The 103,884-nt window shown below is 46.0% G+C and overlaps 3 protein-coding genes across 15 annotated transcripts in view; 2 read left to right on the top strand and 1 right to left on the bottom strand.

Moving 5' to 3' along the window:
* The window catches only part of LOC110501304 (Rho guanine nucleotide exchange factor 7a), a 67,400-nt gene extending 33,272 nt beyond the window's left edge, over positions 1-34,128 (bottom strand). For 3 of the 4 annotated variants that reach the window (XM_090215353.1, XM_090215352.1, XM_090215355.1), the window contains exons 1-14: positions 33,626-34,128; positions 31,827-31,910; positions 27,098-27,182; positions 25,416-25,549; positions 22,110-22,311; positions 21,928-22,016; positions 14,619-14,713; positions 14,219-14,314; positions 13,864-13,986; positions 13,517-13,655; positions 13,228-13,287; positions 2,301-2,447; positions 2,006-2,092; positions 1,697-1,775 (exon numbers count right to left, since the gene is read on the bottom strand). In XM_090215353.1, the coding sequence (XP_090071479.1) occupies positions 1,697-1,775; positions 2,006-2,092; positions 2,301-2,447; positions 13,228-13,287; positions 13,517-13,655; positions 13,864-13,986; positions 14,219-14,314; positions 14,619-14,713; positions 21,928-22,016; positions 22,110-22,311; positions 25,416-25,549; positions 27,098-27,182; positions 31,827-31,910; positions 33,626-33,790 (1,585 nt within the window). In that variant the 5' untranslated portion in view covers positions 33,791-34,128. Of the gene's footprint in view, positions 1-1,415; positions 1,478-1,696; positions 1,776-2,005; positions 2,093-2,300; positions 2,448-13,227; positions 13,288-13,516; positions 13,656-13,863; positions 13,987-14,218; positions 14,315-14,618; positions 14,714-21,927; positions 22,017-22,109; positions 22,312-25,415; positions 25,550-27,097; positions 27,183-31,826; positions 31,911-33,625 lie in introns of those variants that run through there. The other variant, XM_090215354.1, reaches the window with a different exon arrangement.
* A 7,280-nt stretch (positions 34,129-41,408) lies between these two features.
* aff3 (ALF transcription elongation factor 3) lies at positions 41,409-73,218 on the top strand. Of its 5 annotated transcripts, none has more exons than XM_036958600.2 (18): positions 41,409-42,035; positions 55,123-55,197; positions 55,303-55,336; positions 55,555-55,595; positions 56,042-56,093; positions 59,546-59,583; positions 59,964-60,153; positions 64,085-66,232; positions 66,414-66,541; positions 66,809-67,015; positions 67,172-67,235; positions 67,802-67,938; positions 68,028-68,099; positions 71,201-71,294; positions 71,409-71,458; positions 71,601-71,806; positions 71,944-72,056; positions 72,635-73,218. In XM_036958600.2, exons 4-18 carry the CDS (start codon positions 55,564-55,566, stop codon positions 72,701-72,703), a joined length of 3,600 nt encoding a protein of 1,199 aa, XP_036814495.1. In that variant the 5' UTR covers positions 41,409-42,035; positions 55,123-55,197; positions 55,303-55,336; positions 55,555-55,563; the 3' UTR covers positions 72,704-73,218. The 5 variants fall into 5 exon arrangements, with proteins under 5 accessions (XP_036814495.1, XP_036814494.1, XP_090071500.1 ...); XM_036958599.2 differs by having other exon boundaries at positions 41,722-42,035; positions 55,303-55,356; XM_090215374.1 differs by lacking the exon at positions 72,635-73,218 and having other exon boundaries at positions 41,722-42,035; positions 55,303-55,356; positions 71,944-72,197.
* Positions 73,219-75,462: 2,244 nt separating this feature from the next.
* Positions 75,463-103,337, top strand: rev1 (REV1 DNA directed polymerase). Of its 6 annotated transcripts, XR_016490509.1 has the most exons (24): positions 75,463-75,729; positions 80,143-80,211; positions 80,739-80,871; positions 84,571-84,739; positions 84,812-85,537; positions 85,670-86,493; positions 87,425-87,523; positions 91,803-92,040; positions 92,687-92,815; positions 92,971-93,125; positions 93,468-93,587; positions 93,691-93,911; positions 94,127-94,299; positions 94,408-94,637; positions 94,714-94,928; positions 95,052-95,315; positions 95,396-95,498; positions 95,671-95,870; positions 95,968-96,118; positions 96,382-96,484; positions 96,619-96,685; positions 98,205-98,269; positions 98,419-98,508; positions 102,639-103,337. XR_016490509.1 is itself a non-coding variant. In XM_036958601.2 (21 exons), the coding sequence occupies exons 2-21, from the start codon at positions 80,155-80,157 to the stop codon at positions 96,728-96,730; spliced, it is 4,422 nt and encodes a 1,473-aa protein (XP_036814496.2). In that variant the 5' UTR covers positions 75,463-75,729; positions 80,143-80,154; the 3' UTR covers positions 96,731-97,610. The 6 variants fall into 6 exon arrangements, 3 of the variants coding, with proteins under 3 accessions (XP_036814496.2, XP_036814497.2, XP_036814499.2); XR_005038785.2 differs by lacking the exon at positions 102,639-103,337 and having other exon boundaries at positions 98,419-98,552; XR_016490510.1 differs by lacking the exon at positions 102,639-103,337 and having other exon boundaries at positions 95,674-95,870; positions 98,419-98,552.
* The last annotated feature ends 547 nt before the right edge of the window (positions 103,338-103,884 follow it).

Here is a 103,884-nt window from a genome sequence, read left to right on the forward strand (position 1 = left end):
AAGTTTTCATAACAATCGGTAATCGGCATTTTTGGACACCGATTATGGCCAATTACATTGCACTTCACGAGGAGACTGCGTGGCAGGCTGACTACCTGTTATGCGAGTGCAGCAAGGAGCCAAGGTAAGGTGCTAGCTAGCATTAAACATATCTTATAAAAAACAATCAATCTTAACATAATCACTAGTTAACTAGTGATCACTAGTTAACATGGTGATGATATTACTAGGTTAACTAGCTTGTTCTGTAGTGCAAATAATCGATGCGGTGCCTGTTAATTTATCATCGAATCACAGCCTACTTCGCCAAATGGGTGATGATTTAACAAGCGCATTGGCATTCGTACCTAACCATAAACATCAACACCTTTCTTAAAATCAAAACAGAAGTATATATTTTTAAACCTGCATATTTAGTTAATAAATTCATGTTAGCAGGCAATATTAAACTAGGGAAATTGTGTCACTTCTCTTGCGTTCTGTGCAAGCAGAGTCAGGGTATATGCAGCCGTTTGGGCCGCCTGGCTCGTTGCGAACTGTGTGAAGACCATTTCTTCCTAACAAAGACCGTAATTCATTTTCCAGAACTTTACATAGTTATGACATAACATTGAAGGTTGTACAATGTAACAGCAATATTTAGACTTAGGGATGCCACCCGTTAGATAAAATACAGAACGGTTCCGCATTTCACTGAAAGAATAAACGTCTTGTTTTCGAAATGATAGTTTCCGGATTTGACCATATTAATGACCTAAGGCTTGTACTATAATTAAGTCTATGATTTGATATTTGATAGAGCAGTCTGACTGGGCGATGGTAGGCAGCAGCAGGCTCGTAAGCATTCATTCAAACAGCACTTTCCTGCATTTGCCAGCAGCTCAGCACAGTGCTGTTTATGACTTCAAGCCTATCAAATCCCGAGATTAGGCTGGCAATACTATAGTGCCTACAAGAACATCCAATAGTCAAAGGTATCTGAAATACAAATGGTATAGAGAGAAATAGTCCTATAATAACTACAACCTAAAACTTCTTACCTGGGAATATTGAAGACTCATGTTAAAAGGAACCACCAACTTTCATATGTTCTCATGTTCTGAGCAAGGAACTCAAACGTTAGCTTTCTTACATGGCACATATTGCACTTTTACTTTCTTCTCCAACATTTTGTTTTTGCATTATTTAAACCAAATTGAACATGTTTCATTATTTATTTGAGACTAAATAGATTTTTATTTATGTATTATATTATTTTTTTTTTTTAAGTGTTCATTCAGTATTGTTGTAATTGTCATTATTACAAATATATATATAAAAATCGTCCGATAAATCGGTATCGGCTTTTTTTGGTCCTCCAATAATCGGTATCGGCGTTGAAAAATCATATTCGGGCGACCTCTAGACACAATACACACATTATATACACATCACATTATACACACACACACAACCTGGAGACACTCAAATAGACTGCCTGGAGGACACAATACACACATTATAGACACACACACACACACACACACAACCTGGAGACACCCAAATAGACTGCCTGGAGGACACAATACACACATTACACACACACACACACACACACACACACACACACACAACCTGGAGACACCCAAATAGAGTGCCTACAGGAGATAATACAAACACACTAATGTACGTTGTGAATACACCACAGTAGTCTTACCAGAAAGCTCAAAGGAGTTTTTGTGGGCCTCACTGTCCTCTAGCATGGTCACAGTCATACCAGTCAATGGTAGCTTCCCCTGTAGACAAGAAACCATCACCAACATCTGAACCCACACTAAACACGGTAGTTAATCACAACTGGGTCCTATTGATTAGGGAACACCGTAGCAAAACATTTTGAAACTGAAAACTAAAATGAACATTTCTTATTGGACAAGTTCATGTAGTCCCTCCCTCTTTCAGTCCATTTTCTTCCATTTGGCACCAAATCAATAAGACCCTGGTATAGTAGACTAAGGGGTTATACCTGGAATATGAAGCCACTCATCCTTGGACTGGCAGACAGCATGAGGAGGACATGAGGGAAAAGCATGAGGTAGCGCTCACACTTCTCCTAGAGAGAGAGAGAGAGAGAGAGAGAGAGAGAGAGAGAGAGAGAGAGAGAGAGAGGGAGAGTGAGAGTGAGAGTGAGAGTGAGAGTGAGAGTGAGAGTGAGAGTGAGAGTGAGAGTGAGAGAGAGAGCAAGAGCAGAGAGGGTTAATAGTATTTGACTCATGTACATTAGTTATTATAATGTTATTGTTCTACGGTTTTCCTCTGACCTCTGCTCCAGGGCTGTTAACCAGAGCCTGACTCATGTAGAGAACAGAGCCCAGTGTCCTGATGTCGTCTCCCTCCCACAGCCTGATGGACTCAGTCACTATCTGCAGCTCCAGCTCCTTCCTCTTCCTCACCTCCTGGCACTGGGCCTGTCACCGCGGAAACAACCATCAGCACCACATTACAGGTTGTCATGGGAACAGCATCAGTACCACAGACATTTATGACCACAGAAACAATGTGAAAGTGTGTGTCCATAGATACACATCTATATACAAAAGTATGGGGACACCTCTTAAAATTAGTGCATCGGCTATTTCAGACACAGTGTATACAATTGAGTACACAGCCATGGAATCTCCATAGACAAACATTGGCAGTAGAATGGCCTTACTGAAGAGCTCAGTGACTTTCAATGTGGCAAAGTCAACAGGATGCCACCTTTACAAGTAAGTTCCACAAATGTCTGATCTGCAAGAGCTGCCCCGGTCAACTGTAAGTGCTGTTATTGTGAAATAGAACCATCTAGGACACATATGTCAGAGTCAAGGCCCGCGGGCCACATCCGGCCCGCAAGAAGGTTTTTTACGGCCCCTGGGATGATCTTGATTTATTATTAGAACCGGCCCGCAGCAAGCCGGCAGCCCGCAGATCTTTTACACGCACCAATACTACATTTCCCACAATGCAAAGGTGACGCACCGAGCAGTAGGCTGCTTCATTTCAATATTTATTGGCACAGCAGTCGTCAGCATCACAGTAAAATTAACTTTCAGATACCCATCAAAAATGGCAAAACGGAAGGTGGATACTGAGAACCGGGGGTTTCAAACAAGGTGGGAGTCGGAGTATATGTTCACGAAGGTAGCTGGAAAACCTGTGTGTCTTCTGTGTGGAGAAAGTGTGGCGGTACTGAAAGAGTATAATCTGAGACGACATTATGAAACGAAACACGCGGACAAAAACAAGAATATGGACATGGAACAAAGGCTACAAAAGGCAGAGGAATTAAAACGAGGCCTCAAATCTCGACAGGCTCTGTTCAAAAAAGCCAAATCACAAGGCCAGGCTGCTGTCAAGGCCAGTTTTATTTTGGCAGAAGAGATCGCTAAATCAGCCCGGCCATTTACGGAGGGGGATTTCATCAAAAACTGCATGATTAAAGTTTGTGACGAAGTTTGCCCAGAAAAAAGGCAACTCTTTTTAAATGTGAGTCTGAGCAGAAACACCATTGCCGAGAGAGTAGACCAGTTGTCCATCAATCTAAAAGAGCAGCTTGTGAAAAAGGGAAAAGATTTTATTGCATATTCCTTGGCTGTGGATGAGAGCACCGACATTTCTGACATTGCCCAGTTGTCAATTTTCATCCGCGGAGTGGACTCCAACCTAAGCGTGACAGAGGAGTTTTTGGCTTTACGTCCTATGCATGGCACAACTACGGGGCATGATTTGTATGAAGAGGTGTCAAGATGTGTAAATGAGATGGAGCTGCCTTGGGAAAAACTCGTGGGTTTGACAACCGACGGAGCACCTGCGATGTGTGGACACAGGAGCGGACTGGTGGCGAAGATACGGGAAAAGATGCAAGAGGAAAACGCGACAGGTGAGCTGACAGCTTATCATTGTATCATACACCAGGAAGCGTTGTGCGGTAAAGCCTTGAAAATGGAGCATGTAATGAGCATCATCACGCGCACAGTTAACTTTATCAGAGCCAAAGGTTTGAATCACCGCCAGTTCAAGGCATTTCTGACGGAGTTAGAAACGGAGCATGGTGATTTGCCTTATCACACAGAGGTGCGATGGCTAAGCCAGGGAAAGGTGCTTCAAAGATGTTTCGAGCTTCGTGAGGAGATTTGTCTGTTCTTGGACAGCAAAGGGAAAGACACAACACAACTCCGAGACGAAATGTTTCTGTGTGAAATGGCTTTTCTGTGTGACATTACGAGTCATCTGAATGCAATAAACTTGCAGCTGCAGGGTCGGGATCGTGTCATCTCTGATATGTACAGTACAGTGAAGGCATTTAAAACCAAACTGACTCTGTGGGAGACGCAGATGCGGAAAGAAAATTTGAGCCACTTTCCCAGCTGCCAGACCATGAAAGAGAAGCTCTCTACCAGTGCGTTCCCGAGCACACAGTTGGCTGATAAAATAGGTATGCTTGCCGCTGACTTTCGACGCCGATTTGCTGACTTTGAAGCACAAAAAAGCAGGTTGGAACTGCTCGGTAACCCATTTGCTGTTGACGTGGAAAGCTCACCACCAAACCTCCAAATGGAGTTGATTGACCTCCAATGCAATGATGCACTGAGGGCAAAATATGCGGCAGTGGGTGCTGCGGAGTTCGCCCGTTTCCTCCCCGGCACAATGCCCCAGCTGCGCATCCAGGCTGCTCAAACGTTGTCTATGTTTGGCAGCACATACCTGTGTGAACAACTGTTTTCTTTGATGAACCTGAACAAAACATCACACAGAAGTCGACTTACTGCTGAACACCTCCACTCAATTCTGAGGATTTCTTCAGCTCAGAGCCTTACCCCGAACATTGATGAACTTGTGGAAAAGATGGGACACCACCAAGTATCACCCTCAACCTCAAACAAGTGAACATTACTGTGCAATCACATATTTAGAGTTTTTACTCAGTTCAAGTTTAAAAGTTAAAATTTAATATTTGTTTTCACTGCATGTTACTTCTCCTTAAACAAAGTGTTGTTTTTGATTAATAGATTTTTGCACTTTATTTTTTTGTATTTCAATCCAATTATATTTTAAAAATATTTCAGTTGAGTGGATGATAGAAAATTGCTATTATTGTTTTTTCTTTGAAGTAAATTTAGCCCACTTTTGCTAAAATAGAAAATATAGTCTACTGATGGTGCCTTGAATACCGGTTTCTTTCATTTAATGTTCATGTTATGGGGATATTTATATAAAAGGAAATTTGTCTTTTGTGTCTGTTGAAAATTAAAGATTACTGACAGAGCCATAAGAAAATATTGCTTTATTTATCTGATCATATTGTAATATATTTGTTAGGTTTTCAGTAGGTTCAATTAGGTTCACTAGACTATATGCGTCATTTAAAAATTTTTCAATGAACATTCGAACAGTCCGGCCCTCGTCTTGTAGCTGATTTTTTTATTTGGCCCTCCGTCCATTTGACTTTGACACCCCTGATCTAGGAGCAACAACGGCTCAGCCGCAAAGTTGTTGGCCACACAAGCTCACAGAACGGGACCACCAAGTGCTGAAGCGGGGAGGGAGTACAAATCGTCTGTCCTCTTATGACACGTCATTTCCGGTCACGACTTGCAGACTTTCGATTTGCTGTGCGTTTTGTTGCCAACCTGTTTTGCTACCTGACAAATTTACGGTTTTTACTTTTTAATTACCGTTTATATTTTAGTTTTTTCCTACTCAACTTTTCCACTCCGGACGCTTTATCTGGACACGGTTCGTCAGGACCTCCAACAGCCGAAGCTAAGTAGTAACATTAACATGATGCCTTCTAATTGCAGTCGCTGTACTCGCCTTACGTCGAGGATAGCTGTGCTACAAGCCCAGCTTCAGACGCAATCGCTAGGCAAGAGTAATTTCAGTGTAGGAAAGGATGAAACAGCGTCTGTGCCACCAGTAAGTACAGATAGTAGTATAAATCCCCTGGCACAGTCCCCGCAGCCGGACAACTTTCTCACGGTTTCTGGAAGGAAATGCTGTAGGAACGCTCAACCGGTGCCCCTCATTCAGCCGACAGAAACTTTCAACCGGTTTTCCCCATTAAGCAGCGGGTCGGAGTCAGAGGCCGAGTCTTCTCTGGTCTCTACTCCTCCCGTTACGGGGTCTGAGATGCCGAAGCTTCCCACCATTAGCTCTGACAAATTGAAAACTCTAGTCATTGGCGACTCCATTACCCGCAGTATTAGACTTAAAACGAATCATCCAGCGATCATACACTGTTTACCGGGGGGCAGGGCTACCGACGTTAAGGCTAATCTGAAGATGGTGCTGGCTAAAGCTAAAACTGGCGAGTGTAGAGAGTATAGAGATATTGTTATCCACGTCGGCACCAACGATGTTAGGATGAAACAGTCAGAGATCACCAAGCGCAACATAGCTTCTGCGTGTAAATCAGCTAGAAAGATGTGTCGGCATCGAGTAATTGTCTCTGGCCCCCTCCCAGTTAGGGGGAGTGATGAGCTCTACAGCAGTCTCACAACTCAATCGCTGGTTGAAAACTGTTTTCTGCCCCTCCCAAAAGATAGAATTTGTAGATAATTGGCCCTCTTTCTGGGACTCACCCACAAACAGGACCAAGCCTGACCTGCTGAGGAGTGACGGACTCCATCCTAGCTGGAGGGGTGCTCTCATTTTATCTACCAACATAGACAGGGCTCTAACTCCTCTAGCTCCACAATGAAATAGGGTGCAGGCCAGGCAGCAGGCTGTTAGCCAGCCTGCCAGCATAGTGGAGTCTGCCACTAGCACAGTCAGTGTAGTCAGCTCAGCTATAACCATTGAGACCGTGTCTGTGCCTCGACCTAGGTTGGGCAAAACTAAACATGGCGGTGTTCGCCTTAGCAATCTCACTAGGATAAAGACCACCTCCAAAAATCAGAAACTTTCTGTCCAAAAATGATGCAGAAAAATTAATCCATGCTTTTGTCACTTCTAGGTTAGACTACTGCAATGCTCTACTTTCCGGCTACCCGGATAAAGCACTAAATAAACTTCAGTTAGTGCTAAATACGGCTGCTAGAATCCTGACTAGAACCAAAAAATGTGATCATATTACTCCAGTGCTAGCCTCTCTACACTGGCTTCCTGTCAAAGCAAGGGCTAATTTCAAGGTTTTACTGCTAACCTACAAAGCATTACATGGGCTTGCTCCTACCTATCTCTCTGATTTGGTCCTGCCGTACATACCTACACGTACGCTACGGTCACAAGACGCAGGCCTCCTAATTGTCCCTAGAATTTCTAAGCAAACAGCTGGAGGCAGGGCTTTCTCCTATAGAGCTCCATTTTTATGGAACTGTCTGCCTACCCATGTCAGAGACGCAAACTCGGTCTCAACCTTTAAGTCTCTACTGAAGACTCATCTCTTCAGTGGGTCATATGATTGAGTGTAGTCTGGCCCAGGAGTGGGAGGGTGAACGGAAAGGCTCTGGAGCAACGAACCGCCCTTGCTGTCTCTGCCTGGCCGGTTCCCCTCTTTCCACTGGGATTCTCTGCCTCTAACCCTATTACAGGGGCTGAGTCACTGGCTTACTGGGGCTCTCTCATGCCGTCCCTGGAGGGGTTGAGTCACTGATGTGGTCATCCTGTCTGGGTTGGCTCCCCCCCCCCCCCCCCCTGGGTTGTGCCGTGGCGGAGGTCTTTGTGGGCTATACTCAGCCTTGTCTCAGGATGGTAAGTTGGTGGTTGAAGATATCCCTCTAGTGGTGTGGGGGCTGTGCTTTGGCAAAGTGGGTGGGGTTATATCCTTTCTGTTTGGCCCTGTCCGGGTGTGTCCTCGGATGGGGCCACAGTGTCTCCTGACCCCTCCTGTCTCAGCCTCCAGTATTTATGCTGCAGTAGTTTATGTGTCGGGGGGCTAGGGTCAGTTTGTTATATCTGGAGTACTTCTCCTGTCCTATTCGGTGTCCTGTGTGAATCTAAGTGTGCGTTCTCTAATTCTCTCTTTCTCTCTCTCGGAGGACCTGAGCCCTAGGACCATGCCCCAGGACTACCTGACATGATGACTCCTTGCTGTCACCAGTCCACCTGGCCGTGCTGCTGCTCCAGTTTCTTTCAACTGACCTGAGCCCTAGGACCATGCCCCAGGAATACCTGACATGATGACTCCTTGCTGTCCCCAGTCCACCTGACTGTGCTGCTGCTCCAGTTTCAACTGTTCTGCCTTATTATTATTCGACCATGCTGGTCATTTATGAACATTTGAACATCTTGACCATGTTCTGTTATAATCTCCACCCGGCACAGCCAGAAGAGGACTGGCCACCCGACATAGCCTGGTTCCTCTCTAGGTTTCTTCCTAGGTTTTGGCCTTTCTAGGGAGTTTTTCCTAGCCACCGTGCTTCTACACCTGCATTGCTTGCTGTTTGGGGTTTTAGGCTGGGTTTCTGTGCAGCACTTTGAGATATCAGCTGATGTACGAAGGGCTATATAAATAAATTTGATTTGATTTGATTTATGCAACACTCACTACAAACTTCCAAACTGCTCCTGGAAGCAACATCGGCACAATAACTGTTCATCAGGAGCTTCATTAAATGGGTTTCCATGGCCAAGCAGCTGCACACAAGCCTAAGATCACCATGCGCAATGCCACGCATTGGCTGGAGTGGTGTAAAGCTCGCCACGATTGGACTCTGAAGCAATGGAAACACATTCTCTGGAGGGATGAATTACGCTTCACCATCTGGCAGTCTGACAGACAAATATGTGTTTAGCGGATGCCAGGAGAACGCTACCTGCCCGAATGCATAGTGCCAACTGTAAAGTTTGGTGGAGGAGGAATAATGTTCTGGGGTTGTTTTTCATGGTTCAGGCTAGGCTCCTTAGTTCCAATGAAGGGAAATGTTAACGCTACAGCATACAACATTCTAAACGATTCTGTGCTTCCAACTTTGTGTTAACAGTTTGGAGAAGGCCCGTTCCTGTTTCAGCATGACAATGCCCCCCCGTGCACAAAGCGAGGTCCATACGGTTTGTCAAGATCGGTGTGGAAGAACTTGGAACATTATTGAACATTTATGATAAAAACATCCTAAAGTTTGATTCTATACTTAGTTTGACAAGTTTCTACGACCTGTAATATTACTTTTTGAACTTTTCGTCCGACGTCCGACTGGACCTGAACTCGCGTTTGGATTTGTTTACCAAACACCCTAACAAAAGAAGCTATTTGGACATAAATGATGGACATTATCAAATAAATCTATTTTTTTTGTGGAACTGGGATTCCTGGGAGTGCATTCTGATGAAGATCATCAAAGGTAAGTGAATATTTATAATGCTATTTCTGACTAATGTTGACTGCGCAACATGGCGGATATTTCTTTTGGTTGGTTTGGGCTCTGAGTGTCGTACTCAGATTATGCTTTTTCCGTAAAGTTTTAAAAAAATCTGACACAGTGGTTGCATTAAGGTTCCATACATAACACTTGAATTTTCATCTACATTTATAATGAGTATTTCTGTGAATTGATGTGGCTCTCTGCAAAATCACTGCATGTTTTTGAACTACTGAACATAACACACCAATGTAAAATGAGATTTTTGGATATAAATATGCACTTTATCGAACAAAACATACATGTATTGTGTAACATGAAGTCCTATGAGTGTCATCTGATGACGATCATCAAAGGTTAGTGATTAATTTTATCTCTATTTGTGCTTTTTGTGACTCCTCTCTTTGGCTGGAAAAATGGCTGGGTTTTTCTGTGACTTGGTGGTGACCTAACATAATCGTTTGTGGAGCTTTCACTGTAAAGCCTTTTTGAAATCAGACACTGTGGCTGGATTAATGAGAATTTTATCTTTAAAATGGTGCCTAATACTTGTATGTTTGAGAAATGTGATTTATGAGATTTCTGTTGATTTGTATTTGGCGCCCTGCAATTTCATTGGCTGTTGGCGAGGGGTTCCGCTGGTTAAAAGTGTCCCATACAATAAGGGGATCTGCTATACCTATGTTATGTCTGAAAAAGTCAGCTATACATTTTTCTGTCCTAGTTCTAAACAATTGATCATCTAGTAGGCTTTGATTAAATTTCCAATATCCTCGCCCACGTGGAAATTCTGTAAGAGTAATATATATGCCAATTATGTGATTATCCGACCGCATTCTGTCCCCTATCAATACTTTTTAAACTTTTGGTGCCAGAGAGAATGACATAAGAAAGTAGTCAAGACGACTAGCTTGATTAAGCCTCCGCCATGTATATCTCACTAGGTCAGGGTATTTAAGTCTCCATATATCCACTAATTCCAATATATCCATGACATTCATGATTTCCTTAAGTGCCCGAGGGTGATAGTTTGTAGTGTGATTTCCTTTCCGGTCCATAGAGGTATTTAAGACCATATTAAAATCTCCCACCATAATAATAGAGTCTAGTGATAAATTCTTATATATATTTTCAAAGAAGCTTGGATCATCATTATTCAGACCGTATAGGTTAATAAGCCATATCTGTTTATTGTCCAATAACATATTTAAAATAATCCATCTACCTTGATAATCTGTTTGGACAATTTGCACATTTGGATCAAAATTACTGTTAATTTAAAAAATCACCCCTTTTGAATTTCTTTGCCCATGGGAGAAATATATTTGTTCTTTTTCCACAAAACTTCCTCTAAAATTGTTGAATGGGTTTCCTGTAAACAATAGATATTATATTCCTTCTCTTTTAGCCAAGTAAAAACTGATTGTCTTTTCTTATTATCTGCTAGGCCATTACAATTGTAACTGGCTATACTTATTTCACCACTTACCATAATGAGACACAACTTTCAATTCTATTTATCAAAATATATGTTTGTAAACGTACCATTAAAAAGTAACATGATGATTGAGTGTCTATATAGCTGTACCATGATATTCACAATGCTACTAAGTAAACCTCCAATTGGTCCTCACTATTCCACCCACTAAAAGCCCTCCCAATCCCAATGCCCGGCAGACCACCCCCGACACCCCGTATCCCATAGCCCTGAACAGACTGGGATCCATCCTTCGAAAAGAGCACACAGTGCCATTTACCGAATTGAAGTAGATCAACTGCCAAATGCCTTTCCATCGCCCTCACCTCGATTTGTATTATATATAGCTGGGGATCATCCTCTATTGTCCCTAACATCTTTTACTCCTTTGCAACAGTTGTGGGATACACACATACACCCACACACACTCAACCCTTTCCCATCACACAACCATAAACTCACATTCTCAACAGTTGCACCATCCCAGAGCCCAACTCAAGAAAGGTATTGATTTACAAATGCACTTACAGTTGCAGCTGCATGAGAAGGCCTGCAAGACACGCCAAAAAATGGGCAGAAATTGAGAGATTTTATTATTGTCACATCCTAGATGATGGAGGTCAAATGTACACCTTTTCCCTGAAACACCCACAATACGGTCACCCATATTGACCATATTCCCAAGCATCTCCATGCAGTCAGACTTTTGATTTTGTGACACCAGGGTCACAATAATATACCCCCTCTCTGAATGTCCGAGTGTGACCCTCTCCCCATGGGTTACTGCAGCTAGTGTTGCCAGCACTGCCACTGCCTGGGTGGGGACACCCCACCGGAACATGTGTATGAACATAGCAAGATTCAACAACTGAGACATAAACTGAACAAGTTCCAGACATGTGACTAACAGAAATTGAATAATGTGTCCCTGAACAAAGAGGGGGTCAAAATCCAAAGTAACAGTGTGGTGTGGCCACCAGCTGCATTAAGTACTGCATCTCCTCCTCATGGACTGCACCAGATTTGCCAGTTCCTGCTGAGAGATGTTACCCCACTCTTCCACCAAGGCACCTGCAAGTTCCTGGACATTTCTGGGGGTAATGGCCCTAGCCCTCACCCTCTGATCCATCAGGTCCCAGACGTGCTCAATGGGATTGAGATCCCAAGACATTCCTGCCTTGCAAGAAATAACGCACAGAATGAGCAGTATGGCTGGTGGCATTGTCATGCTGCAGGGTCAAGTCAGGATGAGCCTGCAGGAAGAGGAGGATGTCTTCCCTGTAACGCACAACATTGAGATTGCCTGCAATGACAACAAGCTCAGTCCGATGATGCTGTGACACACCGCCCCAGACCATGACAGACCCTCCACCTCCAAATCGATCCCGCTCCAGTGTACAGGCCTCGGTGTAATCCTGTACCTGTCCCACAGGTGTGATGTACGGATGTACCGATCCTGTGCAGGTGTTGTTACATGTGGTCTGCCACTGCGAGGACAATCAACTGCCCGTCCTGTCTCCCTTTAGCGCCGTCTTAGGTGTCTCACACTACGGACATTGCAATTTATTGCCCTGTCCACATATGCAGTCCTCATGCCTCTTTGCAGCATGCCTAAGGCATGTTCACGCAGATGAGCAGGGGCCCTGGGCATATTTATTTTGGTGTTTTTCAGAGTCAGTAGAAAGGCCTCTTTAGTGTCTTAAGTTTTTATGGCTGTGACCTTAATTGCCTACCGTCTGTAAGCTGTTAGTGTCTTAACGACCTTTCCACAGGTGCATGTTCATTAATTGTTTATGGTTCATTGAACAAGCATGGGAAACAGTGTTTAAACACTTTACAATGAAGATCTGTGAAGTTATTTGGATTTTTACGAATTATCTTTGAAAGACAGGGTCCTGAAAAGGGGACGTTTATTTTTTTTCTGAGTTATTTTATCTTTGTTGAACCTTTATTTAACTAGGCAAGTCAGTTAAAAGAACAAATTCTTATTTACAAATACGGCCTACCCCGGCCAAACCCTAACCCGGACGACGCTGGGCTAATTGTGCGCCGCCCTATGGGACTCCCAATCACGGCCGGATTGTGATACAGCCTGGAATCAAACCAGGGTCTGTAGTGAGGCCTCCAGCACTGAGATGCAGTGCCTTAGACCGCTGCGCCACTCAGGAGCAGCAAAGTGGGGACCAACTCCATATGAATGCCCATGACTTTAGAATGAGATGTCCAACGAGCAGTGTCCACATACTTTTGGCCATGCAGTGCTTATAATTACTAAATGATCCTGTGTGTGCAAGTGATGCATGCTCATATATTCAAGTGTACCATAACACGTCGACTCATGACTCATACACACACACACACGTCATAGCATGCACTGCTAATGAGGTAACCATGGAAACAAGGGGTGATATGTGTGTGGGTGTGACTCACCGAGAGGCTCTTGAACGTTGTCATACACTTCTGGATGTCTGGCCAGTCGGGGTGACTCTCCTACAGGGAGCACAGCAGAGAGCATTTATACAGCTGTACACACACACACACACACCACTATCAGTGATTGACAACATCCTCTTACACATAAGACATGCACACATACATCATCAGTGAATGAGGACACTCTTACACACATGCCTGCACGTGACACACACAAACACACTCATACACACCCAGCATCTTACAAACACACACCTGTACGTGGCACACACACACACAGCCCTACCTCCATGTGTCTCTCCAGTTCCTTCGTTAGTGTAGGGTATTTGTCCAGCCTCATGAAGGGTTTACTGAGACCTGTGGTCAGGGTCAGGATACCTGGACTACTGGCTCCCTTCCCCTCCATAAACTCCCCCAGCTCCTCACTGGAGAGAGAGAGCAAGAGAGAGAGCGAGAGAGAGAGAGAGAGCAAGAGAGAGAGAGAGAGAAAGAGAGCAAGAGAGAGAGGAGTATTAAATTGTCAAGTCTAAATATATAGTCTTTACACTACTTGCCTGTGTAAAATTATAAATCATTGTTGTACAGTAAGAATGCTAGAACATCAGGTTCATGCTGTATTGGGTCTATGTTTACCTGTGCTGGGTGAGCACGTTGACTGCCGAGGGGTGATTGGAGCAGTAACCCACGTAGAGAGCCTTCATCTGGGGCATCAGGTTCATGAAGAAGCCCCCTACCCTCTGCTGGCTCTCTGGAAGTCTGCACATGTTGGGGGAAAAAACACACAGGCTGAGTGAAATCAAGGATCGCTGTATTACCAAAGCCAACGCATAGATGTTCCTATACCCTTTATTTACCTCGACGTAAAACTGTTGTGAAATAACCCAAGTAGTAGCAGGACATATCTAATTGGATTAGAACAGCAGTGACAAGCACTTTCTCTGATCCCTGTGTGCTGATTGGTGGAAAGTATGTGAGGGGCGGGACTTACTTGGTGCACTCCTCCAGTGATTGGACGAGCATCTGCTGGAAGGTGTTGATATCCTCCAGGTTCCCCAGGATCAGGTACACATCTGTACTGCTCAGTCTAGAGAGGGGGAGGAGGGAGGAGAAGAGGAGAGGAGGGAGGAGAGAGGGAGAGGGGAAGAAAAGAGAAGGAGAGGTGGAGGAGGAGGGAGAGGAGAAGAGAAGAAAGGGGGGTGGGAGAGAGAAAGAGAGAGGAGAGAGAGAGCATGAGTTTTGGAATGCGTCTAGTAGATTCAATCAGTGGCCATACAGTGTGTCATCATACAAACAGTACGACCGACAGACAGACAAACAGACAGACACAGACAGACAGTATGACCGACAGACAGACCCTGGTTTACAACAGTACAATGAGTGGAGCTTACTTCTCTGTGCTCTGGAGTGATCGCAGGTAGTTGGTCAGAAGGCTCTGGAGGTCCTTGGAATATTCTGTCTCTGTTTCTAGAATGTTCTGCAGCACCTGAGGAAAGAGAGAGATGGTGAGAGAGTGTGTGAGGGAGAGTTTTTCAACATTCTTGTTGGTTATTGAGGAGTATCACTCTATGGTTCAAGTTGTAATTTCATATATTTGTAACTCTGAGGCTGGGTCTAGTCATGTTATGGATGGTGGTGTAGATGAGACTGGGTCTAGTCATGTTATAGGTGGTGGTATAGATGAGACTGGGTCTAGTCATGTTATAGGTGGTGGTATAGATGAGGCTGGGTCTAGTCATGTTATAGGTGGTGGTATAGATGAGGCTGGGTCTAGTCAGGTTATGGATGGTGGTGTAGATGAGGCTGGGTCTAGTCATGTTATGGATGGTGGTGTAGATGAGACTGGGTCTAGTCATGTTATAGGTGGTGGTATAGATGAGGCTGGGTCTAGTCAGGTTATGGATGGTGGTGTAGATGAGGCTGGGTCTAATCATGTTATGGATGGTGGTATAGATGAGGCTGGGTCTAGTCAGGTTATGGATGGTGGTGTAGATGAGACTGGGTCTAGTCATGTTATGGATGGTGGTGTAGATGAGACTGGGTCTAGTCATGTTATAGGTGGTGGTATAGATGAGGCTGGGTCTAGTCAGGTTATGGATGGTGGTGTAGATGAGGCTGGGTCTAGTCATGTTATGGATGGTGGTGTAGATGAGACTGGGTCTAGTCAGGTTATGGATGGTGGTGTAGATGAGACTGGGTCTAGTCAGGTTATGGATGGTGGTGTAGATGAGACTGGGTCTAGTCATGTTATAGATGGTGGTGTAGATGAGGCTGGGTCTAGTCAGGTTATGGATGGTGGTGTAGATGAGACTGGGTCTAGTCAGGTTATGGATGGTGGTGTAGATGAGACTGGGTCTAGTCAGGTTATGGATGGTGGTGTAGATGAGACTGGGTCTAGTCAGGTTATGGATGGTGGTGTAGATGAGACTGGGTCTAGTCAGGTTATGGATGGTGGTGTAGATGAGGCTGGGTCTAGTCAGGTTATGGATGGTGGTGTAGATGAGACTGGGTCTAGTCAGGTTATGGATGGTGGTGTAGATGAGGCTGGGTCTAGTCATGTTATGGATGGTGGTGTAGATGAGACTGGGTCTAGTCATGTTATAGGTGGTGGTATAGATGAGGCTGGGTCTAGTCAGGTTATGGATGGTGGTGTAGATGAGACTGGGTCTAGTCATGTTATAGGTGGTGGTATAGATGAGGCTGGGTCTAGTCAGGTTATGGATGGTGGTGTAGATGAGGCTGGGTCTAGTCAGGTTATGGATGGTGGTGTAGATGAGGCTGGGTCTAGTCAGGTTATGGATGGTGGTGTAGATGAGGCTGGGTCTAGTCAGGTTATGGATGGTGGTGTAGATGAGGCTGGGTCTAGTCAGGTTATGGATGGTGGTGTAGATGAGGCTGGGTCTAGTCAGGTTATGGATGGTGGTGTAGATGAGGCTGGGTCTAGTCAGGTTATGGATGGTGGTGTAGATGAGGCTGGGTCTAGTCATGTTATGGATGGTGGTGTAGATGAGGCTGGGTCTAGTCAGGTTATGGATGGTGGTGTAGATGAGGCTGGGTCTAGTCAGGTTATGGATGGTGGTGTAGATGAGGCTGGGTCTAGTCAGGTTATGGATGGTGGTGTAGATGAGACTGGGTCTAGTCAGGTTATGGATGGTGGTGTAGATGAGGCTGGGTCTAGTCAGGTTATGAAGAAGGGGGAGAAGAAAGGAGGTGGGAGGGGAAAAGGCACTAAGGAACCTTTGCCTCGTGCTGGGGGAGGCCCTGACTAGAGAGAAAGGGCAGGTGGTCAGGATGGGAGATGAGGAGGAGGAGGAATGTGAGTCTGTGGAAGAGGACGATGAGGAGGCTTTATTTTCAGTCTCCTCCTCAATGGGTCCAGAGCTGACAACCAGTCAGACAGAGTGGTCAAAGTACACAGTGAGGGAACTGTCAAGGTTCCTGAATGAGTCTAAATGGAAAAACGTTCATCTTGAAGCTTTTTATTGCGATCCGGGAAAGTGTGTTAAACCAGTACAACAAGCTATGAAAAACGAGAGGCATGATGTCCTCTCACCCAGGAAATGTTTTAGGTTGAGGAGGTGGGTCAACAGTTTTCAGCTGTGCTAACATAATTGCAAAAGGGTTTTCTAATGATCAATTAGCCTTTTAAAATGATAAACTTGGATTAGCTAACACAACGTGCCATTGGAACACAGGAGTGATGGTTGCTGATTATGGGCCTCTGTATGCCTATGTAGATATTCCATAAAAAAATCAGCCGTTTCCTGCTACAGTAGTCATTTACAACATTAACAATGTCTACACTGTATTTCTGATCAATTTTATGTTATTTTAATGGACATAAAAAATGTGGTTTTCTTTCAAAAACAAGGACATTTCTAAGTGACCCCACACTTTTGAAAGGTAGTGTATGTAAAACCAAAAAAGGTACATGTGTTGTTTCTGCAGGAGACGCATTGTGTTGTGGTAAATGAAGTCATTTGGGGGCTCCGGTGGAAAGGGGAAAGTGTGCTAAGCCATGGAACAAATGTTAGTGCAGGGGTGGCAGTCCTTTTTGCACCGGGTCTGGCCGTAAAAATGTGCTCCTCAAAGGAGGTGTGTAGGAGTAGACTGCTTTTAGTAAAAGCAGAAATTAACAACAGGTGTTTTGTCCTTAGAAACATGTAGGCGCCTAACACAGGGAGCATCAGTTTAGGTGTCTCAGACAGGAACTCTCACAGGTTCGCTACCTGAGGAGACGCCGGTGGTCAGCGGGGACTGGAACTGTACGATGTATTTTACGAAAGATAGAAATGGGGAGGAGCCTGATTCAAGCTCAGTGGGGGGTGTTAAAGGACATAATTAAGCAGTTTGACCGAGTGGATGTTTGGAGAACTAGACATCCCAACACAAGACAGTATGCATAGGTGAAAGTCTTTGGGGCCAGGGTGAGTGCAGCCAGACTAGATCTCTTTTACATCCAAGAATCAGAGCAATAGACTGTTTGGCGCTACCGTTCTCCCGGTGGGTTTTTCGGATCACCACATAACCATGGCTCGGTTGTCTATTTCACCAGGGCCTCGGCAGGCATTCTATTGGAAGTTTAATGTAAAAGCTCTTACAAAATGCCACTTTTTTGCTCAGGTTTCCAGATTTTGGGGGAAATGTGGGGGCAGCAAAGAGAGGAGTATGGGTCTCTGAGTCAATGGTGGAATGTGGGGAAAGTCCAAATTTTGCTTTTCTGTCAACAGTATACAGCTCTATCATCCTTAGAAGCTAGGAGAGTATTGGGGGAACTAGAGTGCAGTATCAGTGAAGTGGAGGTAGAGCTGGTGGGGCAAGGCAATGTAGGCCTCCAGGCTAATTCAGCTGAATTACGTAGGGACCTGGGCAGTTTTTTCCAGATTAAAGCAAAGGGAGCACTTGTAAGAGCTAGGTTCTCCATGCTCAAGGAGATGGATGCCCCAGCTCCTCCTTCTTTGTTTTGGAAAGTCAGAGCGGTGAAGCCAAGGGTATGCATTGTGGCTGTCTGATGGGCGGGTGACCTCTGTGGTGGGGGAGATGTGTAATCAGACTGTAGAGTTGTATAGGGCAGAACTGTGTGATCCTATGTGTGCTCAGGTTTTGTTTGCAGAACTCCCTAAGATCTCTCTGACACAGAGGGATGAAATGGACATTCCCCTGTTGCACCATGAACTAGCAGAGGCCGTAAAACAGATGTCCCCTGGCCGTGCACCTGGGGAATAATTGGACTGGACTTATTTTGCGTGTTGCGTGAGTGGTAGGAGAGTTGCCGATGAGCTGCCGTCGGGCAGCTCTGACTTGTGTGAACTTAAGAACTGGAGGCCTGTGGCATTGCTCTGTGCAGACTACAAGATATTTGCCAAGGTCCTCGCTGACGGACTGAAGTCCCATCTGGACTTTATAGTACACAAGGACCAGACAAATTGTGTACCGGGACGCTCAATCACGGACAACTTGTTCGTAATCAGGGACATGTTGGACTTGTCGAGAGGTTCTAATGTGAACTTTGAACTGGTCTCCTAAGATCAAGAGAAGGCTTCTGTTGATTTGGGGAAAGGTTTTTGGCTTGTGTGGAGATGTTGTATGCTGGGGCGTCATGTATGGTCAAGGTGGGAGGGGGGCTCAGTAGGCCAGTCTGGGTGAGACGGGGCATTAGACAAGGATGCCCTCTATCGGGGCAGTTATATACACTAGCCATTTAGACTTTTGGGGCCTGCTACGCAGGAGACTGCAGGGAGTGTGCTGGACAGGCATGGGTGTGGTGACAGGCATTGCAGTGTCGGCGTATGCAGATTACGTTTCTGTGATGATCAGGGATGGGCAGGATATGCAGGAACTAGAGACTTTCTGAAGGTGTACAAGGGAGCTTCGTCAGCTAAGGTGAACTGGGGCAAGAGCAAAGCTCTTATGTGGGGCATGGAGGGATAGCCCCCCCCCCCCTCTGCTTCCAGGGGGTTTGCAGTGGGGTTGTGAAGGGCTTAACATTTTGGGGGTGTACCTGGGCTCGGAGAGGTGGGTCAGGAAGAACTGGGAGGCACTGTTACAGGCAGTGGTGTCAAGACTGGCCAGGTGGAGGTGGCTCCTGTCCCAAGTGTCATAAAGAGGGAGGGTGCTGATAATCAACAACCTGGCGGCATCCTCCCTGTGGCATAAACTGTCTGTCCTCAATCCCCCTGCCGGTCTGGTCGCAGACTTGCAATGCAAGGTGGATTTTTTTCTCACAGGGCTATCACTAGCTGAGGACGGCCATGTTGAAAAAAATTCAGATGACGTACATTTCCGTCCACGAAGGAGGCCAGGACCTGGTGGAACTGGAGAGCAGGGTGGCTGCATTCCTACTAAAGGCGGTGCAGAGACTGCTGTACCATACTGATGCTGGCTGGAGAGAACCAGCACCCGCACTGCTGAGGAGAGCTGAGTACAGCAGGTCTCTGATTTTTACTCTGCGTTGCTGAATGCCTGGCAGCTGCTGAGGCCCACACAAGAAGGGGGTGCGGAACCTGGGCTGTGGGAGAAGCCTATCTTCCACAATCCAGCCCTCCTTTTGAGATCGGTTCAATCAGCCTCCCTGCAGAAGTGACTGATGGCAGCGGGTTTACTAAGGCTGTGTGACCTGCGGATCCTGGCACAACAAACACAACTAACATCTCTTAGGCTACTTGAGAGATTCCTGGGGAGGTCCAGGAGGCCCTGTCTGAGCCGGTAATGTGTCTCTCTCTCTGTCTTTTTCTTTCTCTCTCCCTCTAGTATAGCACGTATTTACTTGTTCTCTCTTCTCAGTAAACCAGAGCACTGAGATACATTCAAATGTCAGGAACACAACACACACACAGAACTAGGTCAAGCTATCTGGAGTGGCCAGGGCACCTCAGGCCTACAGCGTTAAGAGTAATGTCAAGCTTTAAAAAGCCAGTTTTATTTTATTGAGGATAGTTACAGCAGTATTGAGAGACGCACGCAGAAAGAGAGAGAGAGAGAGAAAGAGACAGACAGAGAAAGGGAGAGAGAGAAAGAGCCAGAGAAAGGGAGAGAAAGAGACAGACAGAGAAAGGGAGAGAGAGAAAGAGCCAGAGAAAGGGAGAGAAAGAGACAGACAGAGAAAGGGAGAGAGAGAAAGAGCCAGAGAAAGGGAGAGAAAGAGACAGACAGAGAAAGGGAGAGAGAGAAAGAGCCAGAGAAAGGGAGAGAAAGAGACAGACAGAGAAAGGGAGAGAGAGAAAGAGCCAGAGAAAGGGAGAGAAAGAGACAGACAGAGAAAGGGAGAGAGAGAAAGAGCCAGAGAAAGGGAGAGAAAGAGACAGACAGAGAAAGGGAGAGAGAGAAAGAGCCAGAGAAAGGGAGAGAAAGAGACAGACAGAGAAAGGGAGAGAGAGAAAGAGCCAGAGAAAGGGAGAGAAAGAGACAGACAGAGAAAGGGAGAGAGAGAAAGAGCCAGAGAAAGGGAGAGAAAGAGACAGACAGAGAAAGGGAGAGAGAGAAAGAGCCAGAGAAAGGGAGAGAAAGAGACAGACAGAGAAAGGGAGAGAGAGAAAGAGCCAGAGAAAGGGAGAGAAAGAGACAGACAGAGAAAGGGAGAGAGAGAAAGAGCCAGAGAAAGGGAGAGAAAGAGACAGACAGAGAAAGGGAGAGAGAGAAAGAGCCAGAGAAAGGGAGAGAGAGAAAGAGACAGACAGAGAAAGGGAGAGAAAGAGACAGACAGAGAAAGGGAGAGAGAGAAAGAGCCAGAGAAAGGGAGAGAAAGAGACAGACAGAGAAAGGGAGAGAGAGAAAGAGCCAGAGAAAGGGAGAGAAAGAGACAGACAGAGAAAGGGAGAGAGAGAAAGAGCCAGAGAAAGGGAGAGAAAGAGACAGACAGAGAAAGGGAGAGAGAGAAAGAGCCAGAGAAAGGGAGAGAGAGAAAGAGCCAGAGAAAGGGAGAGAAAGAGACAGACAGTGAAAGAGAGAGAGAAAGAGCCAGAGAAAGGGAGAGAAAGAGACAGACAGAGAAAGGGAGAGAGAGAAAGAGCCAGAGAAAGGGAGAGAAAGAGACAGACAGAGAAAGGGAGAGAAATAGACAGACAGAGAAAGGGAGAGAGAGAAAGATCCAGAGAAAGGGAGATAAAGAGACAGACAGTGAGAGGGAGAGAAAGAGCCAGAGAAAGGGAGAGAAAGAGACAGACAGTGAGAGGGAGCGAAAGAGCCAGAGAAAGGGAGAGAAAGAGACAGACAGTGAGAGGGAGAGAAAGAGCCAGAGAAAGGGAGAGAAAGAGACAGACAGTGAGAGGGAGAGAAAGAGCCAGAGAAAGGGAGAGAAAGAGACAGACAGTGAGAGGGAGAGAGAGAAAGAGCCAGAGAAAGGGAGAGAAAGAGACAGACAGAGAAAGGGAGAGAGAGAAAGAGCCAGAGAAAGGGAGAGAAAGAGCCAGAGAAAGAAAGGGAGAGAAAGAGACAGAAAGGGAGAGAAAGAGCCAGACAGTGAAAGGGAGAGAGAGAGACAGACAGAGAAAGGGAGAGAGAGAGACAGACAGAGAAAGGGAGAGAAAGAGACAGCCAGAGAAAGAGACAGCCAGAGACAGACAGAGAAAGAGACAGACAGAGAAAGAGACAGCCAGAGAAAGAGACAGCCAGAGACAGACAGAGAAAGAGACAGACAGTGAGAGAGACAGACAGTGAGAGAGACAGACAGTGAGAGAAGTAAGTTGGATAACCAGGTCTTACCAGGTTGTAGTAGGTCTTGCTAATGGCCGTAGTGTCAACGCCTTTTGGGGGGCTCTTGAGGGTCCCAGATTTGGGGGACACTTGTTTGTCTCAGAGGGAGAGGGAGAAATGAGTTATTTCTCTCCATCTGATATTCCTGGGTTATAAGATGTCCAGTAGCAAGAATAATAAGGGATACCTACCACAGCCTTTGATCTCACGGACATAGTTGCTAGGGAACCAGCCGGTCTTGCCGTTGAAGTTCCCCTCCCACCAGCCGCCCTCCTCCTGGCGTGTCACATTGATGACATCCCCCTTGTTGAAGGACAGCTCGTCCTCATTGGTTTGTTCAAAGTTGAAGCGAGCCTTGACCAATAGCTGCGTCCCGCTGCCCTCAGACATGTCCTATAGGAGAGGTAGAGAGGTGAGGAGTGAGGTAGAAGGGGAGGTAGTGTAGTAGAGAGGGGAAGGTAGGTAGGTAGAGAGGTAGGGAGGTGAGGAGAGCGGTAGAGAAGGGGAGGTAGGGAGGTGAGGAGAGCGGTAGAGAAGGGGATGTAGGGAGGTAGAGAGGGAGAGGTAGAGGGGGAGGTAGGGAGGTAGAGGGGGGGGTAGGGAGGTAGGTAGGTAGAGAAGGGGAGGTAGGGAGGTAGAGAGGGGGAGGTAGAGAGGGGGAGGTAGAGAGGGGGAGGTAGGGAGGTAGAGAGGGAGGTAGGTAGGTAGAGAAGGGGAGTTGGTAGGTAGGTAGGTAGGTAGGTAGGTAGAGAAGGGGAGGTAGGGAGGTAGAGAGGTAGAGAGGTAGAGAGGTAGAGAAGGGGAGGTAGGGAGGTAGAGAGGGGGGAGGTAGGTAGGGAGAGAAGGGGAGGTAGGTAGGTAGGTAGGTAGGTAGGTAGGTAGGTAGGTAGGTAGGTAGGTAGGTAGGTAGGTAGGTAGGTAGAGAAGTGGAGGTAGGGAGGTAGAGAGGTAGAGAGGGGGAGGTAGGTAGGTAGGTAGAGAAGGGGAGGTAGGGAGGTAGAGAATGGGAGGAAGGGAGGTAGAGAGGGGGAGGGGGGGAGGGGGAGGTAGAGAGGGGGAGGTAGAGGGAGGTAGGTAGGTAGAGAAGGGGAGGGAGGGAGGTAGAGAGGTAGAGAGGGGGAGGTAGAGAGGGGGAGGTAGAGAGGGAGGTAGGTAGGTAGAGAAGGGGAGTTGGTAGGTAGGTAGGTAGGTAGAGAAGCGGAGGTAGGGAGGTAGAGAGGGGGAGGTAGGTAGGGAGGTAGAGAAGGGGAGGAGGGAGGTAGAGAATGGGAGGAAGGGAGGTAGAGAAGGGGAGATAGAGAGGTAGAGAGGGGGAGGTAGGTAGGTAGGTAGAGAAGGGGAGGTAGAGAATGTGAGGAAGGGAGGTAGAGAGGTGAGGAGAGCGGTAGAAAAGGGGGAGAAGGGCGGTAGAGAGGGGGGAGGGGGGTAGGTAGGTAGAGAAGGGGAGGTAGAGGTAGAGAGGGGGAGGTAGGTAGGTAGGTAGAGAAGGGGAGGTAGAGAATGGGAGGAAGGGAGGTAGAGAAGGGGAGGTAGGGAGGTGAGGAGAACGGTAGAGAAGGGGAGGTAGGGAGGTGAGGAGAACGGTAGAGAAGGGGAGGTAGGGAGGTAGAGAGGGGGAGGTAGAGAGGTAGAGAGGGGGAGGTAGGGAGGTAGAGAGGGGGAGGAGGTAGGTAGGTAGAGAAGGGGAGGTAGAGAGGGGGAGGTAGGTAGGTAGGTAGGGAAGGGGAGGTAGAGAATGGGAGGAAGGGAGGTAGAGAAGGGGAGGTAGGGAGGTGAGGAGAACGGTAGAGAAGGGGAGGTAGGGAGGTAGAGAGGGGGAGGTAGAGAGGTAGAGAGGGGGAGGTAGGGAGGTAGAGGGGGGAGGAGGTAGGTAGGTAGAGAAGGGGAGGTAGAGAGGTAGAGAGGGGGAGGTAGGTAGAGAAGGGGAGGTAGAGAATGGGAGGAAGGGAGGTAGAGAAGGGGAGGTAGGGAGGTGAGGAGAACGGTAGAGAAGGGGAGGTAGGGAGGTAGAGAGGGGGAGGTAGAGAGGTAGAGAGGGGGAGGTAGGGAGGTAGAGAGGGGGAGGAGGTAGGTAGGTAGAGAAGGGGGAGGTAGGGAGGTAGAGAGGGGGAGGTAGGGAGGTAGGTAGGTGGAGAAGGGGAGGTAGGGAGGTAGAGAGGGAGGTAGAGAGGGGAGGTAGAGAGGGGGAGGGTAGGTAGGTAGGTAGGTAGGTAGGTAGGTAGGTAGGTAGGTAGGTAGGTAGGTAGGTAGGTAGGTAGGTAGAGAAGGGGAGGTAGGGAGGTAGAGAGGTGAGGAGGGCGGTGTTGTGTGTAGAGAGGGGGGAGGTTAGAGAGGTAGAGAAGGGGAGGTAGGGAGGTAGAGAGGTAGAGAGGGGGGAGGTAGGTAGGTAGGGAGATGAGGGGGAAGTAGGGAGATAGAGAGGGGGAGGTAGAGAAGAGGAGGTAGAGAGGTAGAGAAGGGGAGGTAGGGAGGTAGAGAGGTAGAGAATGGGAGGTAGGGAGGTAGAGAGGTAGAGAAGGGGAGGTAGGGAGGTAGAGAGGGGGGAGGTAGGTAGGTAGGGAGATGAGGGGGAAGAAGGGAGATAGAGAGGGGGAGGTAGAGAAGAGGAGGTAGAGAAGGGGAGGTAGGGAGGTAGAGAAGGGGAGGTAGAGAGGTAGAGAGGGGGAGGTAGAGAGGGGAAGGTAGGTAGGGGGGTAGAGAGGGGAGGTAGAGAGGTAGAGAGGGTGAGGTAGGTGGGGGGGTAGAGAGGGGGAGGTAGAGAGGGGGAGGAAGAGAGGGGGAGGTAGAGAGGGGGAGGAAGAGAGGGGGAGGTAGAGAGGGGGAGGAAGAGAGGGAGGGTAGAGAGGGGAGGTAGAGAGGGGGGGTAGAGAGGGGGGTAGAGAGGGGGAGTAGAGAGGGGGAGGAAGAGAGGGAGGGTGGAGAGGGGTAGGGTAGAGAGGGGGGGTAGAGATGGGGGTAGAGAGGGGGAGGTAGAGAGGGGGGGTAGAGAGGGGGGGAAGAGAGGGAGGGTAGAGAGGGGGGTAGAGAGAGGGAGGGTAGAGAGGGGGAGGTAGAGAGGGGGGGTAGAGGGGGGGGGTAGAGGGGGGGGGGGGTAGAGAGAGAGAGAAGGAGGGTAGAGAGGGGGGGTAGAGAGAGGGGGTTGGGGGGGTAGAGAGGGGGGGTAGAGAGAGGGGGGGTAGAGGGGGGGGGGGTAGAGAAGGGGGGTAGAGAGAGGGGGGTAGAGAGAAGGGGGGTAGAGGGGGAGGTAGAGAGGGGGGGTAGAGAGAGGGGGGGTAGAGGGGGGGGGTAGAGAAGGGGGGTAGAGAAGGGGGGTAGAGGGGGGGGGGGTAGAGAAGGGGGGTAGAGGGGGGGGGGGGTAGAGAAGGGGGGTAGAGGGGGGGGGGGTAGAGAAGGGGGGTAGAGGGGGGGGTAGACATAGATGCACTTGGAGATACAGACATTTCAGAAGTTGCGCTTCAGCACTGAGGCTGCTTTGTGTGTATCTACGTGTTTCTCACCAGGCTGCGGAACTGGTTCTGAAGCAGCTTGGAGGATCGACCCAGTGATGACTGGGAGGCCAGAGACTCAAACGACTTGATCCGATAGGCTGACGAGTGACGGGCACAGACACTGTCACTGCCCACTCCAATATCTACAGATAAAGAATAGAGCAGTTACATAGCATTCGGAAAGTATTCAGACCCTTTGACTTTTTCCAAAATGTTGTTATGTTCTAGCCTTATTCTAAAATTGACTGGACATGATTTGGAAAGGCACACACACTGTCTATATGAGGTCCCACAATTGACAGTGCATGTCAGAGCAAAAACCAAGTCATACGGTCGAAGGAATTGTTCATAGAGCTCAGAGACAGGATTGTGTCAAGGCACAGAAAAAAATATGCAGCATTGACGGTCACCAAGAACACACTGGCCTCCATCATTCTTAATTGGAAGAAATTTGGAACCACCAAGACTCTTCTTAGAGCTGGCCGCCCGGCCAAACTGAGCAATCGGGGAAGAATGGCCTTGGTCAGGGAGGTGACCAAGAATCCGATGATCACTCTGACAGAACTCCAGAGTTCCTCTGTGGAGATGGGAGAACCTTCCAGAAGGACAACCATCTCTGCAGCACTCCACCAATCAAGCCTTTATGGTAGAGTGGCCAGACGGAAACACCTCCTCAGTAAAAGGCGAATAACAGCCTGCTTTGAGTTTGCCAAAAGGCACCTAAAGGACTAAGACAATGAGAAACAAGATTTTCTGGTCTGATGAAACCAAGAATGGCCTGAATGCCAAGCATCATTTCTGGAGGAAACCTGGCACCATCACTACGGTGAAGCATGGTGTTGGCAGCATCATGCTGTGGGGATGTTTTTCAGTGGCAGGAACTTGGGAGACTAGTCCGGATCGAGGGAAAGATGAACGGAAGCAAAGTACAGAGAGATACTTGATGAAAACCTGCTCCAGAGCACTGCGGACCTCCGACTTGGGTGAGGCTTTACCTTCCAACAGGACAACGACCCTGAGCACACAACCAAGAGTGGCTTCGAGACAAGTCTCTGAATGTCCTTGAGCGGCCCAGCCAGAGCCCGGACTTGAACCCGATCGAACATCTCTGGAGAGACCTAAAAATAGCTGTGCAGCTACGCTCCCCATCCAACCTGACAGAGCTTGAGAGGATCTGCAGAGAAGAATGGGAGAAACACCCCAAATACAGGTGTGCCAAGCTTGTAGCGTCATACCCAAGAAGACTTGAGGATGTAATCGCTGCCAAAGGTGCTTCAACAAAGTACTGAGTAAAGGGTCTGAATACTTATGTAAATACGATTTCATTATTATTATTATTTTTAATTTGCAAAAAAATCAAAAAAACTGTTTTTGCTTTGTCATTATGGGGTACTGTGTGTAGATTGATGGGGGGGGGATAATGTAATCCATTTTAGAATAAGGCTGTAATGTAACAAAATGTGGAAAAGTCAAGGGGTCTGAATACTTTCTGAAAGCACTGTATATACACACACACACAATACACTGTATATACACACACACACAATACACTGTATTTATACACACACAATATACTGTATATACACACACACACAATACACTGTATTTATACACACAAAATAATAGTTATACTGAACACACATACTCACATGGGCTGCGCACATGCACACAAACACACACTTTCTACTAACCTGCAGTCACTTTGTTGAGAGCCACCAGACTGCTGAGTATCTTGGAGAAGTTCAGTCCTAGGAGCAGATCACTGGGCTCAAACAGCTGTGGGAGACGAGAAAAAGACGGGTCAGTGTGTGTGTGTATCAGTGGAGGCTGGTGAGAGGATCTGTAGGAGGATGGGCTCATTATAATGCTGGAATGGAATTCATGGAACGGAGTCAAATATGTGGTTAGCATGTGTTTGATACCGTTCCATTTATTCCATTCCAGCCATTACATTGAGCCTGTCCTCCTATAGCTCCTCCCACCAGCCGCCACTGGTGTGTGTTTGTGTGCAAGTGTGTGTGCTTGCATGTATGCACATCATTCCTGTGTGTGACACTGTGTTAGTGCCAAAACTAGAATACGTGGAGACATGCCAAAAAGTCATGGGGGGAAAAAAATCACTAGTCAATTGGACAGCTGGAGCTGGGTCATCACAATGCCAGCCACTGCCAATCAATACAACTCATTTTCACTAGCACAGTAGCATACAGACAGCTTCACAAACTACTGTAAACCAAGTGGGTTGTGGAAAACATCAGATGAGCAAAAATGTCCTGTGCAGCACAAGAAGAGGTAGTTGACTGGAGTAGAGTAGATAGTTTGGAGTTAATGTGCTTGTGGGGTGAATTAATGTAGTTTCATTCTCTCCCTGTAAAATGTCTGTTAATGTACGTCACTCTCTCCATCTCTCCCTCCCCTTCTATCTCTCCCTCCCCCTCCCTCCCCCTCTCCCTCCCTCCTCCTCCTCCATCTCTCCCTCCCCCTCCCTCTCTCCCTCCCCCTCCATCTCTCCCTCCCATTCTATCTCTCCCTTCCTCCCCCTCCATCTCTCCCTCCATCTCTCCCTCCCATTCTATTTCTCCCTTCCTCCTCCTCCATCTCTCAATCTCCATCTCTCCCTCCCTCCCCATCCATCTCCCCCTCCCTCCATCTCTCCCTCCCCCCCATCCATCTCTCCCTCTCTGTGCAGTGGTTATTGTCGGACCACTGAGGGGGAGTGACTGAGATGTGGCTCCCTTTTATCTTCCGCTCTGATTCCAGACAGTCTATGCCCTGAGAGAATGTGTGTGTGTGTGTGTGTGTGTGTGTGTGTGTGTGTGTGTGTGTGCGTGTGTGCGTGTGTGTGCGTGTGTGCGTGCGTGCATGGCGTGCACTGTGCTATTTCCAGAGTTCCAGTCTCATAGAGGTACATATTACATATGATTGTGTGAAGGTTTTGGATGTCAAATAATATGTGCAGAAAAACGTGAAAGTGACACACCTCACAATTTGCTCCAATGTAGTTTATTGACACAATGTTTCAATCATTAAGGCTTAACCAGAGCTGAGCGTACAAGGACTGGTTTCACTGTGGCCCTTCCACCCCAGCCGTGACATGATAGATGCGGTAGGTGAAATCAGGAGTGCCTCTATATGGCTTTATCTTATCCAGAATATCAGATCAGTGGCCACTCCAATGGAGGGAGGAAGGGTGCATTTCAAAAGTAATCTAAACTGGATCGATGGCTACAAGGAGTGTGGAAACTCTTAGGGTCACTTCCTGTTGTCAACAGGTCAGGGGTGAAGGGTCAGCTAACTGCTGCACAGAGTGTGTGACATGGCTCCAAACAGTCTGAAGACAACAACAAAAAACACATTTACTTGAAGAAGAGTGAAGATGCAAAGTTTGGTAACAGAATGACAGTTTGTGCTGCTGGTCATTCTGTTAACAGATATTGCCTCAGCACTGTTCGTCATGTAAATGTGTTTTTGAAAGGTAGTCATTGTGCATAGTTGTGTGGTTTGTTTAGCAATCAGTGTTTGTTTGGCATACATTCTAAAGTGACAAATCTGAGTCTCAGCATCACTGTTACTGTGGAATTGCCCATAGAATAATCCCAAGAAAACAACATAAACACGCACACATACCAAACAGTATACAATCATCTGCCAAACACACACCCATCAGAAGCAGGTCGGGGCTTAAAAAGTGCTGGCAGACCAACGTGTGGGTACGTACACACGCACACACACACACCCCTAATCTCCTGCCCAATGCAGCTAGCTGTTCTGTGAGCCAGCAGTAATTTGGGGTCTGGAGAGGGTCTATGATGTCTGGCCATGTCCTACACTGTTATAATCCAGCTCCCTGTATGTTACACAAACACACGGCTCTCCTCTCCTGTCCTGTCCTCCCTAAAGCAGCTTATAGGGAAACAGGTTTACGGTATGAGGGGCATGGAGGGCTGCTGTGAGGATTTCAAGGTCTGTCTATCTGCACACCTGGGAAGCTTAGTTATCCCAAAAACACCCCATGACTCGGAGAGAGGGAGACGAGCAGTCCACTTCGCAGAGATTGGAATCAGTCAAACATTAATTTACTACACCAGTGTTTTCCAAGCCTGGTCCTGGGGATCCAAACGGGTACACAGAGTTTTTGCTCCAGCTCTCAGACACCTGATTCAACTAAGCAACTTTTTTAAAAATGTATTTTACCTTTATTTAACTAGGCAAGTCAGTTAAGAACAAATTCTTATTTTCAATGACGGCCTAGGAACAGCGGGTTAACTGCCTTGTTCAGGGGGCAGAACGACAGATTTGTACCTTGCCAGCTCGGGGATTTGAACTTGCGGTTACTAGACCAACGCTCTAACCACTAGGCTACCCTGCCGCCCCAACTCATCAAGCCTTTGATGAATAGCGTCATGGTGCTAGGGCAAAAACAAAACTGTGCACCACTTTGGGTCCCCCGGACCAGGCTGGTCGAGATGTTTAGCATCTCTATTACAATGTTATTCTGTCTCAACATAAGTGTTGTCATAATGCGTCGGTGATATGCCTATTCAAAGAAAGGCTTTTTCAAATCAATAATACCTACTCAGCACTAGTAGGTACTGGTACCCTGTCTATATAGCCAAGTGATGGTTAATCATTGTGTATTTATTCCTTGTGTTATTCGTTTTCTATTTTTTTCTCTCTGCATTGTTGGGAAGGGCCAAAAATAAAGAATTTTACTTTTAGTCTACACTTGTTGATTACTAAGCATGTGACAAACAACATTTGATTTGATTTATGAAATTCTTATCCAAGAAGAGAAGGCTGTGTGTTGACATTCAACACCAAGCACAAGTGAGCCATTAACAAAATCATATTCAGACCCCTTTATTCTACAGTGCCCTCCCTCTCTCTCTCTCTCTCTCTCTCTCTATTTCTCTGCCATCTCCTTCTCTCCTGCAGACTCTGTGAGGAAAGTCAATAGTGAAGATCGAACAGTGAGCTGTATTGTCCAGACTGGGTGGGTTCAATGACTCCTCTATGCACTGACACAGTACCAAACTCTCTCTCTCTCTCTCTCGCTCTGTGTGTCTGTGTGTGATAGCCATTGCCCTCTAACCACAGATCTAGAATCTGACTGTTCACCCTAATCATTATTCGTATTCATTATTATTATTATTATTCGTAGCACGCGCTCCAGCAGGTATATCTCACTGGTCACCCCCAAAGCCAATTCCTCCTTTGGTCGTCTTTCCTTCCAGTTCTCTGCTGCCCATGACTGGAACGAATTGCAAAAATCTCTGAAGCTGGAGACTCACATCTCCCTCACTAGCTTTAAGCACCAGCTGTCAGAGCAGTTTACAGATCACTGCACCTGTACATAGCCCATATGTAAACAGCCCATCTATCTACCTACCTCATCCCCATACTGTATTTATTTATTTATTTTGCTCCTTTGCACCCCAGTATCTCTACTTGCACATCCAGCTTCTGCTGATCTACCATTCCAGTGTTTAATTGCTATATTGTAATTACTTCGCCACCATGGCCTATTTATTTCCTTGCCTCATTTGCACTCACTGTATATAGACTTGTTGTTTTCTTTTGTTCTACTGTATTATTGACTGTATGTTTGGTTTATTCCCTGTGTAACTCTGTGTTGTTGTATGTGTCGAATTGCTACGCTTTATCTTGGCGAGGTCGCAGTTGCAAATGAGAACATGTTCTCAACTAGCCTACCTGGTTAAATAAAGGTGAAATATATATATAGATATTTTTAATTATTGTCAAAGTCTTTGATATAACAGTTGACACAAACAGCATTGGCTGCTGCTGTATGAGAAAATACCAAAACATCCCAATAAAAAGAAGACTACACCTTCTGACAACTCTGGGTGGATTCATTGACCAAGTGTAGCCTAATTCTCGCTTGCGGGTATCTGGATAACTAGCTGGTGTTTCCAAATCTGGAATGGGGGACACAAGCGCAACGTCATGCACGTAGGCTAGCGAAGAAAGACGACGACTTACATAATGGAAAAGCATCCGTCTGATAACCTGGGCCAGGCCGTTTAACAAAGTGTATACATTAACTAGCTATCTGCACTTGGAGCCTACAAGATAATGTTACATTGTTACAGTTTTAAACGACTGCACCAAATAATTGCAGCGTGACTGTTACAATGTTGCGATTGTGGATGTGCCATTTTCAGTGCAGGCGACAAACAAGGCAGCCTCACACCCGGCGATGGGTGATTGTTCTCGGCTCGGAGTCCAGCCTCCTCCCACTGCCAGTAGGCCTATCCCTCCGTCCACTTCGTGGCCCCATTGTTTATTGTGTCACATTGGAAATGTGTAAGATTTTACGTAGTTTCTTTATCTTTCTTATTAAATGTTGGATGCATGTTTGGAGTGTTTGTTTGTGGGGTTATTTTATGGAGAACTTACCTCTACGCGAAACGAAGTGCAGCCTTTGAGAAACTCCTTTATGTTGCTCAAGCACTCGCCGTCGTTCTTCGGTTCTTGGTAGATCTGGGATAACAAAAATGCCTATGAGAAACACGAATTTCGATCAAAATGATTTTTTCCCCCATAGCCTAGCTACTTGGAAGCAGTCTCAAGTATTATGCGCGTTTTGATTCAGAGTAGAAGCCAGCATTCCCTCTCCTTGGCTTGCTTCTACAATACAGCCACAGACTCTCTAGCAGGGAAGTAGGCATTGGATTGAGGGAAATGACGTTGGCGAATGGGAGCTGTGAGAAACAACACAGCAGCATTGAGGGGAGGACGCTAGCAACTCCTCTGAACAGAGAGGCGGGATGGATAAAATTGATCAAAACAGAAACAATATCAAAGAACGGGTGGGAAATAAATAAATAAATAAGTGACACTAAGTACAATGCCAATGTGAATGGGTGTAACACGGCCTCTGAATCTAGAAGGAGAGATCTGACGACACATCCTTTTATTACCAGTCTATAACCATAGGCTACATGAACTGCCCGTGAGATATACAACAATAGATACACATTGGACGCTGGGTGAGGCTGGACATATAGATACTATACCAGAGTAATTACCAGTTAAATGACCTGTAGCCTATCAGTCTAGCCCATGCAGTTAGAATATAATAGGTTATAGAACATAATAAAATACTAACTTCATTTTTCCTAGAGGGAAGACGTGCTACTGTTTTTTTCTTAGACTACAGAACACTGAGATATCTACTTGTGGCCATCAACAGGTGGTCACCATGGGCAGATTTCAATAGCCTACTCTATCAGACCATAAGAACAGAATCAACGGTTGGTCAGAACCCTGGTTAGATTAGGCTATAGGTGATGTTCTCCTGTAAGGTGATGGAAGTGTATCTCTCTTCCAGCACTAGGCCAGTTTGTTGTCAGAGAGGCATTTAAGATTAAGAACACCAGGGAACGCCCAAGCTGTCTGAAACCACACAGGATTTGGGGTACCCAATATATAACAATGTTAAACTGACTGGGGATTTTGGTGTTGACAGACATACATTACAAATACCGCACTGTTGCTTTAAATGTGGAGAGGGTCTCTCTTTCTCTCTCTCTCTCTCTTATCTGTGAGCTTTTGCGGTCAATGGCGGCCCACTCTTGTGGTGTACCCTCATACATCCCCACTAGCTGGTGATCCGGATTATGTGTCAAACATAGGCTACATATAAACCATAGGCTATAGGTCTATAGATCCTGTGCATTCACGTACTACCGCGTAATGCGCTTTGGATTCCAATCTCACAACGCATCTGCATCTGCTATATGTGGCCTTTTCTGTTGCCTGTCTCCAGAAAAAAACGAACATCCATCGGCTACACAATTCCCAAACCATAGAGCTCATACATTTAAGAGTTTGTTTGACAACAACACAAAATGCGTCTCGTCGTTTGTCTTGGTTTAAGAATATACAAAGGCTGCTAATAATTGCGCACAGAATAGATCGTCGTGACTCGCATCTGCCACAGCGAACGGTCTGGTCTGTCTGTCTGTTTAAACCTATCACACGCTTGAGTGTAGGCCTACTGACATATGTGCAACCATTTGTAGCTGTTTTTAGGAACAATAACCTACGCTCTCGCGACCTACAATTGAATATCTTAATGGGCCAGCGAGCCACGAGAAGCGAGATAAACCACGTTATGTCACGGTTCTTGCCGCATAGACGGGCCGATGAAGCTGGCGGCAAGAGGGGAAGACAAGCGGCAGTTCTGTCCTTACTTTGTCCATGGAGCCCGGGCTCAGCCGCTCCAGCAGTCTGCACAAGACCACCCCATCTTTGAGGGAGGTCTGTAAAAATGCCTCTGGATCCGATATAGTCTTTTTCGGAGACTCCAGCACCCCGAGTGTGATCAGCCAAGTGACCGTCTGCTCCGCGGAATTCATGGCCTCAGTCTCGGAGGAAAATCCAACGAAGCGGCAGGTTTTTGCGTATTTCAATAGCTACCCCTGGTACGCAATCATCTGGGGCGTTAAAACAAAAACATTATCATTCCATACATGCGAGCTTTGTGGGAGGACTGTAACCGCGAAATATCCCTCCTTTCTTTTCTTTATTGTCTCTACCGGGTGGATTTGGATGATGCTCGGTTTGTGAAAATTACAGCGGGTCTGTTCCACCGGTCGTTTACTCTCTTGTGTGTGGTGTTTTTTCTCCTGCTCCAACCTGGCAAGCTGTCAGATGCAGTTCACTGTGATGCGCTCGAGCAGCAGACTGCATATGCGCATCGCTGCCGCCAGCCCAGCCACTCATCCAACAGCAGATGACATCACAGCAACAAGGACAGAAGCTAGTCCAACCAGTTGTTGGCGGGGACATTTTTGTCTGAATAGCTCGGCATGGCTTTGCATAGCAGCAGCATAATCCCTTTATCACACTGTATATGTGTTTTGGAGAGGGAAGGAGAAAGCAAAGTCGATAGTTTACAATGTATGTCGCCTGCAACTTGACTGATGCTTTTAGACGGGTCTTATCGTCGGTGTCTGATGTAGGAGGACTAGTTAGGCTGGATTCATATCCCAATGGAACTAACCAGCATTATCGAAGTTGTGACCCTTTACATGGGACCATTTTGACGATTTACAAAACAATTCCCCATGAAGACTATTAATATCGGTGAATTAAGAATGGATAAATGTATTCTGAATGTCCCATTGTACCTGTCTACTAAGCTAAAGCCATTGTCAGAATCTCCTATCCCATTAGCCTAGTTGGAGAGCAGTGGTTGGACTCTCCTTTAGTTCACATATTGTCCACACGGTGGTGCTCCTTAGCCTCTCTGCGCAATTTTTAAAATGTATTTTTTTATTTAACTGTCTGTCCCTCTTTCTCTCTCTGTCTATCTCTCTCTAACGCTCATGACCGATCACCTACCTGGAGGAATCTGGAATCCCTGAGGGTCTCCATGGATACCGCTGGAAGCTGTCCTAGTCTGTCGATCTCTCTGGAGCACTGTGTGTGGTTAGGAGGTTGGACTCCTGAGGCCCAGGTGTTTATCATGGTGTCTAAACAGGCATTGTTGAGGGACACACCAGAGCCTCTAAGGTCCTGTCACCACCCGCCTGTTACTGTGGAGACTGCCCCAGGTCTCGCTCTCTCTATTGACATCTCTCTAACATCCTCTCTTTCTTTCCCTCCATGTCTTCTCACTCCCTATCCTCCAATCCTGTCATTTCCTCTTTGCCTATTACATTTTCCACACTGTTTTTCCATGAGCTCTCTCTAAAAAAAAACGTTTTATAATATTTTATTGACTTTATTTACACATTTTTTTAGTTGAATTTGAACATTGTAAGTATTCCAGTGGTAAAACATGTTATTAAAGCTCCTGTATGTGGACGGGAGGGAAGGGAAACAGTCAGGTCTCATGACAGTGTGTGTGCGTGCGTGCGTGCGTGCGTGCGTGCGTGTGTGTGTGTGTGTGTGTGTGAGAGAGAGAGAGAGAGAGACAGTAATAAGAGTGTGTGTTCATGGCCAGTTCATAAAGGACCAGCAGAATTCACATCAGGGGAGGTCTCATTAGTACTAGGGGAAACAGAAGAGAACAGAGAGAGAGAGAGAGACGAAATGAGAGCTGAGAGAAGAGCTTCAGTAACATCTGGAACACCTGCTGTGGGCAGACCAGGAGGAAAGAACAGACACTCAGCAACATAAATATGAGCTACTAACATGTCACACACTGAAACACCATACGGCCTGTTACTAATGATCCTGTCACGGCTCAAGTATGTGTGTGTGTGTGTGTGTGTGTGAGAGAGAGAGTGAAAGAGAGAGTAAATGAGAGAGAGAGAGCAATAATAGTGTGTGTTCTTTATCTCCCCCTCTCTTTATCTCCCCCTCCCTTTATCTCCCCTCTATTTATCTCCCCCTCTCTTTATCTCCCCCTCTCTTTATCTCCCCCTCTCTTTATCTCCCCTCTCTTTATCTCGCCCTCTCTTCATCTCCCCTCTCTTTATGTCCCCCTCTCTTTATCTCCCCCTCTCTTTATCTCCTCCTCCCTTTATCTCCCCCTCTCTTTATCTCGCCCTCTCTTTATCTCCCCTCTCTTTATGTCCCCCTCTCTTTATCTCCCCTCTCTTTATCCCCCCTCTCTTTATCTCCCCTCTCTTTATCTCCCCCTCTCTTTATCTCCCCCTCTCTTTATCTCCTCCTCCCTTTATCTCCCCCTCTCTTTATCTCCCCCTCTCTTTATCTCCCCTCTCTTTATCCCCCCTCTCTTTATCTCCCCTCTCTTTATCTCCCCCTCTCTTTATCTCCCCTCTCTTTATCTCGCCCTCTCTTTATCTCGCCCTCTCTTTATCTCCCCCTCCCTTTATCTCCCCTCTCTTTATCTCCCCTCTCTTTATCTCACCCTCTCTTTATCTCCCCTCTCTTTATCTCGCCCTCTCTTTATCTCGCCCTCTCTTTATCTCCCCCTCCCTTTATCTCCCCCTCCCTTTATCTCCCCCTCTCTTTATCTCCCCTCTCTTTATCTCGCCCTCTCTTTATCTCCCCTCTATTTATCTGCCCTCTCTTTATCTCCCCCTCTCTTTATCTCCCCCTCTCTTTATCTCCCCCTCTCTTTATCTCCCCCTCTCTTTATCTCCCCCTCTCTTTATCTCCTCCTCCCTTTATCTCCCCCTCTCTTTATCTCCCCCTCTCTTTATCTCCCCTCTCTTTATCCCCCCTCTCTTTATCTCCCCTCTCTTTATCTCCCCCTCCCTTTATCTCCCCTCTCTTTATCTCCCCTCTCTTTATCTCCCCCTCTCTCTATCTCCCCCTCTCTTTATCTCCCCCTCCCTTTATCTCCCCTCCCTTTATCTCCCCTCTCTTTATCTCGCCCTCTCTTTATCTCCCCCTCTATTTATCTCCCCCTCTCTTTATCTCCCCCTCTCTTTATCTCGCCCTCTCTTTATCCCCCCTCTCTTTATCTCCCCTCTCTTTATCTCCCCTCTCTTTATCTCCTCCTCCCTTTATCTCCCCTCTCTTTATCTCCCCTCTCTTTATCCCCTCCTCCCTTTATCTCCCCTCTCTTTATCTCCCCTCTCTTTATCTCCCCTCTCTTTATCTCCTCCTCCCTTTATCTCCCCTCTCTTTATCTCCCCTCTCTTTATCTCCCCTCTCTTTATCTCCCCCTCTCTTTATCTCCTCCTCCCTTTATCCCCCCTCTCTTTATCTCCTCCTCCCTTTATCTCGCCTCTCTGGAAGAAGAAGAATATGTAAACAGCTCTTTATTGATTACTTTTACTATTTTATAACCAACTTCCACATGATTTAACATAATGCAGACAGTTGCCTGTGCTTCATTGCTATTGTGTTGGAGAGATACTAACTCAATAACTTACAGTACGAGCCTCTGATATACACACATAATAACACACACACATGTGCATACACGCACACACACACTGCCACCTCCTCCTCTTTCCCATAGTGCTATATCTCACCCAGTGAAAGGGTCTACTTGACCTCTCTGTCATCCTCCATGTCCACAGGGAACAGAGAAGCCACACCTGGACCACAATCAGACATACGCACGCATGCACACACAGACACACACACACACATACCACACCACACACACACAAACACCAGGGCCTGCCCATGGTCTGATAACCGTAAACAGGTCACCATGGGTATATTAGCAGTGCAGTCTCTGAGGGGTTCAACCAAAACTCAACCACGTTGAACCAGGAGAGGCGAGACACATCCCGGTGAAGCTAGTGGCTTCCTCCTCATTGTAGAGCAGGAGTTTCCCTTTAACCACTGGTTATAAGCAAATGGTATATGTATTTCTATACTATGTTATACTATATTACTATACTATACTACTATACTACTATACTACTATACTATTATACTACTATACTATTATACTACACTGTACTGTACTACTATACTGCTATAATGTATTACTATACGACTATACTTTACTAGAAACACAAATTATATGCTCATATACTATATTATACACATATGTATGTTTGTTACACATATAAACACACATGTATTATTTCTGTCAATGTTTTACGTTTTTTACCAGACTGTTCAGTTCAATTCTGTCTTTTTCCTAGTGTCACAATTTCCCCAACAATGTTGAATCCCTTTGCAATTGCAGTTCGTGACACCCTTTGTAATCCAGTGGAGGCTGGTGAGGGGAGGACGGCTCATAATAATGTCTGGAATGGAGCAAATGGAATGGTGTCAAACACATGGAAACCTTCTATTTGAGTTATTTGATTCCATTCCACTTATTCCACTCCATCCACTACCATGAGCCCGTCCTCCCCAATTAAGGTGTCACCAACCTCCTGTGATTCTCTCGGAGTGAACATCTGAGTGAAAATACTCAAATGAATGAGAGCCGAATAAGCAAATACAGTATCTGTGTTTCTGACATAGGTTAGTTGTTATTAGTTTATAGATGTGATCAGTGGCACCTGTCTGTCTGTCTCAATTGCTGAGCAGGACAGTTTGCCATCAACAGCAACACTTATACTGTAGAAGGAAAATAACTCAAGGAATAATGAACCACCAATAACACAAATTGCCTTACTAATGTTGTTCATTAAATTCAATTAAATAGAAACTCTGTATAATCCCTCCTGACTCCTTTCTTATTTAGACATTTGGTCTTATCAGGGCAGGGAGGCCATATTTGTCTTCCTTCGCCCTCTCCTTTTTCTCTCTCCACTTTTTGGTTATATTCTTCAAGTAGCCTCTTATTCTAATGTGGCATGCACTGTTGCTGTGCACCTGGAAAAGGGATAGAGTGTTATAACTCTTCAACCTCTACATTCATGATTTGGCTTAGGCTATTCTTTACCAAACCAACGATTCTGCATTATCAATTTAATTATTCAAATGTAAAAAAATATGCACAGCCTGACCTACCTGTGCCTCTTTTTCCTTCAGAATCTTCTTCTGGGCTATCTCCGCTTCCATGTGTCGCATCTGTTTGGCCCATCCATCTTCTCTTAAGCTCCAAACAATCTCCATCGCCTGCATCTGGTCTGATAACCTGGCCTTGTCCTTGGCCCAGTCGCTCTGCTCATTTCCCCGGGCTTTCTCGGTCTGGACAATTTTCACTGCCAGTCTCTGAATGGTCTCCTGGAGTGCAGTTTTCTCTGTCTCTGCCATCTTGATCTCTGCCTCTGTTGTTTTCGAGGCACACTGGAGATCCTTGATTATCTTTTGAAAGCTCTCTGCTTCATCTATTAGAGCAGATTTCTCCCTCTTCCAAAGCTTCTCCAGTTTTGACCACTGGTCTGAAAACATGGCTTTGGCCTTGTTCCAGTCTTCCTGCTCTTTTCCCCAGGCTTCCTCTGTCCTCACCTGTTTCTTCACCAGTCTTTGAATGATCTCCTGGAGGGCAGTTTTTTCTGCCTCTGCCCTCTCATTCCCTCTGGTCATCTCTTTTAGAGCTTTCTCTTGGACTGCATATGTATTCTGCTCCCACTCTACGCTCATCTCCAACTCCTGAATGTTTTTTATCAAGTGCTCATGCTCAGCTCTCCTCTCTTCTTCCATCCTTTCCTTCAGACGCTCAAACCTCGACTTTTTTTCAGCCGTTGGAGTAGCATCAGAAACAGCCTGCTCTGTCCTCACCTCTGCCTTGGCCAGGGGGGCGTATTTAACCCACACAACGTTAGAGACCTGTCGAGACAGACACGGTTCAGTAGTTAATAGCTTTTTGTCCTTGGTTGCAGATACTACATGTTTTGCTCAGCCTGACTGTGCACTGTGCTGCTCTCTGGGAAAATAATAGATGGCAAGTTCAGACACTGTTCTGTCTATTGTCCTAACATGGTGGCATAGTCCAAATATAAAATACTTTGTTGAGCTATATGTAATTGCACTTATTCGCCATTCTCTCATTGAAGTGACAATCAAATGACATTTTAGTAGGCCTACACTGTCCTGGTGTTTATCAATATAGTCTACCAACAAACTATTCAACAATGCATGCTGTAGTAGTTATTACTTTTACTTTGAATGTAATGAGTCATACTTAAACTTGTTCAGACATACAGGTGGCTGTTTAGTGTCCATCACTTTGCCCTGCAAATACCATAGGTGTAGGCTATATTACAGGAATTCCTCTCACTAATGTATATAGTCATGGCATAGATTTGCCCATAATATACTGTATTTTACAAATTCCAATCATATTTCTAAAAGTCATTTTAACCTAGCAGGAAATGAGTGTCCAGTTGTATCATCTGATGATCTTATTGGCCTATATTATAGCCTGGCGCCTTACAGAATTGTTTAGGCTAGCCTACCTGTTCTTTCTTCCTCCGAGATTTTCGCTGCATGGCTGAAAAACAAATCAAAATATTGTTTTCAATATGGCTATGCTGAACAAGTTTGATAGGTGGTGCGTTACATTATCCTGCTGTTTGTTTTTGTCCTGAGCGTTCGCAGGCCAGGCAGTGCGCTCTGACTGCGCAATAATGGCTTTGGAGCGTATGCAATGTGTGTCATCACTGGGTATCAGTTCGATTGATGTATGATAAGTTGTCAACTACCGTAAATTAAATGTAATTATTTGTGTGTGTGAAAATCCAATACAGAATGGAAACAGCATTGATTCACCCAGCTTATGTCCATGATAATGCATGTTGCCAGAATTCGAATCTCTAATATTGTACCCTATATACCGGTACACAGAGCCATATATAGTTAGGTCTAAATACATGGCACTGGTGGTACCATGCACAAAACTAGAATGGGATTTATATTTATATGATGGTACCAACATCAGAAGCTGTCACAACCTGATCAGTTTCACCTGTCCTCGTTATTGTCTCCACCTCCTCCAGGTGTGGTTTATTTTCCCTGCCTGACTCTGGACTTCTTTTCCCGCCTGCCTGATCATCCTGCCTGGCCTGACCTTGATTCTGCCTGCCCCTTCGGTACCTTTTGAACTCTGAACTGGGTTTGACCCTTTCGCCTGTCCACGACCATTCTCTTTCCTTCCCCTATTGGATTCATAAATACTGTAAGACTCCAACCATCTGCCTCCTGTGTCTGCATCTGGGTCTCGCCTTGAGTCGTGATAGAAACACCCAAATAAAACAACGAGGTGCTCAACTGCGTTTTTCTCCAGGGTCTCCTCTCGCACTAGACGGTTGGGCTCAATTACAAAAACATAGCACACGTAGACTAACTACTGTATTTCACCTTTTAAAAGTTAGTAAAGCTGCTGAGATACTCAATCGCTTGATCTGCCAGATGTTGACTGGTCTATGCCCTCCACTTCTCCTGGGAGATAAAAAAACTATTTTTCTCTCTCTCCTTCCTCAGTCTCATCTCCTTGCGGACCCCCCCCCCCCCCCCCCCCCCCCATACTCTTGTGAAAAATGTTCACATTTTAAAACGTAACTATCACAAGCGAAAATCGAATTTGTACTTTCAAATCTCACATCCATTTCCATTTAAACCCGCTCCTCCTCTCTCTCTCTCTCTCTCTCTCTCTCTCGCCCGCAGCATCTGGGGCAGGAACATGAGTCATATTTCATTAGAACAACACCAACTCTACACAACACAGACCCGCTGCGTCCCAGTCCAGACCCCAGCAGAGTGCATTAGCGGTAATGATAGATCGCACAGGCATTCACTGGCAGGATGCGGAGAGGGTGAAACAATAATAATTGAACAGCAAGTGACCCCTTTCACTTTTCAGAGATTGTACACTGGGTGCATGGTGAGATTGTGCGCTGCACTGTGCTTCCATTCAGATACGCGCTGGGAGGAGTATGTGCCACATTGTTTCCGTGTGTGAGTGTGGGTCATTGATGTGAGTGTGTCTAGGTAGCGGCGCACCCCGCGGATGTTTGAACTTCGTGCCTGAACCTATAACGGATGCGTCACGTCGGCTCTGTCATGCGAATCCTCCCGTACGCCAACGCACAGCGCACGCTCGCTCCCAAGACGACACCGACTCCGTGACTCTCCATTTGAGCTGGTGACGCTGCTCGCTCTCTGGCGGTAGAACGGGATGTTTGGCATTTGTACCGATTTGTGCTCGCACGGTGCGTCTTCTGTGAGATGGACCGAGGAGAGGACCAGTGACCAAACATGCCTACAGTCCTCCGCGACAAGGGCAAACTTTCCAACGTCTCTTTGTTGCTTCGATGTGCTTTCCAGGTGAGAAAAGATACATGGCTATCTATTCAGTCAAGTTCATGTGATAGTCAAGAAATACAATTTCTTATAGTTTGTTTTGCTTTCTGTGTTTTACTTGAAATGTAGAATACTCTTCTGTAATAAGATTTTTTTGTAGGCTATTGTATTTCCGTTCTCATTTCAATTTACTGTAAAGTGAAACCAAAATTAATTATATAGAATAATGCAACAAAGCTAATTAAGGATGTATTGCAAATACAAAACAACAATTCACATGGTTTGAAATGTTATATTGATTTGTACAGTCTATGGTTTGAATAGTCACGATGAGATGTAAAATAAGTTGAGAAGTCTTGAGGTCAGAGACAGTTAAACCCATTTCCGTCGTTTGACAGGCCAACCCACAACCTTTCGTTTTCACTTTAGATTGAAGCATACACTGTTCTAAATATAGAAACGGTAAGAGAACTATGAAGACATTTAAATACAACTGTACTACATAGACCGATCACATCGGTCTATGGGCGCTGAATAGGCAACAGATGGTTGTAGAATAGTTGGTCTGTATGCTGTTTGTTTGAAGGTGTTATGATGGGTTGAGGTTGGTTTGGGCCGCAGGAGACCGTGGTGTGTGTCTGGGGGATTGCGTCACCATTACTGTACCCTGCTGATGTTTTAAGAGATGTGTGAAATGCATTATGCATATTATGCACACATTCTACAGCCACACTTTCAGCACTGTGTTCAATGACAGAGGTGCACCTCTCTCTCTCTCACTCACTCACTCACACACACACACACACACACACACACACACACACACACACACTTCTCCATGCCAGTGCTTGATCACGCAGTCAGACAGTGGAGTGACTCATGCACACACACACACACACACACACACACACACACACACACACACACACAGCAGAGAAAATAAGAACAGTCTCAACAGCCAATTATTGCAGGATATCCAAGGATATGCAGTAACAACAACCACCAGTATTTCAGCAAGAAAGATAATGAGTGGAAAGAGGTACAGTAAAATGGGGACTAGAGATAGAGAGAAGGACAGAGGAAGGTAGGATGGGGGAGAGAGAGAAAGGGGAGAATATGAGCATGCCTCCCATCAACAGCTGTGATTGTTTAGATATGATTCACCAACCAACATCAACCTCCCCTCAACTGTGTGTGTGTCCATTTCATACGTGCACTCCTGACTAGTGTTTTAGATCCACTGAATCATCTCACTCTCTCTGTCTCTCGCTCTGTCTCTGTCTCTCTCTCTCTCTCTCTCTCTCTCACTCACTCACTCACTCACTCACTCACTCACTCACTCACTCACTCACTCACTCACTCACTCACTCACTCACTCACTCACTCACTCACTCACTCTCTCTCTCTCTTTCTCTCTCCCTCTCTCTTGTTTACTCTTTTTCTCTCTCTCACTTTCTCTTTGAGACTATATGCAACATCTGGAACAGGAAATGGTAGTGGCAGGCATGTGTAGCTCACAGGTGTGTGTGTGTGTGTGTGTGTGGACATGCAACCTGTCATTGAACACAATGCTGAAAGTGTAGCCATATTATAAGCACAGATAGAAAAAGGAGCCAGATGTTTAATCAAATGGATAAATCTGATCCATCCGGTTGGAGGTTTAATTTAGTTATTTCATTTAGTTATTTTATATTTTTATATCTGTATTTGTCCAATATAAACTCTTGTTTGCAACTGTTGGACTAATGGTTACACCGTAGATCAGCTATCTAGATGCAGGCAAGAGTGTGCAAGGCGGTATTGAACGTGTCAAGTCTGTCACCTTGATTACTCAAATTTCACTTGACCTGTGTGCACCTATGTTGTAAACGTTCATTCATTGGCTAGGTTGTAGCAACCTGATGGGAATAGGGAACATTTTAGTATCATGTAGTAGCCTAAATCTATCGATGTTACCAGTGGCGGTTCTAGCTTGTATGGCTCCTGGGCGAACCCCGCTGCACCATTCTGCACTAACTGTACTTTGTACTCAGACGTTTGGAACAAAACAAATAAATAATCAGAGCATTTAAAACGATAGAAACATATATACAAAAATAAGACTCATACATATCAAGAAGAAGTAACAAAGACAAATAGAAACAAATTGTAGTATATAAATACAAATATAAAAGAGAATCAAATTATTACACTATTACCCTATTGCTAACAAAAAAACACACAAATAAATCTAAATTGCACAAATCCTATATCACACAAATACACAAATAGAATAACGCACTTGTAAAGAAGAGAACCTGATTTTTATACTATTGCACTTCAAACAAGAAACACACAAACTAAATTGCACAACTAATTGCATTACTAATTGCATCAGTACTGTACAAAGTTAGAGGTGCGCTATTTGATAGATTCCCCCCGCTCCCCCTACCTCGGGCTTCCAGTGGGGAGACCTGAGGTCAACCTACCCCCGCCCCCTTCCCATCTCGTACTTCTGAGTGGGAGACCTTCCCAGGCCTGCCTAGCTCACAAACTAGAATCAGGGCACCCACTCCTTCAAGGTTAACTGACCCACAGTCCCACACGGTGACATGATATTATTGACGTGACGTGCAAATGAGCGATAGAAAACCGATCGCGCAAATGTCACCATTCGGAATATATTTATTTTTATTTTTTGTGCGGGCGTGGCATGCCGCACCCGGCAAGATGCTGCCCTGGGCGGCTGCTCATGTCGCCTCCGGCAAGATGCTGCCCTGGGCGGCTGCTCATGTCGCCTCCGGCAAGATGCTGCCCTGGGCGGCTGCTCATGTCGCCTCCGGCAAGATGCTGCCCTGGGCGGCTGCTCATGTCGCCCCCGGCAAGATGCTGCCCTGGGCGGCTGCTCATGTCGCCTCCGGCAAGATGCTGCCCTGGGCGGCTGCTCATGTCGCCCCCGGCAAGATGCTTCCCTGGGCGGCTGCTCATGTCGCCCCTGGCAAGATGCTGCCCTGGGCGGCTGCTCATGTCGCCTCCGGCAAGATGCTGCCCTGGGCGGCTGCTCATGTCGCCTCCGGCAAGATGCTGCCCTGGGCGGCTGCTCATGTCGCCTCCGGCAAGATGCTGCCCTGGGCGGCTGCTCATGTCGCCTCCGGCAAGATGCTGCCCTGGGCGGCTGCTCATGTCGCCTCCGGCAAGATGCTGCCCTGGGCAGCTGCTCATGTCGCCTCCGGCAAGATGCTGCCCTGGGCGGCTGCTCATGTCGCCTAAATCCACCACTGGATGTTACATTTAACTGGGTGAATGGAAAATGAATGACAGTCATCCAATATGCTGTAATAGAAATAAGGACATGCTCGTAAAAAAAATGTATCGTCCTCCCTCATCTGAACCCCCCCCCCCCCCCCCACCCCCACCGCCACTGGTAATAACATAATAAATATTTAACTTCAATAGTTTTGTTCAGTTTCTCTTGCACAAGGGTAAAACTGGTTCGTGTGAGTTTTGTGAGCATTTGTGTGAGCATTTGCTCACTGAAGTCGGTTACGATGCCGAATTGCAGTCAGTTCAAGTTCCTGGTGAGTATAACGAGCACGCCGATAAGCTTCCCTGAGACGGTTTCTGACACTTTGAGCAGAAATTCTTTGGTTGTGTAAACCCACAGTTTCATCAGCTGTCCGGGTGGCTGGTCTCAGACGATCTCGCAGGTGAAGAAGCCGGATGTGAAAGTCCTTGGCTGGCGTGTTTACACATGGTCTGCAGTTGTAAGGCCGGTTAGACATACTGTCAAATTCTCTAAAACGACATTGGAGGCGGATTATGGTAGATAAATTAACATTCAATTCTCTGGCAACAGCTCTGGTGGACATTCCTGCAGTCAGCATGCCAATTGCATGCACCCTCGAAACTTGATACATCTGTGGCTTTGTGTTATGTGAAAAAACTGCACACTCTACAGTAGCCTTTTATTGTCCCCAGCACAAGGTGCGCCTGTGTAATTATCATGCTGTTTAATCAGCTTCTTGGTATGCCACACCTGTCAGGTGGATGGATTATTTTGGCAAAGGAGAAATGTTCACTAACAGGGAGGAATGTAAACAAATTTGTGCACAAAATTTGAGAGAAATAAACTTTTTGTGAGGATGGAACATTAATGGGATCTTTTATTTCAGCTCATGAAACATGGGACAAAGACTTTACATGTTGTGTTTATATTTCTGTTCAGTATAGGTACAACGGTAGACCTGTTTTATCAGAGTACTGGATATAGCCTCTGGTGGTAAACCTGGTTCGTATGGGTATATTAGGGATGAAGTGCATGTATAGACCTAGTATATATGAATGTTGAGGCTTGAGCTTAATGCCCATGAATTGACCTGGTTTATGTAATGGGGTGTAGAGATGTACCAGGCTCCTATAGGTCATGGGTTTGAACAGACATCTATTGCCCTTTCAAATCCTTTCTGATGACACGTTTGTGGTAGAAAAACAGTGAATGAGGCTGGGAAAAATTTAATATACCACTGTACTATGAGTTTATCTATGAAATGGTTAAGAGGTCAGAGGTCACAGGACTAAGATATGCAATAAACAGGGTTGGAGCGTGCAGTGGATGGCTGGATACAGGTACATGTTGATGACTTGGTGGAATACAGGTCTTGGCAAAGTGGGTAACAGGGCTGAGATAGGCAAGTAACAGGGCTGAGATAGGCAAGTAACAGGGCTGAGATAGGCAAGTAACAGGGCTGAGATAGGCAAGTAACAGGGCTGAGATAGGCAAGTAACAGGGCTGAGATTGGCAAGTAACAGGGCTGAGATAGGCAAGTAACAGGGCTGAGATAGACAAGTAACAGGGCTGAGATAGGCAAGTAACAGGGCTGAGATAGGCAAGTAACAGGGCTGAGATAGGCAAGTAACAGGGCTGAGATAGGCAAGTAACAGGGCTGAGATAGGCAAGTAACAGGGCTGAGATAGGCAAGTAACAGGGCTGAGATAGGCAAGTAACAGGGCTGAGATAGGCAAGTAACAGGGCTGAGATTGGCAAGTAACAGGGCTGAGATAGGCAAGTAACAGGGCTGAGATAGGCAAGTAACAGGGCTGAGATAGGCAAGTAACAGGGCTGAGATAGGCAAGTAACAGGGCTGAGATAGGCAAGTAACAGGGCTGAGATAGGCAAGTAACAGGGCTGAGATTGGCAAGTAACAGGGCTGAGATTGGCAAGTAACAGGGCTGAGATAGGCAAGTAACAGGGCTGAGATAGGCAAGTAACAGGGCTGAGATAGGCAAGTAACAGGGCTGAGATAGGCAAGTAACAGGGCTGAGATAGGCAAGTAACAGGGCTGAGATAGGCAAGTAACAGGGCTGAGATAGGCAAGTAACAGGGCTGAGATTGGCAAGTAACAGGGCTGAGATTGGCAAGTAACAGGGCTGAGATAGGCAAGTAACAGGGCTGAGATAGGCAAGTAACAGGGCTGAGATAGGCAAGTAACAGGGCTGAGATAGGCAAGTAACAGGGCTGAGACAGGCAAGTAACAGGGCTGAGATAGGCAAGTAACAGGGCTGAGGTGTTTAGGCAAAGGAACTGGAGTCAATGGGTAATACATAAGGCTAGGTAGGATATGGGTGTATGAGGACTTGGTTGCATTAATATTAGGATATTGGCATGTGGGTGTTAGGGTTAGGGCATGGGGGTAATTGGGTTTAGGTTTGTGGGTAAGTGGGCTGAGGCATATAGATATTGGGGCTGTGGTGTGGGGGTCATTGGGTTTAGGTGTGTGGGTAAGTGGGCTGATGTGTATAGATATTGGGGCTGGGGTGTGTGGGTCATTGTGTTTAGATGTGTGGGTAAGTGGGCTGATGTGTATAGATATTGGGGCTGGGGTGTGTGGGTCATTGTGTTTAGATGTGTGGGTAAGTGGGCTGATGTGTATAGATATTGGGGCTGGGGTGTGTGGGTCATTGTGTTTAGATGTGTGGGTAAGTGGGCTGATGTGTATAGATATTGGGGCTGGGGTGTGTGGGTCATTGGGTTTAGATGTGTGGGTAAGTGGGATAAGGTATATAGATATTGGGGCTGGGGTGTGTGGGTCATTGGGTTTAGATGTGTGAGTAAGTGGGCTGATGTGTATAGATATTGGGGCTGGGGTGTGTGGGTCATTGGGTTTAGATGTGTGGGTAAGTGGGCTGATGTGTATAGATATTGGGGCTGGGGTGTGTGGGTCATTGTGTTTAGATGTGTGGGTAAGTGGGATAAGGTATATAGATATTGGGACTGGGGTGTGTGGGTCATTGGGTTTAGATGTGTGGGTAAGTGGGCTGATGTGTATAGATATTGGGGCTGGGGTGTGGGGGTCATTGGGTTTAGATGTGTGGGTAAGTGGGCTGATGTGTATAGATATTGGGGCTGGGGTGTGGGGGTCATTGGGTTTAGATGTGTGGGTAAGTGGGCTGATGTGTATAGATATTGGGGCTGGGGTGTGTGGGTCATTGGGTTTAGATGTGTGGGTAAGTGGGCTGATGTGTATAGATATTGGGGCTGGGGTGTGTGGGTCATTGGGTTTAGATGTGTGAGTAAGTTGGATAAGGTGTATAGATATTGGGGCTGGGGTGTGTGGGTCATTGGGTTTAGATGTGTGGGTAAGTGGGCTGATGTGTATAGATATTGGGGCTGGGGTGTGTGGGTCATTGGGTTTAGATGTGTGGGTAAGTGGGCTGATGTGTATAGATATTGGGGCTGGGGTGTGTGGGTCATTGGGTTTAGATGTGTGAGTAAGTTGGATAAGGTATATAGATATTGGAGCTTGGGAATAGTGGTAAATACTGTATCTCTTAATTTTATTATAGGCACAGCACAGCATGTTCCCATCGGTCGTGACAGAAAATAAAACATACCGTTTCACATACTTTTCAATATTATTTTTCAAAAAGCAAAATGGGGTTAGGGGTTACTAATTGTATAAGGTGTACATAGTGGGCATATCTGAAAGAAATGTGGGAACAAATGTGTTCACACTAGGATCCGCAGAAGGCTACAGTAATGATGGTTCAATGCCCACAGAGGATCAGCAGAAGGCTACAGTAATGATGGTTCAATGCCCACAGAGGATCAGCAGAAGGCTACAGTAATGATGGTTCAATGCCCACAGAGGATCAGCAGAAGGCTACAGTAATGATGGTTCAATGCCCACAGAGGATCCGCAGAAGGCTACAGTAATGATGGTTCAATGCCCACAGAGGATCAGCAGAAGGCTACAGTAATGATGGTTCAATGACCACAGAGGATCAGCAGAAGGCTACAGTAATGATGGTTCAATGCCCACAGAGGATCCGCAGAAGGCTACAGTTAATGATGGTTCAATGCCCACAGAGGATCAGCAGAAGGCTACAGTAATGATGGTTCAATGCCCACAGAGGATCAGCAGAAGGCTACAGTAATGATGGTTCAATGCCCACAGAGGATCAGCAGAAGGCTACAGTAATGATGGTTCAATGCCCACAGAGGATCAGCAGAAGGCTACAGTAATGATGGTTCAATGCCCACAGAGGATCCGCAGAAGGCTACAGTTAATGATGGTTCAATACCCACAGAGGATCAGCAGAAGGCTACAGTAATGATGGTTCAATGCCCACAGAGGATCAGCAGAAGGCTACAGTAATGATGGTTCAATGCCCACAGAGGATCAGCAGAAGGCTACAGTAATGATGGTTCAATGCCCACAGAGGATCAGCAGAAGGCTACAGTAATGATGGTTCAATGCCCACAGAGGATCAGCAGAAGGCTACAGTAATGATGGTTCAATGCCCACAGAGGATCCACAGAAGGCTACAGTAATGATGGTTCAATGCTCACAAACACACACCATGGAACACTGCAGATTAGCAGATTACCGAACACAACAAACAGACAAGCAAGTCTCAGTGAAGAATATTTTTGATGTAGGCTCACAAGCCCTGGTTGGGTTTCGCAACCTATATCTGTCAAGGCATTCTCATTGGTTACTGAAAGACCACCACTGTATAGACCTCCACAACACCTGTTTTATTTTACTGTGTGGATGTTGTCTCTATGAATTTTCTCAAACTGTTTTTCTGTCCTCACTCAGGTCATAGGAAGTGAGTGTAGCAGCTGTGTCTAGGATATTCTAGGGTAAGAGATGGTTGACTTTATACTCCCACCTGGCCTACGGGACCATAACTGCTGTACTGATCTACACTGCTCTGCACTAGCTAAATCAGGTGTGTAGTGCTGGAACAAATGTGTGTGTTGGTACACGTTACACTTTCTCCTGTCCTCTTAGTGGTGGTTGCCCCGAGGCTACTAGTAACAGACCTTTGGGGGAATCTCTGTTGCTGTTGGTAGCTGAAGCTGAACAGAGTATGTCTGACGGTATCCTGCCTACTGAAATACTGTTCCAGTGTGCTGTTCATGGTCTACCTTTCCTAGCCAAAAGACTAGCACAGGAGAGAGAAATGAAGAGAAAGGATGGGGAGAAATAGAGGGAGAGCAGACAGAGAGGAAGGCGAGAGGAGAAAGAGCAGAAGAAGAGGGAGGAGGAGAGGGAGGAGGAGAGGGAGCAGAGAGAGGGGGAAAGGGAGTGGAGAGATAGCGGCACACTGCTCACCTGGGAAGGCTTGTTGTTGTGAGAGGAGGGGAGTAAGGGATGAATCAGTGTCCTTGGTTACTGAGAGGGAGGAGAGGAGAGATAATGAAGTGAAAGGAGGAGTAGAGAGAGGGAATACTTGCCTTCTGGGGTTATGGGGAAAGGGCTGTGTTTATGAAGAAGAGAGGGGAGAGGAAAAGAGTGAGAGAAGTGACAACAGGTACTAGATGTGTCTACTGCATTACGTGTGTGTGTGTGTGGATGTGTATGTGTGTGTGGGTGTGTATGTGTATGTGTGTGCGTGCGTGTGTGTGTGTGTGTGTGTGGGTGTGTATGTGTGTGTGTGCGTGCGTGCGTGCATGCGTACGTGTGTGTGTGGGTGTGTATGTGTATGTGTGTGCGTGCGTGCGTGCGTGTGTGTGTGTGGGTGTGTATGTGTGTGCGTGCGTGCGTGCCTGCGTGCGTGTGTGTGTATGTGTGTGCGTGCGTGCGTGTGTGCGTGCGTGTGTGTGTGTGTGTTAGACTGAATTGAATGAAAGGAGACATGCTTCTCAGAGCAGACTCTCCTTACTCTGCTCATTACTGAGCACTAACAGACTCTACTGTTCTATCACACATGTCCATCGGTTTCAACTCTCTCTCAATTCAATTTCAATTTAAGGGGCTTTATTGGCATGGGAAACATATGTTTACATTGCCAACGCAAGTGAAATAGATAATAAACAAAAGTGAAATAAACAATAAACAATTAACAGTAACATTACAGAATAAAGACATTTCAAGTGTCATATTATGTCTATGTACAGTGTTGTATACATTCTGATGTGCAAATAGTTAAAGTGCAAAGGGAAAATAAATAAACATAAATACGGGTTGTATTTACAATGGTGTTTGTTCTTCACTGGTTGCCCTTTTCTTGTGGCAACAGGTCACACATCTTTCTGCTGTGATGGCATTGTGGTATTTCACCCTGTAGATATGGGAGTTTATCAAAATTGGATTTGTTTTCAAATTCTTTGTGGGTCTATGTAATCTGAGGGAAATATGTGTCTCTAATATGGTCATATATTTGGCAGGAGGTTAGGAAGTGCAGCTCAGTTTCCACCTCATTTTGTGGGCAGTGTGCTTTTGTCTAATTGTGTTGCTGTCCTGGGGCTCTGTGGAGTCTGTTTGTGAACAGAGCTCCAGGACCAGCTTGCTCTGTAGGTGAGGGCTTTGTTATGGAAGGTTTGGGAATCACTTCCTTTTAGAATTGAACATCTCTTTTCTGGATTTTGATAATTAGTGGGTATCAGCCTAATTCTGCTGTGCATGCATTATTTGGTGTTTTATGTTGTACACAGAGGATATTTTTGCATAATTCTGCATGCAGTCTCAATTTGATGTTTGTCCCATTTTGTGAATTCTTGGTTGGTGAGCGGACCCCAGACCTCACAACCATAAAGGGCAATGGGTTCTATAACTGATTCAAGTATTTTTAGCCAGATCCTAATTGGTATGTCGAATTTTATGTTCCTTTTGATGGCATAGAAGGCCCTTTTTTCCTTCTCTCTCAGATTGTTCACAGCTTTGTGGAAGTTACATGTGGTGCTGATGTTTAGGCTGAGGTATGAATAGTTTTTTGTGTGCTCTATGGCAACATTGTCAAAAGGGAATTTGTGTACATGGATTTTATAATGTTGTATGTTTTTCCCCCAACACCACTTTCTATCAATAACTATAGCAGACCCTCATGCCAAATTGAGTCGAAAGCTTTTTTGAAATCAACAACGCGTGAGAAGACTTTGCCTTTGTTTTGGTTTGTTTGTTTGTCAATTAGGGTGTGCAGGGTGTATCCGTGGTGAAGTCTCTCTCTCTCTGTCACACACACACATTCACACACACACCAGTGGCGGTTGGTGCCGTTTAAGATTAGGGAGGAATTTTGTAATTTTTTAATGAGCATGGCCTTATTTCTATTACAGCAAATTGGATGACTGTAATTCACATTCCATTCACCCAGCTCAATGTAACAGCGATAGATTTAGGCTACTACATGATACACACATTTTCCCTCTACCCATCATGAGGTTTCTACAATCTAGCCTACGAATGAACGTTTTTAACGTAGGTGCACAGGTCGCAAGACAAATTGGAGTAATCAAGGTGACAGACATTGAAACATTCAGTACCACCTTGCACACTCTTGCCTACATCTAGGTGATCTAGTGTGCAATCATTAGTCCAAACGTTCCATTTTGCAAACAAAACAAGAGTTTCTATTGGGCAAATTCAGGTAGGTTGATCCATTTTTTGTTCCGTTTGCTTCCATTTAATTTTTGAAGAAATTTGTTCAAAACTGTTCAACTATTCTCTTTCTCTTCTTTGAGTACTCTACTCACAACATTTTATGCACTAGATTAATTATCTAATCCTTTGATTGAGAATTATGTCAGTTCATGTTGCAAGAGATCTGATTGGTTGGAGGACGTCCTCCCGAAGTTGTCATAATTACTGTGTAAGTCTATGGAAGGGGGGTGAGAACAAAGAGCCTCCTAGGTTTTGTATTGAAATCAATGTACCCAGAGGAGGCCCGGAATCTAGCTGACCTCCCGTTACACCATGGTGCTCTCCTACAGAGTGCTGCTGAGGCTACTGTAGACCTTCATTGCAAAACAGTTTGTTTTAATCACATTTTTTGGTGATGTGAATATATTTAGTTATAGTTGTATCTAAAAAATAATAACTTTTTGAATGTTTCACTATTTGTATTTTTTTTATTCACTAAGTAGGATGGTCCTCCCCTTCCTCCTCTGAGGAGCCTCCACTGACACACATACACACACACACACACACACACACACACACACACACACACACACACACGCACACAGCCATCAGAACAGATAAGGCCTGACCTTTTCCAGAGCCTGCTTCCTGTTCAATGGCGATGCAAAAGTCGGCATGGACTAGACACACACACACGCTCACACCACGCACGCACACCACACACACCACACACACACACACACACACACGCTCACACCACGCACGCACACCACACACACCACACACACACACACACGCTCACACCACACACACACACACTATTCTTCTTCTAACATGGCTGTGACTTGTCTTTGTCAGTCAATCTAATCATTTGGATGCGATGAGGATTGGAGGAAAGATCTCTCTCTGGCTGGCTTCCTATTCAGAGCTTGGCTCATGTACTCAGATAGAGCAGATAACAGATAGCAGATAGTTCACTGGGCACTGTCTCATAATCGCCCTGATGATTATCACCTGGATCATCAAAACCCCTGTCCTCCCTCTGGTAGACCAGTGCTTCAGGGACATCACTTGCAAACACACACACACGCAAGCAAGTACGCACGCACTTGCACACACACACACACACACACACACACACACACACACACACACACACACACACACACACACACACACACACACACACACACACACAAAGACACTAACAAAAGAGAGATCACAAAGACAGCTACAAATACGCACAAAATACACAGAAGTTGATGTACAATATACACAAAGTGGTAGGAACAAAAGACAGGTTGTCACTCAAAACACATCACAGACACAATAGAGCAGAAACCTGTTTCACACTGTGTATACGCTGTATCGTGACACCTCTGAATTCACACAGACACACACAAACATGCAGACACACACACATAGACATACACACAGATCATGGACAATTTATCACAACCTACATCATTCACAGACACCCTACAATCTCCATCCCCATCCCTCACCCTCATGTCTTTCACAGACACCCTACAACCCCGATCCCCATCCCTCACCCTCATGTCTTTCACAGACACCCTACAACCCCGATCCCCATCCCTCACCCTCATGTCTTTCACAGACACACTACAACCCCGATCCCCATCCCTCACCCTCATGTCTTTCACAGACACCCTACAACCCCGATCCCCATCCCTCACCCTCATGTCTTTCATAGACACCCTACAACCCCGATCCCCATCCCTCACCCTCATGTCTTTCAATGGCTAGAGTTAGATCTGCATGTTCTTTTATTCAGGAAGGTAGTGAAGTAAAAGTTGTCGATAAAATAAATAGTAAAGTACAGGTACCCAAAAAACGACTTAAGTACTACTTTAAAGTATTTTTACTTAAGTACTTTACACCACTGTTAGCAGGGAAGTAGAGAGTAATCTGAGCCACTGTTTCAGAGGAAGTCATGATAAATAGCACAGCACTCCCTCTAGTGCCATTCACCTTCTATTGGCAAAAATATCCTCATTGGGCACTTAAGCCTGTAGCATGAGTCAACCCCAGAAAACTCAAATTCTTATACTGTGTGTGTGTGTGTGTGTGTGTGTGTGTGTGTGTGTGTGTGTGTGTGTGTGTGTGTGTGTGTGTGTGTGTGTGTGTGTGTGTGTGTGTGTGTGTGTGTGTGTAAGTGTGTGCTTGTGCAGATGCTTGTCAGTAATGTTAGTAAAGTCTATCCAATCTCTGTGACCTCTGACCTCTAACCTTCATACTCCCAGGACATGAACCACTCCTGGCAGTCCCAGCAACCCTCAGGAGGTGGCCAGGCCCAGTGCTTCCTCTACAACCCTAAAGTAGGCCTATGTGTGTGTGTGTGTGTGTGTTTGTGTGTGTGTGTGTGTGTGCGGGGGGGGGGGTCTTTAAACTTTATCAATCTATCTCTCTCTCTCACTCTCTAGGACACAAAGCAGCACACTACTCAGCACAAACAACGTATGTATTCACAGTCTAAGGTGTGTGTATTGTGCGTGGGTGTATCTGTGTGAGTGTGTGTGTGTGTCTGTAACCTTTCTCTATCAGGCTGCTCAGGAATATGTTATAAGAAGGAATATGTTTGTCAAACCTGTGTGTGTGTGTGTGTGTGTGTGTGTGTGTGTGTGTGTGTGTGTGTGTGTGTGTGTGTGTGTCCTCACTCCCTCTCTCTCTGGCAGCTCGGGGGGATGACCCACCCTCACCTGGCGCCTCACAAATCGTAAGTGGGACAGGAGAAATATATTCTACCTAAGGTCACCAAACAGTGCCGGGGCTGTAATACACACACACACACACACACACACACACACACACACACACACACACACACACACACACACACACACACACACACACACACACAGAGGGGGAGTAGTACTAATCTGTCAGTTTTAGTTGTGCAACAAACATGACGTAAAAACACCAGGACACCAGGCCAAAGGTGACCTGACATTTGTGTGAACTTTTCCAGTAGCAGAACAAAGAGTCTCCTAGCTTATTAACCCTTTATATCCTCTTTCTCAGTCAGAGGTGGCTTGAATCTCATTACCCCCTCAAAACTAGACATTGTATACTGTACTTCATACTTCACTTTTACTTTACTTTAGAGTACCATTACTTTACTTTGGTCTTTCTCTTGACGTATGTTTTTCTCATTTTTCCCAGCATGCTCGCTGATGACTTGAAGCTCAGCAGTGACGATGATGATGCTGACAAGGTAGGGAAGCCCAGGAACATTCTACAAACCTTTTAGAAAATGTTTACAACATTTCAGAATGCCTCTCTCTCTCTCATGACCTGAGCTAAATGTTTCCTTACTTTCATCCGCCCTTTCTCTTTCCTCCTTCCTCCCCTCCAACCTTCCTCCCCTCCAACCTTCCTCCCTCCACCCTTCCTCCCTCCAACCTTCCTCCCTCCAACCTTCCTCCCTCCACCATTCCTCCCTCCACCCTTCCTCCTTCCCCCCCTCCAACCTTCCTCCCTCCACCCTTCCTCCCTCCACCCTTCCTTCCTCCAACCTTCCTCCCTCCACCATTCCTCCCTCCACCCTTCCTCCCTCCACCATTCCTCCCTCCACCATTCCTCCCTCCACTCTTCCTCCTTCCTCCCCTCCACCCTTCCTCCCTCCACCCTTCCTCCCTCCACCCTTCCTCCCTCCACCATTCCTCCCTCCACCCTTCCTCCCTCCTCCCCTCCAACCTTCCTCCCTCCACCCTTCCTCCCTCCACCCTTCTTCCCTCCACCATTCCTCCCTACACCCTTCCTCCCTCCTCCCCTCCAACCTTCCTCCCCTCCAACCTTCCTCCCTCCAACCTTCCTCCCTCCACCCTTCCTCCCTCCACCATTCCTCCCTGCACCATTCCTCCCTCCTCCCCTCCAACCTTCCTCCCCTCCAACCTTCCTCCCCTCCAACCTTCCTCCCTCCAACCTTCCTCCCTCCACCCTTCCTCCCTCCACCCTTCCTCCCTCCACCATTCCTCCCTACACCCTTCCTCCCTCCTCCCCTCCAACCTTCCTCCCCTCCAACCTTCCTCCCTCCAACCTTCCTCCCTCCACCCTTCCTCCCTCCACCCTTCCTCCTTCCACCCTTCCTCCTTCCTCCCCTCCAACCTTCCTCCCCTCCACCCTTCCTCCCTCCACCCTTCCTCCCTCCACCATTCCTCTCTCCACCCTTCCTCCCTCCACCATTCCTTCCTCCACCCTTCCTCCCTCCACCATTCCTCCCTCCACCCTTCCTCCCTCCACCATTCCTCCCTCCACCCTTCCTCCCTCCAACCTTCCTCCCTCCAACCTTCCTCCCTCCACCCTTCCTCCCTCCACCATTCCTCCCTGCACCATTCCTCCCTCTACCCTTCCTCCCTCCTCCCCTCCACCCTTCCTCCCTCCACCCTTCCTCCCTCCCTCCACCCTTCCTCCCTCTACCATTCCTCCCTCCACCCTTCCTCCCTCCTCCCCTCCAACCTTCCTCCCTCCACCCTTCCTCCCTCCCTCCACCATTCCTCCCTCCACCCTTCCTCCCTCCTCCCCTCCACCCTTCCTCCCTCCACCCTTCCTCCCTCCCTCCACCCTTCCTCCCTCCACCCTTCCTCCCTCCACCCTTCCTCCCTCCACCATTCCTTTCTGCTCACTCCAACCCTTCTCTATGTTCATCCTACTGTACATTAAAACATGTTTTAAAAAGGAAGCCAAAATATTTTGGGGGGGGGTAACTAGTAACAGGACTTTGTAACTGAGTACGTTGGCTACATCCCTTATTTGAAGTTGTATGAACAACATAGAAAGGAGAGAAGAGAAACAGTTAGTTGGAAGGGTTGGTACGAAGACAGGGGGGAGGAGAGTGAGAGGTGCTCCCTGCAGTGAGTGCGGTTCTGGGCCAGGGCTGGAGTGAAAATTGGAAGGAGAGGAGAAGGTGAAAGAGAGAGAGAGAGACTGGAGAGTTGGCAATAGTTGCTCTCTGAGGGAGCTGTCTGTGCTCTCTCTGTTAGAATGGAGATGCATTTCGCACACACACACACACACACACGTCTAAAGTGACATCCCCTTCTTGTTTCCATTTCTCCATCTGTATTCATTTGATAGAACTGGAAGCTGAAATCGTCTGGCATGCTTTTGCCATATTGTTTTCACCTGTCCAATAGCACTTCAACATGAGCAGCACAGGAGTTCCACTGCTTGCTTATTGTTGACAGATCACTCTTGTGTTGTGGATAACTGCTCCTGCACCGTAGGAAATGCAGATGAGCTTCGTGATTTACATAAATTAGCTGAAAACCCGCACTAACACATGTTTATAGTAACAGTATAACAGTATAACAGTATAACAATATAACAGTATAACAGTATAACAGTATTGCAGTTTAACAGTTTAACAGTATAACAGTATAACAGTATAACAGTATTGCAGTTTAACAGTATAACAGTATAACAGTATTGCAGTTTAACAGTATAACAGTATAACAGTATAACAGTATTGCAGTTTAACAGTTTAACAGTATAACAGTATAACAGTATAACAGTATAACAGTATTGCAGTTTAACAGTTTAACAGTATAACAGTTTAACAGTATAACAGTATAACAGTATAACAGTATAACAGTATAACAGTATAACAGTATAACAGTATTGCAGTATAACAGTATAACAATATAACAATATAACAGTATTACAGTATAACAGTATAGCAGTATTGCAGTATAACAGTATAACAGTATAACAATATAACAGTATAACAGTATAACAGTATAACAATATAACAGTATAACAGTATAACAGTATAGCAGTATAACAGTATAACAGTATAACAGTATTGCAGTATAACAGTATAACAGTATAACAGTATTGCAGTATAACAGTATAACAGTATATGTAATCTAATTTTGGCAGGCTAATAGCATAACAGTATAACAGTATAACAGTATAACAGTATTGCAGTATAACAGTATAACAGTACAACAGTATTGCAGTATAACAGTATAACAGTATATGTAATCTAATTTTGGCAGGCTAATAGCATAACAGTATAACAGTATAACAGTATAACAGTATTGCAGTATAACAGTATAACAGTATAACAGTATAACAGTATTGCAGTATAACAGTATAACAGTACAACAGTATTGCAGTATAACAGTATAACAGTACAACAGTATTGCAGTATAACAGTATAACAGTATATGTAATCTAATTTTGGCAGGCTAATAGCATAACAGTATAACAGTATAACAGTATAACAGTATAACAATATAACAGTATAACAGTATAACAATATAACAGTATAACAGTATAACAGTTTAACAGTATAACAGTATTACAGTATAACAGTATAACAGTATTGCAGTATAACAGTATAACAGTATAACAGTATAACAATATATGTAATCTAATTTTGGCAGGCTAATAGCATAACAGTATAACAGTATAACAGTATAACAGTATAACAGTATAACAGTATAACAGTATAACAGTATTGCAGTATAACAGTATATGTAATCTAGTTTTGGCAGGCTAATAGCATAACCATCGATCAAGCAACATTATGGACTAAATGTTCAACTCCTGTTGCTGCAGATTTATTTTTTGCTCGACAATACTGGTGAAATGAAGATCATGCTGTACATAATGAATGACACCAGTCTCTTTGACCTCCCTTCTCTGTCATCTCTCTACTAGGGCCCTGAACAGTCAGCCCCCTGGGTTGTTAACAACAGGTACTAGATGTGTCTACTGCATTATGTGTGTGTGTGTGTGTGTGTGTGTGTGTGTGTGTGTGTGTGTGTGTGTGTGTGTGTGTGTGCGCGCGTGCGTGCGTGCGTGCGTGCGTGCGCGCGTGCGTGCGCGTGTGGAAGCAATATGAAAGGTCAGGATGTGTGAAATGTGACAGCTGGAGGATTTCTCTCTCCTGGTCACTCTTGAAAACACACACACACACACACACACACACACACACACACTGATAGTGATATATGAAGAGGGCCTACAAGCGTGAATGCCCACATATTGTGTGTGTGTGTGTGTGTGTGTGTATCTGTGTGTTTGTGTATCTGTGTGTAATCTGACCCCTCTCTGGTGTGTGTGTGTTGATTGACAGTCTGTCGGAGCAGCACACACACACACATGGTGGGAGGGTGAGACATTCCAGCTCAGACTCTTCAGGCTCAGACTCCTACAGTGAATTGGAGGAGGAGAGCAGTGGCCAGCGCTCCCTTAACCCAAGCCCAGAAACACACTCCGATCCTGGGACACCCACCGACACTCAGGCCCTTGGCTGCACCAAGGAGGTAGTACCCCCACGCTCACTTTGTGTCACACTGCTGTCTGTCTGTCTCTATACCATTTCTCTCTTTAGCTGCTTCTCTTTCATGGTATTTCTCAATCTCTCTCTTTTAGAGATTTTTCTCTCACCCTTTAGCCTCTTATACCCTTTAGCCTCTTATACCCTTTAGCCTCTTATACCCTTTAGCCTCTTATACCATTTAGCCTCTTATACCCTTTTAGCCTCTTATACCCTTTAGCCTCTTATACCCTTTAGCCTCTTATACCCTTTAGCCTCTTATACCCTTTAGCCTCTTATACCCTTTAGCCTCTTATACCATTTAGCCTCTTATACCCTTTAGCCTCTTATACCCTTTAGCCTCTTATACCCTTTAGCCTCTTATACCCTTTAGCCTCTTATACCATTTAGCCTCTTATACCCTTTAGCCTCTTATACCCTTTAGCCTCTTATACCATTTAGCCTCTTATAACCTTTAGCCTCTTATACCCTTTAGCCTCTTATACCATTTAGCCTCTTATACCCTTTAGCCTCTTATACCCTTTAGCCTCTTATACCCTTTAGCCTCTTATACCATTTAGCCTCTTATACAATTTTACTCTATTTTCTCACTCTGCCTCCTCTCATTTCAGATTCTCTCTCAATTCAATTCAATTCCATTCAAAGGGCTTTATTGGCATGGGAAACATATGTTTACATTGCCAAAGCAAGTGAAATCTATCTGGGGAGGGGGAGGGGGAGGCAGGAATTAGGAATGCACGTGAGCTACTCTGGGGAGGGGGTGAGACCAGGGGGAGGAAGCAGGGGGAGGGGAGTTGCTGTAGGAATTAGAGTCTGGGTGTCATGTCAACAAGCCCAGTCCCAAATAGGAAAGCCCACTGGAGGTGGGAGTCCCGGAGATTCAGTTTCACGCTAACATTTCATTAGCGTTAGCATGACAGTCTCCCACACTAATAACCAACTGCAGACTCTCTATGCTCCGCCAGCTTAAGCCCAACTAAGCTAAACTAAAGGTAAGGGAAGCTTTCAAATGGAATGGGTTAGCAGTTTCATTGGCACTGAGTTACAAGCATGTAAATGCATAGGGGGGGGGGGGGGGGCTGTTTAGAAACAGTGGTGAGAAATAGGTCTTTATTTGAGGAGCTGGTGGGGGTGGGGGGGATATTGTCGAAAGAGGGGGACAGCAGTTGGGGGTTTAGGTTAGCTATGCAGAGAGAGTTGAGTAGGGGAAACCTGCTTCTACTGCCTGTATGAATAGAAGGCCCTATGTGTCTGTCTCTGACCATAGCTGGGTCTATTACTGTACATGCGGTATATCAGGCCCCAATAGAGGTGGTGAGGCTGAGGGGGGGGGGGGGTATATTTATTTACTGATTTCTATTGCCTTCTTGTCAAATAGCGCCAAGCCAGAACAAACTGAGAATTGACAAACTAGGTCCTGAAAATTATGCAAAGCACACTGGGAGTTTCCTTCCTCAATTGAAATAAAATCCATCTCCGAGCTGAAGAGAGATCTTATCTATGGATGATCGAATTCGAACTGGTGTTTCAACCGAGCATGTTTTGGGTGGGTGGGGAGGGGGGTAGGAAAGAGTGCTTCAGAGTTCCAGGTAGAGGAAGGAGGGAGGGAGCCAGGAGGCAGAGAGGGTACAAGAGACGCAGTGTCTTCTCTGGAAAAGGGAATGAGGGAAGGGGGGGCAGTGTTTGAGTAGAGGAGTAGAGGTTTAAATAACTCTGGTCAGCTACTGGAGAGAGGGATATAGAGGGGGAGGAGAGAAACAGAAAGAAAAGAGAAAGAGCAGGAAAGCAGTGAGTATATCCTCTTCTTTTTAAAACTCTCTTCTTCCCTTTCTGGGTTACTGAGTGACTTGTTAGGCAGAATAAACAGCCAGTGTGTGAGTCATTAGATAAATGGGAGGCGGCTTTAGCCTCTGTCAGAGCAGATGTGTGTGGATTCTAGTGATAGTAGGAAATGTCAGGTCAGATGTGTGTGGATTCCAGTGATAGTAGGAAATGTCAGGTCAGATGTGTGTGGATTCTAGTGGTAGTAGGAAATGTCAGGTCAGATGTGTGTGGATTCCAGTGATAGTAGGAAATGTCAGGTCAGATGTGTGTGGATTCCAGTGATAGTAGGAAATGTCAGGTTAGATGTGTGTGGATTCCAGTGATAGTAGGAAATGTCATTTCAGATGTGTGTGGATTCCAGTGATAGTAGGAAATGTCAGGTCAGATGTGTGTGGATTCCAGTGATAGTAGGAAATGTCAGGTCAGATGTGTGTGGATTCCAGTGATAGTAGGAAATGTCAGGTCAGATGTGTGTGGATTCCAGTGATAGTAGGAAATGTCAGGTCAGATGTGTGTGGATTCCAGTGATAGTAGGAAATGTCAGGTCAGATGTGTGTGGATTCCAGTGATAGTAGGAAATGAAGGTGGGTTGAAGAAGTAGTCCATTTAAAGGGCACTGTTCAAAGTTTGAGCTTCTTAGACTATGGTTGAACGAGTGGCTGTTTTTACAGTGTTTTCTCAGTGTACTCTACATTTACAGTGTAGTTTTAACTGTGGTGGTAAGAGTGAAGCCGGGACTGGGAGTGAGTGATGTGTGTTGGTAGTGTTTGTTCTATGGGTTGTGTGTTTTGGAATAGTCCAATGTGTGTCCTGGTTTTCAAGGAATCTATCGTTTACTCATCAAATCGAATCCAATTTTATTAGTCACTTGCGCCGAAAACAACCTTACATTGAAATGCTTCCTTACAACCCCCTAACCAACAGTGCAGTTTCAAAAAATACAGATAAGAATAAGAGTAACAAGTAATTATAGAGCAGCAGTAAAAAAACAACATTATATACAGGGTGGTGCCAGTACAGAGTCAAAATAACAGCATATATATAGCATCACTACTCTGGACGGTTCTGACTTAGAACATGTGGACAACTCCAAATACCTAGATGTCTGGTTAGACTGTAAACTCTCCTTCCAGACTCACATTAAACATCTCCAATCCAAAATTAAATCTAGAATCGGCTTCCTATTTCACAAAGCATCCTTCACTCATGCTGCCAAACATACCCTCGTAAAACTGACCATCCTACCGATCCTCGACTTCGGTGATGTCATTTACAAAATAGCCTCCAACACTCTACTCAACAAATTGAATGCAGTCTATCACAGTGTCATCCGTTTTGTCACCAAAGCCATATACTACCCACCATTGCGACATGTACGGTTTAGTTGGCTGGTCCTCGCTTCATACTCGCCGCCAAACCCACTGGCTCCAGGTCATCTATAATACTCTGCTAGGTAAAGCCCTGCCTTATCTCAGCTCACTGGTCACCATAGCAGCACCCTCACAGATCACTGCACCTGTACATAGCCCATCTGTAAATAGCCCATCCAACTACCTCATCCCCATACTGTATTTATTTATTTATCTTGCTCCTTTGCACCCCAGTATCTCTACCTGCACATTCATCTTCTACACATCTACCATCCCAGTGTTTAAATGCTATATTGTAAGTACTTCTCCACCATGGTCTATTTATTGCCTGTATATATATTTTTTCTACTGTATTATTGACTGTATGTTTGTTTATTCCATGTGTAACTCTGTGTTGTTGTATGTGTTGAACTGCTTTGCTTTATCTTGACCAGGTCGCAGTTGTAAATGAGAACCTACCTGGTTAAATACCTGGTATTGTTGTTTTTGGCTTAACCCCAAGACCAGGCTATCTGTTTTGATTGAATATAGTCCAAGCACTTTCTGCCAGTTAATTATAGTGCAAGTTACTGTTTAAAACCAATGTGGATGTATAAAAGTCAACCTGTATCACATGATCCCTCTCCTTTGTTGAGCCTACCTGACTGTTTCTCCCCTCATCCCTCTCTCCTTAAATCTGTCATCCGTCTCCATCCTCTCATCTCCCTCTCTCTGTTTTCTCAGATATATCACCCCTCCACCACTCAGTGGCAGCTGGATAAGTGGCTGAAAAAAGTCCCCAAAAAATCCTCTTCCTGCGACCAGGATCCCAGCAATCACGACCACGCCCAGAGAGCTACAGAGCACCGGTCGCTCTCCCCAGACCCCCACAGAGCTCCATCTCCATCCAGACCCTGGGGGATCAGAGAGGACTACAGCCCCAGCCAGAGCCCTGTTCCCAGCCCGCGCTTTAACTACAGCCCCAGGCATAGCCCTCGGCCTAGCCCTGGCTACAGCCCCTGCCCCAGCCCCAGCCCCAGCCCCTGTTCCAGTCCTTGTCCTAGCCCCACCCCAAGACACAGCCCCATCCCTAGCCCGGTCCTCAGTGTCTGTCCAAGCCCCTTCCCAAGCCCCAGAGCCACCTGCAGCCTTAGTTCCATTCCCCAGCACCCCCCTAGGAGTCCTAGTCCTAGCCTTACTCATTCTAGCCCCCGCCGCTATCCTCAGGTTCGGAGTCCCCATCAGGAAAGCCACAGGCCTCCCACGTGGCCTAGCCTAACAACCAGCCCGAGCCATAGACCCAAAATCAGGCCCTGGACTGCCCCTGTACCCAGCACTGAGCCCAAGAGCAAGCCAAGACACAGTCCATATCCTCAGCCTCCGCCTCAGCACAGCTCCAGGCCTAAATCCACACAGACCCAGCCTGTTCCCACTCCCAAGACCACAGCCAAGGCAGCCCCTGCACTGACCACTGAGCTGAGCCACAGGCACAAACACAGACCCAGGCCTAGTCCCAACTCGAGTCCCAAGCTTCATTCTCAGCCTAGCTTGAAACACGCACGCACTCTAGACCCCAAAAGCCAACACCTATCAACCTCTGGACAAAGGCCTAAGGAGAGTAGCAGACACAGCCATAATTCCAACTCCAACCCCAGACCCAGTAATGGGCCTAGTTTGACAACCAGACTCAGGACCAGTCTCAGCCCCACACCCAGGGCCAAGACCTTACCCACCACAGACCCTAGCAGAGAGACCAGCAGCAGAGTTGGTCACTGTTCCAAATCCAGCCCAAAGCCACATTCTCTGCCTAACTCCAAAGCTAGTTCTGAGCCTCGCGCTAAATTCAGCCCCAGCCCTAGACCCAAAGTCAAGTCCTGGGCCCCTGCTCCCCACTCAAAGCTTCCACAGAGGAAGCCCCAATCCAGGGAGAGAGAACAGGAGGTGGACAACCGGAGAGAGACCCATGCACCAAAGAGGAAGGTAGACAGGCAGACAGAGGGAAAGGGGGAACATGAGGTAGAGAGACAGACAGAAAAACAAGGAGAGAGTCAGGGGAAGAAACAGAAGGAAAGAAAGGGGGAGAGACAGGGAGAGAGAAGACTGGCGGAGGAGCAGTTGCTTAGACGCCCCTGGGTCCAGAGCTCAGAGGAGGAAGAGGAAGTAGAGGAGAGAAAGAGGAGAAGGGAGGAAAGAGAGAAGGAGAAGTACAAGAGGAGGAGGAAGGAGCAGCAGCAGAGTGGTGAATGGCAGGCGGTCCAGCCCAAGCAGAGACCTCACACCAACAGCGAGCGCCGTCACCATCCCATCGACCCACAACGCCACGGGACCAAGAAAAAGAGGAGGAGGAAGAGTGAGGAGGAAGAGAGACAGTCTCAGCCGGACCCTTCCCCTCCACCATCACCCTCCTCCCCCACTCCTGTTGTCCCACCCACGGACTCCTCCGCCTCTTCAGAGTCCGACTCGGAGCCCGATCTGCCTCCCAACGTCACCAAAGTCCCGGCCGACTCCACATCAAGCCAGCGTCCCATCCCCAGGAGAGGGTACCAGGGCCCGGGGAGGCCCGCGGATAGCAGGCCCAGAGTGCTCTACCCCAGGCGCACCACCGCATCCAACCCAGGCCAGGGGCACCAGATCCAGGGAAAGCAGAAACTCTACACCCTGGTCCCGTTTGGACGTCGTGAGCTGGCCGCAGCCTCTCATCGAGGCCTGAGAAACTTGGTGGTGCAGATAGACCTCTCCCTGCTCAACAGAGTGCCTGATACTACGACAGGCACCCCAGCCTCTCACAAACACTCTTCCTCCTCCTCCTCTGCCTCTTCCAGGCAGAAAGAAGCCATGAGACACCTGTGCATCCCCGAGACAGAGAGAGGAGACAGCAAGAGAAAACGCAAGGTAACACACACACTCTTTTGTTTCTCTATAGACCTCCAGGGTAAACAAGATAGTTGCACTGTAGCTAGTGTACCATGGAATACTTTTGTCATCCTTTACTGAGACCTGAAGTCCCTGTTACTTCACAGCTACAACAGCCTGGTGTCCGTGGTTCTGCCATAATATGCGTGTTTCCTCCCAGTCAGAGAATGGAATCCAGCACCACAGAGAGAGTAAGAGGAGCAACTCCCAGACCAACGGCCCCTCTGCCCACACAGAGTCTACAACGCACAGACGTCTAGACCCTCACTCAGACACCAGACACAACGGGTGAGACTGGAACACACACACTCTCATACACACTCTCATTGACACTTATACACACAAACACAAACACACACACACACAAACACACACACACAAACACACATATATACACTGAGTGGATAAAAGATTAAGGACACTTGCTCTTTCCATGAGATAGACTGACCAGGTGAATCCAGGTGAAAGCGACAGTATATATACACACGCTGATACATACATAAACACTGTAAGAAGTACTGACTGTGTATTTCCGGGGGTTGTATGTGTGAGCAGGTTCTTGGAGGACTATCTGGACAGTACCCCTCTCTCTGACACCCTCGACCCCACCAAGCCCCCCATCAAAACACAGAACTCAGAGCCTAAGATGGAGGTTGAGTGTTGTGTTGGGGTGTCAGGGCAGCCTCGGCCCGAGTGTGAACCATGGGGACCTCCTTTACAACGGGCAGGGGGACAGAGAGGAACCGTAACCAACCATGAACCGTGAGTGCCTGACTGAAAAATAAGGCCAATGTCAGTCTTAATGACCACATTCTACAGCCCAACCTAGACCGTCAGAAGCAGTCAGTAGCTACCACATAATAATATATTTGTCTGCTCTTTCCTATTGACTTCCTCCCCCTTTCCATCCCTCTGTAGCCCACATCATGCTGAGTACTACATGCATGAAGCCAAGAGGATGAAGCACCGTGCAGATGCCATGGTGAGACTGGTTCAGGACTGGGTTAGGACCGGAAGGACTGTTCTAACACTGAGTTAGGGATGTTAAAAATCGCTCCGCCATTTTCTGGTTGCTAAAACTCTGATAGTTCGCCTAATTTCAGATTATGTGACAAAATAAAGTAGTATAGTGTAGAGAATCATTGTACCATCTAAACCACTGTGAATAGAAATGTTTCATAAGCAAAAATATAGTTGTTTCAGCTGTTTGAAGCTGGTGTAATAAAACCGAAAGAGAAAGAAGCAAAAACAAAACTTAAGACCAGGAAGTATAGAAATAGCGCACATAGAACAGATCTACCTCTTCTTAGACTTGCTTTCAATGAGAATGATAGATCTATAACTAACTTTTCTATGTGAATTTGGTCGGTTTGACCACAAAGTTACATATTGCCACTTTAAGACTGTTTCAAAGACATCAGTAACATTTTTAAGATAAGTTGGCTAAAATGATAAGGACCCTTTTACAGGATTAAGTGGCTAGTGAGCTCTTCCAACTTCATTCATTTCCTATCTCTCTTACCCAGTATCTCTCACTCTCTGTCTCAGGTGGATAAGCTGGGGAAGGCAGTGAACTATGTGGATGCTGCTCTCTCCTTCATGGAGTGTGGAAAAGCTATGGAGGAGGGACCACTGGAGGCCAAGTCTCCCTATACCATGTACGCAGAGACAGTAGAGCTTATCAGGTGAGACAAACACACACTCACACGCACACACAAACACAGACACAGACAGACACACACACACTGTAACAGTGATCCTCTGTGGTTGTCAGGTACGCCATGAAGCTGAAGAACCACTCTGGCCCAGGGGCTAGACAGGAAGACCAACAGTTGGCCGTACTGTGGTATGTCACTAGCAACGATTGTCCAAATTGTTGAAAGGTCAAAAATAAAGTTCTGATCAATGTAAGAGCTGCATAATGGGGTAAGATAGTCAACGCGTTTTGAATTTTAAAAACCCAAGAAACATTGACTGAACCTTTGTTTAATGAGATCCATAAAATCTATGGAATCCAGACAGTTTAGGTGGCAATTTCAATTTAATGTTAAATATCAAATGTTTTCTTCTTTGAAACAACCATGCCAACATTTTTTAAAACCATATATGGCCAATTTATGCATTTTGTGATTACATTGATGGAGTAAACTTCTGGAAATACCAACTAATTTGGGCATAATTAAAAAGAATAGCATAAAATTAGGCCTACTCTCTATACAATCAGCATATTTCTATGGTAGGCCTACCAAGCCCTCACAATCTCCCAGCTTTCACCATGGTTTTCATTCATAATCATGATTGTTTTTGTCAAATCCTCATGCATATTCAACATTAGATGGAGACTGTGTTTGAGAAAAGGATAGTCACCTAACCTAAATGCCCTGCTCTAGAATTTTCAAGCACAGAAATAGTTGATGTTGGTTGTTCATTTTTGGGAGCTGCTTCCTTTGTGGCTGAGTTAGGCTACTTTGTAAACATTAAATCTCAACTTTTTCAAACTCTACAAAAATTAACACCCACATGTGCAACAATCCCTTTCTTGTCTTTCTTGTGATATAAATATTGTTTGTGCTTTTAATCCCTGTCAAATCAAATCAAATCAAATCAAATAGGGAAACGCTTACATACCTTCCCAACAATGTAGAGAGAAAGAAAATAGAGAAATAATAAAAAAGTTAAGCACAATAATAACATTTATAATAAATACATCGTGAGTAACGGTAACTTGGCAATATACAGGGGGTACCAATACTGAGTTGATGTGCAGGTGTACGAGGTAAATAAGGAACACATGTACATATAACTAGGAATAAAGTGACAGATAATAAACAGTAGAAGCAGCGTATGTGTCCCAAACGTTAGTGCAAAAAAGGGTCAATAGTCTGAGAAGCTATTTGGTTAACTATTTAACTAACTATTTGGCAGTTTTATGGCTTGGAGTTAGATGCTGTTCAGGGTCCTGTTGGTTCCAGACTTGGTACATCGGTACTGCTTGCCGTGCGGTAGCAGAGCGAACAGTCTATGGCTGTAGTCTTTTAGGGCCTTCCTCTGACCCCACCTGATATAGATGTCCTGGATGACAGGGAACTCGGCCCCAGTGATGCCAAGCAGTTGCCATACAAGGCGGTGATGCAGCCAGTCAAGATGCTCTCAACGGTGCAGCTGTAGAACTTTTTGAGGATCTGAGGACCCATGCCAAATCTTTTCAGCCTCCTGAGGGGGAAGAGGCGTTGCCATGCCCTCTTCACCACTGTGTTGGTATGTTTGGACCCTTATCGATCCTTAGTGATGTGGACACCGAGGAATTTGAAGCTCTATACCCGCTCCACTACAGCTCCGTCGATGTGAATGGGGACTTACTTGGCCCTGCATTTCCTATAGTCCACAATCAGCTATTTTGTCTTGCTGACGTTGAAGGAGAGGATGTTGTCCTGGAATCACACTGCCATGTCTTGAACCTGCTCCCTGTAGGCTGTCTCATCGTTGTCTGTGATCAGGCATACCACTGTTGTGTCGTCTGAAAACTTAATGACGGTTTTGGAGTCGTGCGAGGCCACGCAGTCATGGGTGAACAGGGAGTATAGGAGGGGACAAAGTATGCACCCGTGAGGGGCCCCGTGTTGAGGGTCAGTGTGATGAATGTGTTGTTGCCTACCCTCACCACCTGGGGAGGCCCGTCAGGAGAGGGAGGTGTTCAGTTTCAGGAACCTTAGCTTAGTGATGAGCTTTGAGGGCACTATGGTGTTGAATGCTGAACTGTAGTATATTAATAGCATTCTCACGTAGGTGTTCCTTTTGTCCAGGTGTGAAAGGGCAGTGTGGAGTGCAATAGAGATTGCATCATCTGTGTATCTGTTGTGGCGGTATGTGAATAGGAGTGGGTCCAGGGTGTTTGGGATGATGGTGTTGATGTGAGTCATGACCAGCCTTTCAAAGCACTTCATGGCTACAGACGTGAGTGCTACGGGGAGATAGTAATTTAGACAGGTTACCTAGGTGCTCTTGGGAACAGGGACTATGGTGGTCTGCTTGAACATGTAGGTATTACAGACTGGGTCAGGGAGAGGTTAAAAATATCAGTGAAGACACTTTCCAGCAGGTCAGCGCATGTTCTGAGTATAAGTCCTTTTAATCTGTCTGGCCCTGCGGCCTTGTGAATGTTAACCTGTTTAAACATCTTACTCACATCGGCTACGGAGAGCGTGATAACACAGTTGTCCTGAACAGCTGGTGCTCTCACACATGGTTCAGTGTTGCTTGCCTCAAAGTGAGCCTACAAGGCATTTAGCTCGTCTGGTGGGCTCGTGTCACTGGGCAGCTGGTGGCTGAGTTTCCCTTTGTAATCCGTGATAGTTTGCAAGCCTTGCCACATCCGACAACCATCAGAGCCGGTGTAGTAGGATTCGATAATAGTCCTGTATTGATGCTTTGCCTGTTTGATGGTTCGTCAGAGGGAGTCCAAGCGTCAGCGTTGAATAGATTCAGACAAAAAAACGACTATGTGCCATTGTTGACATTTTGAAGGGGTCTTGCTGGATTGAGCCAGCATAATGCACGTTTGCACAATCATAACATCAACAGGGAAATGCTTTTTGTACAAAAGGGAAATGCTTTTTTTTTCTGTTGTGCTATTGACTGTACGTTTGTTTATTCCATGTGTAACTCTGTGTTGTTTGTGTTGCACTGCTTTGCTTTATCTTGGCCAGGTCGCAGTTGTAAATGAGAACTTGTTCTCAACTAGCCTATCTGGTTAAATAAAGGTGAAATAAAAATACAAATAACATTTAAAAAACAAGCAAGAGTTAGAATGTGCTTTGCTTTTCTTTTTAAATAAATCGGTCCAGCAACTAATCGGTCCAGAAAATAATCACCTATAGGATGTGGATTATGTATTTATTTACTGGGCATTTCTCTCTCTCTCTGTGTGTGTGTGTGTGTGTTCCCTAGTTTCCGGTGCCTTGCTCTCCTATACTGGCAGATGTTTCGTCTAAAGAAGGATCACGCCCTGAAGTATTCCAAGGCTCTATTGGACTACTTTAAGGTACAGACCTCACCAGCAGCTATTTTAACTGCTGGATTTAGTGTGATGCAATTAAAAGCAGACATGTTAGATTAGATTGGTTAGATTGTAAATGTGTTTTATCTGTCATCACAGAGTTCTCCAAAAGTGCCTACTACTCCCCCAATCTGGAGCGACTCGGGAAAGTAAGAAAGACTCCCTCTCTGTCTCTCTTATCCCCTCTCCCCCTCGCTCTCTTTCTCCATCACTCCAATGTATTTGTGAACGTAGTACTATGTTGATTTGACTCTCCTTAGCGAAGTATCATTGTGTTTTTCTCATTGACAGGGGCACAGGGGGACCTCCCTCGTCCCTCTCCCCCAGCCCCTCAGCCCTCACCCTGGGCTCTCACACTGGCAGCTCCCCCTCCTCCCTCATCAGCATTCCCCAACGTATCCACCAGATGGCAGCAAACCACCTCAACATCACCAACAGTGTCCTCTACAGCTATGAGTACTGGGAGGTAGCAGATAGCCTTGCCAGAGACAACAAGGGTAAGAGAGGCTACCTCTTTATTAGCAAATGAATAACTGGATTGTGTTTTATTAGATGTGATCTAACCCCCCACTTTCTCTCTCTCTCTCTCTCTCTCTCGCTCTCTCTCTCTCTCTCTCTCTCTCTCTCTTTCCAGAGTTTTTTAACTACTTGAACACCCTGTCGGGGCCGTTGACTCTCCACAGTAGTATTGCTCATGCAGTCCAGTACACCAGACAGGCTCTACAGTGGATACGCATCAGTGCCAATGTGGGTTAGTGGAGGGAGGGACGAGACCATAGAGAATGATAGAGAAAGCATCCCTATATAGTTCCCATTATGGTGTCTGTGAGCGCACCGGCAGCGCCATCTCCATTTTTAAGTAGTCAATTTTATTCTTCACAATTGGCTGATCCCTCCTGATGAGCTGGTTGTACATGACTCCAACAGGAAGTTGACTGTCACCCAGTTGAGCGCATTAAAATGGTGGATGCCCTAAATGCTGCTCCCATGCTAACATGGCCTTTTGGCCACTGGAGCCCTCTATCATTCTTTATGGGTGAGACCCAACAACCTGGCTTTTAAGGGAAGGAGGGAGAGAGGGACACAAGTGATTAGAAATTGACGATCGCCCCTGTATTCTACATTTTAAGGATTAGTACTTCAATTAATACTTCAATTCTCAGCATGTATCATAAATGATGGATTGGATGTATACACATTAGCGCCTTTCCTGGTGCTCAAAGTGCTTCACTTTGTAATGGGGGGAAGGTGTTGTTAATCCTACAAACAGGCAAAGGAACTGTTTTAGTATATCTTTACTCTTCCTCTTGGGATTCTCTGTGCAGATCTTTAAAGTTCCACATGGATTGAAGGCCTTCAAACTCGCTGCTTTACCAAACGTGCCACATATGTAATCACAAAACACACACAGAAACTGTCTAAAAAGGAAATGGAAGAGAAACATCATACAGTGCACCTGTGAGGACTTTGATTTCTCTACCGTACAAAAGGACAACAGACATATGACCTGGACTACATCTCCCATGGGCCTTACCAGGACTAATGGTTTCATTAGGGGAAAGGTGAAGTTGGGATTTTGAGTTTTATTTTGGACTGTCAGACCCCTCATCCTAAAATGTAGACCAAGTTACTGCTAGCTTCTCTGTATGACCACACTGTGAGATGGCTCTTTTAAGAACATTTAGAGATGCCTTTCATTTTTTTGATGTATTTTTATGTGCAATAGGTGTGTCAGATGATTTGTTTTTAACAAAAATACCAAAACAATGAGATTTGGTTTTGTTGCCAAGTGGATGGGCCAGCATTCATGTTCCTGTCTATGCAAAATGATTATTTATAATATGGTGTAATGTAATTATCAAAAGTTGCATACCGAATTGTATTTCATAAATGTCTTTTTGATATTGCAGTATGTATGCATCTCCATGTTTGTTGAAGCAAAGTTGGTATATGACCTCCTAAAGTCTAACAACAAGGATGTATCCCCAAATAGAACATGTTTAATGACACCTAGTAATCACTCAGATATTTCCTAAATTCTATTAGTGTCCCCACTCAACTTTCAATATTTAGATGAAGGTGTTTGTCTGTCTGTGTGTGTGTGTGTATTCCAGTTAAATGTATTTGTGATCAGACTGTGCTTCTCTCCTTCATCTCTCCGTCTGACTGACTCCCTACCTACTGGGCACACACTGGTTGAATCAACATTGTTTCCATGTAATTTCTATGAAATGACTTTGAACCAATATGGAATAGATGTTGAATTGACGTTTGTGCCCAGTGGGTAGCCTCTTTTTCTTTCTGCTCCCTCCCTCTCCCCCATCTTTCTGTCTTTCTTTCTCTGAGTAGGTTGTCTGGTAGAGCTAGATCTTTTTTCGACATCACTTATTACCCTGATGCCCTTTGCACCAATAGGAAGACTGTTATGGCAAGCCTCAGCATCCGCTGTCTGGAACCATAGCAACAACTCGGAATAGCCAATGAGACTGGGGAGGATGTAGCCTAGCCTACATCTGTCCGCGTGACAGGTGCAACGCAATGAGACCCTGAGAGGGATTTTTTAAAAGCATCAGACAGTCTATATTTAGATTTGGCTACTGTAGATGAAACACGACAGTGGAACAAACCTGAAATATCACATGTGCTTTGACTTCATGCATCGGATTTCCCGGACTGCGCTTCTGTGGGGTTAACGGGTGTATAAATTAAAAAACGAATGGGCATTGCACCCGATGACGTGCGTGGGATCAAATTGCCATCCATTCAGTGAGATCACTGGAGCAGAGATTGTAATTGAACTTATTTTGAGATGTTTAGATGTTGCTGTTCACATCTGCATAATATTGGATATACTAAAATATTAGGGCCAATCATCATAGGCCGACTAATGTTCAGCGGCTGATAACATATATTGCCACACGGTTACAACAGAGACTTTCGAGATAACGGTTTACCCATTATCAGTAGGCCTACACTGGACTGAACTGAAGTATCATAGCTCCACCGCGTTTCGGTATTCTCCGCATGTATGTCGCCCGTGCGTCATTTTGTGAAGTCTGTAGGCGTGCTGGAATAATAGCGCCATCTGCTGTCCGGTTAGGCTAGGGTTTCTGAGGACACTGGCTGGTGGCCAGTCTGCATCAAAGCACGAGACAAAATATTTAAAAGTATTCTTTCCCTGTCGCACTATCTGTCACACACTCGGCCTAGTCTACACGCAGCCCTATATTTGGACTCTGTGACTATAGTCCTCTTCTTGGCTGCCTGCATGGATTTTTTTTGCCCGAGAGCCATGGCTACCATATATTATATGCAGATTGTGTATTGCGTTTTTCCGTTTTCAAATCAAATTGTATTTGTCACATGCGCCGAATACAACAGGTGTAGGTAGACCTTACCGTGAAATGCTTACTTACAAAGCCCTTAACCGTTGTCCACTGTCATAACCAACAACGCAGTTCAGTAAATATAATTAATAAAATCTTAACTAAATAAATGAAAGTAAAAAATACAATAAAAAGTAACACAATAAAATAACAAAAACGAGGCTATATACAGGGGGTACCGAGTCAATGTGCGGGGGTACAGGTTAGTCGAGGTAATTTGTGTGTGTGTGTTTAGGGGGCCAGTATGCTGGATGCAGTAACAGTCAAAAGACCAGTCAGAGATCTGTATATAATGAAGAGTGCTCGTGTCTCCGCCTTAACAATGGGAGTCGTTGTCCCAAAGGCGGGAAAGCAGGCAGGTCCAAAATAAACACATACACACGCATTAGGCTTATTTCTGACATGTTTGACACTTCCTCTCTGGCCAAGTCAATGAGGACGTGCCATATACATTAAAACCAGGGACGTGCGTGCGTGAGATAGTGGCCCACAACATACCATCGTCCCCTAATCTCTTTGACCCAATTCCATTTCAATTTTCAGACCCTTCTCCAGTTTAAGTGGCGCAATAACTACTTCTTTATGCGGCGGAGGCGGATGAGGTTTTAAAGGCTAGGGAAAATTGGCAATGAAATGGAACGTGGCCTTTCACAGCGCTGCGTCAAGTGTAGTGTTGTTGACTCGCCACGGGGTGGCACGATAACCACAGTCAGCGGCAATGGGAGCTGTCACTGACCCGACAGGGAGGACGGTTTAAGGCGCTAAACAGTGAGGGGAGGAGCCAGGGAGTTGAGAGAGGGAGAGAAGGGAGGCAGAGAAAAAGCAGACGGGCTGCTGAAAATGGAGAGCACACGGAGAAAGGTGATCGGAGATTATTCAAGAGCATGTCAAAATAGGAAGACCACAACAGTTACACTAAACTCAAAATAGGGAATAACTCCACCGCATAGACCCTTTTAGAAGAAGGATCCAGCCTGCGAGAGCAACATTTAGCTGTTTGATTTCAGCACAAGATCAAGTCAGTAGAAGAGAAGGTGAGTAGCAAAGCGACTTCCGCTTTTACAATGGGAACAGTACAGTGTGGACACTTTGTAGCACACACTCGTGCACCTACTGTGTATTCATTGTTTGGACAATTATGTAACATAATTTCGACATAAGCAACGTGTCCTCCCCTCACTGCACACAGAATCTGTGCACAGTCTGAAATTATACTCTGTAGCGCTGCGACACGATTCATTCGGTTACATTTGTTATTTACCAGCTAACTCTGCAGCTGGCTAGATTTGCATAATATCTGTCTTTCAGCTTGCCTTTTTTGACAGTCTTCATTCGAGAGTAACGTGGCTAGTTGAGCTTTTTTAGGTCTGTGGTAGTCAAAATCACATGGGACCACACTAGCTGACAGACATGACGAAGCAAGCAATACATTTCCCACACAGAATCAGGCGTGGATCTAGCTAACAAGCTTAGCTACACACATAGTGGACGTGATTGGGGTCAGCTGTCTTTCCATTTAGGAAATCGTCATCGCTAGTCCGTATGCATAGCTATATCTAGCTTAAAGTAAAAATCAATCTTAAAGTAAAATCATGCCCATTCGTGTGTCCAGGCAGTGCTCGCCATGCAGGTCGACCACAAATCTTTGTTTGTGTTCTGCTCGAGGAAGGAGGGAGCAGGGAGGGGGGCTAGCTAGACCTGTAGCCAACTCCAGCACGCATGACTCCTGCAACCTGCTTACTTTAGAAATTTCAGTCCAGTAAGTAGAGTCAGCGAGGAGAGCAGTGGTGGCACTGTACGAAGCATGCTCCAATAACAGCCCTCGTACAAAAATAAGCTGCAGTTAGACTGGTGTCTGCTGCTCTGCTCTTTGTACTCATTTTAATTGTCTTTGTAATGGAAATCAGTAATAATTGCTTTAGTAAGTACATTGTCTGTCCCCTCTCACTCCCAGCATCTCTCCCATATCTAACTGCCTATGCCTGAATGATGAATTCTTGGTACCAGCCCTTGAAGTTGACTTAAGATGGACTCCTTCTTGGAGGCAGGAACCAATTTGGCCCTTTTGTACCACAATACTTTGGAGCCAGGTTACACTGTGACACCTGGAGTCCACCAGCTGTGGGCCATTTGTGTTTCTGTGGGGACTCATTTGAGCGTGGCACAGCAGGACAGACGGTCTGGCAGGTGTCCAGCCCATAGAGAATGATAGAGCCCTCTAGTGGTCAAAAGGCTGTATTAGCATGGGCAGCACCATTGAGGGCTTCCACTATTGTAATGTAGTCAACTGGGTGGGACTTACAACTTTATTAGCTGATCCCTCCTGGTGACCCTGTTGGAGTCATGTCATTAGGCACGATCAGACAATCTTGAAGAAGAAAATGTACTACTTCAAAATGGAACTTCAATGGCACTGTCCAAGCCATCACAAACACTATAATGGCACAGATACAGAGATGAGTCCTCTATCTATGTCTATGGTCCAGCCGTCCCCGCTGCTTATATGCTGCTGCAGAGTTAATACAGCGGGAGGCCTTTTAGAACTGTTCTGGAGACAGGTGTATTTTTAGCTCGTAATGTTAAAGGTCATAACGGCGCCAGATGAAGCTGATCTTAACCCAGCAAATATTGTAGGGCTAGAATAAAAAAGACAGGCAGGCGTAGGATAGTCAATCTTTCTCAGATGCTTTGTCTGATTGATTACCTGTCCATGGATGGGATGTAGGCTTAGATTTAACCCCATATCTCCACCTCTTCCTTACTGCTTTCTACTCCGTATAGGTTATCTGCCGATGTCATTTTCTGTCCGTCCCCCCCCCCCCCCCCCATCCTTTTTTATGTGCCTTTGTCCATAACATTTCTACCCAAGGCTACATCCATCCTTTTTTTCCATTCGGCTTCCTTCATTTTCTCTTTCTTGGGAGAATTTAAATTGCATACTCCTTGCGTCCTCTCGCCTCCTTCTCAAAAACCCATTGGAGGAGAAGGGCAAAGGGTTGGGACCTCTGGGTTTTCTGATCCAGTGGCTTTTGAGAAGGTGAGGATGCGAGGAGTATGCAATTGAGATTCTCCCAATGTTTGATGTCACCTCCCTTTGAACTGACCTGAGTGTGTTCTTCCTGCTCATGCTCATTTGCATGATTGGAGCACCTGGCCCCGGCAGGATATAAGTCACACGCTGCAATCATGGCAGCCAGCTACAGGTGATGAGCAGATTGGGAACACAGACAATCAGTGTCAAACCTGACTGTGTCTGCCTATTCATTCAACAGATGTGCCTTTCTCTGCTATGGGTTTCTTAATGGCGGCTGTTCAGGCTCCCTTTCTCAGGGCCTATATTAGGACTAATAGGCTTACTGGGCCACTCCCTCCGGTTGAGACATGGATCACAGACTGAGGCTAGGGTCTGTGCTAAAGGGAGAGTACACTCCAAAATCAGAAGTTGTTGATCTCTCCCTGAGCTAGGAAACACCCTCCTCATGTCAAGTTGGACAACAGTCTGATGGATTGAGCTCAGAAAGCCCAATAGGAGGGGGTTTGAAGATAAATCTGTTTTGAGATTAGCACTACAATTCCCAAGGCCAGAATTGAAAGGTCCAGACAGATAATTACAATAATGTAATAAGAGAGGATGAGGATGGTTTCATCATAATCACACCATCTGAGATGGAGGCACCCACAGGATATAGGGTGGGAGAACATCAAGTGTGAGAAAAAATAAAATGTTCTAGAGTGTGTGTTTTGAGGGACAAAATGACAGACCAAGGAAGGTCAAATGTATATGGTAAGTAAGCATAGGTCAATCTAGAAGAAAAAGAAACGCACGCCTATTTAGGTGAGGTTCTGGCTAGCGGAGTAGAACACCTATTTAGGTGAGGTTCTGGCTAGCGGAGTAGAACACCTATTTAGGCGAGGTTCTGGCTAGCGGAGTAGAACACCTATTTAGGTGAGGTGCTGGCTAGCGGAGTAGAACACCTATTTAGGTGAGGTGCTGGCTAGCGGAGTAGAACACCTATTTAGGTGAGGTGCTGGCTAGCGGAGTAGAACACCTATTTAGGTGAGGTTCTGGCTAGCGGAGTAGAACACCTATTTAGGTGAGGTGCTGGCTAGCGGAGTAGAACACCTATTTAGGCGAGGTTCTGGCTAGCGGAGTAGAACACCTATTTAGGTGAGGTGCTGGCTAGCGGAGTAGAACACCTATTTAGGTGAGGTGCTGGCTAGCGGAGTAGAACACCTATTTAGGTGAGGTGCTGGCTAGCGGAGTAGAACACCTATTTAGGTGAGGTGCTGGCTAGCGGAGTAGAACACCTATTTAGGTGAGGTGCTGGCTAGCGGAGTAGAACACCTATTTAGGTGAGGTGCTGGCTAGCGGAGTAGAACACCTATTTAGGTGAGGTGCTGGCTAGCGGAGTAGAACACCTATTTAGGCGAGGTGCTGGCTAGCGGAGTAGAACACCTATTTAGGTGAGGTTCTGGCTAGCGGAGTAGAACACCTATTTAGGCGAGGTTCTGGCTAGCGGAGTAGAACACCTATTTAGGCGAGGTTCTGGCTAGCGGAGTAGAACACCTATTTAGGCGAGGTTCTGGCTAGCGGAGTAGAACACCTATTTAGGCGAGGTTCTGGCTAGCGGAGTAGAACACCTATTTAGGCGAGGTTCTGGCTAGCGGAGTAGAACACCTATTTAGGCGAGGTTCTGGCTAGCGGAGTAGAACACCTATTTAGGCGAGGTTCTGGCTAGCGGAGTAGAACACCTATTTAGGCGAGGTTCTGGCTAGCGGAGTAGAACACCTATTTAGGTGAGGTGCTGGCTAGCGGAGTAGAACACCTATTTAGGCGAGGTGCTGGCTAGCGGAGTAGAACACCTATTTAGGCGAGGTGCTGGCTAGCGGAGTAGAACACCTATTTAGGCGAGGTGCTGGCTAGCGGAGTAGAACACCTATTTAGGCGAGGTGCTGGCTAGCGGAGTAGAACACCTATTTAGGCGAGGTGCTGGCTAGAGGAGTAGAACACCTATTTAGGCGAGGTGCTGGCTAGCGGAGTAGAACACCTATTTAGGCGAGGTGCTGGCTAGCGGAGTAGAACACCTATTTAGGCGAGGTGCTGGCTAGCGGAGTAGAATACGTGAAAATAAAGGAGAGCCGCACACTCTAAGAGCTCAGATGCAAAAAGGTAATATCCAACGTTTCAATCAAAGTAAGCATTGGTCACCACACTTCCCCACACACTGTTGTACTGTTCTTCTAGGGTGGGGCCTGATGTAAATCTCCCTGTATCGATCACTAATTACAATACAAGCCTAATTAGTGTACTGAAGTTGGCTGGTCGATCACCTAAACACCTGATAACAAAGTGTGTGTATCTGTGTGGGTTCTCTTACACGGACTGACTCACCATAGATATGGCTACCTAAAACAGACTATTTTTCCCCTGTCTCATCCTCTCCCAGGTGTTTCTCAGTATGAGTCGAGATGGGCGGAGGAAGAGGGACAGGGATGACAACGGTTGGGCCTCCATGGTGAGTAACTTCCTGTTTCCGTTGCAATGGAGACCCATGAGCGTGGCATTATCTGTTACATTGGCTCACTTTAGCTCAGTGGGATAATATGGTACTGCTAGTGCATATTGAATTGTGCAAACAACTTAGGTTGATACCTGTGTGATTATGTATACTTATGACTGCTGATGAGAAAGGAGAGGCTAAGAATTTTGTAGTAATGCTCTGTATATGTCATGCATGATAAGCCGACCCAGGTTTTCCTCCTTAATTTGGCACTTCATTGACTTCGCCTGGAGCCCTGTTGCATGTGTGACTATCAGTCTGCAGTGAGAATATCAGGGTTTCTTGTTAGAACAAATTCTAAAATGTGTGTGTGTGTGTACCGGCAGCATGTAGCCTAGCGGTTAAGAGCGTTGGGCTAGCAACCGACCAGGTGAAAAATCTGTCTGTGCCCTTGAGCAAGGCACTTCACCTTAATTGTTTCTGTAAGTTGCTCTAGATATGAGCATCTGCTAAATGACTTTACATGTAAAATGTGTGTGTAGGGTGGCTACATGGCTGCTAAGGTGTCCAAGCTGGATGAGCAGTTTAAGATGGATGCCCCCAGAGAGAAACAGAAAGATGGAGCCTGCTCTAGCATCTTCGCTGGGGTGGCCATATATGTCAACGGGTACACAGGTGAGACACATGGCCATTAAGGCATCAGCATGGTCTGGCTAGGTGACCCGAACGAGTGCGCTCGCATACTCCCTCAAAAGACCTTTGCTTGACAAATGAGACAAAGCGGCAATAGTACTGTTTGTCCATCTTGAGATGCTGTAGCAAGCATACACTTCCTCAAAAGAGTCCAAATGAATCTAAGATAAATCAAGAAATCTGTTATTTATTTTGATGTTTTTGCAGAGCTCTTAGTCACACAATTTTACATCTAACTAAGATGTTTGGTGCAGTATTTCTCAAGTGGAAAAATAGGCCTCGTTTTCATGCACATCTCATTGATTGACAACAAACACTTAATTGAAGAATCCCTTCGGTTGACCAATCGCCGTCAAAGGGGCGTAGACTTGGCTACCGTGTGTAACTGCAATGTATGGACTTTGTGCGCGTGGACCGTACAATAGACAGGGTTCAGTTGTTAGGTAAGCCATAGAAGGCTTTGTTGGGATTGCTGTGCGGTCGACACGTTCTACCTCTTTATTCTATTTTCCCACACTGCCTTCCCTTCTCTCCTTCTATCCCAATCTCTATCTTTCATTTATTTTCTCTTTCCCCCTCTTATCTCCACTTTTCCATTTTTAACCCATTTCTTCTTCTCATTCCTCTTTCCACCTTTCACTCTTTCCCCTCATTTAGCTTTTGTATTTGTCTTTCTTCTATCTGTTCACCTACAGGAAATCTAAATTGGATATGTAAATGATTTCTAAGAATATCACAGGGGAGTACATGGAAATAATCTCCTCTCTACCTACTCATTCATTGGTTTCTCTTTATTTAGACTATTTTCTACATGGTAGAGTAATAGTTTTGATGTCTTCTCTATGTAATCATGTAGTAACCCAAACAGTTGGGTGATTTTGGAGGCCAGGTCATCTGATGCAACACTCCATCACTCTCCTTGGTCAAATAGCCCTTACACAGCCTGAAGGTCTGTTGGGTCATTGTCCTGTTGAAAAATAAATGATAGTCCCACTAAGCGCAAACCAGATGGGATGGTGTATCACTGCAGAATGCTGTGGTAGTCATCCTTATTAAGTGTGCCTTGAATTCTAAATAAATCACTGACAGTGTCACCATCAAAGCACCATCACACCTCTCCCTCCATGCTTCACGGTTGGAACCACACATGCGGAGATCATCTGTTCACCTACTCTGCGTCTCACAAAGACACGGTGGTTGGAACCAAAAATCTCAAACTTGGACTCATCAGACCATAGGACAGATTTCCACCGGTCTAATGTCTGTTGCTCGTGTTTATAAGCCCAAGCAAGTCTCTTCTTATTGATGTCATTTAGTAGTGTTTTCTTTGCAGCAATTTGACCATGAAGGCCTGATTCACGCAGTATGTCGATGTGTCTGTTACTTGAACTCAGTGAAGCATTTATTTGGGCTGCAATTTCTGAGGCTGGTAACATCTCTTTCAAATCTTATTGGTCACATACACGTGTTTAGCAGATGTTATTGCGGGTGTAGCGAAATCCAACAGTGCAGTAATATCTAACAATTTCACAACCATGCACACAGCCAAATAAAGGAATGGAATTACATATATATGGATGAGCAATGTCAGAGGGGCATAGACTAAGATACAGTAGAATAGAATACAGTATATACATGACATGAGTAATATTAAAGTGACTAGTGTTCCATTAATAAAGTGGCCAGTGATTTCAAGTCTATGTATATAGGGCAGCAGCCTCTAATGTGCATATGATGGCTATTTAACAGTCTGATGACATTGAGATATAATCTGCTTTTCAGTCTCTCGGTAACAGATTTGATGCACCTCTACTGACATCGCCTTCTGGATGATAGCAGGGTGAACAGGAAGTGGCTCGGGTGGTTGTTGTCCTTGATGATCTTTTTGGCCTTCCTGTGACATCGGGTGCTCTAGGTGTCCTTAAGGGTAGGTAGTTTGCTGCCGGTGATGCGTTGGGCAGATCGCACCACCCTCTGGAGAGCCCTGCGGTTGTGGGCAGTGCAGTTGCCACACACACCCACACACACACACATTCCCCGGTGGAGCGGTGATACAGCCTGACAGGATGCTCTCAATTCTGCATCTGTAAAAGTTTGTGTGGGTTTTAGATGCCAGGACACATTTCTGTAGCCTCCTGAGGTTGAAGAGGTGCTGTTTCGCCTTCTTCACCACGCTGTCTGTGTGGATGGACCATTTCAGATCATCAGTGATGTGTACACAGAGGAACTTGAAGCTTTCCACAGCGGTCCCGTCGATGTGGATAGGGAGGTGCTCCCTCTGCTGTTTCCTGAAGACCACGATCACCTCCTTTGTTTTGTTGACGTTGAGAGAGGGAGGTTATTTTCCTGGCACCACACTCCCAGAGCCCTCACCTCCTCCCTGTAGGCTGTCTCATCATTGGTAATCAAGCCTACTACTGTGGTAGATGATTGAGTTGGATGAGTGCATGGCCACGCTGTCATGGGTGAACAGGGAGTACAGGAGGGGGTGAAGCACGCACCCTTGTGGGGGGATCAATGTCGATGTGGTGTTGTTTCCTACCTTCACCACTTGGGGGTGGCCCGTCAGGAAGTCCAGGGTCCAGTTACACAAGGCGGGGTTCAGACCCAGGGCCTCAAGCTTAATGATGAGCTTGGAGGGTACTATGGTGTTGAATGCTGAGCTATAGTCCATGAACAGCATTCTTATGTAGGTATTCCTCTTGTCCAGATGGGACAGGGCAGTGTGCTATGTGATGGCGATTGCATTGTCTGTGGATCTATTAGGACGATAAGCAAATTGAAATGGGTCTAGGGTGACAAGTAAGGTGGAGGTGACATGATCCTTGACTAGTCTCGCAAAGCACTTCATGATGACAGAAGTGAGTTCTATGGGGCGATAGTCATTTAGTTCAGTTATCTTTGCCTTCTTAGGTACAGGAACAATGGTGGCCATCTTGAAGCATGTGGGGACAGCAGACTGCAGCAGAGAACTCTGGGTCTTCCTTTCCTGTGGCGGTCCTCATGAGGGCCAGTTTCATCATAGCGCTTGATGGTTTTTGCGACTGCACTTGAAGAAACTTTGAAAGTTCTTGAAATTTTGATGATTGACTGACCTTAAAGTAATGATGGACTATCTTTTCTCTTTGCTTATTTAAGCTGTTCTTGCCATAATATGGACTTATCCCTATTTGGTAAAAGACCATCTTCTGATTGGCTCAAACGCATTAAGAAGGAAAGAAATTCAACAAATGTACTTTAGGCAAGGCACACCTGTTAATTGAAATGCATTCCAGGTGACTACCTCGAAGCTGGTTGAGAGAATGCCAAGAGTGTGCAAAGCTGTCATCAAGGCAAAGGGTGGCTACTTTGAAGAATCTCATACAAAATATATTTTTATTTAACAGGTTTTTTTGGGGGGGGTTACTACATGATTCCATATGTGTTATTTGTAGTTTTGATGTCTTTACTATTAATCTACAATGTAGAAAATGGTACAAATAAAGAAAAACCCTTGAATGAGAAGGTGTTTCCAAACTTTTGACTGGTACTGTGTGTGTGTGTGCTTTACCCTGCTCTTTGATGTCTGTTCCTGTTCTTCCTCTCTGGCTTTTGACTGTGTGTGTGAGCATAGGATTATGAAGAGTAGAATGTGGATATCAGCCCCAGTCCAATTCTTCTATGTATTATTTCTATACCTAGACCCCAGTGCGGACGAGCTGCGCAGGCTGATGATGCTGCATGGGGGTCTGTTTCACATGTACTACTCCCGCTCCAAGACAACCCACATAATCACCACCAATCTGCCCAACAGCAAGATACAGGAGCTGAGGGACCAGAAGGTGGTCCGGCCGGAGTGGATCACTGACAGGTGGGTGTAGTGTTGTGTGTTGTGTAAATAATCTACGTATAGTGTTTAAACCTTCCTCTTTCCCACCTTCAGTATCAAGGCTGGCCATCTCCTGTCCTACCTGCAGTACCAGCTCTATGCCAAGCAGAAAGGCCTGACCTTCCCCAGTGTGTGTGTTCGCCAGGGCCAGGAGGCTGCAGGACTCATCCACGGGCAAACCCACCCCAGCCACAGCCTCCCTGTACCCAGCCTCAATAACCTCATACCTGTCCTCAACAACCCATCCCCCAGCCTTGGGAAGCCCCTATCCAGCCACCACACTCCTATATCCAGCCACAGCATTCTACACATAGACAATCTCCTCCCCCAGCCCAACCAGTGTAACCCGCTATCTGGTGACCTCAACCTCCAGCCCAGCCACTCACTCCCCCTCCCCAGTCACCTCAACCCCCAGCCCAGCCACTCACTCCCCCTCCCCAGTCACCTCAACCCCCAGCCCAGCCACTCGCTCCCCCTCGCCAGTCACCTCAACCCTCAGTCCAGACACTTTAGCCCAGGACACTGCTTTCTCAGCCCCTACTCCTCCAATCACCTGTACTCTGACCCAGGACACATCCCCCACCACCCACCCAGCCAAGGGCAGGCCAAGCCAGGCTGCATCCAGCCTCTTGCTCCAGCCGACACCCACTTACAGACCCCCGGTCCCATCCCAGCTCACCCCAGCCATGAGCACTCTAAACCTGGGCACGCACAACCTCAGTCCAGCCTCTCCTTCTCCAACCACCTCCAGCACAGCTACCGGGATCTGGACTTCAGACTGTGAGTGTGTTTTGTGTGTGTTGATATATGTATATTGGTGCTGGCATAATAACATACAAACGTAGGTTGCACATAAAGAACATTGGTTCCAAGTTGTGATTCTAAATTCCCACTTCTCTCTCTGTCCTATAGAAATGGATCATTACTGACCTATGACAAAATGAGGACCGCCCAAATAAACTGGGTGCAAGAGGGGGGCGGAGAGGACCCCTGTTCTGTCAGACCCACCAGAGGGGCAACGGACCCCCCTCTGACCAATGGTCACGCCCACCCTGTGAATGGTGCCTTAAAGCCTCTGGATCTCTCCCCCAACCCCACACTACCCACAGACACACCCCTGAACCCTGACAGGAAGTCCACGGGGGGGTCTGTGTCCCTGCATCCTGCCAGCCCCCTATCCAACTCCCCTTTGAAATCTGACCCCCCCAAACTTCTCCACAGCCCCCCCAGGAACCCAACTCCTCCCCCTGTGTCTCACCACAGACACCACGAACAACTGGCCAATGAACAGCAACCCAAACCTCCGCCACCCACCTATCAGGAGGCGACGGCTGCCTTGGCGTCCCGCCCCCTCGTTCTCTCACCGCCGAAGCCCCGTCAATCAGATTCCCCTCCTGAGAAACCCCTCCCCCTTGATAACCCAAACCGCTCCACTTCCCCTGTCCGTCTGAATGGCAGTCACCACAATGCCTTTACACCTAACCCCGCCCCTCTTGAAACCAACAACTTATCAGCTATTCCCTCAAATCCCGCCACTCCAGACAGCGACCACCAATCAGTACTGGCGAAGACCGGGGGGATCATCTCAGAGTTCTACTCCCACTCTCGTCTACATCACATCTCCACGTGGAGGAGTGAGTTCTCTGAGTATGTCAACACGCTGCAGAGCAGGAGGAGGGCCACGGGGGGCGCCACATTCCCCGGTAGAGACAGGCTCAAACGCCGGAGGAGAGAGGGTAAGGAAGAGGAGTGTGTGATTGGATTAGGTGGTCTCTGTCTGATGGCATGTGAATTCTGATTACTCAGTCCAGTCATGTCTCTCTCTCTCTCTCTCTCTCTGTCTCTCTGTCTCTGTCTCTCTGTCTCTCTGTCTCTGTCTCTCTGTCTCTCTGTCTCTGTCTCTCTGTCTCTCTGTCTCTCTGTCTCTCTGTCTCTCTGTCTCTCTGTCTCTCTGTCTCTGTCTCTCTGTCTCTCTGTCTCTCTGTCTCTCTGTCTCTCTGTCTCTCTGTCTCTGTCTCTCTCTGTCTCACACTCTCCTCTCTCCCTCCCTCTCTCTCTCTCTCTCTCTCTCTCTCTCTCTCTCTCTCTCTCTCTCTCTCTCTCTCTCTCTCTCTCTCTCTCTCTCTCTCTCTGTCTCTCTGTCTCTGTCTCTCTGTCTCTGTCTCTCTGTCTCTCTGTCTCTGTCTCTGTCTCTCTGTCTCTCTGTCTCTCTGTCTCTGTCTCTCTGTCTCTCTGTCTCTCTGTCTCTCTGTCTCTCTGTCTCTCTGTCTCTCTGTCTCTCTGTCTCTCTGTCTCTCTGTCTCTGTCTCTCTCTGTCTCACACTCTCCTCTCTCCCTCCCTCTCTCTCTCTCTCTCTCTCTCTCTCTCTCTCTCTCTCTCTCTGTCTCTCTCTCTCCCTCCCTCTCTCTCTCTCCCTCTCTCTCTCTCTCTGTCTCTCTGTCTCTCTCTCTCTCTCTCTCTCTCTCTCATGGGAAACATTCTGCATGTTGTTAATGTCGTCAGGGTTTAATGGAAGGGTGAGTCTGAGTGTGACGTGTTTTGCTGACCTTATTACCGGAGTAGCTGTGTGTACATTTACTTCTGTCGGTAAATGTGTGTGTGTTTCTTATTCCGTGTATGTTACAAGTCTGTCTCTCTTCTGATTTGTCTGTGTGTTTGTTGTTCAGGTTCGTCAGCTGCTCCTGGCCCTCAGTCCTGTATCCTGCATGTGGACATGGACTGTTTCTTTGTCTCCGTGGGGATCAGACACAGGCCCGACCTTAAAGGCATGCACGCTCTCACACACACACACACACACAGGGCCGTGACGGTCATGGAATTTTGGGTGACAGTTATTGGTCAGCCAAATGACCACAGTCACTGCAATAACTGTTTGAATAGCACAAAATATACATACATACATACATACATACATACATAAAGTTTAAGTCGGAAGTTTACATACTTAGGTTGGAGTCATTAAAACTCGTTTTTCAACTATAGTTTTGGCAAGTCGGTTAGGACATCTACTTTGTGCATGACACAAGTCATTTTTCCAACAATTGTTTACAGACAGATTCTTTAACTTATAATTCACTGTATCACAGTTCTAGTGGGTCTGAAGTTTACATACACTAAGTTGACTGTGCCTTTAAACAGCTTGGAAAATTCCAGAAAATGATGTCATGGCTTTAGAAGCTTCTGATAGGCTAATTGACATCATTTGAGTCCATTGGAGGTGTACCTGTGGATTAATTTCAAGGCCTACCTTCAAACTCAGTGCCTCTTTGCTTGACGACATGGGAAAATCAAAAGAAATCATCCTTAGGAGCAATTTCCAAATGCCTGAAGGTACCACGTTCCTCTGTACAAACAATAGTATGCAAGTATAAACACCATGGACCACACAGCCGTCATACTGCTCAGGAAGGAGACACGTTCTGTCTCCTAGAGATGAATGTACTTTGGTGCGAAAAGTGAAAATCAATCTCAGAACAACAGCAAAGGACCTTGTGAAGATGCTGGAAGAAACGGGTACAAAAGTATAAATATCCACAGTAAAACGAGTCCTATATCGACATAACCTGAAAGGCAGCTCAGCAAGGAAGAAGCCACTGCTCCAAAAACGCCATAAAAAAGCCAGACTACGGTTTGCAACTGCACTTGGGGAGTGCAAATGTCATCTGGTCTGATGAAACATAAATAACTGTTTGGCCATAATGACCGTCGTTATGTTTGGAGGAAAAAGGGGAAGGCTTGCAAGCTGAAGAACACCATCCCAACCGTGAAGCACACCATCCCAACCGTGAAGCACGGGGGTGGCAGCATCATGCTGTGCAGGTGCTTTTCTGCAGGAGGGACTGGTGCACTTCACAAAATAGATGGCATCATGAGGAGGACAATTATGTGGATATATTGAAGCAACATCTCAAGACATCAGTCAGGAAGTTAAAGCTTGGTCACAAATGGGTCTTCCAAATGGACAATGACCCGGAGCAAACTTCCAAAGTTGTGGCAAAATGGCTTAAGGACAACAAAGTCAAGGTATTGGAGTGGCCATCACAAAGCCCTGACCTCAATCCCATAGAAATTGTGTGGGCAGAACTGAAAAAGTGTGTGCGAGCGAGGAGGCCTACAAACCTGACTTAGTTACACCAGCTCTGTCAGGAGGAATGGGCCAAGTTCACCCAACTTATTGTGGGAAGCTTGTAGAAGGCTACCTGAAATGTTTGACCCAAGTTAAACAATTTTAAAGGCAATGTTACCAAATACTAATTGAGTGTATGTAAACTTCTGACCCACTGGGAATGTGATGAAAAAAACAAGTGGTGATCCTAACTGACCTAAAACAGGGAATTCCTAGGATTAAATGTCAGGATTTGTGAAAGCTGAGTTTTTAAATGTATTTGGCTAAGGTGTGTGTGTTTGTGTGTGTGTATATACACACACACACACACACACACACACAACCGTTCAAAGGTTTGGCGTCACTTAGAAATGTTTTTGTTTTCTATGAAAACATACATGAAATGAGTTGCAAAATGATTAGGAAATATAGTCAAGACGTTGACAAGGTTATAAATATTTTTTAATTGAAATAAAAATTGTCCTTCAAATGTTGCTTTTGTCAAAGAATCCTCCATTTGCAGTAATTACAGCCTTGCAGACCTTTGGCATTCTAGTTGTCAATTTGTTGAGGGTAATCTGAAGAGATTTCACCCCATGCTTCCTGAAGCACCTCCCACAAGTTGGATTGGCTTGATGGGCACTTCTTACGTACCATACGGTCAAGCTGCTCCCACAACAGCTCAATAGGGTTGTGATCCGGTGACTGTGCTGGTTACTCCATTACAGACAGAATACCAGCTGACTGCTTCTTCCCTAAATAGTTCTTACGTAGTTTGGAGCTGTGCTTTGGGTCATTTTCCTGTTGTAGGAGGAAATTGCCTCCAATTAAGCGCCGTCCACAGGCCATGGTGTTAGCCTTCCTTCTTCAAGATCCCTTCTACCCTGTACAAATCTCAAAATTTACCACCACCAAAGCACCCCCAGAACATCACATTGCCTCCACCATGCTCGACATTGGTGTCAAACACTCCTTCAGCATCTTTTTATTTTATCTGCCTCTCACAAATGTTCTTCTTTGTGATCCGAACACCTCAAACTTAGATTTGTCTGTCCATAACACTGTTTTCCAATCTTCCTCTGTCCAGTGTCTGTGTTCTTTTGCCCATCTTAATCTTCTTCTTTTGTTGCCAGTCTGAGATTACTATTTAATGAAGCTGCTAGTTGAGGACTTGTCTGTTTCTCAAGCTAAACACACTAATGTACTCTTGCTCAGTTGTGCACCGGGGCCTCCCACTCCTCTTTCTATTCTGGTTAGAGCTAGTTAGCGCCATTCTGTGAAGAGAGTAGTACACCGCAGTGTATGAGATCTAAAGTTTCTTGGCAATTTCTCACATGGAATAGCCTCAATTTCTCAGAACAATAATAGACTGACGAGTTTCAGAAGAAAGTTCTTTGTTTCTGGTCCTTTTGAGCCTGTAATCGAACCCACAAATGCTGATGCTCCAGATACTCTAGTCTAAAGAAGGCCAGTTTATTTTTTCTTTAATCAGAACAAAAGTTTTCAGCTGTGCTAACATAGTTGCAAAAGGGTTTTCTAATGATCAATTAGCCTTTAAAAATGATAAACTTGGATTAGATAACCATATGTACATACTACCTCAATCAGCCTGACTAACCAACCGGTGAATGTATGTATCCACGCTACTTTTATAGCCTCGCTACTGTATATAGCCTGTCTTTTTACTGTTTTATTTCTTTACTTACCCATTGTTCACCTAATACCTTTTTTGCACTATTGGTTAGAGCCTGTAAGTAAGCATTTCACTGTGAGGTCTATCTACACCTGTTGTATTCGGCGCACGTGACATAAACTTTGATTTGATAACTAACACAACATGCCATTGGAACACAGGAGTGATGGTTGCTGATAATGGGCCTCTGTACACCCATGTAGATATTCCATAAAAAAATCAGCCGTTTCCAGCTACGATAGTCATTTACAACATTAACCATGTCTACACTGTATTTATGATCAATTTGTCATTTTAAATGGCTAAAAATGTGTTTTTCTTTCAAAAACAAGAACATTTCTAAGTGACCCCAAACCTTTGAATGGTGGTGTGTTTTCACCCAACAGACTCTGCTTTCCCGCATCTCTGGCGCCGTTTATATTAAGCGAGCCTACCTGAAGATAGATCTATCTGACACACCTCCTCATTCCAGGGTTTTTCTTTATTTTTACTGTTTTCTACATTGTAGAATAATAGTGAAGACATCTCAAACTATGAAATAACACATGGAATCATGTAGTAACCAAAAAAGTGCCTTGATGACAGCTTTGCACACTTTTAGCAAAGAGTGGATACTGAAGAATCTAAAATATCAAATATGTTTTGTTGAACACTTTTTTGGTTACTACATGATTCCATATGTGTTATTTCATAGTTTTGATGAAGAGAAAAAAAGTATTCAGACCCTTTGCTATGAGACTCAACTGAGCTTGGGTGCATCCCATTTCCACTGATCATCCTTGAGATGTTTCTACAACTTGGAGTCCACCTGTGGTAAATTCCATTGATTTGACATTATTTGAAAAGGTACACACCTGTCTATATAAGGCCCCACAGTCGACAGTGCTGTCAACTGTGGGACCCCCAAAAAAATCAAGCCATGAGGTCGAATTAATTGTCTGTAGAGCTCCGAGACAGGATTGTGTCGAGGCACAGATCTGGGGAAGAGGGCCAAAAAATATATCCAGCATTGAAGGTCCCCAAGAACACAGTGGCCTCTACCGCCATCATTTTTTTCTTAGGGGTTATGACAGTTATTTTATTTTCATAATGACCTTCATGCAGATTGCCTCCTGTAGTTATATGGTAAATGTACCAGTCCCACACCTACGGGCGCACACACATTCTCATTTATTTGTATGCCTCAAATCTAGTCCTTAACTGGCCAGTGCCCACCTAACCGCCCACCTCCTCTCCTCCCCCTCAGGGAAGCCAGTAGCTGTGACCAGTAACCGTGGTCCAGGCAGAGTGGCCCAGAGGCCTGGCGTTGACCGCCAGCTGGAACTGCAGTACTACCAGAGGAAATACTCCCATGCAGGCGTCTCGGAGAGGAAGGATGGGGACCTGGAGGAAATGACCTCGGCCGAGAGTCACGTCTCCCACTCCCACCCGGACACAACTTGCCTCTCTATGGCTGAGATTGCCTCCTGTAGCTACGAGGCCAGGTAACTCTCTATCTCTCTACATACTCACTCAGGGTTGGGCTCAAATGCCTCGTTGAATTTGAATTGGCGTAGTAAACATGATACACCATTGTTTGAATTAAAGGAAATAATTTAATTCTGTGAAATTCAAATTCTTCTATATTAGGTGTAGTCTATACGAATTAACATCTTGTACATAAAACATCAATCATGTCATTATATACATGCATGTAAAATAATGTTGAAACAATTGATTTTCAGGACAAACTTTTTTTTTAATTAATGATCAAGGAAAAAAACCTGTGCAAATATTCTACATTTATATGAAATGATTTAGTTCAATATGGGGAAAATGCTACATTTCCCAGAATGCATTAGTTTAACCCTCAAATTGACCCGTTTAACCCTCAAATTGTCAAAAAGAAGCCTAACAAATGAAATGGTTGGTGGAAATATAATTGGCTGTTCTAAGCACGAAGTTTAAAATAGTATATTAACATTGTTTCCACAGAAAAGGGATATTTCCTTTGGTATCTGGAAGTGTGCCTGTCTTATGTCCTCTGTGCATTCCTGATGGGTCAGAAGTGCTTTCCAACGAGGCCAGGTTCCATACATACCCTCTACCCTTTAGTAATCAGGTCTCCTGTTTTTCTTTTCCTTCTGTCAGGCAGGCAGGAGTGAGGAATGGGATGTTTTTTGGCCAGGCCAAACAGCTGTGTCCTTCCCTGCAGTCTGTCCCTTATGACTTCCAGGCTTACAAGGAGGTGGCACTGGCTATGTACGAGACCCTCGCCAGGTACGGATGTAGGGAGGATCTGTAAATCCCATCTAATTTTCTCTCTCACCTCCCGCTGTTAGTCATGACCTCTGACCATTCTGATTCCTTTGTTACTTGTTAGGATCGTAACACAATCATGTGATAAACAACAAATTGATTTCACCCCCCCGTAGTTATACTCACAACATTGAGGCTCTGAGTTGTGATGAGGCGTTGGTGGATTGCTCTGCCCTGCTGGCTGAGTTGGGTGCTACACCTGAAGAGCTGGCCAGCGCCATCCGGACAGATGTCAGGGAGAGGACTGGGTGCACTGCCTCGGTGGGCATGGGTGAGTGGTGCCACGCCTTCCTCTACCACCCCTGGGTAATGTTCTGTAGGCACAACGGGAGGAAACATTTGCAAACGGAGCGGGCACTACTACCTAGGTTGTTTATTATGCACAAAATGGCAGAAAACAGACTGAAATAGTCCCTCACTGTTATCTGGGCTTGTCCAATAACAAATGCTCCTTTTCATTTTCCACTTCAAAATGTTTTGCTACAGTGTGCTTGTGCTCTACTGAACGCGACCCTGAACTTCTAGGGGAGCAAGGGGAGTTGACTGCCATTGTTAAGCATAGTTTCCCTCCCACTCAGTCACACTTGTGACCTGTCACCTCTGACTTCTCCAGGGTCCAACATCCTGCTGGCGAGGATGGCGACCCGGAAGGCCAAGCCAGACGGACAGTACCTCCTGAGGTCAGAGGAAGTGGACGACTTCATCAGGGACCACAGGGTCACTAGCCTGCCAGGTGAGGACACTACAGCACCACCTGGTGGACACTGCAACTGATCATCTTTCTGGTGGTGCGTTTCACCACCTCTACCCATCCCTCTTCCCCTCACCAATCTCAGGTGTGGGCCGTTCTATGGGCGCAAAGCTGGCGTCTCTGGGTGTGAGGTCGTGTGGGGACCTGCAGCAGGTGTCTCTACAGCAACTGCAGAAGGAGTTTGGCCCTCGCACCGGGCAGACCCTCTTCAGGTTCTGCCGAGGTCTCGACGACCGGCCCGTACGCAGCGAGAAGGAAAGGAAGTCTGTCTCGGCCGAGATGAACTACAACATCCGCTTCACACAGGTAAGGACCAGATTTGGTTTACAGTGGTTAGAGCTTGTTTGATTTGGTTCCGCTCTACACAGGTCATAACTGGTTTATGCTGGTCAGAACCAAGGCTTATTCAAGGAGGCAGAACACTCTGTTTTGTGTAGAACCGATGTTCTTCAACAGCTCATGCTGCTTTTCTGTTACTCCATTCTGTCGTTCTCAGAATTCTCCATATTTTCTCTCACCAGGTGGACGAGGCGGAGTCGTTCCTGACCAACCTGTCCATGGAGGTACAGAAGCGTCTTCAGGGGGCGGGGCTCAGGGGTCGCAGACTGACCCTAAAGGTCATGGTGCGTAAGGTGGGGGCCCCGGTGGAGCCATCCAAATATGGTGGTCACGGCATCTGTGACAATCTGGCCAGGTGAGAGGGCAATGGACAGGGTTACACACGGAGGGGACATAATTCACTCACCTCTTTCCTTATCCATTTCTGTCCTTCTCTTCTCTCTCCCTCTGTCCCCCCTCTCAGGTCAGTGACCCTGGCCCAGTCGACAGACAGTGGTCAGCTGATAGCCAGTGAGGTCATCAAGCTGTTCCACTCAATGAGGCTGGAGGTGCAGGACCTGAGGGGGGTGGGCCTTCAGGTGCAGCTCCTTGATGGGGCTCACTCAGCCCCCTATGACCCCTCCGGCCCTAAAACACGCTCCATCAGAGACATGCTTCTGGCCCAGCGGCCCCCCACCCAACACAACCACACAGGTGTGTGTGTGTGTGTGAGATCTTGTTAGTGATTATCTCAAGAAGCCATACATCAACCTCTGCTCTCTCTCTTCAGATTTGCTAGCTGATGCTCCTGTTGCTGACTCAACCACCAATCAGGGGAAGAGTTCCTCTGCCAGAGTCCCACCCCCCTTCTCCACTCTCCGCCCTCCTTCGCCTGCTGATCCAATCCCAGGGACAAGTAAAGAAGAGCCTCTGCCCTCTACGCGCACACCTAACCATGTTCGGACACGCCTCAACCTCAGCATCGAGGTCCCCTCTCCTTCACAGGTTCTCCACCCCTAGTTCACCAGTACATTGCTGTCATTGAAAATCCATTGGGTTGGCTATGTTTTTGATGCATCGTTTTCGGCAGTTTGAAAGCGCCCTTACGTGTGTGTGTCTGTGTGTCAGGTGGACAGGTCAGTGTTGGATGCCTTGCCTGCAGAATTGAGAGAACAGGTGGAGCGCTCCTGGACCCACAGAGAGAAAGAGAGATCCCACAATGGGTCACACCACCGCCCCTCTACCCCTCACCCCTCATCCCTTCTTTCTTCCCCCTCCTCTCCTCCTACCCCCGCTGCCCTTCCTGTAGGAACACTGGTGCTTCAGATCCCCAACCAGCCTGGACAGCCTGGCTCCACGGGCATCATACTGGAACTGCCTGACTTTTCCCAGGTACACACACAAACATTCTCATTAACGCCAATAGCCCCATTACACACACACACACACACAAATATTCCGTCTCTCTGTAGGTTGACCCGGAGGTGTTTGCAGCGCTCCCCAGAGAGCTCCAGGAGGAACTGCGTTCAGCGTACAGCCGCAGAGAGACCGCCCAGGCCCAAGGCATCATCATGGGTAAGACCAGAGATGTAGAGCAGAATACAGTATGTTCATACACTGGAAAGAACCGTAGACGTTCCACTAATGATCAAATTCAACCCTCTTTGCATTACCCCCTTATTTCTCCATCTCCTTTCCTTGCCTCCTTTGTTCTCCCTCCTCTCTCTCAACCCCTCTTTCTCTGTAGCAGAGCAGAGGAACCCCCTGTTGCAGCTAAAGCAGGTTGGAGTGGGTCGGGTGAAGAGGCGCTACAAGAAGAAGAACACCAACTCCAGTCCCATTAAGAAAGGCCCCTCCCCTCTAAAGAGGCCCCACCCACCAGGAAACAGCCCTGCCAAAGCCCTACAGCACCCGCTCAGACCGAGGGACCTATCCAACGGCCTCAAGGTGAGCCCCTAGACACTTATCCAAGGTCAGTTAGAATTTTTTTCTGAATGGATTTGTACTGATGCTTTATGATTGGCCTGAACTGACCCCCAACCAGCTGGAGAATGGACCTTCCACATCCTCCCTAAAGCAGGATGTCCCAGAGACTCTGTCTAAGTTCACCCCTCGCCCTGAACCCACCCTGGCTGGAGCCTGTGATTTCACGGACATCCGAACACTACTCAGAGAATGGGTCACTACCATATCAGGTACAGAAGGGGGAGTGGGTCGGTCAGTATCATCTCAGGTACAGAAGGGGGAGTGGGTTGGTCAGTATCATCTCAGGTACAGAAGGGGGACTGGGTCGGTCAGTATCATCTCAGGTACAGAAGGGGGAGTGGGTCGGTCAGTACCATCTCTGTGAATAATGGGACCTTTGCTGTCATACAGTAGTAGTTGTGCTTTTGACTGTTTGTTAATGATGTGGTTGTGTGTGAAAATCCAGGTCTTTGTCCTTTCCCCCTGTCCTCAGAACCCATGGAGGAGGACATTCTGCAGGTGGTCAAGTACTGCACTGATCTGATCGAGGACAAAGACCTGGAGAAACTTGACCTGGTCATCAAGTACATGAAGAGGTACGGTCCACTCATGGTTTAACTCTCCCCTCTACTCAGTTTGACAGTCACGGACCACTGGGCCAAGGCTGGTACTTTTCAGTTTTCTCCTCTGTTCCCATTCATTTATTTTCACGTACCCTATGTGATTGCAGGTTGATGCAGCAGTCTGTGGAGTCTGTGTGGAGCATGGCCTTTGACTTCATCCTGGACAACGTGCAGGTGGTGGTACAGCAGACCTACGGCAGCACTCTGAAGATCACATAGGAGAGGACACGGCAGGCTCTAGCCAAGTCTCAAATCGCACCTTATTCCCCACATAGTGCACTGGTCAAAAGTAGTGCACTAGTATGTGGGGGATAGGATGCCATTTGAGATCCAGTTTTGCTCCTCCACACACTCTGCATCAGTGTTCTGCTTGTTGTACCACTGTTACATCATCAAACTATTACATCATAATCCTGACGGGAGGAGCTGTGTTCTCTTCTTGTGACATCACAGTGAAAGTTCTGTGACATCAGCTCAGCAAGCCCCATAGAATTAGTAATAATAGGATCTATATGACAAGCTCTCTCTCACTGACCTGTGTTCTATTTCGACTTCATTATGACACGCGTCAGCAGAACACAGCACAGGAATCGGCTGCACTACACTTCAGCAGCCTGAATATCAACTTGGCCCGACACGCACTGTCCAACCTTCCATGAGCCGGGGGGGGGGGGGAACACTCCTCCTGTAGCCCCTGTTGGTCAGGACCCACTGAATCTCATGAGTGATGGCTGACTCGGCCATTAGGTGTGTGAATATGCCAAATATCACAGTCTGATGGTGGCCATGGAATCTCCTTGCCTTCTTGACGGTCTACTCTGCCCCCCCCCCCCCCCCCCCCCCCTCCTATTCTGTGACATCCAGGGTTTGGAGGCAGAAAGAAGGAAACCATAGACATCCACTTTTCCTGGCTCTGTTTCTCTTCTCTCTGCTTTTCACCACTTGTTCTGTTACTCTAAGCTCTGCCACCATAGCCTCAGAGGTATCTGCAAACTGACATGGTAGCAAAAAGATGCAAAAACATCCTGTTTGGGAGATTGTTTTTAAAAAGCAAGCAAATTTTTTTTTTTGACCTTTCCTCTGCAAAAAAAAACAAAAAGTGCCAAACCTTGTTATGGCATGTAAATTGTGTTTTCAACACCTCTTGTTAAGTTTCAAAAGAAAACAACTTTCTATATAGACATTCTTATGTTTTCTCTTGTATTGGTTACAAGTAGTGTGTTATTAACTGTTAGTTCTCTCTTTTGCTCTTTCATCGTGTGTGTTTGTGACGGGGATGGAAACCAACATTTGGCCGAAGCACTTATGTAACTTTTTTATGCAACCTCTATAGGTTGACACAGAATTGCAATGGTGTGAAGTGGCTTCCTCTCCTTCAACTACACTGATGAGAAAATCTAGGAGAAGGCAATACTATATCGCTTTGGATAGCTACTATCTGACGTGCAGATGGTGAGGAGGGGAAGCCATTTTAGGCTGTTGTGAGGCACCCACTCTCCTTATGAGCTGTCAATACTCTGACATCAAATGAAATAATACTTGCTTATGCCCTCACAATGTCACACCTTTTTGTGACGTTGCAGAATTAAAATGTTCTCTTATTGTGACATCGCGGGATACAAATGTTCAAGAGAGCACACATTTGTTGCAAAAAAAAAAAAGAACTGACAGTTTTCTCTCATTGTGACATCAGCAGAGTGGATGACATGGTGGTTTTTGAAATGGTTTCTACTGTACCCGATCCATGATCATATAACGGTGAGTATGCTGGGGAAATGAATGTAGTTCTAAACACAGGAGACACAGACAATCCTTTGTTGAGTTTATTTCCTTAGAATGTGTATGCTGTGGTCTGAGTGACTGTATAATGCTCACTTTTCCTCTCATCTGCCCTAACTCTACAAAAGGGAAGGGCCAGAAGGAATTATCTCATTGGTCAGTGTACCTGTCTATCACGACTGACCCGTGCCTGAAGACCTGAAGCTGTGACATCATTTGTATGTTTTCTAAGAACTTGATAATAAACTTGGAACTTGTAAAATTCTTGATTTTAATTTGGTGTGTGATTTGGAGTTGGTGTCATGATCCTTTTGAAAAGGATGATGAAACAAGCTAAAAGTAAACGCGTCGTCCCCAGAAATGATGCAGCGCTCCCCTTGGGCCAATCAGTGTTAATTTGTAAATGACAGTTCTATGGCAAGACTCATTCAACCAAGTTTTGTCAAAATGGTGTCTGATGCAAACAGTTGATTTCTATAGTGCCACCCCTTGGGCTAATCGGTGTACCTTTGTAAATAATGATGGATCTCTATGGCAAGACGCATCATTCACCCAAGTTTTGTCAAAATCTGGTCAGTGGTGTCTGAGATTGCGTGGGTTATCCAGACTCCTATCCCTGAGCATGTGTGCCAAATTTCATCACTCGAGTCAAACCGATCAAGAGATATAAATGTGCACGTTATAGCGATATGAATGTCCTTGCAAATGTTGAGTCTTGACAATGTTTGCTACATGTGTACCAAGTTGTTACAATATGGATATCCTTGACTAATTTATATGCATTACACATCAGTGGAGCTTTGTCTGGCAGTGAAACAGTTCATTCAGCCTCATTTACTGCCTTTTTAAAAAAAAACAAAGCTGATATGGATGACTTGCTTAATTTCTATTGTCCTTTGAAGAATGTCTGGTGGTAGAATGGATACTTGGTAGTACCGTCGCCGTGTGGCAGAATAGATACTCAGTCATAGCCCATGTCTATAGTTGCTGCGCTAACGCGACGGCTAACGCGACTCCTTTTTCTCCCAAATTTTGTAATATCCAATTGTTAGTAGCTACTATCTTGTCTCATCGCTACAACTCCCGTACGGGCTCGGGAGAGACGAAGGTTGAAAGTCATGCGTCCTCCGATACACAACCCAACCAAGCCGCACTGCCATACTTTAAGCTCATGCTATATTCTGACTGGTATAGTCAAAATTAATTATTCCGGCGTGTATCCTTTCGGCACCTAAACATTGAAATTCGAATGCCAATTTCGTTAGGTTCTTGCTGAGGTTGGCTTAGTTCTGTAGGTGGTCTTTGTCCTTTCAACGTGGGGATGGTAAGTCCTCACGTCCTTGGAACAGAAAGTTACATTTTCATAAACGGGTTTATATAGTGGTGAAAGAAATGAAACCGTGTTTCATAGTTTACAACCCATGTCTGTTCACTTGGGCGGGGCCTCTGGGTGAGCAGAGTGGTGTTCTGACAAACTGTTCTCTCATTAAAAAGCTACAAATTATATTTAATCTTTTCACAAATACAGTGCATTGCGAAAGTATTCGGCCCCCTTGAACTTTGCGACCTTTTGCCACATTTCAAGCTTCAAACATAAAGATATAAAACTGTATTTGTTTGTAAAGAATCAACAACAAGTGGGACACAATCATGAAGTGGAACGACATTTATTGGATATTTCAAACTTTTTTAACAAATCAAAAACTGAAAAATTGGGTGTGCAAAATTATTCAGCCCCCTTAAGTTAATACTTTGTAGCGCCACCTTTTGCTGCGATTACAGCTGTAAGTCGCTTGGGGTATGTCTATCAGTTTTGCACATCGAGAGACTGACATTTTTTCCCATTCCTCCTTGCAAAACAGCTCGAGCTCAGTGAGGTTGGATGGAGAGCATTTGTGGACAGCAGTTTTCAGTTCTTTCCACAGATTCTCGATTGGATTCAGGTCTGGACTTTGACTTGGCCATTCTAACACCTGGATATGTTTATTTTTGAACCATTCCATTGTAGATTTTGCTTTATGTTTTGGATCATTGTCTTGTTGGAAGACAAATCTCCGTCCCAGTCTCAGGTCTTTTGCAGACTCCATCAGGTTTTCTTCCAGAATGGTCCTGTATTTGGCTCCATCCATCTTCCCATCAATTTTAACCATCTTCCCTGTCCCTGCTGAAGAAAAGCAGGCCCAAACCATGATGCTGCCACCACCATGTTTGACAGTGGGGATGGTGTGTTCAGCTGTGTTGCTTTTACGCCAAACATTATGTCTTGCATTGTTGCCAAAAAGTTCAATTTTGGTTTCATCTGACCAGAGCACCTTCTTCCACATGTTTGGTGTGTCTCCCAGGTGGCTTGTGGCAAACTTTAAACAACACTTTTTATGGATATCTTTAAGAAATGGCTTTCTTCTTGCCACTCTTCCATAAAGGCCAGATTTGTGCAATATACGACTGATTGTTGTCCTATGGACAGAGTCTCCCACCTCAACTGTAGATCTATGCAGTTCATCCAGAGTGATCATGGGCCTCTTGGCTGCATCTCTGATCAGTCTTCTCCTTGTATGAGCTGAAAGTTTAGAGGGACGGCCAGGTCTTGGTAGATTTGCAGTGGTCTGATACTCCTTCCATTTCAATATTATCGCTTGCACAGTGCTCCTTGGGATGTTTAAAGCTTGGGAAATCTTTTTGTATCCAAATCCGGCTTTAAACTTCTTCACAACAGTATCTCGGACCTGCCTGGTGTGTTCCTTGTTCTTCATGATGCTCTCTGCGCTTTTAACGGACCTCTGAGACTATCACAGTGCAGGTGCATTTATACGGAGACTTGATTACACACAGGTGGATTGTATTTATCATTAGTCATTTAGGTCAACATTGGATCATTCAGAGATCCTCACTGAACTTCTGGAGAGAGTTTGCTGCACTGAAAGTAAAGGGGCTGAATAATTTTGCACGCCCAATTTTTCAGTTTTTGATTTGTTAAAAAAGTTTGAAATATCCAATAAATGTCGTTCCACTTCATGATTGTGTCCCACTTGTTGTTGATTCTTCACAAAAAAATACAGTTTTATATCTTTATGTTTGAAGCCTGAAATGTGGCAAAAGGTCGCAAAGTTCAAGGGGGCCGGATACTTTCGCAAGGCACTGTAGTTTCATATTTAAACATTTAAATTGCACAACAATTCCATGTGAATCTGATAACTAGAATGTGTAGATTTTCCAAGATGCCGTTTATGTCGTCCTATCATCAGTAATCATGTCTCAGATGCCAACTGAACGGACATCATATTCATTAAGTCCCGACTCATATTTTAAACTGGTTGGATTACAGAAATATGGTTCCGATTCCCATCTTTTGATGTCACCAGACTCTCTCTCAATGTTAACAAAGGGATGTTCAATAGTCACATCGGTAGAGTAGAGAGAGGAAAAAGGGGAAAGGTATTTATGGGGGTCATAAACCTCCCCCCTCAGGCCAACGTCATGACACAGTCTATAGGCTACATGTGCACCAACAAGTGCAGATGTTCCGTCTGCTGTCCGCGACCATTTATTAGGGTGAGGAACATGGGCTACTAACAGCTTACTACACAACATACACTTTAGTTTTACTTTCTTAGCTACAGTATACAGTCGGGCAAAAAAGTATTTAGTCAGCCACGAATTGTGCAAGTTCTCTCACTTAAAAAGATGAGAGAGGCCTGTAATTTTCATCATAGGTACACTTCAACTATGACAGACAAAATGAGGGGGAAAAAATCCTGAAAATCACATTGTAGGATTTTTTATGAATTTATTTGCAAATTATGGTCGAAAATAAGTATTTGGTCAATAAAAGTTTATCTCAATACTTTGTTATATACCCTTCGTTGGCAATGACAGGGGTCAAAACGTTTTCTGTAAGTCTTCACAAGGTTTTCACACACTGTTGCTGGTATTTTGGCCCATTCCTCCATGCAGATCTCCTCTAGAGCAGTGATGTTTTGGGGCTGTTGCTGGGCAACACAGACTTTCAACTCTCTCCAAAGATTTTCTATGGGGTTGAGATCTGGAGACTGGCTAGGCCACTCCAGGACCTTGAAATGCTTCTTACGAAGCCACTCCTTCGTTGCCCGGGCGGTGTGTTTGGGATCATTGTCATGCTGAAAGACCCAGCCACGTTTCATCTTCAATGCCCTTGCTGATGGAAGGAGGTTTTCACTCAAAATCTCACGATACATGGCCCCATTCATTCTTTCCTTTACACGGATCAGTCGTCCTGGAGTATTTATCCTGTCTTATCCGGTGTCCTGTGTGAATTTAAGTATGCTCTCTAATTCTCTCTTTTCTCTTTCTTTCTTTCTCTCTGCCTCAGGACTATCTGGCATGATTACTCCTCGCTGTCCCCAGTCCACCTGGCCGTGCTGTTGCTCCTCCAGTTTCAACTGTTCTGCCTGCGGCTATGGAACCCTGACCTGTTCACCGGACGTGCTACCTGTCCCAGACCTGCTGTTTTCAACTCTCTAGAGACAACAGGAGCGGTAGAGATACTCTGAATGATCGGCTATGAAAAGCCAACTGACATTTACTCCTGACCTGTTGCACCCTCTACAATCACTGTGATTATTATTATTTGACCTGCTGGTCATCTATGAACATTTGAACATCTTGGCCATGTTCTGTTATAATCTCCACCCAGCACAGCCAGAAGGGGACTGGCCACCCCTCAGAGCCTGGTTCCTCTCTAGGTTTCTTCCTAGGGAGTTTTTCCTAGCCACCGTGCTTCTACACCTGCATTGCTTGCTGTTTGGGGTTTTAGGCTGCGTTTCTGTACAGCACTTTGTGACATCAGCTGATGTAAGGGCTTTATAAATACATTTGATTGATTGATTGACAAGGAGCAAATTGATTGCACATGCCCATTAGGCCAGTTATGCCATCCTACTGAAAGGCCTATGGCTGCATTGGTGATGCATGCCATTATGATAAACTGCAAAATGGGCTCACATGGCAGATATGCTGAGAGAGTGACAATCAAATAAAACCGATTGGCGAGTTCACAAATAGACAAAAATGTCATTTTCATTTGAGAAAACAACACAGAAACATTAGAGACAGATCCTCTTCACACCTTTTTAAAATATATTTATGTTAGTACTTTTATCCCTTTTCTCCCAAATGTTGTAATATCCAATTGGTAGTTAGTCTTGTCCCATCGCTGCAACTCTGGTAAGGACTCGGCTAAAGGCGAAGGTCGAGAGCCATTAGTCCTCCGAAACATGACTCTGCAAGCTGAACTGCTTCTTGACACACTGCTCGCTTAACCCAGAAGCCAGCCACACCAATGTGTCAGAGGAAACACTGTACAAATGGCGACCGAAGTCAGCTTGCAGGTGCCAGGTCCGCCACAAGGAGTTGAGTTGAGGTTAAAGATCTGCTCTCACACTTTAGGGAAAGGGCTTGGGAAGAAAAATCTTATTGCAGGCACTGGGAGCTCTTTAAATTTGAGGTGTCCAAATACCTTAGGAAATATGGTAGTAATCTTGCTAAGACCAGAAGAGCTGAGGAGGAAAAGGTGATCATTAAGATATCTTGCCTTTCTCAGAGGTCCCTAGCCGGCC

Source organism: Oncorhynchus mykiss, chromosome 22 (assembly GCF_057628025.1).
Source record: "Oncorhynchus mykiss isolate SJ-2025 chromosome 22, ASM5762802v1, whole genome shotgun sequence".
Taxonomy (NCBI): domain Eukaryota; kingdom Metazoa; phylum Chordata; class Actinopteri; order Salmoniformes; family Salmonidae; genus Oncorhynchus; species Oncorhynchus mykiss.

What these genes read in the sequence shown, in the direction of transcription:
- aff3 (XM_036958599.2), top strand. Translation starts at nt 41,967, where the DNA reads ATGCCTACAGTCCTCCGCGACAAGGGCAAACTTTCCAACGTCTCTTTG. An exon ending in ACCGTAACCAACCATGAACC is followed by an intron (nt 67,016 to 67,171) that starts GTGAGTGCCTGA and finishes ATCCCTCTGTAG; the next exon opens with CCCACATCATGCTGAGTACT. An exon ending in AGCACCGTGCAGATGCCATG is followed by an intron (nt 67,236 to 67,801) that starts GTGAGACTGGTT and finishes TCTCTGTCTCAG; the next exon opens with GTGGATAAGCTGGGGAAGGC.
- rev1 (XM_036958601.2), top strand. Translation starts at nt 80,155, where the DNA reads ATGAGTCGAGATGGGCGGAGGAAGAGGGACAGGGATGACAACGGTTGG. An exon ending in ACAACGGTTGGGCCTCCATG is followed by an intron (nt 80,212 to 80,738) that starts GTGAGTAACTTC and finishes ATGTGTGTGTAG; the next exon opens with GGTGGCTACATGGCTGCTAA. An exon ending in ATATGTCAACGGGTACACAG is followed by an intron (nt 80,872 to 84,570) that starts GTGAGACACATG and finishes TTCTATACCTAG; the next exon opens with ACCCCAGTGCGGACGAGCTG.